The following is a 143,496-nucleotide window of genomic DNA, read 5'->3' on the forward strand; positions in this document are numbered from 1 at the left end:
TCCAAACATATCATAACTGTTAGCATTCACACAGAAAAACTAAGATTTACTGTTTCTAGACAGTCACTTAGATATTCAGTCAGTCATGTGCTTCTATGCCATAATAACTAAAGCTTTCATATATTTAATACAATGAGGAAGAAAAAAGGAGTTCAGTGGACCACTGATACACTGTTACAGTGACAGATTTGTGCCATGTAGGACAAAATGGTTGCAAGATGTTCCTCTGCTTCCCAAACTAGAAAAAAGCACTGCTGCTGGCCAGCTAATCCATCTAGCCCACAAGCCCAACCTAGCAGAGAATTTAAGCACATGAAGAATTTAGAGTTTATAACCAGTCCCCTTGATTTCAGTTGGGGTGCTCACGCTTGTACACTTTATAGACAGAGTTTGAGTGAGTAACATTTTCTTGTTACTCTAGATATTGGAGTTTTATGCTAAATAGAGCTGTCTATTTTTAAACTCATATAAAATTTTGCATTTGAAGAAATTATGCATTTATTTCAAAAATTAATGGAACTTGATCTTGTTACCAAATTAACTTACCAGATGTTCTTCAGGTGTTCTGGGGTGGACTTGGGAGAATCAAGCCTGAACTTCCCTCTTTAGCCAACGTGTGTCTCAGCAAGGCATTTTGTGTTCTCCTGCATCTCTAGCAGATGGTACAAACCACCTGTCTTTTGAAAGACAGCGTTAACCACACTCCTGAAAAGCCTTTGCATTGCTAGTAGTCCTCCATCTTCTCTGATGGTTCTGTCTGTTACCCACGTGTCAACAACAAAGGCCAGGCTACATTTACTGGTGCTCTGTGAGAAGGGTCTCCTGTGCCTCTTCACTTATTCTCAGTCAGTGTTTGAACCCTTGCATAGTTGCACACTTTGAAAACTCTCTGGGGACAGAGAATAAGATTCATGCAGAACAGACACAGCCATCCTTCATCAGGTTTTTATGTTAACACCATGAATACTTGTAAACAATAAATAAAACAGCAATGAAACCACTCCCAAGAGAAGTAAGCTTGATTTTACATGACAAAGGATTCTGTTTTCTTCACCAACCCATCTGCTTTCTTCAGAATTTACAGCACACATTAGAGTTTAAAGAAGCATCACCTGTGAGCATGTAAATAAAAGTAACATAACTTGGTGACATTTAATTGTGATGTGTTTGTTTTATTTCCACTATAATAAGTAAACAGTCCTTCAGCAATCACAGCATCATTAAAGCAAAAGTATCTGATTCAGAAAGTTTAAAATATTGCCCTGAAATAATGGCAGATAATACTGTGTTTATAAGATTTGTTTTTCTATCTGAATTTACTACATGGTATGTGATCTCCCTTTGGTACTACACTTCAGAATGGAAAAACCCCAACAGTTTAGGTTAGGCTTTCAGGAAGCATTAGCTAATTATAGCTTTTATAATCCTCTTCATTTAGAACTAGTCTCCTGTTTGTAATAGCTGAGATCATCCCCGGCTTGCAACATCCCTCACAGTTACTTACTGGATACTCTGTTTTTTCCTATAAATACACATATCTGAACTCTCAATTCTGTTAGTTTATTGGAACAAAGTGATAAATTCTGGACTGTTGCCTGTTTTACTTTATTCACATGATTGATTTCACCACAGATAAAAATTCAGAGAACAGCCATTATCTACGTATGGCTTAATTCAAATGTCATGAATTATAAAAATTATTGCACAACAATGTTCAAATTTCCCTAGGCAATGCCCACATCTCTGACTCATTCCCCCTGTCTTTAACTCTGTTTCATGATCTTCCCAGGTGGTGAGGCTGACAAGTTGGTGGTTGCCAGGGTCCTCCTTTATACCCTTTATAAAAATGGGTGCAATGTTTCCCTTTTTCCAGTCACCTGGGACTTCGCCTGACTGCCATTATTTTTCAAATACCATGGAGTGTGGCTTGGCAACTAAGTCAGCCAATTCCCCTGAGCCTTCGGGATGTATATCATAATCCAATTGACTTCAGGATGTATATCATCATCCAATTGGCTTGTATATGTTCAGGTTCCTCAAGTGGTCACAAACCTGATCTCTTACCATGGGAGGGATTTTGCTCCCCTACTTCTACACCTTGCACTATGTGTGTGGAATTTAATGTGGAACATAAAAGGAGAGAACACTGCTAGTGTAATAAAATCTTAAGAATGGAAATCAGTAAACTATAGTTATGGTGCATAAATATGCTTATTTCCATAGGTAGGTATCTGCATTTTACATTTGTAACAAAACTTTAATGTGTTACTTGTGTAGATGCATTTTCAGGACTTCAGTAGTTCAAAGAGAAAAATTGTTTAGAATAGCTGCAAAACAGCCAACACTGAAATCATGACTTTTTTTCCCCCCCGTCACTTTGTTATTAAGAACTCTTTTTGAGAAACTGTGAGAGAAGCACTCTATCCCTCACTGGCTCACGGGAATTATTCTCTGTGACTATCACCAATGTGGACAGTAAAATTAAAATGGAAAATTAGAGGCAGAATAACCATCCAGTAATATAGCCAAATAAGCTTTGAATCAAGTTGTATGCAGTATTTGATAAAAAAAGGTTCAATAATAAAAAAAAATAACCTTTTCAGTAACCATATACCATTTTGTTTTGTTCTGCTGTTTTGACAGAGAAGTTAGAACTTTTATACCAACTGTTTCAGAAGAAATAATGAATTTTAATGCTTCATGACTGAGAAAAGAAAAAAAAATCCTTCTCGAAAGTTCTGTTGCTCCTGTTTTTCACTGCTGAGTCTTTCAGGGGACTAGAAACAAAAAAATATTCTTAGCCACCCAATGCAACTTACAAACAAACACGAATTTTCTGTAGCATTTTGACTAAAATACTAATATCACAAATTGTTTTTGGATTACCTCACCCTATAAAAACAGTTATGTTAGCAGATGTCTTTGAACTGTCCCATTTTACCCATATTTCAGATCAAAAGTATTCAGGCTGTTTCTTACTGCTATTCCTTCACTACACTCAAGCCAGCAGCAGAGGGCACAACTCTCTGCTGAAAGACTCCGAGCAGGCTTGGAGTGTGACTGTGTGACTATGCCTCATTCTGAATAAAATGTTTTCTATCAGGAGCAATGTTGTGATTGTTTCAACAGTTTCAACAGTCAGTGACACCTCTGGAAGAAGGTATTTCTCTTGTCCTATTTATTTAACAGTCAGTTCTGTACAAAATCATGAGATTTAGTTATGCCTAATGCAACTTCAAGAATACAGGTGTTATCTCAGATCACTGAAGTGATCATAGAATCATAGAATCATGGAATCACAGAATACTCTGAGTTGGAAGGGATTGGAAGGGACCCACAATATCCTTGAGTCCAGATCTTAAGTGAATGGCCCAGATGGGGATTGAACCCACAAGCCTGGTGGTATTAGCACCATACTCTAACCAACTGAGCTAATTGTTGCAGGAATGATTTGGGTTGGAAAGGACTTTAAAGATCATGCAGTTCCAACCCCCCTGCCATGGGCATGAACATGAACATCTTTCACTAGACCAGGTTGTTCAGGGCCCCATCCAACCTGGCCTTGAGCACTTCCAGGATGTGGCATCCACAGCCTCTCTGGGCAACCTGTTCCAGTGCTTCACCACCAGCCTCTCATTAAAGAATTTCTTCCTAATATCTAATCTAAATCTACCCTTTTTTGGTTTAAAGCCATTCCCCCTCATACTATCACCCCACACCCTTGTAAAAAGAACTAAAATTTTTGGAAATCCAAAAATTGAATACATTTGGTTCCCTTGGACAAACATCTGCTCCATACATGCATACAGCTCCATACATACAGTTCAAATTGATTCTCAAGCAATAGCAGTGATATATAGATATATACTTGGCAAAGCTATATTCGAACTGATCAGCAGCTCCAACTGAAGGGTACAGATCCAGAAAATGTATCATGCAGGTAACAATTTTCAGCAGACTCATGACACACAAATGTGATTTTCAACTTCTGGTCCTAAACTCTGAAGTTTGTGGATTCTTTTAAACATGAAAGACAAGCAAGAAGAGCAAGCCTGTGTGCTGAAAATCCCTAATGTAGGGCAAGTAAAATGTATCAACAGAGCAGTCTGTCTTTCTCTTTCCTGTGTTATTTCTATACATCTATATGTCTATTGTCACTATATATGCTTTTTTCATATTAGGGTACAGAATTAAAAGGAAAAGGCAAACACAACTACTCCGTCATTTCTGATACAATTTGTTTAATGTTGTGTCAATATAACTGTACATAATAAAATTTGTATTTATTACTATGCCATGTCCACCTAAAAATCTCTTCTGGTATCTAAATGTATTAGTTGCAATTCAATATATTCCCTGAATATGAGATGCATAATGACAATTATAAAGTTCTCTTGGTATTTGGACTAGAAAATATGGATTACATATTCCTACTACCTGGTTACAAGAAAAGATTATGAATACTTCAATATTTGGACACAAGTTTTTTCTTTGCTTCAGACTTTGGCTGTTCTTGTCACTGGGACAGGGAGTTATAGGACAGATAGTTCTGTATTTTTTGATGTACGTTGATATACTATCATCACTTAAAATAAATGCTCAATTAGTAGTAAAAGCCCAAAACTGTAGCCCATAGCAGATAAAACTCCTCAGTTAAGATGACACTTTTTCCCTCTCAAAGAGTCTCCAGGTTTGATCCTGTCCACAATAACCAGCCACGCACAAACTGAGCTGTACCTCTGCCATTAGCAAAGCCCTTTGTAGTAAGAAGGTGTAAGTTAATATGAGATAGTAGCTCTTTCACAGCCACCGGGGTCCTATTATCTCATACCTTTATGCCATAGGCCAATATTTACTATGTCTTATTTTATTTTTTACATGATCTTTAGCTCTTGCACCCTGTGCAATATTTTGCACGAGGATGGTCAGAGCTTCCTCAGTTCAAACAATGCCTGATGGCTTGGAAGAGCCCTCCTAGGCCACTCCAGAACTTTCATAGCTTTGTAACTTTTCTCCTACTAGTTTACTTACAATAGCTATATAGAAAGATTATCTAATACAGCTTATTTAATTTTGACCAGAGCATTACAAATAGCAGTACCTTGGTTCTCTGTAAACATTAACTAAAAAGAATCACTATGAGAGCTAGTAAATATTTAGTAAAAATATTTGTAGCATTTTCTTTCCACAAATCAATTCACTATCCAGATTTGTAGATTTGGCATTTACAAAATGAAAAATTTCAGATGAATATTTTTGTAATCTTATATTTTTCAGAAGAGTTTTCTGGTTTTTTTTTCTGACTGGTGTCCTTAAGATTATTTTATATTCATTCCTGTACTATGTTTATTTTTAATTTCATACTCTCAAATAAGGTCAATGGGTATCCTGCTATGCATAAGATTAGACATATCTGTAATGTTTTGCAAGTTCAGAACTGTAGACATTAAAACTTAGTATACATTCATCTGGAAAGCCAGGGCTCCACTTCTATTTATACTGTAAAGGTTTTGCCAAGGATATCACATTTCGTTAATCCCATTTTCCTGGAAAGGTGCTAACAAATTTCCCTGCAGAGTGTGGATAGTCTAAAATGTGTAGACAATAATCAGTGGTTGATGGAATACAGGGTTGTGTTTTAAGAAATGTATTACCATCCACGATCCTCAGCCTTCCTATGCCCTGTGCTGCTTAGACATTTTTGTGGTTGCTGTCTCAGCAATTTAGTCCAATAATTCTAATGCATTGGGAAAACATGACAACAACTGGACCACAAGTCCAATGGAGGAATGTACTGGAGCCAAAAAATATTTATAAACTGCTTTAAATCATATTATTTTAACTTACTTTTATAAATAACTTACTTCAATCCCTATTGCAATTTGTGAAAAGCTTTTATTTTGGAAAAATATTTCAATGCTCTTTGAGCTCAGGTATTTTCTCCTATCATGAAGTTGTTATTAAAAAAAGCCTTGAAATGGGTTTTGTCAGCTAGGAAAAGGATCTGAAAGAAGTCGCCCAAATGGAAAGAACTCTGCAACGAGCAGTAACATATCAACCACCTTCCTAAGCTGACTTTGTTCAAAGTCAAACCTAATTTCTTAGTCATCTGGAGAAAGGCTGATGACTTATGATGTACAGGCACATCATAACTTCAAGAATTGAAAAAAGTGAGAAGTCTATTCAAAAAAAACACTGGATTCTTTTCCTTCAAATCCTGGTTCATGAACTCTTTATGAGCTCAAGAGCTCCTTCATAACTTTAACCTTATTCTTTGCACTCATGCAGAAGGAAAAAAAAAGGTTTTGACAGGTTTTTATTTAACGTTGTAAGAACTAGCAGCTTAGACTTTGATTAAGAAATACTAGTTATTAAATATTTTAACAACAGTGATAGGATCATAGTTAAAAGCTGAAGTGCACTTAGGGAGCTAGAAGTGGCAGTAATGGGAGGAATCATAAGTCAGTTGTGTTGGGTTTCAAGAAGCAAAGCAGTTGTTGTGTCAGTCACACACACTCTGATGCATTAAACCAAAGGTCTAGAATTACTTTATAGTCAGGTTGATAAACAGTAAAAAGGTCACAATTCCAAAATCTTGGCTCCTCTTCCAGGAGATCATTTTACCAAATCTCTGCCATGCTCACCTCGCACAGAAAGAATATTTTTCATAGTCATAAAATTGACATTGATTATCTGATTGAGCAAAAGACACTATGGGAATATTTCCCCATTGTATTCCCATTGCATCTGTATAACAAGGCAAGATTTATATTTCCTTTGGCTATTCTTCCTAAAACTTCATTCCTTTCCTAGAAAATTCAAAGTTACTCACTCTTCTGTATTCTTTGTCACTGAATTTCTTTGTATTATCCCCAGATCATGCTGTAATGCACCATCTGTTTCATGCAAACCATAAACACATTTTCAAATCTCTCTGGATTAGTCCTATCTAACTGGTCGCTTTCATTTTCAGTGGTTCAGCTGACAGTTCTTGACAACAGACAAAAAGTCTTTGATATTATCTATATAACTAACCCACAGTAACCAACACAGTCTACAGATAACTGATGGCAGGCAAGGAACTGAGGGGTCTCTTTCACCCTGCTGTGTGAACAACTGCAGTTGATTTGGTGCTCTGGCTCTCATAGGAGTGAAGGAACTTATCTCCTACATTGTTCCAAAGGAACGATGACAATTGATACCAGTTCTGGTTAAAAGTCAAGGTTTCTGTTCTGCAAGAAACACATACTGTTTCAAAACAGTTCTTTAGAGAATTTATAAATTTTACTGATGGCTGCTAAATCCCCCCACAAATAAATTCTAAAAGTTCTAATTCTCAAAGAAAAAAACTCCTGAGCCATGAACACTTTTGCCCCGAAGTACCAGACTTATACATCCCTCCAAGACTCCCAGCGGTCCTAGGGGACAGGCAGGAAGATGAGAGACTTAAATGTTACCAGTAACCTTGTAACTTGGAATCAAACTCCAAATCTTCTCCTGCAGCAGGAGAGAGGTTGCAAGTCCTGGGCCGACATGCCCAGGATTAAGATGGCTTTTTTGGGTGTCCTGAACTGCCTGCTGTATGGCTCAGTTCTCAGTCTGGTGCTAGGTTTTGTTTCCGAAGCCTGAAAACAGGCACTGACACCAACCTGAGTCTGTTCCAGTGTTAAACACGTCAGTGATCTGTCACAGCCATTCCAGACCATGGCAGCCCAGGCAGCAGCAGGCAGCCTGGTTTGCCTTGCCCCTTGCATTGGTGCAAGCCTCGTTACTGACTGGAGAACTGCAAGTTAATAACTGGCCAGGTCTGGCACACCTAAAATTTCCAGCTGATCTGTTTGTTTTGCTGTCTTTGTTTCTCACATAGCTTACATATCAAAGTTCCCTGAGGACCATAAATTGTGCACCCTTCACTTCAAGCAGAAATTTCATGACGTCATGAAAAGCTGATATCGTTTTAGTAGTCTGACTTGGATCAGTGACTGACCAGATGAAGTTGTCTTTCAGCAGAGGTTTGTGGTGATAATTTTTTCTTTGAATATTCTCTATTCTGATAAAACATAATTTCTGAACAACCAAAAAAATTAACAGAAAATTGCAATGCACCCATGACTGAGACATACTGGAAAACTGCCATATTTCTAGGCACCAATGTCAGGAGTTTTACAGATTCTAATACTACTTGCACAATGGTATCTGAAATTCCCGACGTCAGCTGCAGACATCTGCAAAGGCAGATATTGGTAATTTCCTATTACTGAGAATAGCCTGTAAGAAAAACAGCAAAATGTCAACAGGTTCCAGTTTTGCAACGCAGGATGACAAGGCAAGGCTTACATAATCTATGATAAACTGTATTTTTTATAGAAATAATTAATGCATATACTCAGTTCAAATGGTTAGAAATATAGATAATACCATAACTATTTAACTATGCTGCAGTACTGGTCAAGCATAAAGTCCTAAAAATGCAATCCTGCTTTTAACCGTATATGAGACAGAGTTTAAGCCAGGCAAAATCCTATATGTGTTAGCAGAACTTAGTTCGAAAACAGTCAGGTATGAGTCACCAAAACTGCCTTGAAGATTCCCAGCAGTACAAAAATGGCTTGAGGTCATTCCCAAAACATCTGACGCTGGTAGGACATAGTAGGTTTTGGACCTCTTTCCTTATTGAGAGCATTGCTAGTTGTATTAATGTAGTATTTAACAATAAGTATATTATTTTGTTGAACACTGACGTTGTTGTTTTCCACCGCTAAAAGCTACTGAGATTGACTACTTTTTAGTGATTGTCAAAATGAATGTTCTAAAATCCACATATAGGTTTCTTAAATCATTGATATGGATTTTCAAAGACACTGAGCATCCATTGCTTTCTGGATAGTCTTCATTTTTATACCACAGTTGTCCTTTGGAGTATTTAGTGTAAAGGTCTTTGGACCACATTTGAATAGTCATAATGATTTATATTTTAATTCGGTATCCAACTCATATCTGTCTTAATATGTACTGAATCAAAAAGTAAGCAGATTGCCAAACACAGTTTCCTTATTACAATCCTTTCCCTTGTCCCGGTTTCTCATGCCATTCTGAAATCATATGGAATTAACAAAGGTTGGTTAGAAAATGTTACTGTCTTTACTGTTTAGGCAGACATATAAAAACTCAGATGTAATTTACAAAATCAGAAGAACATCAGAGATCTTTTCTGAACAGGATTCATCTGCACCAGTAGGTTTTTTTGTAAAGAAGACAGCATCTCACAAGGAGAAAAAAAAGGCAAATTTGACCAGGAGTTGTCAAGGCAGCAATGGTAAAAGCAATCTTTAATAGAAAATCATATATATTTATAATATATTTATTTCTTTTAATTATAAAAATCATCATTTACTTGGATTGTTAACATATCAATTATCTGTACTATGTATACAATTGTTTCCAAGGGAAAGTGGCATCACTTCAGTACTGGTACAAAATTGGAAGTAGAAAACTTCAATTATTTATTTTGCCTAGGATCTGACCACTGGTACAAGTTGTACTCTGTTGCCAGTGGAGACCATCAGTCTCCTATAAATATTAAAAACAAGGAAATAAAAAAATATCCATTTCTGAGTCTTCTCTAGATCATTTGTAAACCTTCCACATGCCAAGAGATCATCAATGTTGGGCTTTCATTCCACATGAAGTTTGAGGATGAGGACAACCCATCAGGTTAGTAAAAAGGGGACCTGAAGAGGGGGATATGAGACTTTTTTTGTCATTCTCTTTTTCTTTAATTTATATAGAAAATTTATATATGCTTTTCAGGTGTAATTATATAGATTAGGATATGCTTGCTAATTTTGTTATACTAGTTGGCAACATCCTTTAGATGTCAGAGAAGATCCAAATTACAATCTTTAAAATTAAGACTTGTTAGCAAGTGTACTTATGTCAATAGTAAAAGGACTGGTAATTTCCCAGTAGGAAACCTCCAGAATAATCACTGATTTGGGGAGGGAAAGTCAGGAGGAGACTTTCTAAACACAGTTATTCAATTGTGCTTTCTTTTTTCATCTACAGCAGAGATTTATACCTATGTAACAATTACAGTATAACTCCATGTGGAATAACTCTGGACTAGGTTTTTTTTCCTCAGAGGGTCTTATTCCCTTGTTAGCAAAGGAGATTTCTTTCTGCTCATGTATAACCTTGCAAATGCTGTGAGAACTCCAGGTACATATTTCTAAGCATCATGAACAATTACAGGTGTCTATCCCTACAGTGGAAATCAGTACACATTTATGTGCTTGTAAGCAAAGAATTAATGGTAATAACCAACAGACAGTGTCAATAACATCCATGTACACCTGTGGCAGCTCATAATCTAAATTCAGAAAACATCAAGTACCTATAACTGTTAACTTCTGTGAAGAAAAAAACCTTTAAAATACTGTCATAAATAATACAGATTTTAGTGGAAGTGAATTCCATGAAGTAGGATTGTTTGTTCTGCAGTTCTTAAAATCCAATTACTGTTTCTGGCAAACTGCTGGTTTTCTGCATTATTTCTGCTGTTATTTTCTCTCTAGAGTAGAAAGTGTATTCCCATCTATTTCACCTGAATTTTGGAATTGTGTCAAGCAGAAGTGCAGATTTACTGTAACCAATTCACTCATATACATACCTAGAATTAAAACCTTCAATGACTTAAAACTGTATGAACTGTCAGGGTTTTTTTCTTCAGATGTTTAAAAATAATCTCATCTTGAAAGATGTTAACATGGAGAAAACTGTTTGCACATTATAAAAATCTTTGAAATTTATAACTTGCCTGTCAGGAAGACTTTATTGATTGATAAAGTTTTTACCATATTTCATGCATTTGCAGCGCTAATAGGAGGACCTCTCACTGGAACATATACTTTGCATCAGATTCATTTCCTTTGGAACCAAACCAGTGAGCTCAGAGCACACAGTGAATGGAAGGAAATATGCCTCAGAAGTAGTCAATGAAAGAAAAGTCAAACTCAAGTTTTCAAAGTCCAGTCACATATATCATCCCTAGGGGGTAAAAAAAAAAGGATATATAGATAGCTTTGATAGTTATTTTATTTTGCAAAAGCAATCTCAGCTCTGCATGTATAAAGTTGACTTTGCAAGAGCAAATTGGGTTATGTTGTTGTGTTTATTATGCTATATTTAGATAATCTAAATTCATATGTAAATAATGGGAGGGCTGTAAGGTACAGGTATAAAAGTAAGTAACATCTGCTAAATATTTAAAAGGTCAGCTGTACAAGTACAATCAGTTTAATACTACACTAGCTGCTTTTTAGAGAGTCTGATCACCTGATGATCCACTATAATTGTAGCTGGAGCTCCTCAAAGCTACAAGCATGCTGATCACTGTAATATGGTTGGGTTTGTTGGTTTTATCCCTGGCTTTTCAAGAACACCAAATAAGAAAGAAACCCAGAATAAATTAATGAAGGAAAGAGGAAAAAAGCTATCTAGTGAAGGCCCCAACAGCTGTCTAGTACATTAAATGTCTTCAGATAATGAAGCAAGATCTTATTTACAAAAGCTAAAACCCATCTCTAAAGTAACAGACTTTATTTCTTTTCCAGTGCTTTAGTGCCCTGCTAATAGTCATCAACATGCTACAAACTATTTGTGTTCAATCCATGTAATGTTATCTTTGGCAGCTTTTTAGATGTTATGAACATTACAACATGACAAGCTAAGGAGACGGATTACACATTTTTAATCTATGCATTAGGAATACACAGCCAGAAGTGTCTTCCTAATAGTAAATTTTCTGCTGTCAGAAGTTATCTCACTTGATACAGCCAAGATAAGAAAGGGGTGTTCCTTTAGAATTGCTTTCTGTTGTAAAGAGATAGTGCGCTTAAACTGTGTTTAAGCAGCACACGATTAAGTGTTTAAAAACTTGCTTTAAATCAATAGTTTAAAATGTGTTGAAACAGTAAAAGTGTTAAGTTGAAAAAATTCAGATTTAAAATTACAAGGGAGTAGGAAAAAAAGGGATTGAAATCAGAATTTTTAGATTATGTGCATTATGTGATAATTTCCACATTCTGTTTCTATATTTTAGAATCTCTTCCTTGTATGTTAATGTAATGAGTTCTAATATTTTCTCTTGTGATGTTGCTGAAACCTTATACAAGTAATCCGGGACTAGTCTATTGCCATAGAATTACGTAGTTCATACGGAATTGCTAAGCATATTCATAGGTAAGATGGCATTTAAAGAAATTCTTACAATTTCCAAGTTCTGTAAGTTTTGGAAATTTATATTTCAAAAAAATAAATAACTCAAGATACAATATGCAAAACACTAGGCTGAATGAAAGTTCCTTAAAACTCTATGAAAGCAAATGTGGTCAAATACTTGTTGAAAGACCTATATTAAATATAAGCCATTCACTGCCATGACATATATGGCCATAACATCAATCTTTTCAGTAAATAGGACTATTGTGAATAAATATTGCACCATGTGTAACAAAGTGGTTACACTCCTCAAAATGCTATTTAATTTACTACATTTTTAAAGACATGGAAATAAAGGCACGCACAGGAGACTGTCAGCAATAGAGTTAGAAAATTATATGTCCCTTGTACATTGTGATTTTCCACATCTTTGAGTACTTACCTCTAAATTACTTTCAGGAATATGTGCAGTTCTTCCTACCCCAGGGTAAAGCCCGTGTATGAGTCTGGACAATGCCAGGGCAATTCAGCTGACTACCATAAATCTGCAGGAGTTCACAAGCAGGTTCTCAGTTTCATGGTCAGACCCTAAGAGTGCAAACTGGCTTTCCTATTTCACACTAATTGTGGCATTTCTTCATAATAGAAGCAGCAAAATTAATCCTGACAGTTGCTTTTTAGCTTCATTTCATGCACTGGAATGCAGACGTATTTGAATGCAGCTGAGGCTTTCAACAAGCTGGATGGCTTGGCAATTGTCACTGTTTTCCTGGAGGTCAGTTACTGACATACTGAAAACACATATCTTTCTCTGCCCTTTCCTTATCAAAGCTGCAGTGATGAGGACTAGAAAAAATATGCCTTTATGTTAAATAGGTGGTGATGATTGTCTCTTATCCTGCTATAGCACATATTTCCAACTTGGCCCATGCTTCTAGATGGATGTTTTACCTAAATACCCATTTAATCCACAGACCCTCCAGAAAGAGCTGTACTTTAAAGCATGGGTGCTAGTGAACTTGTGTTTCATTCATCATCATAACAGGCAATGCTCACACCTTTTGTGGTTGCTTTCCACTTCATTTACAACAATGTGAACTTTCTCAGATAGACGGTTTGAGTCACATGTGGTATTTGTGTCTATCGGTCAGAAAATTCAGTTCTAAATCAGAACTCCAAGACATCTCGAATCCATGCACATGACATACTTAGCCTTTCAGAACCAACTGGGGCAGGAAAAATAATTCCTTGTTATTAAGGAATTTTTTATATTAAGGAAATATCATAACATAGTATTCTACATTACTGTATACTGCTAAAGTATAATTACTCATAGTTCATACTGAAAAAAGATACCAGCAAAATGTTTTCAAAGTGACTGTCAAGGATAAGCACATATGAACAACGTAAGCATATACTTCTGAACCACAGATTTTTGCATAACTGTTTGCATTACTCTGCAAAGCAGAAGGAAAACTTCCTGTTATTTTCTCAAGAGTCCTAATTTTGTCTTGTTTACAGTGGGTTTGCGAAGTGCAACTAATATACACTCATAAATTATATTCTTATTCTTGATTCTGTAAGAATAAAACTAATGTTACATATTTAGGATTTTAAAGTACTTTTTTATTTACAGCTTGGCTAACACAATGAAAACCTGAAGGGTAACTTGAAGACCTTGGGTTCAGTAAGGACTAAGGTAAACATAATCACAACCTGATCATGGTAATATAGATAGTAGTTAAATTAAAATCTACACTGTCTCTCATCTGTCTTTTTGAAGACTTCAAAGTAATGCAGGAGTTCATCTGAATGGGGCTGTTGAGATGTGAGAGCTGAAATTGTAATCCTGGGCATGAGTTTATGGGATCCAAAAAGAAATTTCTTATTGCTAGGGCTCCATACTGTAGATAGATATGGGCTTTTTGTGTAGAAGTAAGAGTTCACTGTTCATGGTTCCTACCTAATACTATGCTTCCATCCCTCTGTCTGTTTAAAATTACTCTAGGTAATTATCATCAACACAGCCTCACAATAACCAAACTGAAATGTCGCTCAGTTAAGGGAAGGAAAAACCAGGGAGAATACATAACACCAGAAATGCACTTTTCTTAAGTTGTCTTATAAAGCAGTGACTATTCCCACTAAGCCTCTCATAAAAGCACAAGATAAGCAGAGATAGAATCTGCAATGAAACAGTATTGTAACAGTGCTATGCTATCAGTGTTTTAAAGGAAATTGTGAGATAATTGCTGTTTTATTTTACCTGTAGATCTAATAAATAATTATTCCACATAGGTCCATGGAAAAATAAAGGTCCTTGGTCTGGCTGTACATTTAAGTCACACACATATAACACCAGGTTCACTATTTCTCAAGCACAGCAATACTCAGCTTTACAAATGGCTCCAGCCATGGCAACTGAATTACTTAGTGGCCAGCAGTGTCAAAGGTCTGAAGAGGATAAAGTCAGACTCTACAAGGAACAACGTAAATCATTAGAACAGAAATTAGGTTTCCAGTTGACCCCACTATGTAACTTAAATGTTTTTTTAACTGAAATGAAGTACCTTCCTTAAATTATGTAAGTCACCATTATCTGCTGGAGTTTTGCAGCACATGTTGCTACAGATAGAGTTTCTTCTTTTACATACGCCTGTGTAGCCTGTTAAGCATGATGACAGAAGTCAATACTCTAATTTAATTCAATGCAATGCACAATGAAATCATACCAAGATCTTTTTTTATTCCATTCCAAAACAGGCACTACATTTATGTCTAACTTTCCATATGAAACAGGCTTTGAGACGTCACAAACAATTTACACCTGGAAAAAAAAAAGAGGAGAGGTCATTTAGTCTTATTCTCCTACCTTGGAACTAAAGGAAAAAAATGTTAATTGAAAGTGCAGAAGAGTGAGCACAAACTGCAGATCAGCACACGGCAGCTATAATGCGATACTTCAACTTTGTCTTAGAATTCCACCTTGATGAGTGAAAATTTCCCTTTTGTCAGTAAAGCACATTTTCCTAATATTACCAATCTCTGATGCAGAATCATGAACAAAAGGGGAGCTCACTCATGAACTTGGGAATGAAGAACTCAGTGTTCTTCAGCACTCCCCACTTCTGTGCTAATTAAAAGGCAGACAAATCAACATTCAGTCATATACTCCTGCCATCCTCATCAGCAATACCTATTCCTATTACCTTAATAAGCAAAGCTAGTAAAATGCCTCTTTCTGTTTGTAAGATTACAAAAAAAGTTTTGAAGAGGCCAATAATTCTGTCAGGTAATTGATACATTCTTAATGAGTAATCCTCAAACCACACTGTTTTCTCTGCCTTAGTGCAACAACTGCATCATCCCTTTAACTGTTATGAACAGGAGAATAATCCTGGAGAATCACTTCTCTCAATTCTCCAGAAAAAAATAATCTAATGATGCTTGTGAAAAAAAGTGAAAACAGACACACAGCTGTATCAGTTTGACTGGTTTCAGAGGAATTGTCTTTGTTGTGATGGCAAAAAAAAAAATTATACTTCACAAAGAGATCACAAGGGGAACATCACTGATAAATGGAAACAAATCTCTTAGGCAGAACAATAGCTTTCTGTACAGAACTGTTTCATTCAGCATCTCTTTAAAAATCTCCCTAACTAGTGTCCTGAGCTATGTCCTATAATTTCTCAGATTTAAAGTGGGCCTGAGCTGCAGAGCTGTGGGTTCAATCAGTTGGAGAGTTTTGCATGCATGCAAAAAGGGTGTCAGGAATTGGGCAGCTGCATCTACTAGTTTGTTCATCTCCAACATAAATGACTTCTTGTTTCTTTTTGTGCAACTTCTTCAGAAATTTACTTTAATAAAATATAAGTGAAAACACTGAGTAGAAACAATTTTGAAAATAAAATAGACCTGATTATGACAACCAAGAAAATGAATAAGTGATTCATAGTCTAGGAAATAGTAAGGCAAAGGAAATGATCAAGGGAAGACCAGCTCATTTCACAGTACGTCTAGACTTTGACTACCAGTAAAGGAAAGTTCTCTTATCTTTATAGCAAAGAAAGAGAACAAAATACAAACAGGATTTTATTTTAGGACATAAAGCTATCACTATGTTGACATCTAATGGGACTTATTGACAATATAAAAGAGATAGAAAGGAAAATTACTCAGTGTAATAGTTTGAATGGGAGATTTCTCAACACCGAGATTTGAGGAAATTACACAGAAAATTATAAATATTTTAAGTCTTATTTTAAGAATACCATTTCCTCGTTTTGACATAATGAATTGTATCCCCATTTTCTGCTCAATATTTTGTCTGTACATAAAAACATTGGTATCTGTGTGTTGTGCATCTATAGCCGAACCCCATAGTAAATCACCTTTAGTCTCAAATGACAGAGAAACAGGCTAACACAGATGCAACTCATCCAGAGAACTTTTTCTAAACTTCTCATCTTGGAAAGACTTTCAAAATACAGTAACTTGGTTAAAATAAAGTTCCCTTGTGTAGCTCCACAGGTGTGAAAAAGTAGTTAACACTTAACATTTAGCACCCTATCAGAAAAATAGGCTTCAAGTCTGATTCCAGCAGATTCCCATTTTTATCTCTGCTGAGCCATTAACTAGGACTCCTTCATTGAGGTTAAAAGACAAGATGGGGATGGTTATTGTTCCACATTACTTTTTTTCTTTAGAAAATCCTTCCTACTTCAACTTTCCTTTCATGTTGAGGGAATAAGATGTAACCACAAAGATGCCAACTGGTAAGTGTACTTTGAGAATGCCCAGATAAAACCCTGTACATGAGATAGGCTGAGGAGAGCTAGCTAACAGCTCCTGGTATAGCTTAGGGATTTTGCTGTAGAGTCTGTGGATCTGTGAAAGGAAAAGCCTTGTACAAAAAGTCTCACTTCCTTCATAGGACTTTCTGGGAATCCTCTGCATTTTTAATCCCATCTATAAAAGGTGAAGCACTGAAGGGCTGCAGAGCTGCAGTGCTGGGCAAGACTGGCAGCACAGGATGGGTAATGTGGGGCTTGGAAGCAGCTAGTAACAATGCTGGGCAATGGAAGAAAACACTTAAAACTGAAATCAGTTGCTGTAGATCATATAGAAAATATCTACATGTAATACTACCTCTTGAAACTTCAAAAACTGCTTTTTAAGCAAGACTGCTTGGCAAAATAAACACAATTACTAGCTATTCTGAACTTCTTGATTTCATTTATTATCAAAGAAAAGAATTGCTGAAAAAAATACCACCAGGATTCCTGGTATACTGCTGCCTATGTTAGGGTATTGTGTCCTAGCTTCCTTGCAATGCCTTATTAACGTTTTTCTGCATTAGCACAGAGTTCAAATAAAATGCATTATTTTTTGACTGTTTAAGTCATTAAGTCTTTTGCAATGGTCTGAGGTAACCAAGAGATCACACTGTAAAAACTGCAGCCTGAAATGAACACTTCCCTTACCACCAATTTATTGCCACCTGATCATCCCCTTTCAGATATCCATTACCTTCACTTCCCATTTTATCTGTGGAGAGCTACAGCTCACATTTGGATAAATCTGTGAAATTGAGAGGCTGGAATATTTTAGAATCACAAAATCATAGAATGGCTTGGGTTGGAAGGGACCCTAAATTTCATCTAGTTTCTAATCCCCTGCCATGGAAGGAGACACCTTTCATTAGACCAGGTTGCTCAGAGCCCTATCCAACCTGGTCTTGAACATTTCCACAGATATCCATCTTGTCCCTGATATTCACTGTATTGGGGGATATGTAATTTCTGCTTAATTTCTCCTAAATACACACATGTACACACCAGAATGGAAATTTAAGAGCGAGCTAGGAAAAAGCCCCAAATTTCTCTCTCTCTTCACACCCCAAGGAGAATCAGGTTCATTCCTCATGTATCCTTGGAACACCATTTACTGCTTCTCATGTCACCAATGAGACTACATCCATCCTGCCCAAGTAAGAGAACCGAGACAACAGCAGAGGGGTGACCAAGTGTGACACCAAGGTGGCCCTTGGTGCATCTTCCTTGGCAGGAATATGGCTGCTGGAGTGATGCCTCAGTTACCAGATACACCAGGGCAGGGGAGCAGAGTGTGTCTGCCAAAATGCTGCAACACAGCATGGTGATCCATGCCAGGCCCACAGCACTGAATTCAGCCTGAGCTGAGCATGCTGGCTGCTGGACTCGCCCCCATGGGCACCAGTGCTGGCTTTGTCAGAGCCAGGTAAGACAGTTTCCTAAGCACCATTTTTGACCTTTTAGTCACAAAAGCATCAGATCTTCACAGGAAACCTGATGATACAAGGATGCGTGTTTCTGAGGCACCACACATATGAATTGTGGTGATGATTTGTCCTGTTCTTATTCTCACTGGAGTCCTTAGCAAACTGCCTGTTGACTGAAGTTGAATGGGATAAAGCAGTGAACGAGGCTGAAAGACTGGAAAAATCAGTGTCTGGCATGACTAAACCTAACACAATTAAATCTCATGTCTTTTTGGGACATTAGGTATCCAGAGCAATGTGAATTGCTAATGGTGGGACTTGATGGTTCTAGAGGACTTTTCCAACTGAAATGATTCTGTGATTTTGTGATTTAAACATAAAAGACCAAGTCACACTCTGCCAATACTTTTATAAATGATACCTCTGAGCATACCCTCTCCTACTCTGCTGTATGCTCAGTCTTTCAGCTGGAGGGTGTTAACCAGGGGAGACCTGAGGCCTGGGGCAATCTGGTCATCTGGGCTGCTCCTTGAAACCAAACTGCTTCCTCATGATAAGGAGACATTAGCCCTTGGTAAACCAACAATGTGACATCAGGAAGTGTTTAGATTTACCCTTGAAAAATGTGTTAGGACAGATTTGGGAGTAGTGGCGCAAAAAGCTATCAGCAACTTATGCAATAGAACCACTTCTGTCTTATCAGGAAGTTCTGCATGAGGAAGAGCAAGGAGGGGGACATCCACAACCCCTTCTGTGCAAGTGATTGAGCTTCCCTTGCAGTCCTCAGAGGGAGGCCAGGTCTGCACATCCCACTCTGTCCCTCATGGAATGGTGTTCTCTTTCCATTGATTTGCACCATTGTGAAGTGTGGTCTAATATTCTCTCAAAAAGCTTATTCTTAATTATCTTCATGGAATCATGCAGGTTGTTTCTGCAACATATTTTGGAGACATGGTCCCATGGATCCATTGTGTCTTGTGTCTGTGAAAATGCACATAATTAAGAGGAATGCCTGAAACGCTGAAACAGCCACAGTCCAGCTATTCAGAGTGCTTTTAGCTCTTGAACAAGACCTGCAGGATTAATGTTAAGGTAGGATTTTACAAAGCTAACAGTGTTGTATTTTGCATTTCTTTTATATATCCCACAGCAAAGTCTGTAACATGGATTCTTTTGTTATTGGGTCAGGGGAAAGAAAGGCTCCAGGAAAAGCCTCCAGACAGCTTTAGATAATTATTGCAAAAGAAAGCTTTACCAAGACCTACAGAATAGTTTCCTATTTCACTCATTGTACCCTGCTTCTGGCCTACTAGGTTCCCCTGGCATGAACATTGCTGTTCTATCCTGTGATTCCTTATCCCTCCTTCCAAGTATTTGTTGTATGCATATTTCTTTCCTCAAGCGACATTTTAACTCATTTGATAATATCTGATTGATGAGAGGGACGTGGAGAACAGATATTTGGCTCAAGCAGCTGCAAGACCAGGCACTTACATATGGGACATCAAGTATAGATCTACTTTTGAAATCTCATTTCTGTGATACTACAGCAAGTTGTGTCAGTTGTGAAAGAAGCATAGACTGAATTCAAATAAATTATTTAATAGAACAACACTGTAAGTATAAAGGACAATATATTAAAACCTAATTGTGTTCAAGGCTGTGACATACACAGTGCTCATACTCGTTCTTCTGTATATCTGCAAGCATACAGGGCTATAGTTATTCCAATGAGATGGTTAGACTAATAATAAGTCTCAGCAGCTATTCCCGAGCCCTTTTTCCTAAAGGTTACGCTTTAAAATCTCTAAACATCGCAACAGAAGTGACTCACTTGCCACAGGGCTGCAGCTTCCAGTAACTAGGTGATCTTTCAGGTAGTCAGTACTTCAAGGAAATTAAAAGTGTATTTTTAATGGTTTACAAGGTATCAGTTTGAAAATGGTTAACAAGTATCAGTTTGAAAATATTGATGCAATGTGACTATTGCAAAGCCACAAAGAAAAGTGGTGCAAAGTAAAGAACAGAACAGAATTCCTGCACAGGGCTTCCATGCTTGACTCAGTCTCCTAGAACAGACCTACTATTAAAACACCGCTTTCCAAAAACACCTTCCACTGCTCTCCCTGAGACACTTTGTGCCAAGGACTTGCCTTGGTATAAAGTCAACTCCTTCTACACATCCAGTTTTTCAGGCTGCAAAACAGAAGGCTCCTCTTTCCTCATAGAGAAAGAAGAGGGGACTCAATTTCTAAGAGCTCCTATCCTCCTTAATCTCACCCGCATACTCCTGACTCTGACCACAGGTTCAGTTAGTTCTAATTTGACTACATACCTAACAAAGACACAGGTGGCTGTTTCCATGATTAAACAGCATTCACCTAAATGCTGGCTTCTGTGACACGAAAGTCACAAAACCCTTGAATTTTTGCTGGAAGACAACATGAATGACAACATGAAAGACAACAATGAACAGAACAAGCATTAATGAACCATTTTGCAAATAAGGAAAGGCACAAGAAAACTTAAAATAGGATTCAGAAGATGCATTTTGGCATCTATAATGAAACTTAGGATGAATACCAGTGGCTAAATTCAGTAGAGAACTCGAGAAAGTAAACACCCAGCTGCCTCTCTCATTTATGAGACATCTAAATACCACTGTTGTGCAGGAATGCCATGTGCAGTGGTGCCCACACAGCAGCCAGCTTATAGAGACTTAAGTGTCCAGACAGAGTGGGGACAAATTGTCACACACCTGCTCCAGTGAAATTTAGAAAAGGAGAGAGATGCTGGTGAAGCCCTGGGTCACACTGCTGTACATGGCACTCCAAGCATGCACCAGGAGTGTTAGCCGTGCCCATATTAGCAACTGGAGAGGGACAGGTAGTGGCCATGGCCAAGTGGAAGCTCCCCAGTGTGGTTTTGGCAAATGTCAGTTAGAGGGCCTAGATCAAGTGATCTAGGTTTCCAATAGACCATAGGGAATAAACTATGCAAGAAAGTTCAGCTGTACAGACTCAGGACATGTTTAGGCCCTTATTCCAGGACCAGAAAGTGAGTTCTGGCTTGTTTTTTTTACCATGAGAGACACAGATAATAAGTTCACTGCAAAGCAGAGCAGATATGCTTGACTCCCCTCCCGAAAAGCAGGGTGTGTTGGTAGCTAACACATTCATTCAAGAAGTAGGGAGCTTTTCACTACCCAGCCTGTGGGATCCCTGTTGCCTCTGCAAGTGCCTTTATGGGTAGACTTTGAATCAGCTACACCGTTTTTTAAGAGGAACTCTTCACTCATGTAACTTGGGAGTTCTTACATTGTGAGTGTGATATCATGCCTCTCTGTAAACTCAGAAAATAAAGTGGCAGCAAACAAGAATATGCAACTAAATTAGTTCTTTTTAACCATCTAGCCATTCTTTTGGTTAGGGCTTTTATACCCTGCCTGGGTAGCTTTTTCACTGCCAAATGTGAAAGGTAACTCTTAGTGCTAGTAAGAAGCATAAGCTCGTGTTTGTTCAGTGCCTACTACTGCGAGAGTGCTAAGTACTAGAAGTGAAGCAGATCTTAGCACTCAAATATGTGCAGGCTGAATAGTTGACTCAGTGCCCAGCCTGGGATGATTACTGATTCTGAAGAAATTGAATATAGCCTTAAGCCATAATAGAAAACAACTCCGCTATACACATCTAAACAACAGCACGCAAAGTGCAAATGAACAGCACTACGCACTTTTCAGAAAATTAAATGGAGCTTTCTCTATTTCAATACAAGGCAGTTCAGTCAGTCATGTTTTCCTCTTGCATGAATTACTGGATGCAAGATGCAAGAGAAAATTCCTTAGTTTAATCTTTTTTTTTTAATCTAAACACATTTTTGTAGGAACTTATTGTGAATGCCTCTACAAACACCTGTGAACACATTGACGTGATGCAATACACCAGTCCCTAGGGAAATGCACCATCCTGAGGCTTCTCTATTATTTAAGCAATATCACACCTAAGCAGTGTGTTTAGTCGAGTGCTGTTCAGCTCTGATATCCTGGGTGTTCCCACTTCACCATTAAATGGCCACGTTGCAGGGACAGATTACTATATTACATCCCGATTGCCATAAGCCAGAGGTGGGGGCCATGTGGGCTGTATATATCCTCTGTACAATGACACAGGGCAAAATCCAGATCAGTAAAAATGACAGCTATGCAATAAATTTTAAAAAAATAAAAATATGCAGCCTAGTATACAATTGGCTTTCTGGGCTGCAAGTGCACATTGCCGACTCATGCCCAGCCTTTCATTCACCAGCACCCGTAAGTCCTTCTCGGCAGAGTTGCTCTCAATCCTTTCATCCCCCAGCCTGTATTGGTACCGAGGGTTGCCCCGACCAGGTGCAGCACCTTGCACTTGGTCTTATTAAACTTCATGAGATTCTCATGGACCCACTTCTGGAGGTTGTCCAGGCCCCTCTATATCACATCCTGTCCTTCAGGTGTGTTAACAGCACCACTCAGCTTTCTGTCATCTGCAAACTTGCTGAAGGTGCACTCGATTCCACTGTCTGTGTCATTGATGAAGACACTAAACAGTACTGGTCCCAGTACTGACACCTGAGGGACAGCACTTGTCACTGATGTCCATCAGGACACTGAACCATTGACCACTACCCTCTGGATGATACTGTGGTCTGTTCCTCATCCGCTGAACAGTTCACCCATCAAATCCTCTCCAATTTAGAGAGACGGATGTTGTGGAGGGACTGTGTCAAAGGCCTTACAGAAGTGCAGATAGATGACATAGGTAGCCCTTCCCTTGTCCACTTCATCCTAGAAGGCCACTAGTTTAGTCAGTCAGGACTTACCCTCAGTGAAGCCATGCTGGCTGTCTCAAATCGCCTCCCTGTCCTCCACGTGCCTTAAGAATAGCTCCTAGGAGGATCTGTTGCATGATTTTCTCAGGCACACAGAGTTGAGGCTGACAGATGAGTGGTTCCTAAAGTCCTTCTTTCTGCCCTTTGTAAAAATGGGTGCAATGTTGCCTTTTTTTCCAAACACCGGGGACTTCACCTGACTGACACGGCTTTTGAAATACCACAAAGATCTTTTACCAATTAACACACATTTACATTTACAGTGTGCTTGTGTGAACCAGAAGCCTGCCCTGAGTCCCAGCAGTGATATTTAGATATCTCATAACTGAGAGAGACAGGTAGACAAACACTTTCTGGAACCTCACAGAGAGAGTGAGGTAAGAGTTGTGCCATGGTTGAAATGAACCACCATTCATCTGAATCAACCTGGAAACTAAAGCAGAAACTGGTTTAAATAACTGTTCAGATTTTCCATGTGAATCTTCACTGTTCCCTTTAAAAAAAACCAAACCCAACTGGTTAATGATGATTACCTACACTCATTTGTAATTACAGTATGTGTGAATTTGCCCTTGCACTGAGCTTGCTGCCAAAACTTCAGGCATCAGCATAGTCTGACCTTGCTGCCCATGCTCTGCCCAGTGGCTTTCTGTATGCTCAGGGAAGTTCAGCTAAGTCAGAATGTGGCTTAGCAGACCTACAGAACCTGCTTGTTAGTGCTGACACCTGGATGGCCATACACCATCCAGGCTCCCTGTACACAAATAATTTAGATATTCTTTTTTAATGCCTGGGAAAACTTCCAGCTGTAAGAAAACACAGAAAAACTTACCTTGCTCCTATAATGGTTGTTTATGGCATGTGGCTTTTAGGCATGTGTCAAACTATATGAGGGGCAATTGCTTATGGAAAGCAGGGGAGCATTTAAATGCACAGTGATCTAAATATGATCTTTTAAATCTGGATGTCTTTTGCTATGCATCAGAAAGTTGGTTTTTTTTTCACAATCCTTGTATCACTTTTAGGAAAGGGAGTAAATCACAATCAACAACACATCCTTCATACGTGAGTTATATTGTGTACTCTTCTTTCACAGGCTGAGCCTTCAGGACATGTGGGTCTTATTCAGACTGCTATGTCAGTGTGAAGGTGACCATTGCCTTATTTACAGTGACATCTATTGGCAAAAGCAATCTGCAAAGGGCCTCTTTTTTCTATTGGAAGGTTTTTCAGTGTTTGTTCTCCTATCTTTGGCATTTTTCTCAATCTTCTTCACATCACGCCACTTAGTTGTTCACAGCCAGTTCAACATTTTAGATTACTTAATATAGCTTAGTTGGTTATAATATTTTCAAACCCAATATCCCTGTTCTCAATCAATCATCTATTTCCAGAGTATATGTCAAAACGGGGAAAGATTTTATATCATCAGCACAATTTGCCAGTGCATGTAAGAGTTCTGGTCATCTCCAACACCCAGGAGACACAGCTTCTGCTGAGGTAGCATCATCTCAACATCACGTAGTTAGCATTCCCACATACTTACTTACTCAATGGAGCTATCACTGACACCTTCCACACACCAAAACAAAAGCCTCTCTGGGCACAGGACTTTGTCTGCAGACTCCAGAAGGCTGGTGTACTCCAGTGTCAGTTCAGTTCCATTGAACTCAACAGAATCTGCTGTGCTCTGGTCATCCTCCAGCCCTTCCTGTATATTCTACAGTGTATGTGTGTGTATATACACATACATAACATAGTATATCATGTATCTACTGATAAGCATATCTACAGAGAGACTATTATATATACAGTTTAGTTGCTAAAAATTTTAAGAACAATATGTAGGAACATTAGTTACATTAACACCATGAGACTGTCAGTACAGAATAGAATCATGGCTAGGCTTCGCGAACGAGGGATAGGCTCTGCCTCCACATTTTACATGGTGAACACGCATGATGCATATAAGAGAGTCGGACACACTATGGCTCTGTAAACACTGATCTTGGTGCTTTTCTTCACGTGTTTATTACGCCATACTCTTTTATGGAGTTTTCCAAAAGCACTATATGCCTTTGCTAATCTGTTGTCTATCTCTCCGTCAATCTTACCAACAGAATAGAATATTTCAGGGATTTTCTCAGGATTCCTGCTGAAAATACTACACACCATGTTACAACTACTCAAATAATGTTCATTAATAAATAATATTTTGCTTTTATTTTGCCATATATAGTTATTTATCTGCCAATTCAAAACTAATTCAGTCAAACAGGTTCGCTGCAGCAGACATTGGTGAAGTGCTTTGCTCTGAGCTTGGCTGCTAGTTTTGTTCTTCCCGTGAAGGTCCCCTGAACCAGTCATGAAGATAAGCTAAACTATTTTGAGAGATTCAAGGTTTCTTTTGGGCATTAGGCCAACAGACTGAAAGTTCTTTGGGTAGTCTCTGCAGACAATTTTAATAGACTTCAAAATTAATACTTTGTTGAATAGCATGGTACCATGACTTTTATATTATTTAGTTTATTATGACAATAAGATATTGCTCTTATTTGTAACTGTATTTGCAATGAAATAGGTAACAGACACTATTTAAATCTTTCATTTTTGAATCACTTCTGCCATCTTCAGATCTGGGGACACAGCATTCTTTCATTCATGCATAGGTACTAATGCTTTCTATGTAACCATGAGAATTTTAAAACAATTTTGGAATATACGTTTGGATGCTGAGGTTTTTAGTGACTTCAGGTAAATGGTTTATTCATGAAGTCATAAACTACAAAAGAAAATGAAGTTTAAACAGAACAAAAGGAAAACAGAAATCAAGAACAAACTCTCTGAAAAACACTGAGAATGACTGGGTTCATTTTTTTTCTCAAAATCACCATAGTGTTGCTTAAAAAGAAAAAAACCAAACATTATCAAGACAACATTTCTGTCCAGTGTTCATACAGCAGTAGAAAAGAACTGGAAGCAAAATGTTGACATTTAAACACCTGATACTTTATTCAAAATACCTTCAAATCAGAGACAGAAAAAAAAATTAAATCAGATCTTCATAAAAATATATATTTCATCTACCTGTTTCATGTATCCTGTATGATTTACATCTGAAAAATGAAACTGTCAGGAGTACCTAAAAATTATTCAAACTTATCTACCCAAGTATGTGGGTGAAATTTGATAAAATAGAAACAGACACAGGAATTGACTGTGCAGCACATCAGTTCTGTTAAGCAGAGGCAGAGAATCTTTTTTTTCACATGACAATCCAGTACTCTCCTGTGAGAGACATTTCCCTGTCCTCAAATTCTCTTCCAGAGAAGAGACAGATCACACATGCAAGTGAAAACTTGCACTTGGGAAGAATGATGAAGTTGACAGAAACAGAAAACAAAACATGACTCTAGAAACATTTTCTTTAAATGTTTCATCATTATCTCCAGCCTCACAAAGACAGCAGACACACAGAAAAGGCCATCTGTCCACAGAGCCAAACACTGCACAAATAAAAGGTATAGAAATAACAGTATCTAAGAGCTTAAATCACAAAACAAATCTCTATTAGTTTAAATCTGTACAAGGACATAATAGCAAGACTTGACATGAAAACCAAGCAGGCTATCTATATGTGCAGAACATTGGTGGAAGTACAACACTACAGTATTTTTGTAGGATGTCTTGTAAGTTAAGGTTTTTATCCTAAGTCCTAAGGAGATGCCAGGGAAGAAGACTCAAAGAAAAATGAGCAAACGTAAGCAATTGTAATTAAACCCAAAAATGAAACAAACATATATAACTTCACATATATAACTAGAAAGAAAGATCAGAGTGGGGGAAGGGGACAACAAAATGCAACAGAAGGTAGAGGTAGTCTATCAAGCAGCAGAGTGATAAGGAGACTGTCACCACGTTTTTTTTAGCCTAGTTAATAGATAATAAAAGACCACTCTAGAATCTCTAGAGCAAGATTCCTCTAGCATTCATACCTTCATGTTGAGGCTACAACCCTAAGGTACTCCAAATCTCTCAATTATTTGCAGCTTTTAACAAGTGAAGGCTAGGCAATTTAGCAATCTAGTCCTTGTCTATGCAAAGCTACAAGAATCTAAATCCAAAATATCCTTTCCATTAAGTTTATAAAAACTGTATAACATACTCCACTTTTTTTTGGTGAAGTTATTTTGAAATTGATTAATTGACTTGGGTTTTTTTTCCTCAGCTGATTCCTTGAATTCTTTAGGTCCTGCTTCACGTCTGTAAGGCCATCAAAGTCCTTTTTGCGGAAGCAACAGAGACAAATTCCTAAAGCAGCAGAGAAAGCACAGGTATAGAGCAAGTGGGTTTATGGCAGCAAACAGGTGTCTGCTGCATATTCACCCCATTGTAGTCCAGAAGCAAAGACAGCTACTTACCAGGTTTTTTCTTTGACATAAAGAATATTCCCAGCTGATGTTAAACACATGCAATATTAAAAACATCCTGAGCATGACTGTTAAAGGTTATGAGCACAGCAGAACACACTATTTCCCTCCTGTGCCAAAAACAGCAGAGCTGACCCCAGGGCTCCTCTGTGGTTTTTTAATTCTGAGAGTAAGTTTATGAGTGATCAACTCTCCAACAGTACACAATTCTTGACAGCTACTATTTTCAGCAAATACGCTTTATGTTTTTTGGTCACTGAGCATTTCATTCTTCTCAGTATAAAGGTTCCAAGTGTGTCAGAGGTTTAAGAGTTGATCAAAGAGACTGCAGCTGTGGGGGGTGGTGATGACATATTTTAACCCTGTTTGCTGTAGAGTCATCTTAGTACAACATAGAGTTCACACTTGAGATTTAACTCTCTGGGAGCACACTGAGTAGTCTGCTTGAGATTCAGTGTAGCTTGACTATACAAGAAATTAGTGATTGAGGACACAACCAAGTGCTCAGAGCCAAGACTGGGTCCACATTCTCACTTCAGAGTTGCAGCAGATGGATGACCTGAGAAGCTGTTCCCAAAGAATTTCAGGCAACTGAGTGTTTCTAGTCTTTTTCAGATGCCACCACTAACTTCCATCTAGGTCAATTTAACATGAATACGGCATCTCTGCATTAGGGGAATTACTGTGAATGATGACTTCTAAAACTTATTAGCGTAACTATAAAAATAGTCAATAGTTCAAAAGTGCACTATCAGAAACTTGTACAATTGATTGCATGTCTTACCACTGCCCAAGACTACATAAAGAATGTAAAGACATATCTAATAGTACACTGCCCAAAGGCGGTCTTCAAATGATGGGTGACAGTTTTTTCTAAAATTAGAGCTGCAGGAGCTAGATACAAAAGTGAAGTCCTCTCTGTAAAAGTTCAAGCTCTTCAATAGAAAATACAAGACACATTCATAAAATCAATTTTTTATTTTTATAAAATCCTTATAAATATCAAAGCAATGGATCAACTCCATTGTTTTCAATATGCAAGAAACATATAAAACTTTCGTTTATGATATGAAGCAGTAGCCTTATTGCTTTTTCTTCTGAGACTACTCACTTGATAGGGAAACATATCAAAACCAACACTAAGTCTAAAAAGGGGTGTGAAAACATACAACACACTCTCTTTCTCCATGCACACTTTCCTGATGTGCCCTTTAAGAATGAACTATCCTGAGGTCTTTTTAGCTGCATTCTTCTCCATATGCCAGAAAACAAAAAACAAAGGGTTTTTCCCTTTGTTTAATACTTGTACCTGCTGCTGCTGCTAAATGCCTTTCATTTCTCTAATGGTCTAATTGTGCTCTCCTTCAGAAAACATTCGAAAGGTGACGGCAGGCCTTGCAGCATATAATAGCTATATTCTGGGGAGGAGAAAACAAAAAAGTCCACCTGTCTTAAACTAAGTGAAAATATCTATATCTCTATGTCTAATTTATTAAAATAGCATATAAATTCAATCCTGATTGTGATTTCCCTCATGTTTGTCCATCTAAGATCAAAAGACCCACTGAGGTAAAAGGCAGAGCCTATAAAAAATTAATTCATAGAATATGAGTTGGTCAGAAGTACTACAGAGATTGATGGTAGTTGCTACCCATGAAACCTCTAGCTGCCTCTTCCAGGTATCACTGGTAACTATGTAGTTCTCACAGTTTGAGAGTAAATCTAATTCTATCCTAAGCTACATCCTATGGCAAGTTCATTAAAAAGAATAAAAATAAATTTGGCATAAAACAAACAATTATATTCAGCTAACAAAAGCTCCTGAGAGAAACTCAGGCTCAAGTCAATTCATAAAGACGGACATTTCAACATATTGCTATTGAGGGCTGAGCTTTTTATTAGATATTGACTTGATTCCAATTTCTTTGGCTTTCTCTGAATGTTCTCTTTGGTCTTCTCTTTAGCATATAAGTGCAACCACCAAAGTTCAACTATGACAGCCAGTACCTTGAGACATTACAGACCTGAGCAGTTCTGTGCTCCACTGCATAGTGTGAGGTATGCACCATGTGGATCACACTGCAGCATCTAGCATGAAAGAGTCTGGAGCAACAGCCACCCCTGCCTTCTGATTTTAAGTGGTAAAAGTCTGATGCTACATGGATATAGTGTTATAGTTAGTCCCTTATTGTTCACCAAATGCAACAGACTACATTTAGACCCAAACAATTCCCTCTATGCCTTTCTACCTTGCAGTTTTCAGGTTTCAGGACAATTTCATCACTACACAACATTATGAAATTCAGGAATACCTAATCCACCTGACATGATCAGGTAATACACAAAATCCTTACTATTTGCTTTTTAAAAAACCATCAATCAGTACATGATTCCTGCTAGGAAGCAGCCAGAATAACAGGATCATATAAACATCTGTTTTACTTAAATGCTGTTAGTCATTACTGCTCTTTGTCGAAAAGTGAAATGATAATATCATTGAAATAGTTTTTCCTTGAGAATTACATTGTGAAGTCCTATATAGAAGCTAAATGTTATGTTAGAGACCAGAAGAATAAACCCAGGACATCCTATACTGCCAATAATACCAGGCATCCTGTTCAATAATTTGGTGGGAAATTCTGGGCAACTCCTTTACTACATCTGACCCTTATGATTAGCAGTGACCTCTGTGCTCCCAAACCAATGCACTCAAACAGTCAGACCTCTTAATGTCAATGAACCTGCAACAGCTCAGGCAGGACATACTTGTCTGTGTGAAATGACTGCATGATAACCAGTAATAAAACAACACCTATTTGTTACAACAACTCAAGAAAAAAAATTAAAAATCACAAAGTATATTAACTATTAAAATTAATTCAGCCTTTGGTTTCAGAGGGAGACTACTCTGGCTTTACTCCTTTAATTCCTTCTGACTTCTCGTCCTCTTAGAGGCTGGGGAGGCCGGTAGTTTCTCAGCAAGCAGCAGGCGACCTCGTCCTCAGCAGTGCTCAGGAGGCTGCGGAATTTAGCCAGCTGTGATCAAAAGACACATAAAGGTCAGCAGAAAACCCTCATATAGATACCAGTGAAGATGCATGTAGTAAATATTAAACATACTTGTCACCTTTTTTCCACCTGGGAGAACAGAACTGTATTTTACTAAGGCATGTGGGGAATGGCAATTTCACCATTTCTGTCCTTGTAAATGAGAAAGGATGACTACTGAGAAAATCTCCCAAAATACATGTCAGCATGAAATTGTGCATAAGGATTACATGTTTCCTATATTCACACTTTTCTTCCATAACCTGATCTAAATCAGGAGGGTTTATATTTTTTAGTTGGATTTCATAGCTTGGAGATTCTGGAATGTTTTTTGCCAAAAATTACATTACATTTCTTACAGTAAACACATTCTGTGTATGTTTTCTTGCTCCAAGAGTATATTCACAATTAACCTGGAATTGCAGGTGTGGTGATATAGAAAGCTGCTGTAATTGGCACTTATTCAAATCAGGAGAGACTCAAAATTCTTTCCTTGTGAAGACACAGAACAAGCAGTTATTCATATCTCAGCATATGCTGATCCCAGCAGAAACCCCTAGCAAAACTCCATGTCTCAACCTCAGGAAATCTGAACCTGATTTAGTTTAGCATTTTGTTTTATTTCTAGTATTTCCAATATTCACTATTTCTATATATCACCTTACTTCCCTTCTAGGTTGCCAAAGGTAGGACATTATAATAGAGCATTTAGTTGTATGGCACATTGCATCTGATTTGCATTAAGAGCAAAAAGTCAGTGCTATCTTGCTTCACCCCATTCTAAAGCTAACATTTGGAATTCATGCTCCCTGTAAATTTATAAAAACTCAAAAGCTATTTTTAATTTCTTTCAACCTGAAAAATTTAACAAAAAGTCAGTAGCAAACTCTAAAGCCCCAAAGAAATACAAACTTGACTAATAAAATTAAATGGTAGAACAGTATCAGTCATAGTGCTGACTGATCAATCACAGCGGTGGACATTACTGGAAATACACACTTTTAGCTACATGCAACTTTATATTTATAAGAATATAGCATAATTCTACTTTATTACATAAGATATACCTAAAATCTATGAAAAATGACTAGTAAAGAATCACTGTAATTGACAGTTTCCCACACCATGTCCTCTGAACCTGTTACACATGGCTGTATACAGCATTTCACATTTTAGAATGTATTAATTATATATTTGCCCAAACAAGAAACTTTTAACATGAACAATGGCTTCTCTTTAGAAAGTTGATACTTTAATGCAAATTTTCAATCCTAGATCCTTACACATTGCTGTGAGTCTTACAAAGCCAGATTGACTGGAGTGGGGAAGAGATAACAGATGAGAAAAATGCACACACTGAGCAAATAAATTACTTCAAATCACTTGCAAACAGAATCTGAGGTCTCCTGACTAACAAGCATCCCACTCAGGAAGCTGTCTTAACATTTAGTAGAAAGACTGAAGTCACCATTTCTGCTGAGTATGTGGTCTCTGGTCAGAAAAACTCTTTACACTCAAGAGCATCAGCCCGCTGGGTGTCACTGTTGCAACGTTAAGATACATCATGAAGCTCAATTTAACAAGACATGTAAATAGACTCTTATGAAGTATCACAGTTTTCCTAAGACAGCCTAACATAACACCCCAATTTATTACGATTGTATTTGATTTTCACAATTCTAGTAAATTCATCAAGTTTTACATATCTGGAATGCAAGAATAAATTTACTATTCATAAAAATGCCAGAGAAGAGGCTTGAGCAGGATATGCAAGTAATCAAATCAAATGGAATTCCAGAATTCCTAAGTGTCATCAGAACTCTTTTTCTGATGTAAGTTCCTTATGGGTTATTTTTGATTATTAATTTTTAGAGTATGCAGATTCTTTTTAAAATTGAATAATAAATAGCTGTTACAGCAAGAAAAGCAACAGGAAGTCAGGATAAATTTTACATACAAATTTTGCCTTTTGAAAATCCAATAAGTTCTGCAATGACATATTTGTGGATGTTATTTACAATTTCAAGTCTTACAAAAGCAACATTCTGATAGTGGTGACAAATCAAACAGTACCTGTTCAGAACAAACACTTATGGGTTCTCTCAGAACAATCCAGATGACACTCTCAAGAAGAGGTGGAACGGTAAGAGAGCCAAAGTAAGTCCAGTAGTCCAGAGACTTGGGAAGCAGACAGCTAGGATCAAAGTTTGTGAATAGTGCTTTTTTACCCTGGAAATTAAAAAAAAAAAGGTCATTTGTATTCAAGTTTATTTATATTTAGAATTTTATTTCAAAGAAAAAAAAAGAAAAAGAAAAAAACAGGGAAATGTTATTTAATATTATTTATAAGCAAAAGGCCAAGATAAATCATGTCAAAGGAGGTAGAGCTTGTTCCGCTATCAGGTGGGCTGGCAGCATCCTGGATGATGGAGGTCCTCATCAGTCAGACCTTCTGACGAGGTCTTACCTCTGTGACAGCTTTGCTGCTGCTGTCCCTGCTGCCGGCAGGACACCATCAAAGAGGTCATTTTAGCATAGGCTCCCCTGAGTTACAAGTGACCATGAGATGGAAGTTGAATGGAGAGGACAGAAGATGTTAGACTTTCAGTGTGGTCTCTGTGGGGCTGGCAGAGTAACCCCACAGGTTGCTGCCACTGGCTCCTTTCACCATTTGCTCCTCCCAAGTCCACGTGTTACTACTGTTTCTCTGTGTTCCGGCTACCAGGCCAGAGAGGACTGTACAAAACATCATGCTGAGAATCAGGCTGATTTATCTCACACAAACAATAGAATTATTTCTCTGTACCTCCGTTATTTCTCCCCCTGTACCTCAGCAAAACAGGGGAAATACTTCCCTCATCTTTTTCACAGCTTTCCATAAAGTATGTTCTTCCCCTGCTACTATTCTCATAGCAACACATTCATCAGAGACTGGGTTCTGTGAGGAATTAGTCTTTTCCTCTGATCTTTTACTGCATAAAAACTGTCTGCTTAGTTTTCAGCCTAAGAAAAATGCTCCTAAACTGTCTCAAACCAGATGTGGATAGCCATGATACCAGTAATCAGGGAACATGAAAGTGAAGGGAGTAGCAGCCAGGTTTCAAAAAATAAAAAAACCAAAACACCAAAACAACAAAAGCAACTACCAATACTAGTATTTGTTTAGAAAAACTCATTTACCTTGATTCTGATGGTGTCCAAGCGGTCAGTAATCTTCTTCAGTTGAGGGTTGCATTCACCAATCTATTAAAACCAGAGCAAAGAGAAACACTGGAGCTCCAGGGAAAATAACAAAAATAAATAATCAAAAAGCAAATGCATAATGAAACTGTTTTATATAACTCTCCTTAAGTGACTGTGAGAGCCGATGGATTTTGTGAAGAAGCTTGTAACTAGCTGGTCCTTGGAAATAGTACTGGTCATAAAGAAGATCCACTCCCTCGCTGATAATAATTATTCTGGCTACCCATAGTAATTATTTCAGCTACAAATGAATCACAAACTTTTCACGATAGGAGAACAGAAACCATTATTGTTCATGTTTTAATATGCAATATATTAAAAGTGGCAAGCTTACATCTGTAATTTAAATTACTTAAAACATTGAAAACACTGTTCTTATGTATCCCAAGCAGAATTTGTCTGCTCAGAAGTTCAGTAACACTTTCCCTTGAACCATTGTAATGCAAACTTGAAAGAATGAATTACTGAAGCAGTTCTTTGCAACTGCTGCATGGAATGGCTTCCTGACTGTGCCAGCACCAGCACTAGCTGTGCTCAGGAAGCTCTGGCATCCACCAGAAACCACAGATTTGACCAAAGCCCTATCTTTTGCCATGGATTGTGTGAATTCTCCATCTGTTTCTTCATGCAGAAGTCAATGAAGCTGTTGCACAAGTTTAATTCATCTTAGAACAGGTACAAATGGCAAAAAGGTATATAAGAATTATAAGGAAATTCTCCAGTTTCTGGTTTTGGTTTTTTTATTATTATTATTTTCTAGAAGAAACTACCAGCTCAGAAACAAACTGTTAAAGAAACATTTGAATCAAATCAGATTGTCCCCATAAAGAAACCTATTAGTCAAGTACAGGTTATTTGGATCCATACAGGGACAGATGAATTAAGTTTCACATCTTATGTTGTACTGGAGTGCAAACTAGGCAAACAGACTCTCACTGTCTCAAAAAATCTCTTAATCTGATATTTTTATTCTTCAAGGAAGCATAGCTTTCCATATTGGCAGCTAAACACTATGAAGGAAACAAGTATAAAACAAGTATCTTTTTAGCAATAATTACACCAACCATCACGATTATCTCTTTGGGCTTATAATGCAGATTTATTAGGAGGGCTGGAGCATTCTTTTCTTACCTTCAGAAATACAGCCATGACTGCTAATCCATCTGACTGACGAGCTGCCTCAACAAAGCTGGAATACTTCTCTGCATTCCAATGGACCACATGAAGCTGAAAAGCAAGAGACACAGACAGCATCAACTCTCGCTGAACTGAAGAAGTGGCAAATGAATACTACAACTTTCTGGGTTAGATATTCTACTTCACTCTTTTGTATGCAGAGCCATTCAGTGCAGATATTTCATGAAATCAGTAAACATATAGTTCACACAAATGGCAAAAGTATTTTCGGGGGCTGGGATTATTTAAAGTTTAGCAGGAATCAGCACACCACAGTGCCTGGCAAACTGCTGTTGGGCCCTCAGATTTTGAATTGGGAAGTTAAGACAAGAAAGCCAAAGGTTATATAACTAAAGGTTTTAAATCCATATTTAGTACAGCTGATTTTAAAAAGTGATTGAAATTCATTAAGATGTCCTTAGTATTTTACTCATCTTTTTCTTTAATCAAGCTTTCAGCAACATTAATCGGCCACATAAATAGCTAGAAAACAGGCAGAGGAACACACATTAAACTTGCACTGACCCCTTGTCCCTTGTTTAGTTCAAGCTAAAAAGCAACATTTCATTTTTGATACTTTCCAAATGTTATTTTCTATGACCACCAGTAGTTAGGCCCTTACAAGCAGCTTGATTATCTCAGGTTTGAGCATTTTGCATTTCCAACATGTATTATTCTGGAACTGACCTCTTGTACTTGCTTAAGCAGCTTAAAGACACCACCTAGCCAGGTGGAAAAAGGAAAAGCCCGTGATCTCTGCTCCCATGTCACCTAAGGCCCTCCTGCTATACCAGGTTTCCTAATTCCTGACCACAATTCATGGTGGAAGCTCCTGGTTCTCATGAAGTTCCAGAATGTCCCAGCCTCTGGAGAGAGCATAAACACTCACACAGCACTTACATGTAAGTACTTCACAAACATTAATTACTTTCACAAATCCCCAATGGATTAGTAAATCTTATTACCCACAGTTTTTAGACAGAGATGCTCAGAAGCAGGGCATGAGACTGGCTTTTCTAAAATTGGTGGCCATCTTTTCAGACCTTGAACTTTAGGAGTGCTGAAAAGCAGCTTCATCGAATGACTTAAACTGGGATGTATCTCTGAAAAAAAATGCTTCCTTTTGGAATACAGCACTTACAAGACATCTAAAGTAAAAGCAATTTAGGAAAGCTGGAACTTGCTTTAAAGGTTTCCTATGGGAAATAACATAGCTGCATGGCTGAAATAGGGATCTAGGAGAATGAAGATTTTTACCCTAAATCTCAATCCTTGCCTAACCTCTCTGAGTTTCAATTTTTCATATCTCTTACTTGGTCTTACTTTATGTTAATGTTTGTTAAGCACTTGGGCTCTAAAGTGCTGAAACATTACTTCCAGCAAGGAATACCACTGTAGTCAACAATAATACATGTATGGCCACGATGACACGCATGCTGGCTCACGGCTTCAGAAATCCTTGAAGGAAAGTTGCTAAAAATATTATAAATTAAACCAGGAAGAGAACATAGTCCACTAAACTTTTCACAAGTGCACTAGTGTCCTGGAGCTCATAGTGTCTGCATCACTCACTATTATAAGTTCACAGAAGCTACATTGAACAACTTTTAAACAATTACCTTTTAACATACACAAAAAGGAAACAGATACTCTCAGTCAGAAATGACTTTTATTGTGGATTTGAAAAAAAAAAAGGAAAAAATGCTAACAAAGAACAAAAAGGAAAATTCCCACAACTACTAACAGCCCACTCCACTCCCTCATAGCTTTGCCCCAAAAAAACCCAAGCCCACCATCCCAAAAAAACAAAATCCCCAAAGAAATAGAGCTGTGAAACACTTTTGGGTACAGACCCCTTCTCAATGGCTTGTGACTTCTCTGTAAGGAATATATCCCATCTTACCACCGCTCTGTCACTGCAGCTTGTGAAGAGATCTTGATCAGACCATATGTTGTCACAAAGAATGGAGCCATGGATCGCTTCTGCTTCCCGGTGGGATTAGAGGCCAAACCTTGAAGCCTTCTTTACCTGTACACTAGTTCTTTCTTCAACTCAGTTGATGCTTTTTCTTGAAATCTTGCACATCTTCCTTACAAAGGTGAGCACTGAAACCATTTTCACATCTCCTTCTGAGGTATTTTCTTTTGTATGAACAATGCTCAGAAGCCTTGATTTTAATTCTGCGTTTCTTATCCCAAAGCCAAAGTGACATCTGGAGAGCTTCTTGTGGAGGGTTACCCAACCAACAGGTAACAGAAAGGTTTTTAGACTGGCTAGAGATTCAGAGATATTTTCTCCTTCTGTTTGGTTTCTTAGATGGGAAACATATAATTTTCTCAGCTAGAAATTTGGGGTTGGCACTTAATGGTTTTAAAGCACCTCTATTAATTCTTTATATTCCATCTCACCTGGTTCCTGTGGAAAACATAAGCCTTTAAACACTGCAAATATCACTTTTCCCCATTAGTGTTAGAAAACTGATCTTTTTTCTTGACTGCTCTCTTACATCACTTCCAGCAAAATCTGATCACACTACTGTGCATACATTGCATTTTTTTTCTTCTGTAGTATTATGCCTTTTATTTGTCCATTACCATTTATTTTTACATTTTTTACTTCTTTTTAACCCCAGAAAACTCTTCCACTCTCTGAATTACCTGCTGTTAAAGACCTCAGTCTCATCAAAATACTCCATGTTACTTCCATTTGCAAAGAGGAATCTCATACTGAATACTTTTTCTTGCAGATTACTCAAATGCACCAGAGCAGATGGTGCATGTCTCCCTGTGGCACCTCCACTGAAACACATTACCCCACAGATAGCAGGCATCCCACAGATACTCAAGTGCAGTTCTTAAAGTCATAACCACCACATTGCTAAGTGCACCACAAAATGCAACACTCTAAGTCTTGTATAAACTTTACACTGCACAGGCCCCAAATCAAATAATTCTGTTGTTTGTCATTGAAGTAGACTTTGAAAATGTTCTCCAAGGAAGAGACAGTGAAAGACAAAGTTTAAAATAGCTCTTGAACATTAAATCTTGCTCTTATCAAGCTCTTGTCTTCTGTATTCCTTTTTTAATCCTCTCCAAAGCTCTCAAATAGGTTCTCCTTTGAGAAAGGACCAAACATGCAACACTTCAGGAAGACTGCTTGTCTTTTGATAAAATGCAGGGAAGATGAAAAGCGGGAAGAGGAGGGGCAACATTATTCTTACAATGGAAAACTAGTCACAAGCTTAGAGGTGCAGATGAGTCCATGCAAAGCCTTACCTCTGCTGCATACTTCATCCCATCCACCGCGTGCTCAGAGCCGGCTTCATCATTGGACCCCCAATGGAAGTGAATCTGGCGCAGCCTGTAGGTCCCGCTGAGTGGCCCCCCAGTCAGCACTGGAAACCCAAGCAGAGGAAAAGGCTTCACTGCAGGAACAGGAGCCTCTACCCACATCCTCTAACCTCACACCAAACTTCAGTCTTTGGACAGTCCTTTGCTCCTTCTAAAAAGCTCTCTCAGATGGCTTCCCACTTCTTGGAAGTACTAGAGAAACACTTGCTTGTCTAGGATATGACTATCAAAATTGCATTTATGTGTAGATTAGTGGGTTATGGGCAACTAAAGGGTATGTTGTTGTCTCCAGGTTTGTCTTGCTATGGGTTGAATATTTCTCAGAAAATGGGAAAATACTTCTATTTTGCAACATTCAAGAGAGTTTCCTCTCTTGAATAAATTTGAAAGAATCACTAAGAAATAAGGCTTAAAATATAGATTTTACGAATAAAAGGGGTGATCATAAAAATGTAATGTCAGTACAATTTCTTCTCTTTGAAATGCGGAGGAAAATAGGTGGAGCTTAAAAAAATTTCAAGGCTCTTTCCTTCATTTGCAGTTAGATCTAGTTACATCAGATTGGAGTCGGAGAAAAAGGAGCTTATATTAACATAAATAAAAATAAACCAACGCTGCATATGCACTGTACAACGGCAATATTACTGACAATTAGCCAGGGCTGGAAGGTATGTACTATGAGGAGTGGCAAAGTACTTTGAGCTTGTCTAGTTAGGAGAAAAGAAGGCTGGGAAGAGTCCTCACTGCTCTCTACAGCTTCCTGAGGGGGGGAAGCAGAGAGGAAGCTGTTGGTCTCTTCTCTCAGGTATCCAGTGACAGGACTCATGGGAAAGGCTCAAAGCTGTGCCAGGGCAGGTTTAAGCTGGACACTGGGAAGCATTTCTTTACTGAGGGTGGTCAAACACTGGAACAGGTTTCCTAGAGAGGTGGTCGATGCCCCAAGCCTGTCAGTGTTTAAGAGGTGTTTGGACAATGCCCTTAACAACATGCTTCAACTTCTGGTCAGCCCTGAATTGCTCAGGCAGCTGGATCATTGTAGGTCCCTTCCAACTGAAAGAATCTGCTCTATTTTATTCTATTCTAATGCTATTCTGCTCTAATTCTATTCTGTTCTGATCTAATTCTATTCAACCTAACATGCATACGGATAGGTTTTTCCTTGTTTTGCTTTTGCAAGTGCTCATCATTTGCACATCAGAATTAGAACCAAACCAGCTCTGCACAGAGACTCGAATGCGAATCATATTCAGAAAGATTCCTTATTCCCTGTAAAACAAATCATTCCATTCTCTGGGCTCCATATATCCTCTGGCTCATTATAGAAATTTTAAGGGGAAATGAGGGGAGCTTTATCCAGATGGTTTTTAAATTAAGAGCAGTAGGGAGGACAATGGCAATTTTTTCTCTCTTCTAGGTTTAGTCCCAAACCTAAACTTTCTTAGGAACAAAATACACCAAATAAAGATGAAAGAATTTTAAGTTGCCTATTTGCTAACACAAGTAGCCTGGCTAATGAAAAGGAACTGGACTGTTTATATGGGGGAAAAAAATATTTGAGTTCCTTAAAGCTTCAACTCAAACCCATGCTTTTACACAGCCTACAGACAGAGGGGATGGAGAAATGGCACTCCTAAAACAAATTCCTTCTTTCAAGGAATGAAAACTTGGAGGCAAATGATCATAGAAATGTGTAAAGATTGGTGTTGTAACTGGCTGAGGGAAAACTATTACGTAGAAATGCATTGGCGTGAAATACTTCTGCTGAAAAATGTGAAAAACGGCCTGATGATGTATTTGTGCCACGTCATCCAGTGATGGTAAATCCCTTTCATTCCAATCGTAATTAAGGAGGATGTTGGTCACAAGCTTTTTGGGCAAATATCAGTATCTCAAATTTTGAAAAATGTCAGAAGAAGATCAGTACACTAATTTCAAAGAATGGAGCTAATGTGGTACCAAAGAGCATAAACAGACTTAAACAAACAGTTACAGACCTGACAGCCCAGTTTCAATGCTGACCAAAGTGAAGAAATAGTTCATATGGAAGTCAGTTAATAATGCATTAAAAGATGCTAATGTATTTAGTACCAATTAATTTGATTTTTTTGTAATGAAACCAACACATAGCAGAAGTCCTTACTTCACAGGGGAGCCCCAGAAGCCAAATTTGGGCCCTAGAAAATTCAGTATTTTTTGAGCAATGACCTGAAAGAAAACAAAAACATTACTGATAAAGTTTGTCAGTGACAAATATTAGGGAAAATATTGAATTACTCAGTTTATGGATGTGGATTGAAGAATCTAGTCCATACACAGAAGATATGGACTATGCTGAAGGAGACTGGGGATTACATCTGTTAATTATCTGATCTACATCTGCCAGTGCTTTGCCATGACATGAACTATATTCTTGGAGATACGGCCTGAATAAAGGAGGATCACATTACCATTGCTTTGGTACCATGGTAAGCCTACAGAAATGCTATGTTCAGGCTCTGTCACTTCATGGATGGAATTAAGAGAGTGGAAGAGGTTCTTGGTGTAATACACATTCATTGCCTTTTTTTTCAAAAAAAAAGAGTTTAAGGCTAAGTTGATACAACTCACATCAGCTGATGTGCTGTGAGGGTAATTAACAATTAGAACAACTTACCAAAGGCTGTGGTAGGTTCATCATCGCTGGAAAATTTGAAATCAAGATTGTGTGTTTTTCTAAGAGATGTGCTTTACTTCACCAGTGCCTATTAGGCTTGAAGCAGAGATTAATTCTGGGAAGTTCCGTGGCATCTGACACACACGAGGTCAGACCGATCACTGATGATCAGCTGGTGGCCCTCAGGCAACATCCAGTGTTGCTTGTATTGACAGAAAATTTAAAACTAAGACTGTCCAGGAAACCAAAGCACGATGGTGTCTCCATCTATTTCTCTCCCTGTTGACACTATAAGCTAACAAGTCCTCAGGACTAATGGACAGGGTGAGCAAAAATTAGTTTCCCTCTGGCTTTGACCCTTGGGAAAGCATTATATGGGTTTGGATCCTCAGCTAAGCCTCAGGCATCCACAAGATGATATTACCACTTGAAGATTCTGTGCTCCTACAGTTTCAAGGGGGGTTGTGCTGGCTTGTCTAACATCTAAGACAAGGTTTTAAAGATGAAGGCACTAACATTACAAAGACTATGCTAAAGCAGAGAACTATTGCTTGTAAAAAGGGAAGCTACATACTCCTGGAAAAGACTGGGACAATAACACTTTTCAGAGAAGAAAAGGGATCACTTGGGATATATTTCACTTGTTCTGTATTGGCTCTTTCCTGACACGAGAAGTCCAAGTATGGGTTGTAAAAAGGGGAAAAACATATAACCAAACCTGCAGCTAAATTCAGATAAGAGATTTGAGCGATTCAGTTGGAATGAACCTGTAATGAGACACAAAGGATTCATCTGCAGTGAGAGAGAGAGCAGCATTTGAAAAATTGTACACAACACTGTTCAGACATGATGGCTGGCACTACCCAGATGGTTGGGGTGGATCAAACCACCGCTGCGAATAGGGAATCCCAGCACTTCCTGAGAAACACAATCTCGAACTCATGCACAAATACATTCCCACATTGTATCATGCTGAAAGACAGGGAAAAAAGGAATCTCTCATCGGGAGAAGCAAAGCCTTATCGTTCATGAGGAATTCATACCAATAGTGAGATGTGCCCAGGCTCTATACACTCTATATAGAAGACACAGTACAATAGGAAAGGAACAAACCTGATCTGTTGATGGTGTCATCGAACTCCACACTGGTGGAGTGCCCGTTGTTAAGGATGATTTTAGCAGAAGCTGGATCGTAATTGGGATTTAGAGGACGGAGGGAGGGATCATACTTGGTTTCCTCAGTTTTGATGTCGATGGGTGACTGACGGTCTCCATTAGCGACAGGAAAAACCTCCTTCCAGTGGGCAGGCCCTGCAACACATTGGAGGAGAAGTCTAAATTGATGACAGGACCCTCATTCTTATGAAAGAAAACTTGCTTGAATTGTTCTCATTTGTATCTTTTAAATTCAAAAAGGATGAATCAGGAAAACACAGATCAAAATACTCAGCTACTTTTGCTGCATCACATCGCAAAAGCAGCTCTCAGGATCCCTTCATGGACCTTGCATGTACCCTTGAACAAGGCCACATGCAGTATATAGATAATTATTCACAGTTAAGACTCAACTATGCACAAGAAACATACAACAAATGCTCATTCAAATCAAGCATCATGTATCCAAGAGGCACTGTGCCCCAATACATTTCTGACATGCCATTTTTGCCTATTATCGTGTCTTATTATGTCTTTAAGGATTACCTCTTTTCTATCCAAATCCTCATATTAAGGATTTTTTTTATACCTTAGTAATTTGCTGCAAAAGACTTGAGAACACATCTTCTACTGACTATGCTGAATGAGATGGGGAGATGTCAAAAAAGGTAAAAAAAGCTGAGTGGTTCACAGGCTCTTCTGGAGCCTGTTGGCACTGCCTGTAACCTAAGCACTGCTGCACCACTGGTCACCTCCAACTCTGCACACCAGCTGTCACAACAAAAGAGAGACTGTTACCCTCTAATCACAAAGTCTATATGCACACATGCACACACACACACTAGTGTAGCACTAACAAAATCCAAGAACAGGAACACTGAGGACAGTGGTGCCTGCACGAGGTTTGGATTTCTACTACCTCCTGCTGATAAATGAAAGTAGATCTTCCAGACACAGACTTGCAGCACCATTATCAGTGTCAGGTAGAAATTAAAGGACTAAAGAAGTTGTTAACCAATACCAGTGATCTCAAGTTAGCCTTCCTCCCTCCATGCAAGCTAAGCCAAATGTAAGCTGAAAAGCTAATAAATCAATAATATGGATATGAGAAAATGGCAAATGCCATTCTAAAATGGTAAGAAAAGCTTCACTGATGAGATGTGTGAGTTATCTGTTATCTACTAAACACCAGAGTTCTCAATAAGAATATATATTCCATTTTCTAACCATAAATAGATAAAGAAGCCAAAGAAGAAACTATGAACAATAAGTTGTTTGGGGAATATTTTCAGTAAGTAAAGATAGAAAACAAGGTTTAGAATGGAAAAGAGGATAAAGTAAGGAGAAAGAGGAAAGGGAAAAAGAGAAAAGTGAAAGGGGAAAATCTGCAGGACAAAGGATCTTTCAGTATCAATAAATGTATAGTAGTCCAGGTTTATAATGGATATGAAGCATAATAAATCAACTAAGAGAGACTAGATACAAGAAAACCTTAATATAAGCATGAGAACCTAATCTTACAAAATCTGCATCACTGGAAATCTTTGTAAGTCTCTATATGGAAAATAACTGATTTCAGTGTAAAAATTAGCCTGTTGGTTTGGGTCTTTTCTGACAGCTTAGCGCTTAAATAAACATATTGACAAAAAAGGATTAAAATGTATGACACCACGATTAACAGCCTAACATCAAAACTTGTTAGACATTTTTCTTTCCTCGACTTCAACAGAAGTAAACACAGCTGAGAAACTCACAGGTGCTAAAGGCGCCCCAACAGTAAATCAGGGAGGGAAGCGCCTGCAGCGCCGTGGGGCAGCAGCTTGCACAGCCATCTGGGCAGAGGCTGATTCTCCTCTGAGCAGCACCGAAAAATGGGAGAGAAGGAGAACTTGAAAGAACAGCCTAAGACTTAAGCCTCAGGCAGAAGAAAGGCAACGGCCTTTCGTCTTGAATTTGTTAAAAAGTCCTTTTGTTAATGACTGCATTAAATAAATGCATTAAGGAAATCGCTTCTGAGGCAGAAGATGAAAATCCTACTGGTTTGAAATATAAAACTGTTTCAACTTAATTTTTTCTCACTTCACAAATGGTCATCAAAGCTATCCAATATTTTAATTACATACAGTTCAGCATATATTTAATTGTATTTAGATCCTAGTACCCTGTAGTTAGAGATGCAATGCGAAGTTTTATTCATAAGAACCATCATTCCATCATTTATACCTAACTACTGTGTTTTGGGATGCTTAAAAAAAGCTTATTGCTACTTAATTTTAATGTTTCCAATATTCCTTAACTGAGAAAAGGCAAAATACATTTATATGCTGAACTACTTGGTCCATTTGCTCTAATTCCAAAATAACTACAGTTATTGTGCATTACATAATATGAAAGATTTGCATTCAGAAATAATACAAAGGTGCCTAAAAGAGGACCCAAGGCTGTGTTTCTATCATTAGCTAATTATTTTACAGTAAACTTCAGTTCTAAAAAGGCATGGTAGTTGTTTTTGTACTTGTTCTTGGCTCAGATGACCAAAATACTGTTTTGCTATGCTGATTAAACGTCTATCAGTAAACAAGACTACCAGAAATATGATCTTTTAAAATATACAGAAAAATATCAGGAAACTTCAGCTCATTTTGTACCACCAGGTCATATCAAGCAGTATTTCTTACTAGATAATCTATCAGCAATCTAATACAATTATTATACTCTTGCCACTCTAGGAAAACTGTGACTCAGTTCATTACTACAGACCCTACCCCACCACAACCTCTGGATATGACTGTTGAAAAAAGTCATCACAATTGGAAGAAATGCTCAAATGCATGTCATACAATTGGATTTAAGCAACGGGGTCTCCAGGGTGAAAATTTCTTCTGAATTTGGACCTGAACTAGGTGCCTTCATATTTACATAATGTACACTTTAGTTTTATAAATATGTACTTTAAGACATATCCAGGACAGTAAACTCACTACTCACCTCCCTTGATTTTTTCATTTACTGAAGGAAAATGATTAATATACCAATTTTTGAACTTATTATATGCTCTCTTTTTGTTGGGAAAGTGTTCTGTTGCTAGAGGCGATTACATAGTAGCTCTTAACAATCAAAGCCATTGTGACCAAGATTTATGACAAAACCCCAAACCATTCGCTCTGAAGATTCCATGCCTTTATTTTGGACACAGCATTACCAAATGCAATGCACACCTCTGACACTTTTAGGTCAGACTATTACTGCATATACCACTCACCAGCACTGCACAAATTCAGTTCATGACACAGATCTCATAATGAAGGTAGTTAGGAATTTGCCAGGAAATTGTGGCACCTGACAATGTTGTGTTTTTCTCCAACTGCAGTTAAAGATAATGAATTTTATCAAAAGGATAGACTAACTTGAGACGAGCCCAGTGAAGACACTGCAGGACACAGCTCAGTTCCAGGGAGCCTCTATATGTGCATAAATAGAGCACGTACAGGTGAAAAAGTGCATTTTTTTTTTAAGAGTTTGCTATTACATATAGAAAGTGTATTATTTTACTATGGTCTGACCTTGACAGGATCACATCCTTATTTATTCCTAAAGAGAATCCATTGCCCAGTTTATCATCATACACAAAGTGCTTAAATTTATAAAGTTAGGTTTGCAAGTAATTTAGTTGCATATTAGGTTACAATAAGATTAGCTCAAATAAAAATCATTAAAAATAGTAATGGGTAAAATAAGTGCATTTTTTAAAGTAGTTATCAAAATGATGTAATGATTCTCAGAGAAAAGAAATCTATAAGGATTTATAGTTGGACTCAAGTATCTTAAAGGTCTTTTCCAGCCTAAATGATTCTCTGTGGCTCTATGAATCATATCCCTTTTATTTATAAAATGTGTCACTGTTACAGTAGTAACTAGATCAAGAGAAATTTTTTGCAGTAAAAGACAATACATGTAAGTATTTTCCATATATTTCATTAAACAAATAGTAAACAGAAGGCAATTGACTTCCCACTGTGGTTCCTTCCAACCTTACTCATTCTGTGATTCTGTGATTTGCCTTTTAACTAAGGGAATTCCCCAGTAAACAAAAAGGACTGTTCCTGTGAAGGGTGAGAACATTCCCCTCTTGACAGGAACCTTGAGCAGCAGTGAAAACCATTAATGATGCCACAATGGAGCCAGTTTTCAAGATTTCAATATTGTGCCTCTATAGATAAGCACAATAAGGTATGAGGGAAGAAAAGTGGCAAGAAAACAAAGGTCAAGGTTTTCATAGAAATAAAATGATGTCTTGTTGCATTTCAGAAATACATGCATCAAAGCAACCAAGAACTTCTATATGGCAAACGGGGAGGCTACAAGGGTGGCTTCTGTGAGCAGCCGTAGAAGCTTTCCCACGGGGTAGTCATGCTGGAGCAGTTTGTGAAGAACTGCAGCCTGTGGGAAGAATTCACATTGGAGAAGTCCGTAGTGGGCTTCTCTCCATGGGACCCCACGCTGCAGCAGGGGCAGAGTGTGAGGAGTCCTCCCGCTGAGGAGGAAGGAGAGGCAGAGACATGTGATGAACTGACTGCAGCCCCCACTCCCTGTCTCCTGCACTGCTGGGGGGGAGGATGTAGAGAAAATCAAGAGTGAAGCTGAGCCTGGAATAAAGGGAGGGGTGGAGGGAAGTTGTTTTAAAGATTTAGTTTTATTTTCTCATTACCCTACTCTGATTTGATAGGCAACAAATAAAACTAATTGCCCCCAGCTGAGTCTGTTCTGCCCATGATGGTAAGTGGTGAGTGATCTCTCCCTGTCCTTATCTCGACCCACAAGCCTTTCAGTCTATTTTCGCTCCCCTGTCCAGCTGAGGACAAGAGTGATAGAGTTGCTTTGGTGAACACCTGGCATCTTGCCAGGGTCAATCACCAAAACTTTTAATTCTGTCTGTAACAGTGGGCCCATGCCCTATATATAGATATACCATATAGGCAGACATGTATATGTAATATCTGACAGTTTACTTTATACATGTAATGATTTATGTTGCGACTGTTGCAAGTAACAAATGCAGAACTCAGAGGGAACACAGATGTCTTTTCAACTCTGCAGGCAGTCAACTATAGATATAAGTGCACCAGATTTAACCAATTTCACTTTTTTCTGCCTCATGAGTTGCAAAAGTTGATCCGAGTTTCAGGGAACTTATTTTATGCCTCTCTCCTTTAGTTCCCTGTGAGAGGCAGGGGAAAGGGGGTGGACTGATGAGGAACTACCCACCTCACAGCTGCTGGGGGCTCCAAAAGAGGAGAGAGTGAAAGGCAAACTCCATCTTGAATACGTTATCAGCCAGTAAACAGTGTTATAGGAGAAACTGGGCCCCAAGCAAGGTCCAGGGCCACCCCTATAGAAGCTCTGGTGGCCTCCCCTCTCTAGAAGTTGAGAATAGCAAACAAGGAGAGATAGGATAAGGCAGGGAGAGTGGGCTTCTTATCTGGACTGTGCAGGTGAAGCTCACAGCATGGAAACATATGGAGAAACAAATTTGAAAAACAAGACCCATTTACGTCTTCAGGGGAGGGGTAGAGCAGACTGCATAACAGCAGATAACACACCTAATCATTGCAACATCACTGTGATCCACCACCACCCAGTTTTTCAGGAAAAGTACATCCATCCAGAAAAGATGGAACAAGAGGGCCAGAAAGGAAAGGTAGTACTTGCACAAACAGTATTCTGAAATCTATATATTCTTACAGGCATTAGTATATGCAAATATATAGCTGTCTCCTTTTACTGTCATGGTGTCTTATTTCACTGTGTACAGACAATACAAGTTATTCCATGTATTTTGTCAGAGCCGAGCCTCCAATTTTCAAAATCACCTCCACTTCTACTTGCATGACTTGTGAGACCGTCTGCACACAGGAGCAGCGTTTGCATGACTTAAAATGCAAACCAGAACAAAGTCTTTAAGCCAGCTGATGAGCACATCTTGGGACTTCAAAGACCGGCAAGATTAAGGAAATCATGGAACAACTAAAATCCAAAAGCATCTCCTCTTAGGTGCATAGTTATACATTTAAATGACCAATTCTAGTAATCAAGATTTCCCACCGTGTAACAGAAGCAGAAAACAGCTGGAATCAGAAAGGCACTGCCGATACAGCAGCTCCGATCAGTGTGACTGTTCAACAAGTACTCGATGTGCACACGCAACTGTTCATGTACACGAGCAAACGAAATCGCGACCGGGAACGCGACAGACCCGACTCGAGCCAAGCCCCGGCCCGACTCTGCAGGCGATGCCTCACGCACGGACACCTCTCTCAGCCGCCTGCCTTGCAGAATGCCGAGACAAAAATCTGCTCGTTCTCAAGCTGCAAAGCCTCGACTGCATCTCAGCTCATCCAGCTTTCCCGCGGGCGCGGGAGCTGCCGAGCCCGGCGGCGGGAGGTGCCCTCGGGGGGACCCCGCCGGCCGCCCCGACGACCCCCCGCCTGCCGCTCCCCTACCGTTGTGCTCGTCGTATCCCCAGTGCAGCATGGCTCTGCTCTCCTGCCGGCACAGGACGGACGGGACGGGATGGGACAGGACGGGATGGGACGGGCTGGGACGGGAGAGGCGGCTGCGCCCGATTTGAAGGCGACGGGCGGCGACGCCCCGATCCTCGGGCGCTGATAAGGAGCCTGCGGCGCTTCGGCTCCCGGCCCGTCCGTGCCTGCTTTCGGTCCAAGCCCTCCACCGCCCAGCGTGCGCCCAGCACCGTCGGGGCCGCCCGGGACTGCAGTGCCATCTCTCCAGGGCCCGCTCTAACAGAGGGAAGGTGCTTTCCCTCCGCCAGTCCCCGTCCCACTACAGCACGAGTTGTGCGAAGAGAAAAGATGGGAAAGTTGTTTCCACTCCTGGGGTCACCCCCGCTCCTCCCGAAAGTAAAGCGAAGTGCGCACTGCTGCATCCTCTCCCGCCTTACTCCCAGGGGAGCGAACCCAATTCCCTTTGGAACCGGCCGTAGAAAGATTCCACGTTTTCCCAAGCGGGGCCCGTGGAGGCAGGAAGGTGTCCCCACAACCCACTGGGCATTTATTCTTATATACCATCGCCCCGGGTGCTGCCCACGGGCACGTGCTTTGGGCAACGCGGTGCTCGGGACTCGGCGCTCAGCCGGCGGCGGGCGCGCCGCACGGAGCTCTCAGCCTTTCCGTGCTGAGAAACATGGCTGGGAAAGCGCGGGAGCGGCAGGCGGGGCCGGGACCAGGGCCGAGGACGGGGCCGTGCTGGGCCGGGAAAGGGCAGGGGAAGGGGCAGGTAAGGGACAGAGAAGGGGAAGGAATGGAACAGGGAAGTGGAAGGGACAGGGAAAAGGCACCGCCGCTCCCGCGGTGCCCGCCCGAGGCGGCGCTCGCCCCCTGGCGGCCGCGCACGGCGCTGCGCCCCCCGCTGGCAGCGCTGGGGGGATTGGCGGCTTTCCGACGTCACGCCCCGGGTGTGACGTCACCGCCCGCCCACCGGAGCCGCCGCCATGGCGAAGAGTCGCGGCGGGGCCGCCAAGGCCGGCAGCGTCTTCCGCATCGCCCGCAGTGGAGCCCTCAGGGCCAAGGCCAAGGGCAAGGCGAGGCCCGTCACCTCCGCGCTGAAGCAGGTGAGTGGCGCGGAGGTGCCGTCCCACCGCGGGGGGAGGGCCCGGTCCCGCTGCCTGAGGCCTCGGCCCCGCGGGATTTGCTCCTCTTAGGCCTCGCTGCGGGGCGGGGAAAGTTCTCGGGACTGATTAAATCGGGACTGATTAAATCGAGCTGTTTTAGGGACAGCGTGCGTCCGGGCAGAGTGGCAAAGCGCACGGTTTTCACCCTAAATCAGGTTTATATGTGGATGTCATAATCTGCAAAAAGAGAAGAGCAGGGAGTTTATCTGACTGATCTGCAGCATCTGCCAGAGAAGATTTCAAGTGGTTCTTCCTGACAGGTGTTATTTGGGAAATGTCTGATGGCATCTCGGCGTGTCCTAGAGAATGCGATGCTAAAGGGAGCATCAGCAGTTCAGTGAGTTCACGTTCACTGGGCCGTATTAGCAGCACGTCCTGCTCCTTTCCATCATGTTCCCAAGCCCAGCCCCAGGCTCTGGGCTCTGTTTCCACAGCTCTCCTTGATGCTAGCTCGGAAACTCATCACCTGCTAGGTGATTAAACTTGCTAAATCAGCAGCAAAAGCAATTAAAAATGCGGTTTGGATTTTTATGGGCTGGGTTGGTGAGTTGAACAAGCTTATTTATGAATGAGTGCAAAGAGAAACATTTTGGTGTGGGAGAACTAGAAAGGATGGAGCTTCTTCTGATCCAGTAGCTGTTTATTTGCCTCAACTGTCAAGTAAAACCGTGTCAGTGAGATGCAGTGAACAGATCTAGGAACACACACTGTTGTATGTTTTGCTCTTAATTCCTCTTTGACTTCTTCTTGCAGCTTAGATGGGCTGCAGATGCTCTGCAGATGCTTCTGTGAGTTAACACACTAAAGCAATGAAAAAGTAAAGAAGCAAAAATATTATTCTGTCATTTTCATGTCTGGAGAGGAGCACAGCCCAGAGGAGGGAGAGAGTGGGTCGCAGAGCTGGGAGCGATGCAGGGGAAGAGGGAATGGGGGGGTGTCTAAGAAAGAGTTTTCCTATTGGTAGCAGTGAGTCATTATATGGTATCTTCTCCTCAAACCCTGCCTCCAGCCTGAGATGCGTGTTCTGAGAGTTCAGCTGTCCCTCTAGGAAGGCGTCAGATAATAAAAGTAATAAAAGCAGAACGTTTAGTGGCCTAATGTTCCTGTTCGATGCAGTTTCAGTCTGCTGGACAAACAGAGCTAAACAGCTCTTAAGAAAGGCTGTTTCTGATTTCCTCCTGCGAACCAAAGCCACTTGACAAATTAATCTGGTGAACAGACAGGAATTTAACAAACTTTGGAAATAACAATTTCATGTTGTTGGCGTCGCATCTCCTCTTAGTCTAGAGTGTTCTGTATAACAAAGGGAGAAACAGGTTTAAAACCATATTCATGAAAAGTCAGGAGCTTATTAGGAGTAAAATTTTATTCTCTGTGTTTGAAGCTGTATTCTTTAATGCATGAAGCCTTTGGGCTTAATAGGATTTACTTATTATTAAGCAGTATAGGAAGACGCTCAGAAAAAAAATTGTTAAAATACATTTATTCTTTAATAGCTAAAATCCCATTATAACTATTCAGACAACTTTTGATGTAGATACCTATGCCAGCTATAGAGCCTCTTTCTATGGAGGAGTCCTGCCTGAGCAGCTGAGAAATTAGGTATTGAAACTGACTGGATCCTTTTAACACCCCTGTGAAGCTGGAAGATGGTGACAAGCCTTGATGGGAAGCCCAAGATCTTTGTCGATTGTGTTACCCACAGTCCCTCCTCCGATTGGATCTGGGTCCGTATTTCTACAGCCACTGTCCCAAGTTATTATGGATTAAAGTGCCAATCTGAGTAGGCCTGTTTTATCAGCCTCTTGCCACTGCTTTCTTAATACTGGTTCTCTTGGTCACTCAGAATAAATGGAATTATTGTTAATGTAAGCATGCTCTGAAGTTATGGAGGCTTTGAAAGCAAAATAAGTATGCATGGTTTGCTTCTGCCTGTGTAAAATGCTGAGAGGTGAATTACAGGGTTAGCCTTTAGCAACAGTAGGTATCCTGAAATTTGGGGTTGCCTGAAAACTTATGAGTGTGCTTCTGGAACATTTGCAATGTAAAAGGCCATTATCTTAGCTATGATCCGATTCCAGACATTGAAAGAAACAGGTGCTAGGGGTGAGACCAGCTGCTGTGGTGAAAGAGTTTATGCCCCCTTGCATCCACCTTGCTCCTCTACCATGGATAATTGCCTCCAAAGCATAGCACATGTCCATATTTTAGCTCTTCCCCTTTAAAAGCAAGCATCTTTGATTAAATAACTTATAAGGTAGACTTAGGCTAAAAGTGAGGCTGAGATGCCCAGAGATACACATCCTGGTCTGCTACAGCCATAGAGTTTCTTTAAAAAAATGTGGCAAAATCTGGTAGGAGTTGGCCAGACCAACAAGTAGGATGCAAGGTGTGATGTTGAAAGGCAAACTACTGGAAGAAATTCAAAATGGTAAAATCATTTGCAAATTGTATTGGGTTTGAGGGGCTACAGGGGTGATTTCTGTGAGGAGCTGCCAGAACCTTCCCTTGTGTCTGACAGAGCCAATGCCAGTCGGCTCCAGGACGGACCCACCGCTGGCCAAGGCCGAGCCCAGTAGGGACTGGCAGTGCCTGTGGGATAATGTAGTTAAGAAATGGGGGGGACACCTGCGCAACACCAGCAGCAGTCAGAACAGGGGAGTGGGAATTTGTAAGAGAAACAGCTCTGCAGACATCAAGGTCAGTGAAGAAGGGGTGGGAGGAGGTGCTTTAGATGTCAGAGCAGAGACTCCCTTGCAGCCTGTGGGGAAGACCATGGTGTGCCCCTGCAGCCCGTGGAGGTCCATGGTGGAGCAGAGATCCATTTGCAGCCCCCATGCTGGAGCAGGTGGGTGCCTGAAGAAGGCTGTGACCCTGTGGGAAGTCGCAGGCTCCTAGCAGGACCTGTGGGCCCATGGAGAGAGGAGCCCATGCTGGAGCAGGCTCCTGGCAGGACTTGGGACTCCACAGGGGACCTATGGTGGAGCAGTTTGTGAAGAACTGGAGCTTGTGGGAAGGACTCACACTGGACAAGGGCATGAAGGAGTGTCTCCCATAGGAGGGACCTCACGTTGGACCAAGGGCAGAGTGTGAGGAGTCCTCCCACTGAGGAGGAAAGAGCAGCAGAGACAATTTATATATAATATAGCAGGGCCTGTCTACAGCCTGGCTTTTGTTTTCTCTGTGTTCCGTTTCTGGATCATTGTGGGCTCCCATTCCAATAGAATAAGTTTAAGTACTTTCTCCCTTTTAAATTTATTAGTGCAGGACTAGGTGGCCTAATTAAGTAACAGATACACATACTGAAGAGCAATACTGGAAGACAGAAATATAATACTGTCTGCATAATACTTGAAGAAAAATGGTGCAATTTCACATGTCGGTGGAATTTTTGTTAAAAATACCAATATGTGTATTTTTTTCCCTCCCAGATAAACATTAAAAATGCTGAAAAAGTTAGTGCAATAAATAAAGCATTTGCTGAAGTTCAGAAAGAAGTGCAGCAGCTATCGAAAGGCACCTCAGCAGAACCTCAGAAGACTCAACAGGTAATTTCCCTTTGTAAAAATCTGAGGAGACTGAAAGGAATATGTGTGTTTTTAAAGCATTATATTCTGGCTTTAAGACTGGAGGCAATTTGTGCAGTTGCTTTAAAGCTATAAACCCAGTTTTATTAATTTCATTTGTGTGGTAATGCTGAAACCTGGTTAGCATGTTCAAATGCTATGTAACTACTAGAGAGAGAAGAGGGTGGGCAGCCAAGCTGAAGCACGCTTCCAAAACATAGTTTTAAATTATTCCAGCTGGTTTTAAATTATTTTTTTAAAGTTAGTCCCAGCTCTTTGATTTGAGACTTATGTCTCCCCATGAATAGACACTGAGAGGACGAACCTGGATGTTCCCAACCTGAAGCACCAGACAGGGCTTTGGAACAGACAGCTGTCTCTCTCTGTTCCTGATGCCTAGGCCTTCATGTTCCCTCATCAGAAGTACCAACACCTAAACCAGCAATTTCTGTACTAGAGGTTTTGCCTGCAGTGCTTAGGGTTCAAGACAGTGTTTCACTTGCCTTCCTTTGTTTAGTTTTTTATACAGGGCTACATGCAATCTTACACAAGAATTAATTTACAGAGTTTAATTCCTGACAAGTTCCTCCATATAAACTCTTTATGCTGACTCCTTCTGATGCTCTGGGCAGTTTTGGGGAGAGAGAAAGCAGAAGGCCAGAATGAGGTACAGATGAATCCATGCTGGCTGTCAGAAGGAGGAGCTGTTTGGAGATGTGGACATGAGTTCACTATTACTTCCTGTGCCTGATTTCTGTACTTCCTGATCAGATTTCTGTATGGCTGTGAGTGACGAAACAAGTGTCAAATACGTTAAGAAGAGGCTGAGGGAAAAATGAAACATAAGTGACAGTGCTGTCAGTACAGGATGAGGCTGAGCAAGGATTTCAAGGCAGTTGGTGCCAGTGGCCCTGTCCCTGCTGGCTTGTTATTTATTCCTCCAAGAATTCAGACTGTACTGCTGCTCCTGTGCTAGTAGGGCTGTACATGACAATGCCTAGTTTGATGACCCAGGCTGTAACAGTATTTTCTCCAAAGTTGTAAAAATGTCAAGAGCAGTTCTGAACTAAAAGGTGAGCTTGTCTCTGTGCCATGTATGTTGTTACTGGCATGACACTTTGTATTTCTCCTGCATAAAGCATTGTCAGCTTATCTGTTAAGTTTAGTGAATCCTGTAATCCCCCCAAATTATTGAAGTATGACTGCAAAATTAGCCTAAATTAAATATATAAAAGACAAACTAATCTTCTAGACAATGGGTATTTATTAGTTTGGGGTTTTTTCAAGCAGAGTAAAAACAAATTGCTTTCTACTTTAAACTGAAACTTTTTTTTTCAGGTTTCCACAAATCTGGAAGAGGAACCAGCAAATGTGGATGCTGCTACAAACCTATTATCTCAGTTGTAATGTAAAATGGACAATGAAGGGATTGCAAGAAATGAAAGATCACAAACACTGATGGGTTTGTTTGAAGAATTTTATTAAAAAAAATCTTGTTAATATACAAGTATTGGCACACTTTAATACAAACTACAAACAGACCTTTCCTGTCATCTAGGAAAGTGGAATGTCAGAAGTCAGTGTGAGAAACTTAAAGTGCTAAAACAGAAGGCACTTCACAAAATTGGTTCACTGAAACAATTTAGCATAACTCAAGGTGATACCCTTCACTTTTCAACTTGGCAGTGAAAGCTTCAAAACTGTTTGAAAGGTTAAAAAAGAATATACAAAGCTTCTTGGCAGTAAAGCTTCAAAGAAAACGCTGTTAACTGTGAGCAAGAAGCCTAATCATTTTTTAGAAAATGATCAAAGGCTAAAAAGTATTTTTGCTTTTCTTACTAAAGAAAACTTCAAATAATTGGATTACACAGAGAACACTTGGGTGAAAAAGTGCCAGAATTTTTGATAAGAGCCCTTTTTTCTTGTTCTCAAATTTGTTTTGTGAAGTAGTTAAAGGAAGCAAAAGGAAATATACTCCCAGAGTCAGTGAACTAAGAAGTTATACATTCATTATTCAAATACTTAGGTTATGAAGAAGTCTAGAATGTTATAGTTAGAGGTAGATAAGTAGTCTGGTTGACACAATATCTAATAATTTAGTATCTGCACATCAAAGAGATCACAGACTCCTTCATTATCATCCAGGTTAAAGTTGTAGTCATCTCCGGGAGTAGGAGAGAGTCGTAAGAGAGGAAAAACTGTAAAGCAGGAATAGTTTAGTTTAAATTAAAACACTTTTGGAATATCAGCCCTATCTCATCATTCAGTATGTTTGTCATCACCAGTACAAAGGTTAGTCTTCATAATTAAAATAGTCTTGATAATCTGAAAAGCACGCTAGGATGCATATTGTGAATATCTGTACTGCATTCAAACTAAGGCAGTAAGTGACCTATCTACCATTTTTTGCTTGGTGTTTTAACTGAGTTTGCTGAAATAGAGCGACAACTGTGGAATATGGGTTTAATTTCTCCTGCAGCCAAAGAGCTCCTGAGCAGCTTTTGAAAACTTTCATGAGAAAGCCATAATTTATATTCCTTTTTCTTGTTACAATATTGCATATATCTGCCTTCAAATAAGTCAGGAAGTTACTATTATCCCTATTTTACAGAGGGGAAATGAAGGCTAGCAGTTTTTCTGTGCACTGCATTTCAAGCATGGACTTGAAGCTGTCTTTGTGGCGGGAATGCAAGAAGAGAAGCCTCAGCTCTCATGCGGCACCGCAGGAACTCTAACATAGTGTAGATGAGCTGGGCATGCTGTACCTGCCCTAGAAGCGGAGGCTGTTTGCATTTTGACCATATATTGGCACATTCACAGAATCCCATCTTGTACCTCATATCTTACAATTACACATCTCTTTCTGCAGGAGCTGAGGCTGTCTGCTTGGAGGGCAGATATTAGCACAGGCTGCTTACAGAGCACAGGGCAAAAGGAACAACACCAGCTGAGCTCACCTCTTTGCCTGGCACCTCAGAGAGACTGAGCAGAGAGGCAGGAGCACATGAACTTAGCAGCTGTGGTTCAGTGCTGCACTCTTATGGCCACTGAGGTGCAACAGCAGAAATGGGTAACGTTTGTTCTATTAGTGTACCCGCAGCAAGCCACGTATCACTCTGCACACAGGCATGTAACTATGTTCTGAAATATTTATTTAAAGCACCTGCAGGAAGCCTGAGGCAGAAAAGAATTAAAACAGATTTTTTTTAAGTTTTTTTTTTTTTAAGGCAGCACACTAGTCATCAGCCTGTTCTTTATTTGTCCCTGAATTAAGGACTGGTGGGTTATTCATGCATGTAAGTGCTTGTTGGATTAAGGTTTTCATATTTTGACGGTTAAACTGTTGCAAGGAATAGAAAGGGGAGCAAAGACAAGAATGACAGAGGAGGCAATACAGGGAAAAGAAGTAGTTTCATACTGAGTCTTGTCATCAGATTTAACATATGCCTCCTAAGTGCTGTTCACACAAAACCCATGCTACACTTGTGATTATTAGAAAAGATGCTAAATACTTACCGTCAGAAGACATGAGTTCATCAATAATATCCCCACTGATATTTCCTGTGAAAGACAGGAGCACATGCTTTATATATGTGGGGGTTTTTTAATACGTGTTTATAGAAGTCAACACATATTATCTGCAGTAAAATACTGAACTGCAAAGAACAGTGTGGCTCATGCACTGTAGGAGCTGCAGACATAGCATGCCATGTACATGTAAAATATATTTATCTTTGTATCCCTCAGTTCCCCCCCCACACACTAGACTTCTTCCACTGATCTCTTATAACCCTAGAGCCATATACAACATGATGCTTACTTGGTGGCAGAGAAACTCATTTGCTCAAAATGAGTTTGCTACTGAGAGCTGGCTCAGTGGCTTCACCAGGAGATAAACAGAGGCCTGTCATTTTGCCTGTAACTCATTGGTAACTTGGTCACAAAGAAGGGCTCAGGAAACCAGTATAAACATTCAAACAGGAACTACTGCTCCCTACCTGTGGGCTCTTCCATCTTTGCAATGTCAAATGAGTTTGGCTTGAGAATACAGTTGACATCCAGAGGCAGCAAGCCCTGGTAGTCACTGGAGATGGCTGAGGCTTGGGCACCGTCTCCTGAAAGGCTGGGGTACAGCGCCAGCTCCGGAAGGTTGGAGTAGGGGGCTGCAGGGGCCGCGCTGTCCCGCTGCACGCTGCCATCTGCGGACAGAAAGGCATGTTATGGAGACATGGAACACAAAGCATCTGCACCCAGTTTTGTCTTTGGGAACATGGCCAGTGTCCGGGATCAGGTGCGAGGAGTCTCCCCCTTCCACAGGCACAAGTTAATTAGTTAATTAATTAAAAGATAATAAAGGTTAATCAGGACCCTCAGAAATGCAATTGTACCACTCACAGCATTTTCTCACATCTTTTCCTATTACCCTACCATTACTATGAAAAAAATACCTGATATTCAGGCAGTCTCTCACTCTGTGTGGAAGAAGGTAAATGACATTGTGGCACAAAAGCTGGAACTGATGCCTGTATTATCAGTCTCATTAAAAGGTACATGTTTCAAATAATATCCTCCATCAGAGGCTTGCAATTTTGCTCCATACTGCATTCTGGAGAAGCACCTCAGAATAAGCAACAGGATTACATCCCAAACCTGTTCAGTATAAGATGATAAGCTATGAGGGAAGAATGTGTTTCACCGGACAGAAGAGGAAGAGGGGTCTCTGTAACCTCCTGAGGGCTGTTAGTAAGCCCTTGGAGAAGTTTGTCAACAGACAGCTGCTATGCTGTGCAAATTCTTGAACTTTCCTTTGTCTATCACCTTTCCTAACAGTTTCTTCTTTCCCTCTAGCTGCCTTCCTCCCCACCCCGTTGGAGGTAGGAAAACCCCTGGATCCACCTGATCGTGTGTCCGCAGCTGGTGTTTGTGGTAACTCTCGTCCTTGGTTCAGGTCATGTTCTGGTGGATTTGGGGGAGCTGTAGTGGGTTTAAGTGGAGTCGCTGGAGCTGCAGGTTGAGATGAGGGCTGTGCAAGGTCATCGGGCGGAGGAACCGGAAACACCGTGGGCTTGGAGGAGCTTGATTCTTTATTTATAAGCAGCACATGGATAGGTCCTGAACTACTTTTAAGATTGATCTGGTATTTCTTCTGTCCATTCTGTCCCTGTAAAGGTGGTGTATTATGAAAGTTACTGTTCCTTGAGAACTCAACACTGTACAAGGTGATGAAGACTAAGTTCAGCTGTTTTGGTCCTTGACAAAAAAAAAAAAAAAAAAAAGCCCAACATCACAGCTGCTAACTTGGGTCCTGCAGAGAACCTTACCATTGCCTGAACTGATTTCGGCAGAGACGGACAAAGATAGTACCACTGATCAGCTTCATGGCTCTAGCTTGGCATGCTTTTACGATATTAGACTGTGCTTAGCCTCACTAAAAATAGCTTGTGAAACTTCTCAGGTGAATTTCAGCCTTCTACAAGCACAGTGGCTATCGTGCTTCATACAATGATCTCTCCCAACTATGTAAACGCTATTTAAAACTGAGCACTGCAACAACAAAAAAAAATAAAGATGGACAGAGGTAAATAATTTGGCCTCCTACTTTAATCTTACCCATTTAAGTCTTTTGGCTAAAGCGAGACTGCAGTCTGTTTCTCTATCTAGTCTACTACCATGAGACTAAATCTAAACTAAACCTACCACTGAATCTAAAAGGCTTTTTTGTAAAAGATCCGTTTTAACAATGTAAAGGAGAAACTTGACAGATAAAAGCCTCTATCCATGAATTCTCAAGGGAATTCATGACAATTATGCACAATTTGGAAAGTTGCAACATTTAAAAAAAAAAAGAAGAAGAAATGGTAAGAAAACCCCACTAATGTATCTTGGTTTTAATAGAAGACAGTTACCATAGGGGTGTACAAACCCCACTTTTTCCCATCTGGCCTCTCCCTTCTCAACCGAAACAATCCTAATCATTTCCCCCCTCCTCTTGCACATGGACAGAGATAAATCCTCCACTCTAAGATAGCTCTTTTCCACTGTTCCTCTAGAACACTTAGGTAAACAAGAAACCAGTACATACCATTTCAGGTGTAGGTACTTCTAACTGTGTACCACAAGGTGCTTGAATTGCTAGGAGCGTATCTCCTGGTTAAAAAGCAATTTTTAAATAAGTGTAAAGTGTGCATAGTTTTCCTAAGTCTTGCATGGTACCCCCTCAAATGAGAGATGGTAATATTCTAAGACAAAATACATAATTCAGCATATATGAACTTGTGCTAAGACTTGCATAGTACCTGTAAGATCCAAGTATATTGCATGATATAAATCACAGAATTCCAATACTTAGGTCATAGTTGCAAGAACCTGTTTATCTTTTAGTTTTATATGTAACATAAGGTGAAAATATTTAATTAATTTTTTCACAGAATCAAAGAATCATTTAGGTTGGAAAAGACCTCCAAGATCGAGTCCAACCTGTGACTGATCACCCTCTTGTCAACTAGACAAAGTGCCACGTCCAGTCATTTTTTGAACACTTCTAGGGATGGTGACTCTACCATCCCTGGGCAGTCTATTCCAATGCTTAACAACCCTACTATGAAGACATTCTGCCCGATGTCGAACCTGAACCCCCCCCTAATACAGCTTGAGGCTACGTCCTCTCATCCTATCACTTGTTGCCTGGGAGAAAAGGCCGACCCCCACCTTTCAGGTAGTTGTATGGAGTGATAAGGTCTCCCCCGAGCCTCGTTTTCTCCAGGCTAAAGCCCAGCTCCCTCAGCTGCTCCTCATATGACTTACTTCAGCTAAATCAGTTCTCTGGTCTAGCTCACTTTATGACTTTGACAAATGGTGCTACTACAAAGATTTAATAGAAGGAAGAAAAGGTATTATTGATCATCTTCAAAGCCAGCACTTCCAAGTATCTAAGCTCACGGCTTCCAAAGCACAACTGCGATATTAAGAGCTGGCTATCAAACTCACCTGTGGCTTACTATGCACATTAAAATGTGTTGGTTGAAGTCAGGGGATCACAATTACTTCCACAGAACTGGCACAACACTGCAGGTCACTTGCCTTTCCCCTTTGTCCATAACTGATTCGGAATAACACTTTTCTTTCTCTGCCTCCTAAAAGACACTTAGGTGAAGTACTATCTGAGTGCCATGCCAAGTGCCTCCATGTTTTGTAATGGCTAATTCTTTTTAGTTACAGCTCCTTTTTGTTAAACACTGCAGTAGTTTTCTAATCTTGCATTTTTATTAAAAAACAGCCTTCCTTGAGATGGTTCTAAGCCTAGCTGGAGGCTGAACAACAATCTTCCCTTGGGTGCCCTGGGATCGGGAAAGAATGTCAAGGGTAGTAACCTCTGCCAGCAATTCTTGGCAGTTTCTTCAAACCTGTACAGGAATCCTTTTGATTTAGCAGCTCCATCATTGAACTTTGTCTGCCTCCATTTATACAGCATCATCAGGAACTCTGACCACAACTGCCACCAGAGAAACTGTATGAAATTTGGATCTGTCTGGTTCATTTGGTGGGTTGGACCCACATGTCCTATCTCTGGTTCCATTAATGGCCTGAGGCAAGCTGCTGCAAAGTATGAATACCAAAAAAGGCATCCGAAACCAGGACTCCAGCTGAGCTTCTATTCAGTACAATCTGTAACTACAACTAGAAAATGCCGGAACTTGGTAGTCATGAACATTATGAGACATCAGTATTGAGTACTTCTAAATTCAAAATACTTGCAAGGAAAAAGCAAGTCATTTTTCAAGAGGAAGACCAGGAAATCCTTTGCTTTAGAAATACAGCCTAGCAGCAGCAACTTACCATTGAAGCAGTTGCAGATATCTTCATGGGTGACATATGAAAATGTAATGTATGTCAAGGAACATTTTTCTTGAAGCAACGTAGAACTGGTACGTGTTGCCCTTTAAAAGCAGTTTGTCCAAACTGAGTCTAAACTATAAAGTTACTATTGTTACTCAGAGGTGTAATCAAAGCATAATTTTTGTCTTTCAGAATGAATAGTTAAAAATAGAAGAGTTCTGTCTTTTAAAGAGAAAAACCTGTAGTCGCAAAGAAAATACAAAAAGAAAAAAAGTTGTGTAGCTTGCTTGAGAAGAGATCCTAACAGGGAGAACATGTAAAATCTTGTTCTGAAGAACACCACTTATCTCACTGACACTACAGAATTCAAGTATGTATCAGGACTTCCCGTAATCACATAAAACGACTGCTAGAGGGAACTTCAGAGTTCATCTCCCATCCCATTCCTCTGCCTCAAGGTAGGATCCACTGTTCAGACATTCCAGACAGATGTCTGCCTCCCCTCTTCTGGAAAACCTCCAGTGATGGGTAATTCACTACCTCCCTGGGAGGTCAATTCCAGTGCTAGCTCTCCCAAAGCAAAGTTTCTCCTAACATCTAACCTCAATCTCCTTTACTACAAAATCCATTTCACACAACCAGTTTCTGTATAGCAAGTCCCGTAATATTTAAATACTTATCACTGGTGCTACAGTGTCTATAAGAAGGGCACTTTCCTGCTCCCAGTCTCAGGTGTCTGTTTTGCCCAGTATCTTGCAAGATAGCTAAGCACATGCTTATGCAGCTAGAAATCTCTGTTCATGGGTTATCTAAACACAGGATTTTTTTTTCCCAGTTTCAAGCCCAACAAGTTTCAGGACACTGTCAACTCAATTTATCTTTGGGTGATAGCCTAATCTTTGCAGGAGAACGAAGCAACACAAAACAGATTCATGTAAAGCAGTGGTAACAAGGTATAAATTCAAGTGCTGGAAAACAGTATAGACTACCACAGAATACTCTGAGTTGGAAGGGACCTTCAAGGATCATTGAGTCCAATTCTTAAGTGAATGGGGGACATATAATTGAAGAAAGACACCAGGATTATACTACAGACTTAAAAATACATATATATGTGCTAAATTATTTTCATGTTACCAATCACAGTCACAGAATTTAAAAAGCCATGTAAATAAAATTTGTATCTTCTTTCTTTGAGAAAAACTTGAAAAAATATTTGCCTTACCTTTCTTCTGGATAAAAGAGACTACATTATGCTTTATCAATTACCTACACCTTAGCCGTTGCTTTAATTCTAGTTCCAAGAGGCACACAATTACTTTAAAAGGATATTGGTGGTTTGTAGAATCATCCATGACATTCTTGATACTTTGCTGAAGCCACAGTTTCTGCTGATCCAATTCTTTCTCTTTTATCTCTAGATCTTCAATTTCAGCTTCCAAATACCTCAGCCTGTCTATGACTTCTTTTGTATTGCAGCCAGCACCTACTCCTCTTAAAAAGGTAAAAGGGTTCATGAAACCACAAGTAAAAATCTAAAGCAAACAGGCAATGATAATTTCTTAAGTCTATTTTCAACATTTTTAAAATCTACTAACATTCAATATGAAGGAAATGAGCATTTGTGGTGTCATATCTAGTCAGAAGTGGCAAGAGGCAATTTTTGTTGCTCTTGAGCATATGAAAATTTTGCAGAATTGACATGGCTTACTTCCATTGAATGCTGTTTTTTGACTTCTTCTCAATGAGATCAATCCCCTCCAAAACATTGGTGATATCATAGATCCTTCTCTTCTGCCTCACAGCAAGCGTATCAGCAGCCTGTCAAGAGAACAAGTATCAGCAACTTGCATGCTGCAGGAAAAGACAGTTAAGCCACTCCCTTGGAAAAATGCCATGTAATGTCATTCTGAAGGGAGAAGATTCCACTCTTCAAGAGCCAGATATTCCACCACTAATTCTAAAGTTCAGCACCTGCAGGTAGTGCTGCAAACCACATGGAGTCGTCACTTTGCTGAAGGTCAGCAGGTCATCCCTGGACAGGAGGGTATATTCACATGGGTTGCCAAGACCATGTTTGGTATCTGGAGCATGTGCTGTTGAACTGCATGAAGGAGCTTGCAGTGCTCTTTCGGGAAGGTAGGAAAAAGTAGGGAAGGCAGACAGCAACACCCTGCAGTGGGCAAGCCTCTCGAGCCAAGGACATGCTAAGTTTACCATCCCTTTTGCTGACACAAAGTACTGAAGCTTTTGTTTGGCTTCAGCAGTACTGGGATACAAATCAACAGGGTTGTAATTTCACAAAGTGGCCGAAGGAGAGCTGCAGTACTTCAGGCCATCATTGTCCTCACACGAATCCACCTCACAGTGTACAAGGGCTCACTCAGTGTCACCCTGAGCACCACAAACAGCTCCACAGGCACCAGGACACTAGCACAGCTCACAGGGATGTCCCACTGACGCTCAGCTATCTGTACAGTGCGTCTGAGGGCTGTCACAGCTCACCTCTCAGAGCAAAGCAGAGCACCAGGAAGAGGAAACTCTGCTTCATGTCTTATCTCTCTCCATGGTGACTTTTATGCACCTGATGCAAAGAGTTAAGATAAAATAAGCAAACTTGAGCTACTCCTGCCTTCCACACCCTCAGCTCTTTGATGCTGAAAGGCAGGTCAAGTTCAAAGAACATTAGCTAAAAGGAGAGAAAGCAAAGAGGAGTCCGACTTTGTAGCTACTCAGGACACTTAGATACAACGATTACAAGGGATTATATGTATTAAAAAAATTAGAAGAATAATAAAGAGAAGGATAGGTGGCAAAGACTTCTGCATCCCAAATTAGAACTAATGGATAAGGTAAACTAATTTCCACTATAGGAAGATAATGATTTATTTCAGTTTTTCCAACAATCTATTAAATTAATGGTTTTTGTAAGCATGTATGTTTGAGAGACCACCACAAATCCATTTGCTTAGTAGTACGGTTTTTTTTCATTTTTCTACTTAAGTAAAATTGAAAGGACAAAATGAAAAAATGGAGATTATTTAAAAAAATACTCTTATAGCTATGAGATATAAACACTACTCCTTCTCCTTGACAGTGATGTACCCCACTAAACAGTGTTTCTACTGATACCCTTAGCAACATTTATCTTTCATATGGTCTTCTGCAACAGTCTGTTAAAATCTTTTCTTATCAAACAGAATACATGCAAATACATAAAAAGCGCACAGTTCAGTTCTCTCCAAAGAAACGGGCTCTTCAATCACTTGTATCAGCAGGTATGCACATGCTATCTTAACCTGCTATTTTTGCTGCATACATACACACTGCTTCCAAGGACTGCAAGAGAACCTTAAGAATCTAGACAGTGACAAAACTTATGCCATCTGTACAGTGTTTAATCAGCACCCCATGTATCTCACAGTCTTCAGAGGCACAATTTTTATAAGCTGTTTACATTATTCAGTGCAACGAATGAACAACATACACTTAAACAGCTGCTATTCAACTTTCTGCTCTCTTCCCATTGCTCTACATATTGACCGAGAACTTAGTCTACCGCTCCTAGTCTGAACAATGAAAAAACTGCTCTGCAGACAAATTTAATTGCCTCTTGAAATTTTCTCAAAGGCCTGTCTACAAAATGTAAATGCTTTATTAATCTTAATGTATTTTCAAGATGTGCTGGTAGTAAAAAATACCAATGTACATAAATTTGTAGCTATGATACCAAAGCTTAAGACTTTAAATAAAAGTCACTAATTTTGAGTACCCAATTCCAGATGTTTAAAAGCTGGAGTAACTGTTCTACTCTAAATGTTATTGCATTTTGTATGCCCAAAGCACAGCTTCATTAACACCAGAAGCAGAAATTTACCACTGCTGCAAACCAAGCTCCGGAACCCCAGGACAGGGGTTTATTTCATAGGAAAATGAAGGACACAGTTACATATGTATTTGGTGTGACTAGCCCTGTATATAATTCAATCACTGCTACAAAGTTCAACTACTTAAAACAAGAATTCCAACAAAGAAGCTAGGGCCAGTTCCCAAACTGGGAGGTTTAATCCAGCCATTCACTACCTTTCTGGTGCTCGTCTTGTAATCTAATGATCTTCTAAAAATTCAACGGGCTGTTTCAGAGATATTCTAAAAAGAATTGAAAAGTTCCTCTTTGACATTCTAGCAGTTATCAGTGCGACACCTTCTGGTAGGTACATGGGTCAGTCTTCCACACAAACCACCCACTAGTGACTTCAAAAATTAAGAGACAAATCTCCTGTTGTCAAAAATACTGTTAAAACACATCATTTCTCACCCTATGTAAAGAAAGAGACATCTACAACAGCCCTGCTAACATGGCTGGATGTAGCTTCCACATTCCTTCCTCTGAATCATTTGTATTTGGAGTTCCTTCATAAAATCTTTCTAATGTAAAACTGCTGAACTCTCGTAATTTCTCCTAGTATCTCCTCATACTTTGACTATGTATGTATTCAAGACAAACACTATATGAGTGTCTCACAGAGCTAGAAGAAAAACGTATAAGCACTGGGCTTCAGTGCTGTGTGCATTCAGCTTGTGCAACTCCTGGAATACAGAAAACACACTGCTCAGCACAGTTTCAGCTGCAGGCATGCACAGAGACACACAAAACCGTGCCCAGAAATAAAACCACCAGCCAGAAAAAAGGCAACTGAGAGTCTGTGCCCTCACACAGCTTTGCTCCCTGAGAACTGACAAAAGGCACCATGAATCATCAGCTGCAAATTTGCTGTGTTAACATCCGAAGAGCAGAAGAATTCGATAGAACACCGTAGCAGAGTGATTATTAAGGAGCTTAACAAAGTACTAGGCAGCAATGACTGCTTGCTCGCCAAGTGTCAAAGGAAAGAGGTCCTGCATCTACTGCACTGTGCCACTAGCAGATGACATTTTCTCCCCGAGAAGGCTAACAACAGTTTGGAGGGAGTTTTAAATTGGATGGTGTTCTTGTCAACCTGTAAGTATAAGTACTGAATATCATCGCATTCATAAAGGCTAAGGGAATGTAAAATCTAATGGACGGGCTATTTTTCTTCTGTGGAGTAGGGCAAGTGTAAGGAAGTTGTTATTTGCACCTGATCAATACACTTCTAAAAAGAAGTTCATCTTAGAATACCTGATGTTTTTGCACTGATGATCAGGAACACTACTTAACCATCATTATAGTAGGGATGGCATTCTGCCAGAAACAAAGCCCATTTAAGAAATCAAGGCAGAAGCAACTGTATGCTATGAACTGAAAGAATACATGATTTTTTGGGCTTCATTTCAGGTGGTTTATCCCTTATTCACTCATCTTGCTCTTTTTCTCTCTTCCCTGCAATTCATGGGTTGTTGCAGATAGGAACTTTGTTTTCTTTCTTTTCTGTCTCATCCCTTAATGTTTTAAGTTTAATCCCATAACTAGATTTTTTATACAGGGTTATTCAGTGACAGTTACATCATTATTCTAGAATAGCTGTTCGATTTTAAAGTAAACACTGTAAAATTCAAACTTCAAGTAAATTCTCACTTTCACTCCCACAATTTGTCAGATGTTACCAGAGAAGTGTCCAGCACTAAAACATTTCCAAAGTGTCCTCTTCCAGACCAGTAAGCTATATTTATAGATGTATTCAAAGATCACCAGAAAATGTCCCAGAAACAGATTTTCCTTCTCAATTGCTAAATCACAAAGCTGGAAACACATTTGTTTCCAAACTACATTTTCTTCCTAGTGCTGGTTTTGCTACAGAAAATACTAACCTGCAGCACATCAGATGGTCAGTACCCATCAGCAGGGAGACACCTGAGGGTGTTCACTGCACAAATCGTTTCTTGGAACACTCTGTTCCATTTCAAGACTGGCCTGTTGTTCTTCAGTTCCCTGAGCACACTGACATAACACACACATGCCTCCTGCTTTTCATTTTTCCTTAGATATGCAACTTATTTATGAGAAAACCACTTACAGAAATGTATGTTCTGACTCACTGTTTATGGAAGTACCAACAGTTTATGCACTGTAGTTCGTATTTACTTCCAACAAAGCAAATTCAGAAACCAGTCTCCAGTGGGCCTTGAGCAGAAATGTCTGTAACTGGTTGCAGCGCCACCAACCCATTCCCTCTGAGTAGGTACCTTTCTCACTAGAGAGAACCAGAAACACTATTCCATCCCGCTTCAGCCCAACTTCATCGTTCAAATCAATCCTCTTTTGCACTTTAAGGCCAAGCTTTTTGGCCCAATGTCTTACAAACTGAGTATGTTTTGTTTCTCAGACTGACCTGGAACATCTCTCAGCACATGACAGACAATAAAGTAAGCTGCACAACAATCCCTCCTGCAACAGAACGACCTCCTAGCACAAGCACCTGGCCAAGGCAGGCTGGTCCCCTGGCATCACTGGGAAGATGTTCCAGCTGCCGCGGCCCAAATGCTCTCATGCCTCAGAGGTGGCAGGCTGGCTGCAGAGGGGCATGATGATGATGATTTGCCACCTACCCTGCCAATTCAGCATCTTTCATACACATATAATAAAAAATACCACGGAGATGGTCTGATTTTCAACATGGTTTTCTCTTGCTAAGAGAACATCAAGGGGGTGGGTGAGAAACAGGTTTAAACAGCAATCCATACAGAGTCAGTGCAGAGAGCAATGTAGTGCAGTAAAAAAAAAAACACCACAGAATCATTAGGGTTGGAAGGGACTTCTGGAGATCATCTAGTCCAACCCCCAACAAGGGCCTAGAGCAGGTTACACAGGAATCCAGGCGGGTTTGGAATGTCTCCAGAGAGGGACACTCCACGACCTCCCTGGGCAGCCTGTTCCAGTGCTCTGCCACCTTCAGTGTGAACTTCTTTCTCACGTTGAGGTGAAGCTTCTTGTGTTTTAGTTCATGATCACTGCTCCTCATCCTGTCTGTGGGCACCACCGAAAAGAGTCTCACACCATCCTCTTGGTACCCTGCCTTTAAAATATTTCTATGCATTAATGAATTTGCTCTCAAGTCTTCTCCAGACTAAAAAGGCCCAGCTGCCGCAGTCTCTCCTGATAAGAGAGATGCTCCAGACCCTCAGCATCTTTGCGGCCCTCTGCTGGACCCTCTCCAGTAGCTCCTTCTCTTTCTTGAACTGAGGAGCCGAAAACTGGACACAGTGAATAAAAACACCCTCAATAAGTTATATTTAATGCACGGTACCCATTATACCCTACTGACAAAGAGCCGGGACGCGTATTTTAGCCGATCGCGGCGGCTGTCAGCCACCTCCGGGATCCCTCAGCCCGTCACTGGCCGGTGGAGGTCCCGGTGTGGAGGTCGCGGGCGGCCCGGCCCGGCCCCCGCGCTGCGCCGCCTGCCCCGCAGCACGGCGGGGCCGCGGCGCCGGCCGGACCCGGCGATGCCGCGGGCGCTTCCCCCCCGCCCTCGCACCGCTTTGAGGTCCAGCACGCCGTCCTTGGCCTCCTGCAGCAGCGACACGAACTTGGTGGTCAGCAGCCCCAGGCTCTTCTCATGGCGGCTGCTGCCGCCGCCCGCCGCCTCGGCCGCCGCGGCCATGCCGCCCGCGGGGCCACGTGTCGCCTCCGCCGCAACGGCCCGAGCGAGGAGCGCGGCCCCGGCCCAGCGCGGCGGCGGAGGGAGGGGCGGAACCGCAGGAAGTGACGCCGCCGCCGTTGCCGGGACAGCGGCGTGTTTGGGCCGCGGGGGGCGAGGGACGGGCCCGCTGCGGCCGGGGAACAGCGGCCGGGCCGGGCCGGGCCCCGCAGACAGAGAGCACACTGGGCTGGCACGGCCCGGGCCGGGTTTCGCTCAGGCTCCCCCAGGACGGGTGGCGCAGGCCCGGAGTCCGCCTCAGGACGGGACGGGGAGTCGGCGACCGGCCCGAGTGCCAGATGTGCCTGCCTGTCCCCGGCACGACAGCTCCGTGTCACTCATCTCACCGCTTGCATTGGATATAGCAGCGCTTAGGTTAATTGTAAACTGTGTTCTCACATCTCCCGAGGTCAAGGCACAGGACGCGCTGATGGTCTGGCGAGAGGCACAGGGAATTTCGGATGCTTAGTCAGTCCCTTGCACTCGTGTCTAAATACACTCGGCCTTAACCTTCCTGCAGGTACACCTCTTTCCCTCAGTAAAAAAAGTAGATAAAACTAGAGAAGCTGTGAAAGTCCACACTGCATAAGAATTCAAGGGATGCACTTGAAGGAAGAAATGCTGCCGGGAGAAGACCCTTAGGTACCATCACAGGAGGCAGTGGAGCACATCACACCGGGGGTGCTGTGTCACACAGGGCCTGTACCTGCACAGGTAACAGCATGTCCAGGGCGGTATAGGTATGTATAGGAGCACGCAGTTACACACGCTCTCTGGACCTGGAATCACAGTCCCCCTGGTACCAAGTAACAGGAATTTCCTAACAGATTACATACTCAATATTGATTAAAACAGATCCATTACCTTGTCAGGAAATGAAAACAAAATCTAATGATGGAGTCATAAAATCATAGAATCAACCGAGTTGGAAAAGACCTCCGAGATCATCAAGTCCAACCTTTGATCCAACACCACCGTGGTTACTAGACCATGGCACTAAGTGCCACATCCAGTCTCATCTTAAAAACCTCCAGGGACCACCACCTCCCTGGGCAGCCCAGTCCAATGTCTGATTGCTCTGTAAAAATTTTTTTCCTAATATTCGACCTAAGCCTCTTCTGGCACAGCTTAAGACCATGCTCTCTTGTCCTACTGCTGGTTGCCTGAGAGAAGAGACCTATGCCCACCTGGCTACAACCTCCTTTTGGGTAGTTGGCGAGAGTGATGAGGTCTCCCCTGAGCCTCCTCTTCTCCAGGCTAAACAACCCCAGCTCCCTCAGCCTCTCCTCATAGGACTTGTGCTCCAGTCCTTTCACCAGCCTTGTTGCTCTTCTCTGGACTTTCTCCAGCACCTCAATATCCTTCCTCAACTGAGGGGTCCAGAACTGGACACAGTACTTCAGGTGTGGCCTCACCAGTGCTGAGTACAGGGGAAGAATCACTTCCCTGAACCTGCTGGCCACACTGTTCCTGACACGGGCCAGGATACCATTGGCCTTCTTGGCCACCTGGGCACACTGCTGGCTCACATTCAGCTTCCTGTCAATCCAAACTCCCAGGTCCCTTTCTGCCTGGCTGCTCTCCAGCTACTCTGTCCCCAGCCTGTAGCGCTGCAGGGGGTTGTTGTGGCCAAAGTGCAGGACCCAGCACTTGGTCTGATTCCAACGGGATGATGTTCAACAAGGCCATCTCTCCAGCTTGTCCAGGTCCCTCTGAAGAGCCCTCCTGCCTTCCAGCTGATCTACACTCCCCCCAACTTGGTGTCATCTGCAAATTTTTTAATGGTACACTTGATCCTCTCATCCAGATCATCAATAAAGATATTAAATAGAACTGGGCCCAACACTGATCCCTGGGGGACACCACTAGTGACTGGCTGCCAACTGGGTGCAGCACCATTCACCACCACTCTCTGGGCCTGGCCCTCCAGCCAGTTCTTAACAGAGCAGAACTGATTTTAAGTTGTCACGATTAATGCACGAGAGCATGCCTTGCATCTGATGAGGTCAGAGTTTCCAATTTGTTTATACTTTTATCTATTTATTAATTTATACCTTACAGTAATGTCAGATTAAAATTCATCCTCACGAATTGGTAAATTTGGCACAGCTTTCACCTGCACCACATTTTTATTGTTTTAACCTTTCAAAGCTAGAAATCTTTTAAATGCTTATTAAAAAAGCTCTAAGGGAGCCATGTAAGCATAAAGAGGGAAATGATGCCAGTTAGCCACAAGAAAAACAAACATTCCAAGCAGTACTAACACGTGCATGTACTCAAGTACTGCAGTATGAGATTTCTGAGCCAAGAGCAAGGAATAGAAAGAATTTATACTAAAAATTGTAACAACTCCCTCTGATGAAATCAGAAAAGTTTCAGAACAAAAATTTTGGAGTAAAAACTCAGAGGAGATACTAGTACACTGAATTAGGGTAAGAGTAAGTTCTTTCAACTTCATGGTGCATTCCAGTTACTCAATTACTTCACCCAAAGTGTAGCTTGGTCAAATAATAAGCAAAGAAAAAAGAAATGCTCAAGGAAATACTAGATAAACATGACAGAATGCACTCTCAAGTGGTGCAACTTTTCTGCACCAGTGATACCCATGAAAATACTATAGGCCAGTTTTCCAAGTGAGTATTTCCTCACATACTGCAGTTTCTGAAGGAGTGTGTAGAGCACAAGAATAAGAAATAATTTTCTTCTGCCTTTAGAGAACTGATATATTGGTATCAGGGAATCAAGAGATCACCTAGCAGATAAAGGATTCTGCTAGAAGAATAAATTAGGCTAATTTTAAAGTTCACAGCAATATTTACTGGACTAACATTCATTAACACAATTGGTTAATTAGAGTTGGTTCCTACACCTTGCTAACCATTGCCACTATGTATTAATTTTTACGTATCATCAACCAATAGCACAGATTCCAAGTGAACAATCCTTAACAGCTCTATTCTACCTGAGCTGGGAGTACCACAGTGCAGACACCTCCCCTTCAGTGCTGATGGCTTGTTCATGGTGTTCTCATGGGTCAGGTGTGAGAACTCCGGATGCAAGGAGCCAGAGCTGAAGCAGGTGCCTCTTTTCTCTGTGTGTTATGTCCTGTCCCCCCCCCCCCCCCCGTTTGGAATTTTACCCTTTTATAATCTCTGTACAATTTCCAGCCCTCCACCCTGTGGAGTGGGGGTTGTTTTCCCAGGCTGTTGCAGGCACCTCATTCAGGTGTTGGGCTGCCTTTTATTTTGCTTTGCTGCTGCTTCCATTCTAAAAACAAAAGCAGTCTGTTCCCAGCTCTCAAGGTTGTGCTTTGTGAAAGACTAGTCACTTACCATCAGAAAGTTGTTTTTGCTGCCATGGCCTCTACTTTCAACTTGTGCCTGTGTTTTCAAGGCCTTTGTTACATCCCACACTTAAGCTGGACCTCATAACAAGAGGCAGCTGGTATCAAGCTCCAGTTCACACAACAAGCTTTCATTAACACGTTGATAACAAGTCCAGTGGGCCTCATAGCTAAAGGCCAGGGCCTTTTATTAGCACTAAGTACTTTTACAGGACTGCTGGGCACAAAAAGGCACATACAGATGCAGTGTCACTGCTTGAATGCCCGGGTTCTGAACGAGCTGATTAAATCGGCTTAGTAGCTTCTATCGTTGGAGCAACAGCACTTCACTTCAACTACTGTGAGGTGCAAGGTGGGAATAGCTCCGCCTGGTGTGCCAAAAAGTACCCGATTTTACTACTCACTGTTTTATTTACTAGTGCATCATGAAACGCTTCTGAGTACAGTGTAGTTCAGTAACAGTTTAGGATCTTCTGAGAACAGACAAATGAAGTAAATGCCTAAGTACAGTGGTGATGGTGAAGCCTCCATCATGAAAGAAGTATAACAATATATTAACATAGGGCTTATGATTTGCTTCCATAAGAAGCTGTTAGGTCATTATCTCCTATTTTTCAAAAGCATGGTGGGAAGCCTACTGCTGTAGAGAAAACCAAACTACGCTGCCAAAAGAGCCACTCTAAGTTGCAGTAGTCATGCTTTCTTCAACAGTGGCAGATTAAACTTCACAGATACAAGAAAGATGGAGAGAGTCTATTTCTCATGTAGTGACAGGAGAAGGGGGAATGGTTTTAAACTGAGAGTAGTTTTAGATTAGGTGTTAGAAAAAAATTCCTTCCTGTGAGGGTGGTGAGGCACTGGAACAGGTTGCCCAGAGAAACTGTGGATGCCCCATCCCTGGAAGTGTTCCAGGCCAGGCTGGATGAAGCTCTAAGCAACGTGATCTAGCAGAAGGTTCCCTGTTCATGGCAGGGGGGTTGGAACTAGATGATCTTGAAGGTCCTTTCCAACCCAAGCCATTCTATGATTCAACATTCTTGGATCTCTCATTACAAGATTCTTTACCCCAGTGAAGCAAAGCTTCAAGCTCTTGGCTTAGAACTTTCCAACTTTCTTTTCTCTTATTAAACGTGCAAATTCCTAATTTCAGATGATGCTTTTCACCTATACCTGTTTTGATCCATTTTGTAATCAATTAAAGATAACCATAGGTTAGAAATAACTATTTATTATGAATAGAACATAAAAACATTTATGTCTGATCAAAGATAATTCTCTAGAAAACAAGGAAAAGTGCATTGTAGTGTATGACATTGCTTAAGCTTGTGTAATACATGTTTTTAGAGTAAATATTAATAATCTTCAAAGATCTTGTTGAATATCATTCAGTGCACGCGCAAGTAGTTGTATTTTATTTTCCATGGCTTTTTTATTGTTTGCCATTTCCTGCAGAAGCTCCCGCATTTCTTCTTCAACAGAGTAAACCTGAAAGAGCACACAGAGATCAAATAAATTTTTTGCTTTTCTTAATACACCTAAACTCATAAAATCTTGGCAATTTTTAACACTTACAAGCAATGCAAGAGTTATGTGCTTATGTTTAAATATGCAGTGCACTACTCTTGACGTTGGATGCAGTAGCAGAATTTTGCTTTAAAAAAAATATTAACCTGCTAGGAGATAGCAAGAATGCATGAAAACCATAAAACTTATTATGGAGAAAAAGCACCAGTTGTCATGCCAAGGAAGAATGCAGTATACGACAGGAACAGTAACTGTTAACATAGGCACAGGTGAGTTAAAAGGATTACCTGGCTTAATCATCATTACTCTTGCTTGTATAGATAAGGAAGTGTTATATTCGTAACAGCTACAAAGCATGGAGCTTTACTTTGCTGGAATACTAGTTCTAGAGATTTTCTTGCTGTGCAAAGATTGAGTACCAAGCCAGGGCTGTTTCCATTCAGAGATCAGACTGATAGATACAAACAGACTTCCAACCACCACTGTTGTAGTGGCTGTAGAATAAAAACGCAAATACAATAAACATATGCATTTAGTATTAAAATTACCTTTTCATTTGCTGCTTCAATTTGTTTTTCCTTTTCATTTGCCAGCTGCAGTAGTTCTTCCTGATGTGCTGCCAACATTGACTCAAGTTTTTTTCTAAAAGCATTATCCATTTCATGAAGCTTTTCCACAGCAATCCTAAAAATGATTAAAAAAAGAGATCATGCTCCTGCAAACAACTGAAGTATTTTGTTTTGTCCAGTTCTGCCTTTGATAAGGTTTTAATAACATAGGCACAAAGACACTTCTATCAATATCAGCATTAGAAGATGTCCTGTTTTCTCAAGTACGTGTTCTGGTTTTATGCACTGTGTTCAGGGCTTCTGGCATTCCTCTTAGCAGAAGCATTTAATCACTAGCAAGGACTATGAAGATTCGGGCTTGCTACTGTCAATATAGATAAGAACTTCACATGTTTTCAAATATCTACTTTTATGCTTTTGCTTCCCAAGAAGTGAATGACTGAACTGTGTGATCCTGTAAATGGCGTTTGACCCTGTCTGACAGCAACAGAAAAGTGTCTGCTTCACAGTAGTGAAGCATTTTCTTGACTCAAGCAAATTTTAGGGGATAACTCTAAAATATGTAGGAACAAAAAGCAAGGCAAATTTTTCTACTATACAATTAATTTACAATAAACATTTGAAACAATCCAAAATTATTTGGGAAAAAAGCTCAGTTCCACTATTGATTGTCTAACAATTCCAAAACCATTATTCCAAAACAATTATTGATTATTTGAGGAGGTTGGTTTTGGTTGGGTTTTTTTTGTTTATTTGTTTGTTGTTTGTTTTGGTTGGGTTTTTTTTTGTTTATTTGTTTGTTGTTTGTTTTTGTTTGTTTTTTAATCAAACTTGACCATCAAGCTATTTCCTTTCATTTATTAATCAGATAACCTTCCTTAAAATAGCAACTAATGTATAATGAGTCAGTGTTTAACTTAAAATGTAAAGCAAAAAACCTTAGTCATAGCTATTCCTTTGGTAACATGGTTATTGCTGCTAGATAAATATAATAAATATGTAGTCTTATTAACTAGCTGGTATTTTCTCAAGAATAGTTGGGAGGAAGGAAGAAAAACATGAGAAGGAAGCCAAAGAATAAAGAAAAAAATCATACTGAGAATCTAAGCTTATCACAGGCAGCAGTCTAGCACACTTCTCCATAATACCAGAAACATATGAAATAATTTTTTGGGTTATGAGTACTTGTTTCTGCATCATCTCATATTTAACTATTGATCAAAAAAAATTGACCATACATGAGGAACAAGAAAATAAATTAAAAATCTGTTGCTACTTGTACGCAAAGAGAATGACAGGTAACTTAGAAACAGTCCATTTGACATGGACTGGAATACTAATTAACAGCCAGCAAGTTAGGCAGGAATGTTGATCTGATGGAGGGCAGAAAGGCTCTTCAGAGGGATCGGTACAGGTTGGACTGAGGGCCAAGGCAAACGGTATGAGGTTAAACAATGCCAAGTGCCAGATCCTGCACTTGGGACACAACAACCCCAGGCAGCACTACAGGACTGGGGCAGAGTGGCTGGAAAGCTGCCCATCAGAAAAGGACCTGGGAGTGCTGGTCAACAGTGGCTGAACACAAGCCAGGAGGGTGCCCAGGTGGCCAAGAAGGCCAACGGCATCCTGGCCTGTATCAAAAATAGTGTGGCCAGCAGGACTGGGACAGTGATTGTGCCGCTGTACTCAGCACTGGTGAGGTCACTTCAAGAAAGACATTGAGGTGCTGGAGCATGTCCAGAGAAGGGCAACAGAGTGGGTGAAGGGTATGGAGCAGAAGTTTCATGAGAAGCAGCTGAGCTGGGGTTGTTTAGCCTAGAGAAGGGGAGGCCTGGGGGGGACCTCAATGTTCTCTACAACTACCTAAGGGAGGGTAACAAGTGACAGGATGAGAGAAAATGGCCTCATGTTGTGCCAGGGGAGGTTTAGATTAGAATTGGGAAAAATTTGTTTACTGAAAAGGTTGTCAAGCATTGGAACAGACTGTCCAGGGAAGTAGCTGATTTCACCATCCCTGGAGGAATTTGAAAGAGTTGTAAATGTGGCAATTAGGGAGATGGTTCAGTGGTGGACTTGACAGTGCTGGGTTAATGATTGGATTTGATGGATCTTAAACATCTTTTCCATCCTAAATAATTCTATGATTTATTAATATTGTTGTGGTAAGTATTGAGGATCTGTCCTCCATTTCGTACACAGTGAATGATGTATTTTTACTTTATCCTGCACAGAAATTAGTGAAAGCACTGTGGCCTCCCTTGTACACCAGCCACCATTGCTTGGCTCGATCTCTGATTTGCAATCAATTTGTTCCATGCATCCTGGTCATGAGCTAGAGGGTTGGCAGGCTCATGCTCAAAGAAACTCTGATACAGACTGTGCCTCACACGCACAAACATCTTCACTGTACAACTCCAGCCAGCACTTGTGATCGCTGTAGAAGAGTCTCTGTTATGTAAGTGACATGGAGTTTACTCACAAGGTAAATCAAAAGCATTGGGATGGAATGGGTATAGTAGGGAGGAACGAGTGTAGGCTCCAGTCATTATCAAAGAAAATGGAAACAGAACTAATAAGTTTAAATGACGAATGCTGTAAGTGAATGCCAGCTCCACAAAGTACATCATCTGTATAGTGAGAATTCCTTCTAGGCACACAGAGTTTGTAACTGGGCTCACAAATACTTAGAAAGGTATTATGCATTCTTCTGCCATATAATCAAACCTTTTTGTATACGTATTAACAGTGAAACTCTACAGTAACTGAGTAGTCACAAGATAAACTATTAAGGTATTCACCTTTGAGTTTGAAGACTTTTATTTCTCTCTTCAATCAGCTTCTTCTCTTTGATATCAAAGTTTTCCTTCATTTGTTTAACCTGCACCTCCAGCTGGCTTAAGAGCTCTCCTTTACCTTGCCACCTCTTTTTCAATGCGCTGAAAATAAAATGCACGTATTTACAATGACTATAAATACCACTTCTTAGGAGGGCAGAAAAAACTTCCATTTTTCCTCATTTCTGTGGGTTTTAATAGCAAGCAAATACTCTCTGAACATAGAATAACTTCAGAGCAGTGTTGCATACAATGATCCCAAAGAATTATTGTGACTTGTCTGTATCACCTGTGTGCATGCCTAATGTCATCAAGTTCTACTTCTTTTTCTTCTAGCAGTTGCTTTAATTCCTCTTTTCTTTCATTCTGCCTTTCTAATTTTTGCATTAGCTTTTCACATTCAGCAGCTTTTTCATCCAACTCTACTTCAAACAATTTCTGAGCTTCACGATTTTCTTCATGCTGTTTTCTGATTTGTTTATCTTTTTCTTTTAAGCCCTTTAGAAGATAAATATTTTAGTACACATAAACACTCAACTTTATTGTTACAATTTAAGAGTATTTGTTTAGTCTATGGTGGAATAAAGCAGAGAAGGACATGTGAAAGTTTACTCTTCTGAATGTATGAAAAACACTTAGTAAGGTGATAGCCAGCTGATCAATCTTCATCTGAAAAAAGTCAGAGTAAAAAAAAAAACCCACCAAAACAAATCTGAAGTTGAAAGCAAGTTAAGAAAAAAGCTATTTTGAACTCTTATTCTACAGTTGAATAAACAACTTATTCTTTTGAACAACCTATTCTACACAGTCCCTGAGTTCACAATCTGTAACGAGTAATGCATCTAACTTTGACTGACATAACATGCTATAAATTTTGATTAATAAGCTAAAGTTTTAAGTCTCTTAATGAATGAATGGAATTAATAGAACAAAACATAGTACCTCTGCTGCCAAAATATTGATTTAAAAGAACAGAATAAAGAAAAAACATTTACCTGTTGTAAAATAAACATGAAGCAAACATTTAAAATTGTTTTTCCTTTTTCAGGAAGAATTATACTATCTGGGTTTCACCTCTCTCAAAATCATTTTCAAGAATAATTTGAAGCAAGGCAAAGAGAATAAAGTCTGTACATAAATATGGTTCAATGAGAGATTCAAAGTACCACTTCTGTACATGAACATGAATTTAAAAAAAAACTCTCTTCTGCTCTCAGTGAAATGAATTGCCACTGACAGCCTGATTGTGATTTGTGAGTTGGTAAACAAGAACTGCAGGACCAGCTTTCATTACAGCCTTTACAATTGCTAAAATTAAGACTTGCAGTGAAAGTTAAGTACAAAAATTGTCAGATATGGCACTTACTTCTTTCAATCTCCTAATTGTTTCTGTCTGATCATCCAGTATTTTGTTTTTAATTCTTATGGTATCACTGTCCTGTTCCTTTTGCTTTTTTAACATCTCAATCTCATTTGTCAGAACTTCAATTTTAGCTTCCAGTTTTCCCCGATCTTGAGCAAGATGAGCTCCTAGACGAAACAGGATATTCATACTACAGTGCTCGTTTTACAGATGACTTCAAGATGTAGAATGTTGGGAAACGGGGTGGAGGTGAAGGTAAGAACCACCTTACAAACCAAACCATTGACTATTTTGTCCATTGGAAACACTGTAGGGATTTAATCTGTAGGTAGGTAACACTTAGGTAGCAAGTGTAGAACTGAAGGTCTCTGTTTTATCCTTTGAAAACTTCTCTGAAAAAAGTCAGCAGTAGTTCTTACAGATCTAGCCAATCTCAAGAGCCCACAAGGTGGTGCTGAGTCACATGAATAGAGAAAAATGAAAAATGCCCAAGTTTTTCTTCCCCCCTTCAGTATTTTATAATTTTTTAAGATACATACTGAAATTTTCACATTAGACTTATCTGATAGAAAAGTAGCATTATATAACTCTATTTACAAATCTTTGTTTTCCTAGTTTCATATTTAAAAGCTCTTTGTATAACACTGTGGTATTTTGATATTTTCAGGAAATAGATAAGCTGTATTCGCAACCAACTCCCACAACTGCTGTTACAGATCCCACATGCCACAGAACATCTGTTTTTGCACACCAACTCTACAACTAGATAAGAGCCAGAAACCTTGTCATGATTACAACTCTACTGGAGTGTTTATTTGAGAGGTAAGACACTGAGCACCACCATTTTTTCTGCAAAAGAAAAAATCCCTCCAAAACTATTTTACCCTGTTGTGCCAGCTCCTGTCCCCATATTTTTCTTTCCATTTTTAACCCATCAATCACAGATTCCTGGGCTGTCAGCTGAGAAGTAAGTTTTCCATTTTCCTTTTTTAGAAGTTCAACTTGAATGGCCTTCTGTTTGTCCTCCTCAGTCACAGTTTCAAGTTCTCGAGTTCGACACTGTATGAATGAACATTGGAAAAAGACAATAAGATCCTTTAAAACAAGTATTCAAAATTTCAAATCAATACTAATTGATTTCCTGGTTAGGAAAGTAATACTTATATACAGCAAATTAACTGAGAAATATTCTGCTTGCATTCAGGGTTCTATATGCTTTTCTTTCCAGTTATGAAACTCAAATTTGCTTCAAGTAGACATACTTCAATCCCAGAAAACTGTAAAGCTGATTTCTAGATAACTACCCTAAATTATCAATGCCATTATAAAAACCTATTTAGAATCACAAATTCACAGGTAAAAAAACCAAAGAGAAAGTAAAGATATTAAAAACCAAATCATAAGGAAACAGACAGAACTGGGATGAATTTTCACTTCCAATGATACTTATCTTCAATTATGCAGTCTACATTTTGTTTTACAGATTACAGCTATTTAATATAGGTATTTTTCAATCTTGTTCTTAGCAGCATCACTGACTGGCAGAATCCTATTCTGTATACCAACACAATGTTTGGACACCCCAACAGCAACATGGAGGGAGGAGACTAGAAACAACTGTGCAGCAGTTGTACTGCACCCAAGAGGGACTGGATACGTACATGGACTGAATCATACATCCATTTAAAAGTCATGTTCCTGAGATTTTTAAAAATTATTTATGGCTAGTTGAATAGTACTAGAATACGTTACCACAATGCAACTGTGCCCACAGTATTTAACATTAAAATCTGACAATTAGTAGATAATGAATAATACTGCTAATGTTATGCAACTAGGAGATATTAAGCTGCTAATAACTACACTGGATTATCTGTTCAATTTAATTTTTACTTCATGTACAGTGACCAATGCAGAAGCATATTCCATTCCTTTGAATTTACAAGGGGTCAGGGTTACTAATGTAGGTTTTGTAGTTTTTACTGACCATCTGATTATATACAAACTGCCAGTGCTCCCAAGGCAAGGAGTGCACGTTTGAAAACACGACTAGTCCTCTTCCATATGGGGAGCAAGCAGCATTTGTTGAGAAATAGAAGTGCAAGATGCAAGAATAATGGCTGATGTGGAGTACTAGGTTTTAAAGCGACAGGAAATGTGTCTTTCAGTCAGTCAACCTTTTATGGAATCATTAACTTTTATGGATGAAATATTAAAAAAAATATATATGTAGTTGAAGTGTTTTGAAACAAGTACCTTTAGGTTTGCTGTAGCTTCTTCATTTGATTTTTTTAATTCTGCAATCTTTGCTTTCTGTTCTTCTACCATACTTGTCAGGTCTTGGATCAGACTTGCCATATCTTTTTCCCTTTGTTCAGACTCAAAGAGGACTCGCTTATGTTTAACTAGATCAGCAGAAACATTTTCAAAACCCTCTTTTACCTAAAGTTTTGTAAGACAAGACTTGAAAAATGCTAACATTTGGAAAAAGTGTGTATACATAAACACAAGTGACATTTAAGTTCCAAGTGAAAAAAATAGAAATTTATCAACTGTATATCAAATTAGTGAATATTTGAAACTGGTTTTTTATTGGTTTTGTTGGTAATACTTCAACTTGAAACTGGTTCTGCCCAGCTCCATATTTGTAAAAAACCCAACAAAACAAAGCAAACACAAACAAAAAACCCAAGCCAAACCAACCAACCAATCAACCCCCCCCCAAAAAAAAACAATACAAAAAACACGAGTGGATGGGAAGCAGAGCTTGGGAACTGAAAACATTGCCTTGATTTAATTTCACTGTTAAGATTGACATTAAAATCTTGAAAGAAGGAGTTAAAGTAAATTCAATCTTTTTTTTTCCCCAGCAGAAAGATTTGAAGGGTAAAATATAAAATAACCTAAATACTAGCCAAAGAAATAAGTTCTCCAAGGAGTTTAGTAAACAAGTTTTGAATTCTGAGTTTCAAAATGCATACCAAAATTCAATTTTGAAAAGTTAAACAATAAAGTACTTCATTATTAAATACACTAGTATATATGTAACTATAACCTTATCAAAACACATGCATTTTTACTATAATTGAATATATTCTAATAGAATGTTGACATACTTTAAAAGAAATTAATAACACCAGACAGAAGTGTTTTATTCTCCTTTCTTTTGATTAACTTCTACGTATGAACAAAAATGCTACGTTTTTTGAGTGCTGACTTGGCATTCGCTGTTGATGCTCTAATCATTGATATTTCAAAGCCTACTATCAGTATTTTTGCATGAATGCTTGACCATAAGGATCAAAAAAAAACCCCAACCCAACAAAACACCAATAACCGAAACACCCCCAAAATATGTGCCAAAACCCAACACACTTAAGAGAACTACAACCCCACCTAATGTGAGATTAAATGTTCTCTCAGTCTTACCTCTTTAAACCTTTTTGCTTCAACAGTTAGAGCTAAACGAAATTCATCTTCTAACTCTCTGTACTTCTGGTAGGACATGTTAATTTTCTCCTGAAATTCTTTAACACACTGTTCATGCCTCTGCTCCTCTTTAGCCACTTCTTTTGACAAAGCATCTTGAAATTCAGGTCCATTTAAAGCAACTCGGGTTTCAAGTTCTTTCCTGAAGTTACCAAACATACACTTGAGACATAAACTGCAGTATCTTGCAATGCCGTTTCAATTCACTTCCTTGGTATTACTGAACAAGAATAATGAATTTCATAATAAATGGGATAAATTCCTTAGTCTCAGACAGATTTCAGTCTTCTGTGACAATGACACTGCCATGAGGAAAATTCTGTTGACTAGTGTTAAAACACCCAAAGAAATATCCTTATTCTTTAATTCAAACTTTTGTAGAAATTACTAAATTGCCCTTTTGCTTTTAGTTAGCATTTATTAGCTTTGCTGTCAACAAACATCTGGAAGTGACACTGGAATCAGAGAAAAGCCCTGTACAGCCAGACACCCTCTTTTGCAGTCATTCTCTTCACCCTCACCCAACCAACAACTGTTGCTTCTCACTCAAGACTCAGAACCCAAAAAGCAGCAGCAATGGGGACCTAAAAGGAGAATAGCAAGAGTACCCTGTACTTTCAGGCTCTTCTGTTCATCTGCTTTAAAGCAAAAAAACTGTCCTTCACATTACATCTTTTGGAGATTTATAATTATTGGAAGTTCTCAAAACACAGCTATCAGATTCTTCCATCTAAACTTGCAGCTATCTTGGTATCTGAATACATTTGCCCATGTAAAATTTAGCAAATTTAACCAGCTTATTTTATTAGTAACCTTTCTCACATATTACTGTACCACAGGGTACTTAAGTGCTTTAGTTTGTACACATATTTGATTGTATTAGATGACAGTAAAGAACGTACACTCAAGTATTCTCCAAAAAAAGGGAAATCTTGGAAGAAGAAATCAGCCAGGAAGTAACTCACCCCCACACCCACAAGCAGGATACTGCAGAAGCTGACTTATTTTTTTGAATACTTTGTGTTATTGTAGTATATATAACTCCTCAGACAGTAATTCAGATACAATTTTATTTTTATCTGATCTTTCCTGGATTACAGATCAAGTATTTCAAATAAAGAGTTCAGCCATATAATAAGACAAGAACCTATCAAATGGAAGTTGCTTACATGAACTTATGAGTCAGGAATCTATGAGATATGAAGGTATTCTTAAACAAGCAAGAAAATGTGAGGGAAGACATTTACATTTTTACGAAGACCAGCTCTCACATTACTTAAAAAACAAACAAACAAACAAACCACAAAATAAATCCAAACTAAAACACATCCATACTTTAGAACACATTTAAACACAGTATATTTACAACACTAGCATCTCTATTAACTTTTGAAAAGAAAATAGATGACCCAATACCTTCGCTCTTGCTCTCTTAATATGAGAAGTTCATGTAGTTGTTTTACCTTCTCCTTCTGCTGTCGGAAGGATATTCGAAGTAACTGTACTTCTCTTTCATTTGCTGATGCTTTAAGCTCTGCCTCTTGTACTTGTTTCATCTGTGTGGAATTCATAAAGACAAGAACAAGATTTTTTTAAAACTGTAATCTAGTCTTCATGTCTTATCCTGGAATACAAAGGAACAGGTGCTTTATAAGTTTTGTTGTTTGTTTCTTATTGGTTGTGTTTCTATTTTGTTTTTTTCTTAATACATTTTGTTTCACTTGACGAAATTTAAGACAAATGTTTAAGTCTTAGCTTAACTTACTACAACACAAAAAAAGCAATTTTCATGAAGAAACAAAGGCATTTACCTAACTTATAAAGAACTTGAAAGTGTCCTGCAGAAGTGGAAGAAATGCATTGGCAGAATGATTTTCTCAATTATAAACTCTCATATTGTAATACTTGTATTAGTTTAAAAAAAAACATTTTTAGATGTATTCAACATAACCTTTTTTTTTAGCACTCCACTTATATAAACCGCTTTTTGATTTGTACAGTTTAGAGTTGCTGAACAGAGCTGCTTCCTAATGATTTTACAAAAAATGAAGAATCTGTAAACTTCAGATGGCATACTCCACTTTTTCCATTTGATCCAAGCTTTTCTGAGTAATTACATTTCATAAGCTTAAGCCTTTTATATACAAAGCTCTCTTTCCCTGATTCAATAAGGAGGGAAAAAAAGAATATGAAAAAGAAAAGTTACAAAAAAGGTCTTGAATTACTCATGAAGTGGTAATTCAAAATCAGGACACTTCAGAAGGCTAAGTTCTCATGTTCTACATGTCAAGCCTTTTCCTGAGTAATATTTAGACACACCCCACTGTATTCTTGTTTTGTGGATGCAGAGAAGCAATTCTCACCTAAATTGAATCACTTTAAAACTGTCAAGCAAGAGCAGATGCAAATTTAAAGACTGCCAGAAAATAGGCAGAAAATAGGCATTTAGATGCATAGTAGACTTATCTTGAATCCCTTCAAGAAGTCATCTAGTAATGCTGACTGAAGGCCTTAAATAGTGACTGCCTGGAGCAAGTGTAATTTACCACTGAAGCTAACTGCCAATGTGTACTATGAGAAAGCTCTATTAAATATTATAGAATTTGTTATTCTTGGAGTCGATAAAATAGGCCAAAGGCATATTAAATCTGAACATTAAAAAAGCAAATTTAGTTTCTAAAGCATCATGATTATTCTTTGAAACCTAATTATTAAAGAGTATTTTCTCCAGGATATTAAAGACAGGAACAAAGACTTCCCCCTAAGAAAGTTTTGTAATTAAAAACAATGCTATTACTATCCAAGGAGATGACATATTTCTACAAACTCATTAAAGGAATAAACCCCTCATATATCAATAAGGTATTTCCATTCTTATAGGATAGAAAAAAACTCCCCACCCCCCAAACCCCTCTTTCTTGTTCTCTAAATCACTAAATTTAGTACCTTTCAAGGTGACAGGCAGATACCTGATCTAAACTGAAGGTCACTTCTAGATCTGTAATAGCTCCAGGGTACCGACAGGTAAGGAAGAAAATGGAAGAGCCATTCAGATGCCCAAACAGCAGCCTAAATTAGAGGGTGACTTGAATGGTACTTGTAGGAGTGCCCTGAGTCTCATTCCTTTCAGGGTATCTGACCAACACCACCTCCTACAGCACTGCACTGTAAGTTGAGAGACCTTTCAGGATGCATATATGTTAGGATTCAGTTTCTGTAAGTTCAGTGACACGGGAACAGGCTAATATAGGAATATAAACAAACAAAAGGTGTAGATATTGGAGGACACTGAAAATTCAGCCATTGACTTTTTAGACAGAAATAGTGGCAGTATCTGATCCAGCAACTTGATCTTATGCATTTGTATACTGAAAAAAGTGCCTCCAACAACAAAAGCATCATTATCTTCTCCAGCTGTAAAAATATTCACCAAAAATCCCGAACAACAAAACAAAAAAAACCCCACTCAAAACAACCAGAATGTTTAAAGTAAGTTCTCAGCAATTACTGTTTTGTTCTGGTTGCAATTAAAAGCATCTAATTCTTTAGATCAGCAAAACAAACAGAATCACCAAGTTTCCATCGGACTAGTAAGATCTTTACTGATTTTTTAAAAAACTTGGTTTTGTTACTGTATATTATCAGAAAATATCAACTCTTTAAGTACAGAGGACTTGTTCTTCTTTATCTTAAGACCACATCACATGACATACTTCCATTTATAAAATACATTAATTGACAATTAAAATTGATACCTGTTATTAACTACTATTATTGTGGAAAACTCAGACTTAAAGCTTGTAAAATCTAGTGTTTCTTTGTATCCAGGACTATAGCAGCCACCCCATTGCCATTGTATTATTTACTCATGAAAAATATTTACCTCTATTGCTCGTTGCTGCAATCTCTGTGTCTCCAGCTTGGATAGTGTTTCTTCTAAAGCTTGCATGGCCTTCTGATGTTCTGCTTCTTTATTTCTTGCCTGATTTAACTCATTAGTAAGTCTTTCAGTTTCACCTTTCAGCTGTTGGACATCTGCTTGCAGTCTTGCTTTCTCATCTCTCTCTTTCAATATCAATTCCTTTAGCCTGAAAATAAATGCCATAAAGTTGTATTACAAACATTTTAGTCTTTAGCTTGATGCCAAGTATGTTGAGAAAAAAACATTAGTAACTGTTGTAACACCGTATCTTGTTCTTTACTGAGTTTTACTACTTACAGCACTGTCATGTAAAACTTTAAAAAGATGTAAACTATTACTGAAGTCATGTGTAGCATTACTATGTAGAGCTTCATTTTAAAAAGCCTGAGCTGGAGAGAACCTCACAGATAGATTCTTAGGAAATGATATTCCAGTATCATTTTGCTTACACACACGTTGAACATATAGCATCAATTTGTAATTTAATAATTATCTTCACTAAGTGCTGAAAGATCTTTAAATATTTTAACAATTTTTATATAAGATCCATCTCAACAGAAAAGGAACATAAGCTTCTAATACAAGTAAAGGTGGGAAGTGAACTTAAAACAAAAAGGAAAAAAGGGAAATAATCACAGTCAGTCATGGAAGCACCTGACTTGTTTCTTCCTTACAAAAAAGAAAATGAGTCTTTGACAACTCCAAAAATATCTGATGACAAACAATGCTTTGTTAGAAGAGAGATCTTTTGAAAAAAAGCTGCTGCTCAGAACTTATACAAGAATGATGACAACCAATGATGACAACTATCCAAAGATGTGCTAGGCCTGCCCTGCACAACATATTGCCTACAGGCCAACTCTGGCCGGCCAGAAACACCTTTGTTCCAGTGCACTGAGCAGGAAAAACACAAGGAATGCTGTAGGTATAGGTGGAAAGAGAGACTGGGAAACAGAAGGTGAAAGCATGATATGAGGCAGCTACTAGAGCTTGAACTGAAAGTACCGTTATGATACAGTTGGAAAGTAATGGCTGGAAATGGAGGTAAGCAACACACTGATATTGTTCTAAGATTAGAACAGGAAGAAAGCTGCAGAAAGGACTTTCATTAGGTAATACTGAGAGAAATTCTAGCACTACTTCTTGATGTGTTATTTTCCAAGTATATTGTTTAAAGCTGTTCTCATTTCTTAAGGCTACAAATTGAATTTTCATTAATTACAAAACCCAAAACAAAACTCTTATATTACAGCACTGTTTCCCTACCTGTCTGTAGTGTATACAGCCATACTCTGAATATTCTTTTCTTCTTTTGAATGCTTCTGTAGCTCTCTGACATGCTCTAATAATTTCTTCTCTGCTTGCTCTGCTTTCCACCTCCTTTCTTTCTCCTGATCCAGTTCTTGAATCAGCACCTTAGCAAGAATGTGGTAAGCATCAAATTACTAGTAGACGTTCAAGCATAGCCAAAAATGACAAATAATATTTATAAGTGTAGAATAAGATTTTTTGTCTTTCTGGAATTCATGGGTGACAGAGCAAAGGGCAAGCGACCAGGCCAAAAACTCCCATAAAAGTGAAACAAAATAAATCCTGTCCCAGTTGACACTACAAGAACAACACTACTTTTGATACTATCTACATGCAATTTTTTTTGTCACCTCCACTTTTAGTTTGACCAGGAGACATGCTTGGATTCAGGTGAAGACATACTCATACTTAATTTGAAATGATGCAAAACCTACTTGGTATGTTGATTCCTCTGTGGGATTTGAATGACTTTCTTCTAGTTTTTCTATATTGCTCTGTCTACCAGTCAGTATTTCAGCTTTTCTTCCCACTACTTTCAAGTCTTGATTATCTGATGATGAATTAAGATGAGAGTCTCTCTGACTGGAGTATGAACACTTTGAGGAACTCTTCTTCTCTTCCCTATATTTGCAGGACATCAAGGTATATTTAAGAGTTTAAACAGTAACAAGGGATTCAGACACTTTTACAGGATGAAATTTTACAGTTCTCTGCAACATTTGAATAATACAGTTCAAAACCACACAGAAAATAATTTGCAAGGAGACCATAGCAGAAACAGCTAAATTCAAATAGTCAGCTGCAAAAAGATAGCATGAACTAGTTATATGGATCTGAAAGACATCTTATGATCACACAGATATCAAACAATTCTGGAGAAGCACAGTAGCTGTAGAGCTGCAGTGGCTAACTACGCTAAAATATTCCAATTTGTATCATCTTCTACTCATCACTCCTGATAAATCAAACAAATCACTATGGCATCCTCAGCTTCGTCACAAAATATGGACAGTTAAATTCTTGATCATTGTTCAGACAGCATGAATCTTTTATTTTTATTTTTTAATGACTCAGTTCTGTCTGTGGAGAATTTTTCTGTCACCACAATTTAAAACAAAGATGGAAGTATAAGCTGTCAGAACTCTGAAAGTGTTTGTTTTGGAATCTTCAGTTCAATTTTGTTCTCACTTAAAGGCAGAAACTGCTCATATAGAGAAGTGGCAGAAAGAAGCCTCAGAAGCTACTCATTTTCAAGGTATCATTAACAGAGCTAATTGACTCAACCTACCACTTTCAGAAAAATGTTTCAAGTACTATGTTCATTGTGACAATATTCAGCTTAATTCATTTTGGTTTTATATGGCAAACATCAGGATACCTGTTGGTTACTTTGTTCTTAAGATGACTCGCATGACACTTAGGAGATAAGGAAGTTCTCCTGTGAGAAGGGATCTTGCTTCTTTTCATGACCTTTCTATTGTTCTCTTTCCCACTCTCATTTTCACTCTCAGAAGTTGGATCTGTGTCTCTCTTAGCTTTGAGACAACTTGGAGGAGCTTCCTGTCTTGAGCTATCAGATACCTAGGAAGAGATCAAAATTTTATCTATAAATTTTACCATTTCTAATTGGCTAATTTCTAAGATTTATTCAGGTGCTATTCTTAAAAAACTTCACACAAAATAATGTTGATAGGAAAGTAAATAATTGCTTCCAATTTTTTACTTTTACAATCCCTTCCCTCCTTCCTAAAATATTTCATTGTTTTAAAGATAAAATAAACCCAACATGCTTGAGAATATATAGGTGTATCTTTTTGAAATTCCTGAAGTTTGGTAAAATCCTTAGGCCTAAGAGGTTGGTGCAAAATGTAAAACAAATACAGCACTTAAAACCAAAAAAGCCTTGCAAACACCACCAACTGTTAAACCTCACAAACTTGTATGTTACATATGCTAACAAAACATATTAACAAAACAAACTATGTTACCTGACAAACATATCAGATCAAGTTGACTTATTGGTAAAATTAATTTTCACCAACTGTATAATCCAGGTATTTTGGTGCATTTCATGTTTTACTTTGGTTCAGTTACTGTATTGATGGCTTCAGGGTAAAAAAACCAGACAAGAATTTTCTAACATAACATGATCACATAGCTCTGCTAGTCCCATGCACTATGGTTTTTATTCAGTATGAAAGCTGTCAGGATTCGAAGTGCAATCTTCAGTTTTAAAGATTTGTTTTTATTTCATTCCCAGCTTCTCAAAATGATTAAGAACACATTAGCATCGTAAGCTCATAAACACCAGTAGAAATGCTCCAGTCTGTTCCAGGAAACTTTTGCATTATCAGAAATGTACACCTGATTTTACAAACAAAACTTCCTGTGTGATCACAGAAAAAAAAAATCACCTTTTGCAGTATCTGTGAAATCAGATCTTCTATTCTTTTAATCCTCATCTCACTGTGTATTTTATCAAGTTCAGTCTTCTCTGGTTCTGAAGATGAGATAAGCTCTGTGGAGGAGCTGGTGGCACCTTGTACTGGTATTCTTGTACGCTGACGAAAATGAGCCAATGCCTGGTCGATATGAGGTGTCGCCAGCGGTAAGGCAACACTGTTCTATCAGAAGGAAAGACAACCCTTGCAGCATTAATGAGCGGCATGCAATATAAAAATAAAGCATATCATTATTAAAATCAGTACACACAAACTATGGCACCTGATCTCTGGGTGAGGGGCACCCAGATGAAACCAAAGAGCCCAAAACGTCTTCTAAGAACTGCAAATCTGAACAGTTTTTTTCTTCCAGGTCCACTGGTTCACCAGAAATACCTCTTCCATCTAGAGCTGTTAGCTGGGGCAACGACTGAAGAACAGTTTCTCTATAACCTTGAGGAAAAGACCACATGTAAATTGAAATCAATCTCCCAAGATGTCTAGTGTATTTCAGCTACCCTGTCATCTTAAATGATTCACTGCATTTTTAATACAAGAAAAAAAGTAGCGAGTTATCTACAGTTGTCTCATCTTTCCCCATCCATGGCATTCAACAGATAACATTACAAAACTAAATGAACTTGGAAGCTGTCTGCCTGGTCCTGGCCTACACTGGGATTTCCCAACCATCATCAGCACACTGCAGTTGCACAGACAACCTTTTAGTATCAGACTACTGCACAAAAACAGTTGTATCAAATGGAAGGATAGACAAATGTAATGGAAAGGCCAGTTCTGAAACAGCTTAGATAACTTCTTTGTCAGTGAATGAAATAAGGCATTATGAAACTGTAAAGCATTGAAGTTAACTTTCTTTAAATTAATGGAATTTGGGCTTCTGAACAGTGCAGTTTTTAAAGTTAGTGTCACATAAATACTTGCTGAAGAAAACTACTGGAATTTTCTGAGTTATCCAGATAACTGTTACTGTTTCCGTAGTGCCTGAATGCATTTGTAAAACATTTGCTTTTGAAAATATTACTTAAAACCTAATTTGGCTTTCCTCAATTACCTTTGAGGTTTCTTTCTAACTGTACATATATTACACCTGTATCAGTTATATGCTCATTATATAGCTAATATTTTGTATTATTGCATTATTCATACTGTTCTACTCTTTGTAATGAAATTATATTTGAGCTCTCCCAGAAGTATCCATCCTCTGCTTCTACATATTTTCCCTTCTATAGATTTTCCCCTCTAATATACACAAAGAAAGAAAACAAAAAACCCCCGACACCAAAACAGGATGCTACAATTTAACTTGTTTGAAAACAGAGTGTAACATTTAAATGGCAGGAAAAACCTACCCCCAAAGCAGAAGCTCTAAGCAACCCAACTGAAAGCGATATATCCACATGCAATCTCCAACTTGTCTCCATGCTGCCTACTATGTGAAACCCCTGCCTACTATTTTGATACAAATGCTAATTACTGCAGAGTATTCTAGAGTCTGCCACTACTAACCTTAACCTCAAATAATATCACAGAATCATAGAATGGTTTGGGTTGGAAGGGACTTAAAGATCACCTAGTTATCCAACCCCCTGCCATCGGCAGGGACACCTTCTACTAAACCAGGTTGCTCCAAGCCCATCCAACCTGGCCTTGAACACTTCCAGGGATGAGGCATCCACAACTTCTCTGAGCAACGTGTTCCAATGTCTCATCACTTTCACAGTAAATAATTTCTTCTTAATATCTAATCTAAACCTACTCTCTTTCACTTTGAAGCCATTCCCCCTTGTCCTGTCAGTACATGGAAAAGAGTCTCTCTCCATCTTTCTTCTTGTCTCCCTTCAGGTACTTGAAGGCCACAATTAGGTCACCTCAAATCCTTCTCTTTTTCAGGTTGAACAATCCCAATTCTCTCAGCCTTTCCTCACAGGAGAGGTGCTCCATCCCTCTAATCTTTGGGGCACTCCTCTGGATTCACAAGTGAAAATGCTGAGCCTCATGTAACCATACAACATATTACAATGGTAAGAATACGGTGGGGGGGGGGAGATTTTTTTTTCATGGAAAATGAATTACTTTTGACAGAATTTAGATTTCGCAGGCTGGCCAGCTTATGAATGAATTTGCAAGCTTCAGAACATGGCTCACAGCTTAAAGGACATGACTGGCCTAATGAGCACAGAGTATCCACCTAACATGAGATCCATACCTGCTTTGTGACAAACTGGATTGGTTTTTCCGTTTTTTTCCAGTGTGAGGTTCGTCAAACAGTGCAGCCCCTTTGTGCACTGAAGTAAGTGAATAATGTTGCTTACACAGTTGCTGTGAAGCTCAATGTGGCTAATCTTATATCTGGTTCCATGAAGGGATCGAAATCCTGGAAATTTGAGAAAAAACAAACAAACAAAAAAAATGTTTTGTGCTGCAGTCCTAGACTACAGGGTTTAGAACAAATGGCAGCTTGTTGAAAAATATTCAGTAAATAATATAACTGGAAATGAGAGAAGAACACTTTTTCCATATCCTTGCCTATACATGTTAATTAGCTGTGGTACTCTACCACACAGTACAACACTTAAGCTAGTTATGAGAGCTAACTGTAAAGAAACACATTAGTTTCTGGCTGTTAAAAAGTGTGTAAAAATAAACATTTTCCTTGAAGTTTCATTTTATAACTCAGTTCATTAAGAAAATTGTTACCAATGTTCTTTTTAATTTTATATTACAAATTCTCTTGATTCTGTAGCATAAAATCTCACAAGCAACAACTGACCATTTTAACAAACAGACACAGATGAGAACTTCCATAAGTTGCATTTTTGGAAATAAGTCTGAAATGTTTACTGTGCTACTTTCTGAACAAGCTTGGCCTTGCCCAACACAGGAGAATAAATTCCAGTTTAGAACAATCTGTGGTGTTAGAAACTTGAAAGCTGAGAGGAGCAGCAACTGCCACTCTTAATATAATTATTCGGTGAATTAGCACTTTAAGTACTAGAAACTTCTCAAAATACGCTTGGTCAAGTTTTTCAAAATTAAAGTGAGATAAATGGTTTGTACTGCACTGCACTTGGCAAAGGCACTTACCAGAGAGATCATGTATGCGATTATATGACAAGTTCAGCACAGTTAAATTAAAGAGTTTTTCCAGTCCTAAGCAAAATGAGAAAAACAGAGAAACCATAAGATGTGCAGAAGAATGCTCTGTTTTCAAACGCCAAGCTTGCAAAGTGAGCCTTAAAAGATCATAACTACGAATTATGACATCACATAATTATTATTACTATGATTATATTACGACTATATTAAACTATAATAATAAAAATCAGGTTTTCCTTCTAATTAGGGCATTTTGTTATGATACAGCTTACCACATTTTATATAGACATTTTAAAATTCACATTATAATATCGTTAGTAGCCCATGCTAACTTTGCATAACCTTCATTACATGCAAACATTCCAGAAGCAACCTTCAAGACAAATCTTAGAAAACTTTCGTGAGTTTCTAAATGGACAGAAGTAAACATTGCCGACCCTCCACTTTGGTTATCAGGTTACAGGATAAGCTCAGGGTGCGCAGGTTCGCCAGGGAGCTGAGCCCCTCGATCCGGCGGATCTGGTTCGAGGACAGATCCAAATGCTGCAGGTTCCAGAGGTGGCCGAGCCCTTCGATCCTGGCGATGCGGTTGCAGTGGGCGTTGAGCGTGTGCAGGTCCGAGCTCAGAGACACATCCAGCAGGCTGCGGAGGAGAGGGGCCTCAGTCAGCCGGGCAGCTCCGCTCCCGGGCCGCCCCTCACCCTCCGGCCCGTTCCTCACTCACCTCTTAAGGCCCCTATCCATGAGGCTGAGCTCGCCGGGAACTCCTGCCATCCCGCCGGGCTCCCCTGCCATCCCGCCGGGCTCCCCTGCCATCCCGCCGGGCTCCCCTGCCATCCCGCCGGGCTCCCCTGCCATCCCGCCGGGCCCCGCGCAGACCGCTCCTCGCTTCAGACCTCCCTCGCCTCCCACGGCGACGCTCCCGCCTTACGGCCGGGACACGAGCGCGTCAGGGCACCGCCGCTCTCCCACTCCCGCCGCGGGCAGGCGCGGCCGCGGCCGCAGCGGGAGGCGGCGCCCCCGGACCCCGCGCAGCGCGGCAGCCGAGCCCGCGGCCCGCCCGGCGCGGGGCAGCGTGGGCATGGACCGCCGCCGCTTCCTGCCGCCGCTTCCTGCCGCCGCTTCCTGCCGCCGCTTCCTGCCGCCGCTTCCTGCCGCCGCTTCCTGCCGCCGCTTCCTGCCGCCGCTTCCTGCCGCCGCTTCCTGCCGCCTGGGATCGCCCCGCGACGGGGCAGGGTTTATAGACCGGACTGCTTTGAATTCTTCTTGGGGGATGTTTGGGAGCTTTGGAGTTTTTTAGAGCTCACAAAGTATTAAGAGTTCAACAGAATCACAGAAGCACAAAATATCTTGATTTGGAAGGGACCCACAAGGATCATCAGTCTATGCACATGCCTGTTTTAGCTAAAGGTCTTTTACATGATGGCATATTATATAAACCTAACTTTTCAGATTAATTTATTTTGTACTTGAGTGAAAATCCTATGTTTCAGTACTGATCTGAACCACTGTGTCTTTCACAGTTGGGCTCTGTGAAAGCATGAGTTCAGTTCATTGCATTACTGAGCTTTGACCTCTGGGACAAAACCGGTTCCGCAAGTTGAGTGACAAAAAGTAAGAACTTTTCTGCTACTAGTTTAGGAACTTAGAAAACCCTTAAGGTCCATGCTGAACTTCTTTTAGTTAGTCTCCCTTTCTGCCTATTTTACTCTACATATTTTAAAAAGAATAAATACATTTTCCCTTGTACAAAAGTCATGGTTTTATGGCATATCCACATCTGATTAAAGAGAAGCTCCTTTTCTGTATTTTGAACACAAAATACACCACAGATTGTTAAATATGTAAAAAAAAAAAAAATCAGTGGCTGCACCTTAAAAGTCACAGGCCAAACTGGTGGGAATGATGACTCCTTCATCTTTCTGTTCAATAGCCCTATGCAGACAGTGAAAATGATAACACTGACTCTTCCCCTCACAGTAGTGTCCGAAGATTAATATCTTCTTAGGACATGTTTGGGTGCTATATTAATGGTGAGCACTCAAGAAAAAGCTAGGAATAAACTGGTAATTTTCTTTCTAGTGCACTGTTTAATGAGTGAAGTATAAACAAGCTCCTGTATATTCAGTGACTGATGAAGTTTTGGCAAAACATACTGGTGATCACTGGTTATCACTGTCAATTTTATGTATGGACAGTGGAAAAATAGTGCCAGGCTGTTCAACTAATGTCCATGTCATTGTCAATGACATAAGGAGGGATGACTTATTTCTTCATGCTGTCATATCCTATCTCTTTCCCTAGGTCTGATGTAGAAGTCACATTTACCCACGTCTCGCTGTTGTCTCTGAAGACATACAAAAAAGAAATGGAAATCTGTTGATGAAAATCAGCTAAGAAATGAGCATTTGCTGTGCATTATTTGTTATGCTGTGTTCTTTAAAAATACTTGCAGACCTCAATAATTTCTGAAGTACATATTAAACCAACATGTACATGATTTGCCAGTGATTCTTGAAGTATTTGGTTAATCATCTTCACACAGAAGACATCAAAACGCAAAGTATGCTCTCTTTTCTGAATGATTAAGCCAAGCTTCTCATAACATTTCACTAGCAGGTAGGGCCATGACAGACTGCTAACAACAAAGTGAATTCTGCTGTGAAAAAACAGAAAAAAAATGGGAAAAGGAGAAAGCGATGATTCTGAAGATATGCAAAGAAAAGAAAAAGCGAAGATTCAACTCAAAAGAAATATAGGTTATTTTGATGGGGTAAGTTTTATTATAGGAACAATTGTCGGGGCAGGTATCTTTGTGTCTCCCACAGGGGTGTTAAAGCATTCCTTACTCAATGTTGGCATCGCACTAATAATCTGGACTGCATCTGGGCTGGTTTCTCTGATGGGTTCCCTCTGCTATGCAGAACTTGGAACCTCTCTGCCCTTCTCTGGAGGAGAATATAGCCATATTAAAAGAGGCCTTGGATCCCTCCCCGCCTTTGTGTTTATCTGGACGTCAACATTTACGAAACCAGCATCAAATGCTGCTCGAGCCTTGCTGTTTGCTGAATACGCCACCCAGCCCTTCTATGGCATTTGCCCTCCACCAGAAGTGCTGAAAAAATGCTTGGCCTTGGCCGTTCTCTGGTCCCTGGGGATTTTGAATGGCTGCAGCGTCAAAATGGCTGCGTGGGTGCAGACAGTTTTCACTCTGCTGAAGATGATGGCCTTGTCTGTAATTGCTGTCGGCGGCATTGTTCTCCTCATTGCAAGGCAAAAGGAGAGTCTGGCCAGATTTGAGGACTTGTTCAGCTCAGAGATCCCCAACGCTGCGCAGGTTGCTGAAGCTTTCTTCCAAGGACTGTACGCATATGGAGGCTGGTGGTCCGTCAATTATATGGCAGGTATCTCACTCCTCTTCTTTAGATTTTGTTCTGCAGTTGTCATTCTTGTGTTCCTCAACTTGTGTTGGTAGAACTTGTCTCTCCTTCAAGACCATAGGGTCTCTCATGTTATATGCGAGTCCTGTGTTTGTTGGGGCTGGTAGAAGAGGCAGTGTTCCTCTCCAGGGAAGTTTCCTGCTTTTTGTCCAGTCTCGAAAATCAAACTGACATTTCCAATGGGGTACAAGAGAAATCAAAATAGTTAATTTAAAATCTTATGCATAAACAGAATTTTTCACACCTAAAAAATTTGCATTTTGTCTTTCTCCATGTCCGTGCCAGTGGAAAGGATTAGGTTATCCATGCCAAACTATGTGCACATAGATAATTTCTATTTAAATATCTGTACCTTCTCTGAGGTTATGCAGTTGTTTTGTACATCGACAAATTAATTTTGAATTTTGTTAAAATTTAGCAATTTTATGGGATATATTTTCTTGGGAAAATAGAGTTTTGCACAGAAGGTGAAGAGAGATCTAAGGAAAGTGATATAAATACTTTCGTAGAACTTGTACTCAATTTCAAACACTTAAAACATTTTTGAATATCTATTTAATCACCCTATTCTATATCTGATGATGTGGCAATAAGAAATAGAGCAGTTTTTCATGAAACGTACAGAGATGATGTTCCTAATGTTAGTTATTCATGTCACAAATTAAATTAATAGAGTTTTATGATATGATCAGATTTATGGAATTATGTGGGAAGCAGGTTGATATTGCTCTTATATCTTTAACCGTATGTATCCATTAACCTCTATCATGTAAAATATTAATTAAACTGCATGTGTTAAATGCATAACTCAAAGTTCAATGGTGAGAACAATGTGAAATTTGGTTAATGTTTAAAAAACTGACTGTTATCATTACAATCCGGTTATTCCAGCATTAAAAATGTGTTTCAATTAAAAAAAAAGGTGACATAAATCAGGAAAGTATAGTTTTGAAATCTTAAGGATTCCTTAAAGACAAGCACTTGGCTTTGTGACCCTCAGAAAATACAAGACTATTGGTAAAATATTAATTTATATTTTGGTCAGTTAGCAGTACTAATAAATACCATACACTGGGCAGCACAGCTGTTTAGACAGATGCAACCTATGCAATAGTTCTGAATTGAACTGAGTTTCCTATTCTTCAATAATAACTTCATTTCTGTGAGCTTCAGCTAGAGCATCAGGTGCCAGCTGGATGGCAGGACTGCAATGACCAAAGAAACAAATGAAAAGATAAATTTAAATTGGTAATTTTGGTGATTGTCCATTTCTGGGCTCAAAATTACCAAGTGTATTTCTTACATCTGAAATAAATCCAAAATTCTCTGATAGTCAGTATTTGAATTCTGCTGTTGTGCTCCTTCGATCCTGGCTCTGTGCGCTACAGACAGCACTGGGACAGGCTCAAGGCTGATGTTCTGGGCACAAGATAGGAATCATATATGAAAGAGGAAAGAGATTTGTTTGGCTTTTCACTTCTTCCTTCTTGTGAGTTATTGGCTGGTAATACTCAGGAGATCTTCTGTAAGTGCTGAGGGAAGTGAGGAGAGGGAGTGAGGGGAGGAGTGAAAGAGGTGAAAAAGACCCTTTTTGATTGAGATGAGGATGAATTATTAGGCTTCTGGAAACCAGCTCCATCTTTTGTTGGGAATATCATGTGCTCAGGAATGTGTGCCAATGCCTGAATTATTCCCTGGCAAAATCTGGAATTTTTTTCTTATTTGATAAATATAGTTCTAAGCTATCAGGTTTAGCACTAAACAGTTTTCCTCCAGCAACTTTGCCCTGGAAAAGGTAATAATCATCGGTATCCAGCTGGGAATGGCCCCCTTTTAAAGCCACTGCATTATTGCTCTTCTGTCTATACCATCTAGTCTTTTTTTCTACTTTTTCTGTATTTCCTGATATAAGGGCAAAGAAAAAGGTTTTGAGTAGGAATAGGCAATAACAAAGTTTAAGATCAGGACTCATGAGGTGATGTCAGAATAAATAATCTGGCTTTAGAGTCTCATGTTTAAGGTAGTGATTTACAAGTAAAGCTACTTGAAAATTTCTTACCAAATCAATTTTCTAATGTAAGTGAAATATGTGATTAATTAAATCAAAGAGAAATTATCAATCCTTCTGTAATCTTTTTTATCATCTGTTCATCCAGCACTCCTTCCAAAATAGTTAATAAATAGCTAAATAAAAATAAATTGTTTAAGAATCTTTGATAGTAGCCTATTTGAGAACAACCATAGGACTTCACAAGCAGCGTAATTTAGCAGCCATGATCAGGGATTGGGGTAGGACCTTGGTGTCCGTCTTGTCAAGCTCTGCACAGATTCACCACTGAAATACACTTGCTGAAGCTACACTGCTTGCTTTATTTGTCTTTTTAAACTGTATTTTTCAGAAGAGATGAAAAACCCCAGCAGAAATATCCCATTAACTGTGATGACTGCGGTTCCTGCAGTAATTGTTTTTTATTTACTGGTGAACATCTCATATCTGACTGTCCTCACACCTAAGGAAATTGTCTCCTCAGGTATGGATTTAATATTTTTTTAATTAAAAAGACGTGGTTCATTAGCATACCCATCTGATGTCAATGTACTGGGTTACTTCTTCTCACCTAACTTCACAGTCCAGAAGTTTGGGTTCATTCTCTTTAACAGAGAATTCTTTAATTTTACTGTATGACACAAGTTCGACTGAATGCAGACAGATGTTATTAAATGTTGAAAATCTTGGTTTATATCTGCACTGGCCAAAAATTAAATCAGAAGTGTATTAAAACCTGAAAAATCAGCTGAAAGTTAGGTCCTGAGTATAGCAACAACCTTAGTTTTTCCTGTAGTTTTAATCCTCTCTCCTCCTTTTTTCCCTATCTCATAGTGTCTCAGGTTAGAGCCATTACTGTTTAGGAGGTGGACAAGTCTAACATGTTCAGTAATATGGAAAAGACTGTGGACACAAAAATGTAGCCATTTTGGGTGTGTGTTTGTGGGTTAGTCATGATAAATATTGTGATTCCTCAGAAGAGCCTATACAAAAGTCTAGTGTATGTAAAGCATTTCTCAGATCCTGTACCAATAAGCCTTCTGTGAAAAGGTCCAAGGGGAGCTGTATTTCATCTTGATTGTCCAAACAGCACCTTTTAAATCCCTCTGTAATGAGATTAAGCTGTCAGACCTTGCCTACAGGCGTGACAAAAACCATACCTCATTTGGGTGGATCAATTATTTTTTTTCTTGCGAAAACAGCTCAGTAACATAAATGGAAGCAGTGTAGCTGTCATTCAGCAACCTTGTATTATCACCATTGTCAGGTTATCTGCTGGGAAAGATGGACACGTTTGCAGATCCATCCTACAATGAAAGAAGCAGCAAATATCAAACCATCCGTGAATAGCAGCTGCCCAGCTGGCATAACCAGCTCCATACATACCAGGAAGTTGTGTTTATCTATCCCAGTTCAGGAGATAGCCTTCAAACGATAGCTCTTTTTCAAACATTGCTATGTGTTGCTGTGGCTTTTGTTCTTTCATTACATTTTTTTGGGGGAGGCAGGGTGTGGTGGGGGTTTTCCCCATCTCTAATAATTTCCTATGCTGCGCAGGTCACTGCAAGATCTGTGTTCCTCATGGCATTTGGTTGTAGACACACTACATATTAGTCCTCGCTACAATATGGGCTGCAGTAAATTTCCAAGCAGTATTCAATATCTCTTGTTCAGAAATAATCTTTCACATTTCTCAGTTCTGCCCAAAGCAAAATCTCATTAACAGCACATTCGCCGACCCATCTCTGAATGTACCTGTGCTCCTGTTGGTAGTTTTGCTGTAACAGCAGACTGTGTCACCACCATGGGCATGCTGGGGCCTAAGGTGTTCATTTACTTTCCTTGACCATGTGTGTGTGTTTGTGATGCACAGCTATGAAAGGCAGCTCTCTCCTGCTGGGCAGTCCATTACTGTGGTATTTGCCCCAGCAGGTTTACCTGGCTTGCTCTGGCAGGTAGCACTCCTAGCTGTCATTCTCCCAGGAAATCTTTAGCTCATGAATGAAATACCCTTAGGATTAGATTACTGTTTGACTACTGTAATAAAAAAATACAGGCATTGCTGGTAAATACAGGTGTTTCTTGCATTTTAAATTTTGTTTCTGTTGAGTCTGTCAGCGATTCAGAACATGGTACCTGTACTACACTAATGCTTTACTTTCTTGCAGTTGCTGTGGCAGTCACTTGGGCTGATCGAGTTATCCCCTCTGTTGCCTGGATCATTCCTCTCTGTGTTGCTGTCTCAATATTTGGTGCCCTCAACAGCAGCATGTTCACACTAGGTCGATTAAGCTATGCTGGAAGTCAGTCAGGACATTTACCTGTTTTAATATCCATGCTTAATGTCCACTCCTGTACTCCAGCACCAGCCATGATTTTTTCAACCACCATTGCATCCATTTTTATCATCCCCTCTGACCTTATTATGTTAACAAATTACTTTGGATTTTCTGCCTGGCTTATGATTGGACTGACTTGTGCAAGCCTGATTGTACTTCGATACCGGGAACCTCATCTACATCGACCATACAAAGTAAATGGACCTAAATTGCAAAATATTTTTTACAGATTTGTTTTGAGTAGTGTGTAAAAGTTTCAGAACAAGTGCAAGTCAAAAGTGGATAGTTACGAAAATACAAATAATAATCTCGGTGCTTAGAGCCTTATTCAAAAACCTTGCTTCAGGGTAGAAGGAAGTGAAACAGATGGTCTGTGCCCTGGAGAACTTGCACTTGAAAACAGGAGATGGTTATATGCAGAATGGGGGAGATGTGCACCAGATATGTACCAATGTGGAGCAGTACCACGAACAGTGTAGGACCCTGGCTGACCGTTCACAGTTAATTAAACCTTGATCTACTCTCATCTTTCCTGACACAACCATAGACATTATGGATAGGTTGAATTTCCTCTTAATCTAGTAGTTGGAAAGGTGGGTTAGAAGTGTATACTCATTGTGAAGGCTTCTTCTAGGCACCAGAATTAACCTTGAGTGTCTTTTAGGAACCTGTAATATCATATGTCAATAAATGCATTTCAGGTACTGCCTATCGCTACCCCTTGTGATAGAAGGAGCTTTAACAAATTTTTTAGAAAGATACCTATCTTGTAGGCAATTTGAGGTCAGATGATTCTTGTCCTGAGTGAGTTTATAGCAGTGTGAGAAATGGTACTCTACTGTGGCAAAGAATGAGTTGTTACTCTTATGAATGAGGTGTAAAATCACAGTTGGTCTGTTTATTTCCTAAACCATTTTTTTCCTTTTCTTGCAGGTGTTTCTGCCAGTTCCATTTGTGATGGTGGCAGTGTCTTTCTTCCTAGTTTCAGCTCCCATAGTCTGGTCTCCCAGTCTGCAATATATTTACGCTTTCTTGTTTATGCTGGGAAGTCTTATTGTTTATCTGCCTTTTATACATTTTAAATTGCATTTTGCATTTCTTGATAAAATTACCTGTCACTTACAGCTGCTGTTAGAAGTCTCTCCTGCTGATAGATCTGCTGAGGGCAAATGTGAATAATGGCAGATGTTGAATCCTGGCACAACTAAGAGCCAACACAGGATTTTGTTTAACTGAGAGTGTAAACAGTACAAGTTAGATGTTAGGTGTGAAAAACAGGTGTTCATGCATGTATAGATATATACATACATAGATGAATATACATACGTCGCATTCCTATATGCATACATGCATTTATATATATACATGCACACATATATATATACATGCACATATATATATGTATGGGCATTAGCATAGTAAGTTAATACGTAGATATTCGTGTGTGTCTGTGTATATACATAATAGGTGCAAAGGATCTCTCTTAAACTTGTAAAATCTGTAAAATGCTCTCTCTTGCTCCTGAAAACACACTTAAAAGTTGCACATAGTCTTGCAATAATAAAAATGACTCAATTACAGCATACATAATTATCAATATTATAATACAATAAATGAGTAAATACGTACTTAACAGCATCATATAAATATACTTTTAGAATCTGAACTAAATTGTCTGGATTATTCTTAGTTTGAAGTAGCTCATTTGTTAGAACTCCTGGTTTTAAAGCCTTTACACTTCTGTTCATCTGCTTTTTTTCCCTGAATTTATTTTCAATAAAAACCTTTGAAGAACATCATAAAATTGACTGAGACCTTTTTTATCCCAAGAAAACAGCACATGGTGCATCTTAGCTCTTTTAGACCAGAACATAAAAATTCAAGGTGAAATCTTACAAAGCATCAAGTAAGGCAGTAAGAATTATTTATATTCTTTATCACAGCAATAAAACTAAAGATATGTGGATTACTTTACTAAATTGTTTACATACTAGCATTAACATTACTTTATTCCTTGCTTTCTTTTTGGTGTTATTGTGAAGTAAGAGCTTTTTTAGGCCTCCCTGCCTCCATTTTTATTATGTTTATGAAAGCAAGACAAATTAATTATTTTTTCTTTTGATAATTGGTCCATATTAAGTTCACTGAATATTTACAATTAAAAACAAATAACAAGTACACAGGAAACATCACGTACTTAAGTGATTAATTTATTAATATATGTTGGTCTTTTATAATTACGAAAGAATTACATATGTAAAGTGTTTTTTCAAATCTGTCGATGAAAGCTCTGCGACACAACCAGCAGATGGCCCCAGACTGACATCTCTCTAACACCATGATACTCTGGTCTGCTGGATGTTGTATTGGTGAAACAGTTTTATAACACAGTAGAATGAAAAAATTCATACTAGAATATTCGATTCACTGATATATCAAAATTTTAGAGGTCAGAATGATCGATAAAATCTTTATTTGTAGCTACCCTAAGTACAGGGCACCCATCAATAAAGCTAGGAACCAACTGAAGGTTTAAGAGGATTTGACTTTGCATTGGAACGAGTCCTCAGATGCAAACAAGTACATGAAAAAGTGGCTTTTCTTATGGGTGATGGTGTACACAGAATGAAATTTATACCTTTTAAAATGCTGTAGGAAGAAAAGTCCTTACAAGTGAGAGAGCAGTGAATACAGCTGAGCTGGAGACTGGATCCTGCTGCTGAAAGCAAGGCAGGAATCAATGTTTAATTTCACTCAATAGTGCTATTGGAAAAACATTTCTCTTGCTATTTAAATTTTAAAAATAATGAGATTCACTGACATTTTATAGGAGCAATATTTTAAGAACTGAACTGTAAAAGGAAGGAAGGATTTTACTGTGACCAAAGCACCCATCAGTGATTTGTAAATGCAGGCGTGGCAGTGCCACAGATTTTCAACTGAGCTTGATCAAGTAATTTATTTAAACCCATATTTTAATATGCAAATAAAACCTGGAAGTCATAAGGGAAAAAAGTATATGTGATAATACTATTGTGTTGTAGACTAGATGGTTAGGAAAAGCAACCATAAGGAGGAAGTTGCTCAATTGGATGTGTTATTTCTATGTAATTCTTGTCAGTGTATCTACACTTTAATTCCATAATGAGTTGGGTACCTAGTGATCATATATATCAGGATATGTTTGGGTAATTGGAGCACGTATCTGTTAATGATACAAACTTTGAATGTAGACCTTTAGCAGTTTCAAGAAATTAGGGAACTCAAAAGTCCCATTGAAATGTAATATGAAATAAATTGCATCTATCTGTAATGTGAAGTAGATAGTTTTTCTTTTAACAAAAATCTAGGAGATGGCACATAAACAGGCACATACATGGTTCTTGCCAAAGGATCAGCGAAAATGAGAATGTTTAGAACAGGTCAGAATTAAAAATGTCCATGCAAGCTTAAGCCCCTCTGTGAAGGCACCTTTTGATGGCCCTGCATTATCAGATCATAAACTATTCTTTTATATACCCTTACCTCACTTATTGGATAGAATGGATTGGTGCCCAGGTAATTCACTATTAATTTCCTCCCATTTAAATATGTGACCTTGCACCTTGTTTATCGCTATCTGCTCAGATGCTGCTCTTGACAAACATTGTTAACTTCTTACAGACTTTTTTATGGTGTTACTCATGGCAGCACCTGATCACCTCACAAACAACTACTAATTTGTCTTTTCCCTCATGAGCTGAGACAGTAGTATCATCTTTGCTTGCAGAAAGTGAGTTAAGCTGATGTGTAGGTTGCACAACAAGTGCATTTTGTGTTGTTCCCCGAAATCCTTCAATTCATGTCAAACACCTGAATAGAGAACCATTGATGGAGATCCAGGTTCAACTATGGATGTTTCTTTATCTTAGGAAGCAGGGCAAAGAGCCAGGGAATCAGTGAACATACATCTTATATGGCTGTTCACACACCATATACAGATTTCAGTTTCCATTCTTTCCATCTTTTGGATGGAATAAAGGAAGTATGGCCAGAATTGCTCACTAACTTTGGTTGCCTAAGATGGGGTACCTTAGACCTGATTTTTCACAGTAATTATTAAGTTCAGATTTCCTATAGTCCCCTGGAATTAAGTTCCAAGGATAATAAAAAAGGAAAGAAGGACAAATTATCACAGTCACTTTGGTTTAGTGGAACAGCAGGTATCCTATAGCTCAACTTCTGACTAGCTGGGTGGCAGCTGCAATTCCTTTAAGACCTACAGTCTACTAAATGTTAAATTAAAGCTATGAGATTTTAAAATTCCACAAATCAAGCTGGGAGGATTTAAAATTTGATGTAGAAAATAAGGAAAACAGAATTAATGACAATTTTTAAAAATTATGGTTTAAATTATTCCAGTATGGCCCTGGAATTTATAGAGAAAAAGTTTTAATTCTTCCAGGCAGTACTCAAATTCCTAAATCCAGCAACCATTCTGCAAATGCTACCTCATTCACTAAATCAAATTCCTCTTCTACAGTGAATGAGGGATTGGCTAGCTCACATTTAGCATCTTCTTCAACACAAATTGTTGACTTATTCCCAGATCTGAGTGCTCTTACTAAATGACCCACTGTTTGGAAAGGGACTTACACAGCTGGGCTGAATTAGCATTATAAAAACAATCATAGATATGGTATTGCTGATCTCCTCAATATGAGTCACTGATGTTCTCTTAATGCAGCCTTTCTCTTGCCTGAGTGTTTTAGAATGCTAAATCACAAAGAAGCAAATACACTATTAAATATATAAAGATTTCTTATTGTTGCTGGATCATTCTATATTTCCGAGCTGTAAGCATAAAGGAACAAAATTCAAATTTATAACTTGTATTAGCTACTCTGGCCAAGAGCAATTCAATATTTTAATATTATGGCTTCTTTCAGTGAAACTAGTTGATCTCCCTTGCTTTCCTACTTGAATATGTCTAAGAAAATGCTACATGGAAGTGTGACTGTTTTAGTGTTAGACTATTGCATGCTTCAGAAGTTCAACCTTAAAACAAATAAAGATAGAATATGTATATATTTGCTAAATAGAGATAGAATGTGGATAATTTTTTTCAATACTATACCGGCCCGTTTCGACATGTAACCTCCCTAGCTGTTTTTATAGGTTTCTAACACAATATTTGTTATTATGTCTGCATCACGTGGGGTTTTTTTGTTATCTCCTTAAAAAGACAACGTAAATATCAAATGATAATCAGTCTTATTTTGAAAATTACGTGTAGTTATACATCATGCTAAGTCCATATGTGCTGAACTGCTTTACCAAAATAAAAAAAATTCACTCTGAGGCAAAACCGAGCAATTGTACAGAAGAAACAAAAAAACCCCAGCAATGTGGTTCTCCACATCTTAGTTTCCACATCTGCTAAAATGGAAAGAATTGTGTTTTAACAACTTACAGGTCAAAGAGTAGTTGCTTGTGACCTCTTCTGAATCACAGTTAGAAATTAATCTTGTCATTGCCCTCTGTGTCTTATTCCAAGTGCTGGGGGATCTTGGGCATCCCCAGTTCTTGCTGGCTTGATTTGGAGGAGTAAGAGCTGTATATGTGCTTCAGGAACTTTGAAGCTGTTTTTATTCTGCTTTGGAACAGGATATGAAACATTTTTAAATTAGGAAGTTGGATAACCTGTATCCTACAGGTTTAAAGGCACTGTTGAAGAGTTTGACTGTTAATGTTGATTTTCAGTAGCTCTTGCTACATGAGGGAAATTTCAGGAGTGCAAAAGAAAGGTAACATGCCAATATTTAAATAGAATAAAAGAAATGACCCAAGAAATTATAGACCTGTCAGTGTCACATAAATCCTTGGAAAAATAATGGAATAGATAATACGAAACTGAATTAAAAAAGAATTAAAAGCGAGTGGCAGAATTAATGCCAGTTCATTTGTGTTTTGGAAAATAATCCTATCAGGCCAGCTTCACATTATAGTTTCTGTAATATAGGTTGATTAAAGGATGAAGAAAATAGGATTTGGAGGTCCACCAAAGTTGCAGACTTAGACAAAGTAGTTACACCACTACAAATCAATCCGTTTTATTAGGCAAACTTTTAAGAAAGTAGGATTTTTCATCATCTTGCAAAGCTACTAAAATGAACCTTATTAGCAAGCTTATGTACGTAATATTGGCTAGGGACTTTCTACTTCTTTTGACAACAGAAAAAGGTATTGTTGTTTCTGGCAGCAAGACCTAAGTGTATTCACAGTGGTTAGGCTGAGACTTCCCCATGTGCTGCCACGTATACAACAGGTCTTTATTGTAAGGGTGGTGAGGCACTGGAACAGGTTGCCTGGAGAAGTTGTGGATACCCCTCCACTACAAGGGTTTAAGGCCAGGTTGAATAGGCGTTTGAGCAACCTGGGCTAGTAAAAGGTGTCCCTGCCCATGGCAGGGGGGTTGGAATCAGATGATGTTTAAAGGTCTGTTCCAACCCAAATCATTCCATGATTCTGTGATTATGAAGTGCTGGGCTGCAGGTGCCCTCCACAGTAGAGTCCCACGAGGATTGGATGTGATTGAGCCTGGAACTTTGGTGAGGGGGTGTTGCCAAGCAACCTCGTGGAATCTCTGTAAACACTCCATTGCAGCTGGTAACACAGTATCCCTTCCTGTCATTCTGCCTGCATGGGTATGTCCTGTAATCATTATTAATGTATTGATTTATGTAAGGTGAGAGCCTTTGCACTTCACAGCCAAGCTCTTGAACATGAGGATTTTTTTTTGAAACAAGTGCTTGTGGCTGTTTAAGACTTCCATGTCAGAGTGTGTGCCAAAAGGTGGATTTGGCAGGTGCTTCACCTGTAAAGAATTTGGGTACAGCCAAAGCTTTAGTTGGCCACTAGTATCTTCATTTTGGGGTTGCCAGTTGCAGAGAGATCTTCATGTAGGAGCATCTTTTGTGTGTGGGCTGCTTCTTGTGAACAAAACCAATCTTTATGTTGTGACTTTCAGTAGATTTAACTTGTCCTCGAAGTGCCTTCATGTTTAATTAACTTTTCTCTCATGCTTACAAATAATTTTCTAATGCCTAGTCAAGTTAAGATACAGGGGAAAGTTGGATACAGTCAAAGTGAAGCAGCCCTAGTGTTTTTGTCTTTGTCTCCATTATTTAATTCTCTTTATGAAGCCCAAATTAACATTGTTTTCTGAAATGTTTGCAAAGTGTAACAGCAGTGAGATGCTTTTTCTAGCATATATAGTCATAGAAAATCAGCATGAGACCTTATTTCCAGTTAAGAGAAGAATAAGCAACCTGTTGTCTAAAGAAGCCTGTGAACTAAAAATGACTTAATGCAATCATGCAGACAAGTGCTATGAAAAACTTCCATAATTTCTTTCTGGTTTCTTCCTATGATCTTCAGAACTCATTTTTTTCCTGCTACATGAGATTTTTTTTTATTGTGTTTAGCAAGAGGGAAAAATAAACCTGAAAAAAGTGCGTGTTTTTAAATGCTCAAACACTTGTTCTTAAATCTCGCTATAAAAAAGGCAACATTTGACCTAATTTTTAAGTAAGGTTGAAAAACATGGCTAAGAGTCGGTGACTCTTATTTTGTGCACACTATATTGAAATGTTGCACTGATTATGTTTGTTAGATTCAATGAGATTTTTTTGTACTTGCCTGTTGTTGCTCTTACCTGTCCACTTTGTATCTTAGTACTGCAGAAGCAGCATCACCAAAAATGGATGACAGAGAGAAGATGAGCAGGGTATTTCACACAGAGAAATTATTTAGTTGTAATTTTAATTTAGCTGAACAAACTTCTTCCAAAGCATGGAAAGCTATTTTTGCTCTCCAATTATAATTTAACTTCTTACAGTCATGCCACAGCTACACTCTAAAGGTGGGAGAAATATCTTCTTCAGAAGATATTTACTGATATGCTGCAATACGTCTTCAACTATGCTTTCTGAATTGCCTTATGACTTTTGAATGGACTCTGCTTACAAACAACAGTTTCAGGGCCTGGGTTTTCACCTCAAATCTTACTAAAAACTTAATTCACTGATACCTGATTTATCTGTGTTTTGTCTTGTGCCAGTCTTGCCTGTGAGCCCAAGTGGTCCTTTGTCCCAAGTGGAACTCATGTTAAAAGGATAGACAGCAACCATATTCCCTCTATCTTAGTTTTGCTCTATTACATTTAGTCCACTGCCCTTTTGAATCACAGGTGCTTTAGTTTTTAAACATCTTCATAACCTTCTTTGATAGGGTTTTTTGGTTGTTTGTTTTTTGGTTTTTTTGTGGGTTTGTTTGTTTGCTTGTTTGTGTTTTTTTAGATCTGAATTATTTCATGGTTTAGTTTTTGTTTTGGGTGGGTTTTGGTTTTGATTTTTCTTATGAAACCAGAATTGTCCATAGTACTTTGTATATCCTCTCCCAAATCCCAGGATGATTTTCTTTTGTCTGCTAGGAATTGCTTTGTCCCAGGTTCTACTAAACTCTTGGATTATTTACCCGGTATTAATTGATACACTCTATTTTGTATCTGGCTAGATGTAACTATCACATTTACTAAACCCTATTTTAGAGCAGTAATACTTGTTATTAATCTTGGTGCCAGAATGATGTTCCTATTTTCTCCTCCCATGCCTTTATTTCATCTTTTGTCTATATAGAGTGCCTTGGTAATATTACTGTAAAAGCACCAAATACGCCCACGGGTTTTTTGCATATTTGTGACTGATCTTTCTTGTTTCCTTTAATTAGGAAAGCCTCAATATGGGAAGAACTAACACAGAAAAAGCTGACAATCCAGGTATCATTGTAGGCTAGTTCTATTTTAAATTTTCTTGACTATATTCTAGCCAAAAGCCTTGTCTTAAACAATTGAGATGGGCTGAACTACTGGTTGTTTTTCATCTATTAGAAAAATCTATGTTGCTATTGACATTATAAGCCATGGGCTCTAGGGCTGTACTGTAGAAAACTCAGAACAGGTATTCCGAGAAAAAAAAATCCAGGTTTTTCCAAAACACTTACAAGGTAAAAGGTTGTGGACAGGTGGAAATGCATTTCGTGTAGTGTGTTTTGAATATATTATCATTTGCAGCAGTACTTACACAGTTTAACATTATGTTGATGTGCAGTGGTTTCATCAGGACATGAAGCAGAAGGTGTTGGTCAACGACGCTCCATTCGGCAGAGGAAAGCTGTTGAGCGCTATCAAGCTCCATTGGAAAGTAGGTGTGGGTGTGCTGGATTGTCATTAAGGTGGATGCCACTTCTCAGCTGGAAAGGGGAGAGAAAATAAGATGGAAGAGAACTTGTAGGTTGAGATAAGGCAGTTTACTAAAGCAAATGTGCACAAGCAAAGAGGAAAAAAAGATTTTATTTCCTACATCCCATCAGCAGGCAATGTCTGGCCATTTCCCGGGAGGCAGGGCTTCAGCATGCGTAGCAGTTGCTCTGCAAGACAAACATTGTACATAAGGAATGCCCCACCTTCCTCTTCCTTTTCTTAGGTTTTATATCTGAGCTGATGCCATATGGTATGGAATACCCCTTTGGCTAATTTGGGTCAGCTGACCTAGCTGTGTCCCCTCCCAAGATCTTGCCCACCCCCAGCCTATTGATGAAGGGCCAAAATGTTGGACGCTGTGGGAGGACTGCTCAGCAGCAGCCAAAACACTGGTGTGTTCTCAACACCTTTCCAGCTACCAATAAAAACCACAGCACTGTGAGGGCTGCTATGGGGAAAATTAACCTCACCCAGCTAGACCCAATGCAGTATGTTACAGGCAGAGTTTCTCGTGGGACCTAATTTCTTGCATGGAAGTGAGATTTTTTTTTTCAGTGAAAATACATGCACACAACTTTTCTTTACATTTCTTACATTCATTCTGCCAGTAAATTTTATTAAATGTATGCATCCTGTGCACATTCAATTTTTTTTTGCATCCTTTTGGCATCCTTATTGTTGTTTTTCAGTTAAAAAAATTACCTATGTATCCTTTATGGAATAGTAATTAAAGAAACTTGATAATCTTACTCTTGTGTTTTTCAGTTCTCCTTAAAAATCAGGTGTGCCTTTTTTCACTTTGATCAAACCACCCAATCTTCCCCTCCTTGAAACTTCCCCTGAGATGGGTGATACACATCCCGTTTTTTGCCTCTTTGACTATCCTGCTTCCTCTCAAACTTGTTTGTAACACTATTCTAAACTCTTTGCTTTCAACAGATCTAGGAAAACATAAGATAATTTTTTCCAACCTTACTTCACCTGTCAGACAGAGAGATTCATGTAAAAGAACTAAAAGGTTGGTGGTGTATGGTTAGTTCTTTCTCAAGTGCTGTCAGTCACATGACTGAACAATGCTTTCAAGGGTTTTCGGACTGTGATAATTAGAGATTAATATAATTACAGATTATTGCCTTGATAGTCTGAAATTATAAAGAAAACAAACACTGAGGGGGAGGCCATCCTTTTTACTAGCCATCAGATTTTATTTGAAAATGCAGCATTTCTGGTCACTGATAAGGTGTTGATGAGAGTTGTGGCTGAGACTGAGTAACCGAAATTAATTTGTTCTGGAATGGAAGCCCTAATGTCCCTCTGAAAATCTTAGACTACTTAATCTTTAGGCATGCAAATTATTTTCTTAAAACTGAAGATAATTTAATTAGAGGGAGAGCCTGTATGGAAGTTTCAATGATTTTTTTTTTTTTTAATCAAATAAAGATTCTGGTTTCTCTTTGGAATCAATTCATGTTTCTGTATGAAACTATCCTTAAACAAGAAAAATGCTAAATGAAATTCAAGATTATAAATTGCAATAGTAATATTAGTAAGTACTAAGAGTTGTTAAAAATAATTCACTTAGTTTAATGTCTGGAGTGACCATTTTCCTTTTTTTATTCATGGCTATTAACTGCAAAACAGTTGGAATGACAGATAGTTTAGATAGTTTATGCTCATTTATAAGGTCTTTTGCATTCACTTGCTATGATTAGAAAATAAAAAATCTTCTAAAAAATCTTCTATCTAAAAAATCTTCTATCTAAAAGCACCTTTTTCTTACTTCTTAATTCAAATTAGATCTCTTTCGGTCAACTCTCGGAAAGACAACTTAAATGAAGTTCACAGAACTTCACATGAAAATCAAATTGGAACAAGTCTGGCTGGTGTTGAAAGAATGCAAATAGATAGTTCGGTAAGTATTTTTACTTCACTGTGTCGGTGAGACCTTTGCAGTATTTATGAAAGTTTCCAGTAACGGGCCATCTACAACTTCCTTGGTTTACAGTTTTCTCTCAAGTGATTCAAAAATTGCAATGAATGTTTCCTTGGTGCTGACATCTAATTTCTGATAGGAAAGATTGCAGCTGTCTTTGACATATAAAATGTGTTCTGTTGGCTTCATCTTTAGGTACAATTTGATGGCGTGGGCGGTCATTCTGAACACATTTCATCTTTAAAAGAGATGATCATTTTGCCGTTGCTTTATGCTGATGCCTTTGAGAAAATGAAACTTAACCCTCCCAGGTAATAGGCACCATTTAAAATTGTAAGTTAGAATTGATCTATTTTCAGGAGAATCAACATTTCCATGCCTCAAAATTTTCAGCAGTGCTGATGGGAATTTTTAGCACTAGTAAAAAGTAATTTTTTAAAAAACTGATAGAATACAGCATATATCTAGGTTCAGAGATTTACTATGTGACGAGACTATTCTTTAAAAGTGTCTTGCCTTTGAAAGGTGGGGTTGGAGGTTTTTTCTTTAGAGTCCTATGCACAAGTGGACTTGATTAGTTTGTAAGTAGAATAGAATTATCTACTGGTAGTCAACTGTAGTTTGTTTTTTGGAAGTCCCGTTCTCTCTCCCACCAACTCTTTTTTTTTTAAGTGCTCAAGTATCAGTTTTACAATTGATAGGACTTGCAACTAGGACCTTGCAGTGTTTGTTGTGCTTGGGCTAAAATAAGAATATGTCCACTTCTTACACAGCTAAGTGAGTTCTGTGTTACAAAATGAAGTTATTAGAGACTTGTTACCTTCATATATTCTTGGTCAGCAGAATTCAGTCATGGTATACTGAAATAGGACTTTGAATTCTTTGCTTTCAGCAACTTTAAAAGTATTAAAAACATTGAAAAGAAAATCTGTGTTTTGCTTCTTTATTTGTTGAAATTCTTTTTGAATCAGCAGTGCACTGGCTTTTCTAGTTGATGGGAATGCAGAAATACGGAATACCTTCTCCTCTTCCTGTATCACCAGCAAAGGGAGACCAAATCCAGTAACCTAATGCTTTTTAAGACAGAAGTAAACGCTTTACTCTCAAATCTTGCCTTTTGTGAAAACAAGAATGAATATGCAGTGTATCACAGAAAAATGAACTGGTGATTCCTAAGTTAGCCCAGTCTCAGATTTTGTGTTGGAAGTTTGTTCTTGTTTGGCTGCACTGTGCTGTAACCACCTCTGCTGGTTTGTCAGAAATTTTGGAAGCGTCCTTCTGGAATGCTACTTACTGTCTTTTCTCAAGGTTTTGTATGTCTGCATTATCCTCTTATTAATTTTGTTTGCTGCCTTGCAGAATTTGGTAGGAATTGACTTCTGACTTTTTTCATACACTTCAACTGTTACTGCTCTCTTATCCATCAAGTGTTTAGTTTAGGAGAGCAGTGTGTTTTAGGAATGGTGGTTGTAATAGGTACTTTTCCATGATGGTTTTTTCTTATGTGATTTTTTTTTTTTTTTTTTTTAAAAAAATGCAGAGGCTGTCTGTTCTATGGTCCACCAGGGACTGGAAAGACACTGCTTGCTCGTGCACTTGCTAATGAATGTAGCAGAAGTGACAGGAAAGTAACCTTTTTTATGAGAAATGCTGCCGACTGCATGAGTAAATGGATAGGAGAATCTGAACAACAGCTTCGTTTAGTATTTGAGCAGGTAAGGTTGAAACGTGCCATATATTCCTTTCGAGTTGTAATTAATTTTCTGTGGTTGAGTAGAACTCATTCTTTTTCATGTTTTTCTCAGCTCCTTCCACTGAAGGTCCACTGGGATTGTCAGTGTTTACTTTTTCAGTGGGGTTTTTAGGGGCTTGAAATCTTGAGATATATTGGGAAAGATTAGTAAAGCAAGTAAGAAAATCACTACCATCACCACCCTCAAAAAAACCCCCACCATAATTCACAACCCAAACAGTCACAGAAAAGATTTCAACAAGCAAGAGATGGTTGCTTTAGATCAGAGGGAAAAAGATGCAGGCTGAAAGCATGTTCATTTAAATTGGTAATGGAAGGTTGCTTCCAGAACCTGTAACTGAATTAAGTCCTGTATCTGTTCTTGGTGGTTGCCAAATAGCTGTAAAAACTACTGGTATGATTCATTTCCTGGGTTGACATAGGGTGCTGTCTTCTGTTACTCATGCCACTTTACTCAGTTAGCTCAATTAGTAGGGATCCCTGATGCTAGTCTGAAAAATCTAGTTCCAGTGCCTTTCCAATCACAATTTTTTTCATGCATTTTCTCTTTCAAATAGTGTTGTTTTCCTGAGGTCAATATTCTTGCGTTTTCACTGCAGGCCTACCAGATGCGACCTTCAATTATTTTCTTTGATGAGATCGATGCTCTTGCTCCCACACGGTCCAGTAAACAAGACCAAGTTCATAGGTAGGACATGTTTTGTGTCTGCATAAAAACTGCTTGATCTTTGTGAAAGGAAGACCGCAACCGATTTAACTTGATGTGACACATTCATTTATCCTGAAAACTAGTGCTACTGAATTTCAGATGATTTTTAAACAACAACAAGCAAAAACAATTTGCTAAGATTTATATCAACACAAGTTCTGTGTTATGTCTTGAAACAAGTATTTTCCTGATCAGCATCTCATCAATAATGGGTTGTCCGTTTGGAGGGATCAATTAAGAAAGTTATGTGGAACTGAAGAAAATTTACTAAACTGGTGAATAAAAATTATGTATTTCTGTTAGCTCTGTTGTGGGGACACTTCTGACACTTATGGATGGCTTAGCCAGCAGAGGAGAGGTTGTGGTTATTGGAGCCACCAACAGACTGGATTCTATAGATCCTGCTTTGCGAAGACCCGGACGCTTTGAACGAGAATTCCGTTTCAGCTTACCAAACGAAGAGGTCAGGACTTTGACTCAATGCTAATGCTTAGGTGTCAAACTCCACACCCCTGTAACAAGGCAACATCGTGGAGCAGTGCAAGTCTCCATCAGTAGAGTACAGCCTGGACAAGAGAAGGCTGTCTGGAGAGATTGCATTGCATCGTGGAGGGCACACTTGGTACTGAATACATAGGAATAACGTGATTTCAACAAGTAGTTTTGGTTTCACTGTGACCAGCAAAGAAAACGGCATGCTGCTAAGTCATCAAAATGTTTAAGAAAGAATGAATGTATGAATTAGTTTTAAAGTGCTGCTGTAGCATCTTGAAGGTGAAAGAAATGGTGTGCACACAAGAATTCCTTTTTGGTAGCAAAAACTTTGATCAAGGCTGATGCTGGAGCGAATTAAGTATGTTGGATCCGACGTTCTTACTGGTACTTATTAACAGGGACTTGGACTAAGATGTGAAGCACGTTGCAGAGGTGCAGGGCTTGGGGAGCTTCTAGTTCAGTGGCAATAGCTAAACAATGAAGATTTTCGTTTTATAGCAACCAAAAAATATCGTGGTGGGGATGGGGTGGGAGGGAAACCCTGGTTTTGTAGTTTTTCTCTGGCTATCACTGATATTAGCACTTTTTGGAAAAAGGATAAAAGGCATATTGGACTGAGAGCTAGTAGAAGTGCACTAAGCAGTGCATTAGCACAAACATTTGTATCCAGTTTTTATCTGCCCTCAGGAACAGAAGACGAGGTGCCATGAAACAGATCTTATACACAATTGTCTACTGTGGAAGAATATTAGAAATCTGCCATAATTAATCGGTGTATCAGGAAATACTTCAATGAAAGTCTTGCTAAAATGAGAGATGAGGATAGGTGATGCTTGACATTTTCTGGATGAGTGACAGCGGTTTCAGTCATACTTTTTGTTCTTGGTAGTAACTAGCAATTTGAAATGGAGTACTAGGATTGTTTTCCTTGAATGAAGTAGCAGAAAAGCAAATTTAGTGAACTAATGAAATCATCACCATGAAATTTTGCTAAATTTGAGAGAATTTTCTTTGATGCAAAATATCCATTTGCAGATAGAGCTTTTAGTATATATTTTTCTTTATTAGGTCTCACGCTTGTGAAAACTGACTTTTTATGGAAGATGTACATGCCTTTTAACTCACTGCATCCCCCAGCAAGAGTTTAATATAACAGTTTGAGAATTATTAAATTTCCTGCTTGAAGAAGCAATGAGAGCATTAATAACTGACCTTTAAAATAGGTGGAGAAGCAGATAAGAAAAGTTTTTGTATTAGTCTGAGGGTTTGGGGGTTCTGTGTTGTGGTTGTTTTTTCAAGAGAAAACTTAGGGCAAACTAAACTGCAACCATTTTATTAGCAGGAGAGACAAGAGATTTTCAAAATTCACACACGAGGCTGGAAGAAGCCATCAGACAACTTACTTGAAGAGCTGGCTGAGAAATGTGTTGGTGAGTTTGAAAACAGTGCTGGTCCTTTTCCCCTGGGCAGCTTTTCAGCCTATCTTCTCCCAGCCTGTAGGGCTGCATGGGGTTGTTGTGACTGAAGTACAGGACCCAGCACTTTGCCTTATTGAACCTCATACAATTGGCCTCAGCCCATTGACGCAGTCTGTTCAAATCTGTCTGCAGAGCCTTTCTGCCCTCCAGCAGATCAACACTCCCACCCAATGTAGTGTTGTCCATGTTCTTACTGAGTGTGCATTCAATCCTCTCATCCAGATCATCAGTAAAGATATTAAAAAGTACTGGCCTCAATACTGAGCATTGGGGAACACCACTAGTGACTGTCTGGCAACTGGATGTAGCATCATTCACCAACACACTTGGCCTAGCCACACAGACAGTTTTTAACCTATATATATATATATAGACATAATATTTGATTCTTGTTTTGTTTACTAGGATATTGTGGTGCTGATATTAAGGCCTTATGTGCTGAAGCTGGCCTCTGTGCTTTGCGCCGCTGTTATCCTCAGATACATGAAAGTGACAAGAGACTGAAGATAGATGCCACTTCGATTGAAGTAACAGCAAAGGATTTTGCCATGGCCATGCAGAAGATTGTTCCAACTTCACAGAGAGCTGGAGCTTCACCTGTACGAGCACTACCACCTATTTCAAAGCCACTGTTAGAAAACACTCTGGAAAGAACTTTACAAGCCTTGCAGAGAGCATTTCCCCATGCAGAACTTGCACTGAAGAAGGACCAAGGTATAACAATAACATCTACTTGTTTAAAATTCTGCCAAGGCACATACACAAACCTCTCAGCCATAATGACAGTACAATTTTATACTTTGCGTGTGCACAGTGCAGGAAGGGAGCTGTGAGTGACTGGAAATATGCTGTAGACAACTATGCATTCTCCACTGGAGCCCCCCATTTCTGACAATAACTAACATCACATTTACCATTTCAGAGATGGATCTAAGGTTTCATGTATGAGGCACCTCTTTCCAAATCATAGAATCATAGAATCATAGAATCATAGAATCATAGAATCATAGAATGGTCTGTGTTGGAAGGGACCTTAAATATTATCTAGTTCCAACCCCTCTGCCATGGGCAGGGATACCTTTTATACCAGGTTACTTGGAGCTTCATTCAGCCTGGCCTTGAACACTTAGAGATGAGATCCATTTTGGGCAACCTGTTCCAGTGCCTCTCCACCCTTACAGTGAAGAATTTTTCCTAATATCTAATCTAAATCTACTTCCTTTCAGTTTGAAGCCATTCCCCTTGTCCTGCCATTACACGCTCTTGAGAGAAGTCTCTCTCCATCTTTCTTGTAGGCTCTCTTCAGGTACTGAAAAGCCAAAATTAGATCACCCTTAAGCCTTTTCCATGCTTAACAAACCCAATTCTCCTAGCCTTTCCTCCCAGGAGAGGTACTTCATCCCTCTAATCATCTTGGTGGCCCTCCTCTGGATTTGCTTCAACAGGTCAATGTCCTTCCTGTGCTGGGAGCCAAGAGCTTGATGCAGTACTCCAGGTGGGGTCTCACCTGAGAAAAGTAGAGGGGCAGAATCACCTTGCTTGACCTGCTGGCTGCACTGCTTTTGATGCAACCCAGAACACATTTGACTTTCTGGGCTGCAAACACAGATTGCTGGCTGACGTCCAGCCTCTCATCCACCAGCACCCCCAAGTTCTTGGCAGGGCTGCTCATGATCAGTTCATCCCCCCAGCCTGTATCAACATCTGAGATCCCCTCAACCCAGGTGCAGCACCTTGCACTTGGTCTTATTAAACCTCATGAAGTTCTCATGGGCTCACTTCTAAATCTTACCCAGGTCCATCTGGATGGCATCCCATCCTTCAGATGTGTCAACAGTACCACTCAGCTTGGTGTCATCTGCAAATTTACTGAGGCTGCACTTGATCCCTTCATCTATGTTAATTATGAAGATACTAAAAAGCACTAGTCCCAGTACAGACCCCTGAGGGACACCACTTGTCACTGATGTCCATCGAGACTCTGAGCCATTGACCACTACCTTCTGGATGGGAACATCCAACCACTTTTTTATCCATCTAACAGTCCACTCATTAAATCCATCTGTCTCCAATATAGAGAGAAGAAGGTTGTGTGGAATTATGTCAAAAGCTTTACAGAAATCCAGATAAATGACATCTGATGTCATTGACCTCATTTACTGATGTAATAACTAATGTAGTAAATAAATGCTTAAGTGAAGGGAGAAGAGTTTTTCTGGTGTCTAAGAACTACAGAAGTTGTTCCTGATTATCTTTATTCTAAGGAAAAAAATCTCCCAAGTTTTTATCAACAGAGGGATAATACCTGATGCAAATCATGGAACATAGGACAGTTTTGTATAGACTTATGCAATCTCCTTTGATCTGTGGTAGCATGAAATCTTCAGAAAATGGCATCCAAATGACAAAATACAAGAGAAGTGGTTTCCAGCACTGATTTCAAAGGTGTATTAATGCAAGAGTGAGATATGAACTATTCAGGAAAGTTAATAAACTTCTCCTGTCTTTAAATGCTATTTTAGGAAATAATGTGATTGACAATGAAGAATCACCATCAGTTTCTGGAAAGATGCCAACTCATAAAATTTCTGGTAGAAAAAAGGCAGAATTCCACACTTTTAGCAGGTACATGTCCCCTTTAGCATGCACAAATGTCCCCTTTATGGTTACATTTTTGAGATGGCTGGATCTGTAAACTGTTCTGGTGTGAGGGATGCTAGATGGAGTTAAGGATGTGTGTGTGGTTAATCTATTTGCAAGAAGTAAGAGTGAAGATCCGAGTGGGTACTAAGGTTCTGAGTACAGTGCCCTAACCCATCAAACTGAATGGCCCAAACCTCTTTCCCTAAGTTGAAGTGGTCCACAGATTATAAGAACATGTTGATTTAATGCATAGTATTCCTTGAAAGACTCTAGACCCCCAAAATGTGCAGTCTGTCCTTTTAGCTTAAAAAACCCCTATGGACTTGTGTAGCCATCTTTTGCCCTTCTACCTTCCAAGATTGTTGAACCAGTAGCAAATTATGTATCAGAAACAAAATTGAGAAATGGTTTGTTAAAACACTCTGAGAAAAATTTAAATGACATCTGCATTTTGTGCCTTTACCCTACTGAGTTTTTATTATTCTTTTGATGTTTTAATTCTGAAAGTCACATAAGCTAACAGGTGAAAAAATAGATTATTGTCAGTTATTTTTCTCCCTTTCTATTGCTGTGCTATCCAGAAAATGTGACCTGTTGAATCTGGTTAGGTCTCTAGGATCCTTGACTTCCACAAGTAAAGGTATAATAGTATCGTGGTGGAAAAACACAAAAACCTCTTCACAAGTGTGTTTCTTGCTCACAAGGTTAGATTACTAGGAAATTAATACACAAGTCAATGATGAATGAATAAAATGAACATAAATTTTATATGTAGTGTAGTGCTGTAATTTAACCAATCCAAACATGTACTTCTTCAGCTACAGCTAGCCTGTTTCAGTGCCAACATCAATTTTTTTTCTTAGAAATGTTGTTTTGCTCCTTCCAACCACCTCCAGAATCTATGGCAAAATTTAGCTAAACTTGACAGCTGTAGAGATCTCACAGTTAGTTACTATCAAAACATGCTGAAAATGATTGTGCATGGGCAGTGAAGAGGCCCAGACTGGTTTGTGCTCAGAGAGTTCTTATTCTGTCCTGTATCAGGTTACTGACCAGTTGTTGTGTTTGTATTTGGTTGGATCGTCCCCCTGTGGGATTTATGAGCTGTTACTTAACCCAACCAAAGGAATAGCAGACATGCTAGGGACTGGCAGGTCTTCTTACCTGAGGAATGGTACCAGTTACTGAGAAAATAGGCTTTGATAGGCTTCCTGATCACAGACCAGCATATGGTGGAACATGGAGAGTATTTACAAAAAAAAAGTGTATGGGAAAAAACTTGTGCCTCACCATCACTCATTTTTAAACTTGTTTTTTTCTTATTGTTGTAGCAATCCTCCTTACCAGCCAACATCTTTCAGGCCACGGTTCTTAATAGTTGAAGAGCCAGGATCTGGGCAAGCTTTTGATTTGGCATCTGCAGTAATACATGCCCTGGAAAAGTTTCCAGCTTATACACTAGACCTAATGACTTTGTTTGTTAGCAGCACATCACAGGAAGAAACATGTTCACAGGTATCTTTTTATTCATTAATCTCATAGGATTTGTGAACTGTATATATATAGTGAAGTGAGAAAAATTCACTGTTAATGGAAATGGCTTGATTTGAATGTGCTGTTATGTTTACCTCTGTCTGAAAATCCACTTTTCTTGTAGATTGAATGATACTGAATAAGGATGTTTATACATAGCCATGTTTTCCATTTGAAATGAAACGGGGAGGATATTGTGAGCAGCTTGGGAAGATGGGAGATACTGCTAATAAACCCCTCTTTGCGGCAAGAAATCCTGCTGGTCTTGGTGGGATCCAGAAAGTTGTTTTTGTTGTTTCTTAAGTCTCTGTGCTCCCTGTAGATAGTTCTGCATCAGCCTGATGGTGTGTCAGGCACTTTTTGTAGCCTTCTTTTTTATTATATTTGTAGACAGCTCAGGTTTTGGGGAAAAGAAGGGTTTGGTTTTTTACATATACAGCTTGTACTGCTGTGGTACATGCAATAAAAGTGTTAAAATTCATGGAACACTTAAATTTGTTAACTGGTGTGTTTTCCTTAACTAAAAAAAAATTAAATATAAGCTTATTAGTGCTGTTTTAATTTTCTATCTTTAGGCAGGAAATTGATTTCATTGTTTGGCATCACTGTATTCAAATATTTTAACCTTTAGTAGTAGCATTTGAGTTCTGTACAAGTCAGGAAGAACACATTATATGACGTGATTCTCATTTGTCACATAGGAGGAACAATTCCTTTTTTGTCATGGTTGCATCTGTGGTCATATTACTCCCCTGTGTAGTCACTGCCTGGATACACCAAGTGCACTTCCCATTTTTTGACAGGAACTCCCTAAATATTGCTAATCTGAAAGGGTGCCCAGAGAAATTTGCCATGTAAAAGGACTGTTGCCAGTTCCCTCATGCAGTACATTCAGGTCCTCTTCTGTGATTGAGGTGCCATGATCTTCCAAGGCACATCATCTGGTCTGTGATCTTCCAAGGCATGTCATCTGGTCTGGTGGATCCTTTGGTAATGAGAGGCTGTGAGTGATTCATCTCTTCAGGCAGACTAAGGACTGGTCAGTTCTTGTAAAATATGGTTGAAATTATGAATCGTAACCAGGCTTCTTTTATCTTCTCAGCCCTCATCTTTTCACATAGATATTTGTTTTTTCAGACTGTGCTCTGGTCTGACTTGAGTATGTGCCCACTCTGAATTGAAAATGGTGCAGTTACAGTTGTGTAGCAATTTATCCAGGCCATCTAGCTGAAGGGTTAGTCTTGTTTTTTCAGGCACACCATCACATCAGCTGAATTCTGAGACTCTTTAGGAACTCTTACACCTAAGAAATTTTGAAATCAGGCAGAGATTTAGGTCTGTTTCTGACTCTGTAGCAACGTCCATATTTTAGTCAAAGTGAAAATTTTACCTTATTGTTAAGGAGTTGTTCATTTATTGGTTTCTCTTGATGTCTTTGTTTATGCATTCTTATTTCATAGGATAGTTCAACTGATATGTAGTTATTTAGTTATCTGCTCTACATGATGTAGTTTTCTTATCCAAGCTTTCATTTTACCAGTTGATACGAGAAGCTCAAAGAACAGCACCAAGCATCATTTATATCCCAGAAATCCCTTGGTGGTGGGAGGCTGTTGGACCTACACTGCAAGCTGGTTTTACAGGACTACTGAATTACATTCCATGCTTTGCTCCAGTTTTGCTTCTTGCAACATCTGATGTGCAACATGAAGATCTCCCAGAAGAGGTATTTCTGTCGATACTTTTCTTCCTTTATTACTCAGTTTCTTGTTAATTTATAACTCTGTGAAAACCTTGGAGTACTGTGCTGCTTTTAAGCAAATTCATACTGTTATTACTGAGGCACCAGAACCCAGTCTCTTAAAATTGGCTTAGACAAAGAGATATGGAAAGCATTCGTCTAAAGTGTTTTCTGAGTAAAGAGATTGACTTTGACCCAACTTTTTCTTGCTTCTCACTCATGCTTATCTGACAGATGTATAGGCTTACTTCAGACAATCATTTCAGTGGCTTCAAGATGGTTAGGTGTGTCCTTAGTGTGCTTGAAAGGCAGCTAGGAAAAAGATTGGTTTTTTTGATAACATTTTTACCAAAAACATGAAAGGTACTTTTACGGAAAAAGGATGGTGATCACACTGTTACTGATAGAATGTAATTTCAAATATAAATTATTTAATGAAAAATTCAATTTCTTTCTTCATCTAGATGAAAACTTGACAAATTAAAAAGTTAGGGTCCAACTTCTGTTTAGGTAACTTGGAAATTAATTTTTAGTTGTATTCCTTAAAAAAATTCATTAAGAGGTACTGAGCTTTCTAGACGTCTGAGAGTGTGCATTAAAGGAAGGTGTTCAAAATGTGAATATACCGCTCTGATTATTTTGTCTCAGTAACGGAAGTTTTTACAATCTAAATTAAAAAAAAACAAACCTCCACCTTAACAAAAAGTTGGCACTTGTCTGCTGAGCCTTGACTCTGTAGCTGCCATAAGAATTCAAGTTAAAGGACAGCAAAGTAGGTAAATATAAAATAAGCAGCCTTAGGGGTGATGAATGTCGCCCCTTTCTCATTGGCTTATCATACATTTTTTTCATGAAACTTAAACTCTAGAGGGTTCCTTAGAGAAGGTATTTTAATTTGTGCTGCTATGAAAATCTAGGTTTTTAAGGCCAAAAAGTTAACATAGCTTGTCTTATCCAGATGAGTATTTAGCTTGATTTACAAAGGTACTCATCTTTTTGGAATAGAAAAAAAAATATTTGTGTGGCCTTACGTCTGAAATGTCTTTTCCTCTCATGCTCTAGATAAAAGCATTGTTTGATAATAATCGTGAAGAAGTTTTCAAAATCCCGCGGCCTACCTGTGCTGAAAGAAGAGGGTTTTTTGAGGATTTGATCATGAAGCAAGCTGCTGAACCTCCTGCATCAAAAACCAATGCAGGTGAGGATATTCTACACATAAAACTTTACTACTGTAAGTTAATAGCTACTACAGTATTTGCTTTGGTGGTAATTTTCTATCAATCATTTTTTGTGTTTTCTTTGTTATTACAGAGAGGTACTTTATATACAGTACTCTGTATATACAGTACCTTCACTGATACTGTATTCCAGATAAAGAGAAATCTTGACTTAAGAAATCTGTGTCATTCCAGATTCACGGGTACACCGTGTGACTCATGCGAGATGTTCTCAGGTGGATGAGCAACTGCGAGTATGTGACAGGAAAGCAATGAAAATTCAGGCACAGGGAGTGTTTGTGGATTACTCTGAGCTCAGAATAAGTCTAATTTCAATTTTGTTAATACTGACACAAGACAGTGTCAGTTTTCTTGTTACCTGTGTAGTTGTAAATTAAGTTGTTTGCTAAGCAATGCAATTTCAAGCAATTTATGGGAGGGATATACAGCTTGTGAAATAATTCAACATGCAATTGTTGTTTCCACAGCTGTTCTAGACTGCTGCTCTTGCTTTTGGTGAATTATATTTTAGGAGACAGGGTTCTCTTCCTAATTTTTAATGTAAAAGGGCGTGTTAAATTTTAAGATAGCCCACTGACAATCTCCTTGTGCTATTGGTTATTAATGTCTTAGCAGTTTTTACGATATATTAGGAGGATGTTGTTTTGTTTTGCTGTTTGCATGCTTTCACTTATTAGGAAATGGAAAAGGACCTTGATTTTTAGCAGTCATGGCTTTAAACCTGAAGATAGCAGGTTGACTTTAAGCTCATCCTGGTTAAAATATTAATACCTGCTTTTCCCAAATTCTTTCAAAATCCAGAGTTAGAATTTTGCATTCACACAGTTATAGTGTCATAAGTTATTCCAGTTCCCTATAGGAGAGAAGTTGTTATCCTAGATTAGAGTTGGGGAAAGGGTCAAAATTGGGCCTAGATGCAGGGGGTAAAAGAGATTTATTTGCATGAACTGGAGAGGGTAGAAGAAGAACCTGGTCTTCAGGGGATATTGTTGTGACAGAAATGTGGAAAATTGCTACATTGAAGTACTGGAGGTTGGTCAAAGCAGATGCTGCTGCTATTTACCTGCCTGAGAAAGGGAGTATTATTTGGATGTTTCTTCTGCATGAAGACAATGTGACCAGAGTGGAATCCCCTTTGCTGACGAGGCTTGTCCACATAATTTCTGTCACATTTTTAAGCTGTGACTTAATTTTTAGAGGTGGTGTCCTAAATAAGCAAATTTTTAAGGCTGGTGTCCTAAATAAGCAAATTTCAGGTGGTTTTCTTGTTCGTGTCTGCCTGTGTATGGAGAGAAGCCACATATGTTTTTCCAAACTCAGGCTGCTAACAGCATGTGCTCTGAAGTTATTACCCACTGGGGAAATCATGTGGTAGAGCCCTTACAGATGTTTCAGCTTATATGTATTTTTCAGCTGTGAGGAGAGAGCTACAATCATGAAACATTTCTTTTTAAAAAACTTGTTTAATTAACATGGGTGCCACTGGAACTTGCTGCTTGTACCAGAGAAGTTCTTTGGAACTCACCTGCAGTTAAGAAGCTGGATGAACCTCCAAAATATAGCTTCTTGGTTTTGTATGGGGTGGGGATTTTGATTATTTGTTCAGTTGGTTGCTTTGGTTGCTGGGGGTTTTTTTGTTTATTTGCTTGGTAATAGGTGTAGAACTTGATGAAATAGAGGAGCATACAGTTACCTATGTGGCAGCCATTAGAAATAGCATCACATGCGATGTTGGCCACACACCTCTGTCATGCCCTACCTTTTGTGTCTGCAGCAGCTGAAAGCATGCTGCGTGGTTTTTGTGTGTCTTATCTCACATCTGACATGAGAGGAATGCTCAGATCTTGTGCTAGCTGATCTGAGGGAGGCTGAGTTAGTGGTAAGTGGTTGTGAGGCAGTAATATTTTCATTTGTTGAGGTTGCTGTCTTAAGCTACATCTTCACAGCCTCACACAACACAGAGCTACTGTACAGCCCCAGCAGTGCTGCTGCTAGCATGTTAGTGTTGCTTTCTCAGAGACTATCACATTCACATCTTTGGTAACAGAAAGGACTGTGTGAGAGATTGGTAATTTGCTACAGGGAGTCTCTCTGCTAGTCTCTTGAGTTGAAAGGTAGGAGCTAACTGATGTTAGGCACAGTACACATTCAGCTAGTGGGTAAAGGTGGGCACCTAAGGATGCTTCCATTTCTGACTGACACAGCTGTATCTGGAAGATCTGTAGCCAGGCTTCCAAAGACACATTTTCCAGGGCCCTGTATGACATTCTAATGAAATGCAATTGTGGCTTTGCTGTGGCAGCTACTCTATGACAAACTGGACTGTGTTGTTCCCTGCTGTTCTGGAGGCAGTTAATTGTCAATTATGATTGTTGATATCATAGAATGATGAGTAAAAAAGTATTGTCTGAACTTTAAGCCTTCCTTTTCTCTGAAGTGTGAAAAATTAACCCATTTTCTCAAGTAAAATCTTGTCAGATATTTAATCAGTTCTCTGAAGTGCCACTTTTCTTTGACAATATAAGAAAGTAGGACATATTTTGTGCTATTCGAAACTGTAATTTCCACTTTTTTTTTCTTCAGCAAGTGTTGGATGCTATTGTTGAGGCAACTGAAAGCGTCAGTATATCGAGCATGGAAAAACTATATTCTATCCTTAGCCTGTGCATTTACCGACATCGAGATGATGCTGACAAAACTGAATTAGTGACGGTAGGTTTTTTTGTTATATAACACTTTCTGTCACACACTGTTATGTACGTGTGTCTATTATGCCTATGTATGTGTGCACTGTGAACATAGCACTTGTTTAGCATTACTCTTTACTGCTCAGTTGCCTGTGTTACAAGACTTTTTCATTTTAGTCTGGAAGACATTTATCTATATTGCAAAACCATAGTTTGTATTTGGCATAATTCACAGAATATGCTGAGTTGGAAGAGACTCACAGGGATCATCAAGTTCAACTCTTGGCCCTGCACAGGACCATCCCCAAGTCACATCATGTGCCTGATAGTGTTGTCCAAACACCTCTTGAACTCAGACAGGCTTGGTGCTGTGATCACTTTCTTTGGGGAGCCTGTTCCAGTGCCCCAATCACCCTCTGTATGAAGAACCTTATTCTAATATCCACCCTAACACAACTTCCCTGACACAACTTCAGGCCACTCCGTTGGGTTCTGTCACTGCTTACCACAGAGAAGAGAGCAGTGTCTACCCCTCCTCTCCCTCTCATGAGGAAGTTGTAGAGTGTGATGAGGTCTCCTCTAAGTCTCCTTTTCTCCAGACTAAACAGACCAAATGAGCTCAGCTGCTCCTCATAAGGCTTCTCCTCAAGGCCCTTCACCATCTTCGTTGCCTTCCTTTGGACACACTCTAATAGTTTAATATTGCTGGCAGTTCCAGCAGGAATAGGCTTGAAGACAATGGGGCCACCCCCACAGGCCTCTCAAAGCAGTCGACCCCACTATGCCTTCTCCAGAACCTTTTCAGGGATGGAAGGCTGAGAAAGGAGGGTTCTTTTCTCAGTCTGCCACTTCCTCTTTCTTCCCTTGTAGGCAGTCACACATGGTAACACTTGTGTAGTAGTCATTTCATTCTTGAAAACAAATTAAGTATGAAATATTACAAGAATTTGAGACTTTAGTCTCACTATACTTTCTCTTAACTCACACAGCTCAAGCATCTTTAATTTTACGTGTGGGGAGCTTTCTGCCTATGATGGTTTGATGCCACTGAGTCCAACTCTTTAATCTCTTCCTCTAAGAGAGGTTTTCTGAGTTGTCATAACTTGGCAGAAATCTTTCATGGGTACCCATGGCCCCAGTAAGGCATTCTCAGTACTGAGTTGATTTAGACAGGTTGGATAGTCTGTCTTCAGCTTCCTGGAATCCATTTGTCTTTCAGATGCTTGTGCCTGAGGATAGATAAAATTCTTTATGGCTCTCACTCTGCCTTGAAAAAAAGAGGCAACCTCTTCTTTTTTAGCCCTGATCATCTCGATCTCTTCTTCAATGTCTGATAAAGAGTTAGAATGGATGGTCTGTTCTGACTGTGAAGCACTGAGAATTATTTGGATTCAGGGAGGCCATTCCTGAAAAATGCACCCTTCTCTCATCTAGCATACTGATGTGTTTTGGAACAGGAAGGGATTTGTTTATGTTATATCAGGGCTTGTCAGCTTTTGTGACTGGACCTGATTTCTTTGTTTGATTTCTTTTACCTTAAGCTTAAATCAAAAAATATCTCCTATTCAGAGTGGCTGTGCAAGTCAGTCAGAAGCAATCTCTACTGTATGAAGAGAGAGACTTTAACAAGTACTCAAATACTGTTCAGAGTGCAGAACAGAACAGCTCCAGCTTTCAGTTGTGGCTCTTCAGGAACTATCTTCTTTCTCATTGTTCAAAGTACCGTTGATAGAGATCCATTTCCCTTGATACAGATCCCTGCAGTCTCTCTAGCCTACTCTCTATTTTGAGTGCCTAAGGATGAGTTTGAAGCTAATGGGTCTAGAAAGATGTTGGGATGGTGGTAGCACATTGGCTAAATATTACTAACAATTGTATGTATGTACAGATTCTTGATTCTTTGATGAAGAAGTAAACAGAGTTATCAAGCTTATATTCAAACTGAATATAATTTGTCTTTTTTTTATTAGGAAATGAAGAAAGAAATTGCAGCCCTCAGTTGGCTGTGATACTTCACTTCAGCATACTTGACATACCGTAATGTTCATATATGGCTCCCAAATAGATAAGTTGTGTTTATCATGTCTCAGTAATTGTAGCAGGTAGAGAAAAAAGAATAGAAGAAAGAAACTTTAAGCACGTAACTGAAACCAGACATAACAGAACCAGCGACACTTGGCAAAACAACTAAGGTAACACTAGATTATAAGGAACAAAACAAGACTATCTTGTGAAACTAAGTAAGGGTAATTCTGACAGTAGGAGACCATGCCCACTGGTTCAAGAAAGGAAGACACCATCTGAAGTAAGAAGGGCACTAGCTCAAAAGAAGATTGAGCATGTGGGCATGTGAAGTGACAGAATCATTTAACCAACAGAAGACTAATTAATAAGAGGACTATGGAATTTGGAGCCAATGAACATTAGTGTCTTTGCTAAGAATAGTGAAATGTTGCGATACTCAGTATGCTGGCTTTGTGGATTATTTCTGCAAATAAATACCTCGACTGTGTGTGGATCGGCTTCTTGCACACTGGATGAAAGAACTTGTTTCGTGACAACAATATTTTCTTTTCATGAAAGCAACATGAAATTCTTCTAAAGGTATTGATTCTGTAAGAATCTGTCACTGTAAGACACGAGAACTGCTTATTTTTTTCCTCCAACTTCATTTCTAATGAAGAGAATCGAGCAGAGAGGCCAGGAGTAAGACACAGCGCTTGTGACTCCGGCTGCCTGCTGTCTCCCGGGGGTGGGTGGGGGGTACTCGCCTGCCCCCTTCCCGTCGCCCGGCGGCCTTCCCAGCAGCAGCCGGTGCAGGCGCGGGCAGGGTGCGCGGCACCCCACCTCCAGGGCTCCAGCTCCGGGTTCGTGCCCCCCCCCCCGCTCAGTAGCCGCCGCATCTGGATGTGCTCCAGGTGCGTTCGGGCCGCCGCCAGAGCCGCGGGATCAGGGGTGTCTGGAGAGCTGACGGGGCCGTGAGTACCGGGGCGGGGGACGGGAGGCGGTGCATGTGAACCGGGAACGCAGAGGAGGAACCGTCGACATGGGCGTTCCGCTGGCGGCCGGGAGCCTTCGGAGCTGTTGGGATGAGCTGGGAAAGTTGAGTCCCCGCGCGAAAGCACCGGAGATCGGATCCCGTCGAGGGAGAAAAGGGGAGAAACGAGATTTCAGGTGAGCGCCCGCGGCTGCCGTCGGAGGCGTTGTCGCAGCCGGACGGGCCACCCCAGCGCCACCCCCGTTTCTGGCCGTCCCGCGGCTGAATGGGGCTCAGCACAAGCCCTGCTCCCGGGGGCTGTGCCAGCGTGCGAGAGCCAGTCCCTGGGGCACCTGGGAAATAGAAACTTTCTGCACCATCTTTTGATTTGCTGTATTTGTTTTTCCCTTCCCCGTTTATTTTGATTCAGTTTCTTATCTGAAAAGTTATCTTATGAAGATTAGCTTAGAGACTTCTTTGCTTTAGTTGTGATAATGGTCACAGAGAGAGCGCTCACCATTTTGATGACAAAAATTCATAAAAACCAGTGCTCGACACAAAATGTACGTGACCTCTGAGTGCATTCTAACTGGCCTGAAGTGCCTGTGAAATACTCCTTAGTCAAGTGTTTATAGTACTACTTTGAATGCTTTAAAACCAAAATTGTTTTGAAATCAGGACTCGTTTGTACTTAATTAAAGCGGATAACCTAACCTGGTGAAAATGTTACTTAAGCTTTTTATAATCTTGATCTACCCTAGTAAAAAAAGAGACAACTTACATGACTCTAAAGGATGTCAAGTAGCCTGTGCTTTCTGCATCTCAGTGTTGCTAATTGAATAACTGATTAATTTCTCTTTGAGGAGTTCTGTGTTTTTAACATAGCCTTCAAAAGCTAAAACTCTTCTCTGCTCTTTCCGAGTTAGGATCATCTCTTCAGGCTGTTCTGAATTTCCGTGGAAAATAAAGACAAACCAGATCCAACTCAGAAGTGGTCTGCTCTTCAGCAGAACCCTATCTTGGAGTGAGGCTTGTCATGACATCCTGTTCAGACTCTAGCTTTGACAAAAGCCTGGAAATATTAAGGGAAAATGTCAGTTGACAGTTTATGAGATATTGTATTTCTAGGTGTTCAATCCCTGTTAAATTTATACAATGAAAAGAGAAGCATGCACAGTGAGTCATGTCATGGTAAATCTACAACTAAAAGTCTGCAGGGGAATATGAGTATGTTAATGTCAGGGCCAGTGCCTTAGAACTAGGCTCACTCTTCTTTGTAAAAGTTTCTTGAATAACATCTGTTCTTCAAGAAATGTGTTCATATGGTCTGTAGCAGACTTGGGGTCTGAATCCTCTTTGGGGTCTGCGGGCTTTTCTTTGCATGATGTGGAGCACCAGATTACAAACCTGGTGAAGTTCCCTGAGGGAGTCTCCTCGAAGTCTCGAGGGGGAACTATACAATGCAATGCCATATAACATTTCTTTACAATATTTCTAATTCAACAATTTTTTTCTCCTTTCCTCTGTCTTCTTTCTTAATGTAGGCAGTTGGCAAAGCCAAAATCAAGTCCAAAAAAGGAAGACTCTAAAGAAGGTAAGTAGTAGTAATTCCTTAGGATTCCTTTTTAGCCTGGTTTCTTGAGGAGGATTGCATTTGGTCACTCTGTCTATTTAACTTGGCCCCAAAACCTTCTGAGTTCATCAGCCAAAGTTGGCTGAAGTTGTGAGAATAGATATCACTAAGATACTGAATTTCCTCTGAGTTTTACAAAAAAGAGGTAGATGCAATAGGAGGGAATGCTATTGATTCCTTTAAGGCTTGGAAAGAATGCAGTGTGAACTCCTGCCTGGTCTTAGGCACTGGAGTAGGAACTCTTTAGTTCCTTAGCTCAGGTTTCTTTGTGACATGGATTTTCTGGAGTATGCAGAGCACAGATTAATTGTAAATCATTCTTGAAGTAGGAGGGAATTTTGTAGTGTTGTAATGATGCCTCAGAATTTTTAGAATTTTTAGCTTTTCATAGATTTTAAAGTAGCTGTGTAGTAAATATAGATTTTTTAGTATAGCTGTACAGTCTGTCACTTTAGAATAGTAGTTATCACTTAACAAACCCTATTCCCCCATTTCATATTGAATTTTCTAAATTCTTTAGGCTTGTTTAGGCTCCTTTCAAGGCAGGACTATAGTAAACACATTCTGTTTAAGAACATACCCATCCCAGGGCTGAACAAGATACCTTCATAGTCAAAGCAACCTTCAAGCCTGGAACCTTGGAGAAACTCCAGAGACAGTACATGTTGTGAAGAAGAGGAAGATGGAAGAAAGGGATCTTGGGACCTACAACTCAGTTTTCAGAGAAGTGTGTCAGAGGGGCAGATTTGGGGAGGATCTGGGGGTGGATAGTTCTTGTATTAGACCATAAATTGTAGAACTCCTGGACACGTGCCTTTGTACTCCTTGCGCCAGAAGGCCTTCATTAAAGACCTGCTCTATATCTTGTCTATACTAATAATTGCCTGGTGAGTCTTTTTCTCCCGATTTTAGGGAACACTAACACACATGAACTAAAAAGTAATTTGACCACAAGACTCACAAACCTACTGACTTTGGGAGGTTGATCATATTACCTTGGAACTGGATTTCCATGCTCAGTACACAAGTGGGCTTGGTGCCCTGAGGCTGCTTGCTGGCAGCTGGAAAAATCCATTAGCTCCAGGCAGCATCCTGCCATCCATGGACTGAGCATAGAAAGGGGCCCAAAAGCCCTTGTTTGTAATAACTCAAGTTCTACTTGTTACTTACTGAGCTCAAACTTAGTTTCATACAGATCAAAGCCTATCTTTGTTTAAAGTAACATGGTGAAATATCTATTACTTTGTTGTTTCCACTTTTCCAGACAGAAGTAATTGGAATAAATTTGCTCCCTGCATGGAACAGAATTTGGGTTCTTGTTGTCATCAGATTGGCTTTCCAGTCTATTAAAAAGGTGCTGTACAAGTCAGGCTTTAAACAGGTAGTTTAAGGTTAAGTACTTTAATTTGAATGCTGTCAAAAGTCATCACAATGACTTTCAATTCAGTATTTAAAGAAGAAAATCCATCCACTGCAGATTTTTTTTTGTTTGTTTTATGAGAGCAAGTCAAATAAAGGGAATAACTTGCTTGCTTTCTCAAAGTGTCTTATATAGCATTGCATTTCAGTCAACAGAACACTGAAGACCAGAGCTAACACAAAAGCTACAGGAAAAAAATATTTTAGAAAACAGGAGAATAATGTATTTTTCCCATTTATCCTTAGTCCTTTTTTGAAACAACTAAGTTGCGGCCTTTGCATACTTTCAAGCAGAAATTTCTGTCAAAGCCATTCCTATTGATGTTTAGACCTTTCCCTTATGCAGCACACTTTGACAACTCTATTTTTTTTTCTCAGAATTGTCTAATCATTTCACTTTGTGGTCTTGAGCTCATTCTAAGTCAAAAATGTTATGGCATTGTTTTGAATTTACTTTCAAAAGCTGCTGATAATAAACACAACAGCTGCCAAAATGTGTCAGCTGAGTTTTGTCCTATTTATTTCAGTCTTTGTACAAGATGCCTTTCTCATTTGCAGTCTATCCTTGTTGCAGTCAGTGGTTGGACTAGTTCGGCAGGATTGCTGCAGCGAAATATCAAAAAGTCACCCAAATGTGAAAATATTCAGGACATTGAATTCTGGTCTTCAGCTTTGTCACCAGCATAAGAAATTTTCAAATTTGTTGTTGGAAATGGCATCTCCCTTGTGTATCCATTGCCATGTCTGCTGTCTTATTGTATTGTTTGATAAAGTTTGCTGTTCCACTTTGTCCAGCCTGGGTATGTGTTCTGATGTCTAAAAATGCATTGCTAAGAGTAGTTCTTTCTGAATTCGTCTCCCTTCACTTTCTGACTTGATTTTGGCTCTTTCTTTGTTTGCTGTTATTGAATTTCTGTTCAGCATATATATTTTATTAGACTGACCAAGACATTAAGAAACTTGCCTGAGTCACAAGGGGAAATCTTTGCTAAAATTAAGGGTTTTTTAAAATGTGTTTAATGAGAGTGATTATGGGATTCTTTCTTCATTTTCTCTTAAGTGAGCTTTGTCAGCATTCTCTGAGGACACTAAAACTGGGCTTGGTATCTGAGAAGCAGTCACCCAAATGATGTAGTGTAGAGTTCTTGTATGGTGAAACAGGGAATTTTTACTTTGACTGCATAAATTATGTTCCACATCTGGCCACAGTGTCACCCTAAGGAGTTATTCTTAGCTACTTAGTTGCCAACACTTCTAGCGTCTGTTTCAAGGCAGTAATCCCCAGGAGAGACTCCTATGTCCTCAAAACATGACTTGTATTTCTTGTTTTGGATGGGTGATACGGAAATTCATATTTAATTGTTTGAGTCCAGATTATTCAGTGTGCCTTTATTATTCAGCTGCTATCAGGTTCCTAACCTTAACTGGGACCTTGTTGAAGCACATGCAGTCCTTGATCATGTCACAGTATTTCTTCTGAAAATCTTGATCACATAATGCAGACATGGGAGTGAGTTTCTGGTAAGACATGCTGAGATCTCAGCATCATGTGGAGGTGTCTGGGAAAGTTTTAAATGACCTGGAACCATGATTTCTGCATGGTCAATAGTGTCATTTAGCCACCTCCAACTAAGAACTGCTCAAACCAGCACCTTCAGGTAGGGGGTGTCAGCCAGAACCCTCAAAGGCAAGGGTATGTCTCAGATCACAGTTCTTTTTATGTCTTGTCTAGTGGAAACATATCCCTTTACCCAGGCTTAACATAACAGTCTTCAACTAAATGCTGAAAGTCTCATCAAAGAAGTCCATCAACAGATAGGAGAGGGTAGAAAAGAAAGCCACTTCCTTTTAAGCAGTACTGGAGATAGAGAAGCCTCTATCCCTCTCTGATACCATACTTCACCAACTGGTGTGATGGTTTCAGTCTAGGCCTTCCTGGAAACCAGCTTGTAACCAGGAAGGAACTAGGAAGGTGACCAAGGAAGTATTCCATGCTATTCCTTTACGTAACCTAGGGTATAAATAAGGCATGGATAAGATAGTTCGCTCTCTTCCTTTCCGGCGAGGTTCGAGAACGGTGGGTCCCTGTTTCGGTCGGGCTTATCTGGAGCCGAGGCCTACAGTGACTGCTGTTATCTGCCACCCGTGAGGGGAGAGCCAAGGGCCGTGTCCAGCCATCCTGCCTGTTCGAAGGGAAGTGGTGAGATTTTTGCTAATTTGCCTTCGGCTGGTTGTTTGACTTGTGCGGTCCTTGCCCCTTTTTGTCCTTCTCCCTTCCCTTCCCCCCTTCCCCCCCCCCCCAGTGTGTGGTATTCTCCTTTTGTGTATCTGTCTCATATATAAAACATATATATATATATATATATATATACATATTTTTGCTATAGCTTTGGCTGCTTGTTTTTTTTTTCTCTTTTCCCTCTCTGGGAGGCGGGTCCTCGTTGTCGAGTTTCGGGGGACTTGGCGGGAAGCCAGCTCGAAACTTGCACAACTGGAAAGCTCATGGATTTATATATTAGTCTTGTAGCCTTTGGCTGTGCTTTCTAAGTGCTCCTAGCTGTCACCCAGAAAAACTTGTATATATCCTTAAAGCCTGTCATGGTTTGAGAGCTCAAAAAATCTAATTCCCTATCTTCAAACCCCCTCCCACATCTCAAATTAATGTGAGAAGGTTTTTTCCAGACAACCACACGAGACTTAAAATGGGGGAAAGGGAATATATTACAATGACTGTGCACATAAATATTACAATACATTACACACACGATCTCAACTATCTCTACTATGATAAATCAGTATTTACAATGGATCAGATCTCTTCTCCCCTCCAAATAAAAGTCCAGGAGGGAAGAAGGAAAGATCCTTTCCAGACTCAGAGCAGCAGTTTCTCTCTAGGGCAGCAATCTATCCTCTTCTCATGCAGCAGCTGATAGCTGGATCTCTGCCAGCACACACAAGGGGGGAATCCAAGCCCCCTCGGCCACTCGTCTTTCAAGCGAGGGTCTTCTTCCGTAGGCTGTGTTCACCAGGACAAGGGTCACTTCACTACGTCATATCACAAAGCTCAGGCGTCTCCGTGACGGTCCTTATCTTCAGGGGATCCAAACCCCTTTGCAGAGCTCCTGTGCTCTGCCTCAAGCAGCAGGGGGCCAAGGTCACCCCCCTCTGCATTCTTTCTCTGAGCTTTTAGCTCCTTTCTGCAGTGCTGTAGCACTCCAAGGTTCTTTCAAGTAAGAGTCCATCATCTTCCTCCTTTCTAGGAGGGGTCTCAAAGGAGTTCAAACCACTACAGGGTTTTTATTCAGTTCTTACCCCAACTTCCTCTCTCTCTCTCTCTCTCTCTCTCTCTCTCTCTCTCTCTCTCTCTCTCCTGCTGGCTCTCTATCTCGGCTCTGGCAACTCTGAGTCTTCCTTGGCTGCATGCTGTTTACTGTTCCTTCAGTTATCTCTTGGCTCTTAGCCACAATCTCTGGACACTGCTCATGGTGGAGAAAACTTCTTTATCTTTGAGCCACAGGTACTTAGCCCAGCATTACACTGTTCCAAGTCCCTGCAGCCCCCCACAGCCAGGGGCTGGGGGGCCCCAGAGGCCCCAAGGGGCTCCGAGCCCCTTTCCTCATGGCCTCAGAACATGGCTACCCCTTCTACCACCAAACTACAACAACCTTCTCTTCGTTTGCTTGTGGTATGTTTACATTTTGCAGAAGCGCTCACTGATAAAACTTCAAAACTTCCAGGGTCACCACCCCCTAGGGTTTACCATTTTATAACTGCAGGGGGAAAACTGTTTCCCCCCACCACAAAGCCAATAAATTTAATTAATACAGTTGTAAAAGACAGAGTTACTACTTCTACAACCTCCCCATACCTTTCCAACTGCTTCAGCTGAAGGCTGGGTTGGTACTGGTACTTGCATCCTCCTTTGTATGAGGGCCAGGCAGCCTTCATCTGTTCCAAGATGGTAATGGAGCCCTCTGAGAGGAGTTTTCCTGGGACCACTGGAGGGGTCAGGAACCAGCAGCCCTAGGTAAATCACCATAGCCTCAGTGACCAACCTCATGCCCTGTGCATTTACTATAAGAAATGTAATTTCCTTGTTTGTGCTGTAACACTAGCTGAGGTGGTCTAACAAACTGACAATTGAAAGGCTAATTTCCTTGGATCCAGAAGGCTTTTCTGCTCCAGACCCAAGCTGGAGTAAGGCGAATTTGCTGTAAGTTAGCAGTACAAAACAGAGATCAGTGATCTGTCAGAAGAACAGGCACAAGTAAATCTGCAGGTCTCCACAGTGTGCTGCTGATCAGTGAGCAGCTGGCTGGGAGCTGATCTGAAGCTTGTAAAAAGGAAGAAACTGGGAGACAGGCAGGAAAGCAGCATTCATCTTTGTCTGTTGAGTTTTAATACAGCTTAAGAAATCTTCCTCAACTTACTCAAAGTACTAATTAGAGTTTGCAAATCCAACTTTAAATTAAAGTAGTACTATATTGAGGCTTGTTGGAGTGAATCCCATTAAAACCAGTGGGTAAGCTCCCATTAACACAGCAGGAGTTTATTGGCTTGAATCATATATAAAAGATGGTAGGGTCTTGTTTGAACTTTCATTCCACATATATGTTAATGCATTTTAGAACACCCTGCCTACATTTTAACTCCTTGAAGATCCTTTGAGGGTGTTTTTCTTAAGTTTCTAAAACATTCTTATTAAATTTATAAAAATGCATCTCCTAGAATATTTTCATATATGAAAAAGAAACTTTTGTCCCTTTACACTGTAGTAAAACAAATGACTTTGTTTAAAATTAATCTATTGCATTACTCTCTTTTGACACCAGAATTTGTCTATTGAGAGTTTTCCTAAATGTATTTTTTGAGACTTTTCAGCTTTTTTCATCTTTCTGTACTTGCACATAACATCTCTTCTTTCCAATCTTTTTCTTTGTGCACTGAAGTCTCCCAGTAACCACTGCAGAATTTAGTACTCCTCTACTGTTCTTGCACATCCTTGTGCCATCAGTAGCTGCTGTAATCTGCTTTTCTGGATAAAAATAATGGGAGTTTTCAAGTATGTGTTCCCAAAGCAAGGGAACTGCATGACAGTGTAGGAGTCTCAGGACTAACTGAACACCTGTGGCACAAACACACAAAGCAATACAAGTAGGAAGCAACAATGAGCCCTCTTTTCTCTCTTGGCTTCTCTTACTGTTTCAGCAGCCTGAGGAGGAACAGGGCAGCAGCTTTGTCTGAGCTTTCCTTTCTCCTAGAATTTAGTGTCCCTTTAGTCCCTTCAGTGTCTGTTGCAAGTGCATCACACTGCCTCATTGCTCTAAAGCAGATGGAAATCTGCTGCTAAGGGAGCTGCAACTTCTACTGCCTCTGATGGAAAAGCTGACTCCACTAATTTTGCATCAACCAATCCCTGTCTCTGTGTACAGGGTATTTGGGAGAAGAGAACGGAACAGAAAGATTTGATGTGGCTCTGGTGGCCCTATACATGCTTGCAGGTCAGTCCTAAGGCTGCTGCCCTGAGAGTGCCTGACACTGGAGCTCTTTCTTTACAGTGCCTCAGCCTCCGGCCTGCACCTGTTTTTCTGTTCTGTGATTTGCAGAAACACTTGCCAAGATGGTTCCAAGCCTTGTCACCCTTGGAGATGTGATGCTGTCCTGTAAAAGGGGTAAAGCTTGGTTTTATGTTGCTGGCAACTGATGCCTCTTAAAAGAATGATTTTTTAAAGGGGTACAGGAACGGGAGAAAGGATCCCTCCAAAGACACTGGGAAAAATGGCTTGCCTGTTAAATCTCCACAGTTTTGGCTCTTCGACTTGATAAGAGACAAAGCAGGGAGTCACTCTTCTGTTTCAGTGTGTTTAGTGATAGAGAACTGTTTCCCCTTCCTTAATCAAATCATTGGCCACCAAGGTATGGCAGCATGGGTTTCAACATCATCTCACTGCTGCATGAGATAACACAGTTAGAGTAAAGCTTAAACTAGCGAAAATTGTGTTGAGGGCCTGTCACAACCCAAAAACAGGAGTGATGTTCATTATAAACTCTAGTTGACTGAACAAAGACACCAGTCCTGGGGCCCTCCAGGAAATTGTTTGGGGAGCATGTGCTGCACTCATTAAATATATCTTACAGACTTAAATGTAATTATCTCCAAACGTATACTTTGCACTGTTTTCTGTAAGATTCTGTAAAATTTTCTTTTTTTATACCAGTGTTTAGAGCAGTTGTTTTTCACTTATGTAAACCAGAACTAGGATTGCTTGCATTCACACTTGAATTTATGCTAGAAATGCTTTTCTAGTCACTTCTTCACTGCATTGGGATATTGAATTAAATTGGATTGTGATTCAATGTGCTAGTCACATTGGGATTAGAATCAAAGCTTAAGCAGAAGACAAAAAAATAAATTTTGTATTGTGAATAAGATAAAATAAACCCAATTGTGAAGTCTAATTACTGAAAATAAACCTGATATATTGCTATCTCATTTCTTTAGTACTGAGAGAAAACAGTTCTTTTTAAATCATGAGTCCATAGACCTTATTAAATGCAATATAAACTCTTGGGAAAGAGTTGATGGAAACATATTCTCATATTTAAAACATTTGAGACCTACTTACTCCTATTTCATCTCTCTCTGAAGGTTTTCAGCATTTCCTGTGCTCGTAGCACACTGAATCAGCCAATGAAGGGTATTGGGATCCCTTGATCTGCCTGGCTGGTTACCTGAATCACATTGTGTGAGTTACACTGATCAATCCCAGTGATTAAGTGCTAGAGACACACTTTCTTTTAAGACACTTTCTTCTTTTTGAAGATGCAAAGACACAAACGATCTCAGATGAATATTTTTAAAGGATGTAAAATCTTAGGGATGAATCATCATCAATTCAAACAAATTTGTACAGCAATTATGCGAGCTCTGTATCATAGATCAGGGATTTGTCTTTTTAAAGCCAGGATCATAACTACAGACATCTAATTAAGCTGTATACTCATTAAGGTAGTCAGGGAGCTTTTCTGCACCATTAACTCAAGAGACAGATCAGCAAGTATCATACCCAGTGTAAAAATGAAGTCAGTCATTCACAGACTCACAGCAATGTTCCTTGGAAGAGCCTCTGGCAGTAATCAAGTCCCATCTGCTGCTCAAAGTGGCACCATCACCAACACTAGACCAAGTCAGCTGTGTTAATGTCTAGGCATAAATCTTGGAAGCTTCCAAGGATGCAGATTTCACAGGTTTTCTGCGAAACTTGGGCTACATTTCCAGTGAAAATGTTTTTCCTAATGTGCAACCTCAGTCTCCCTTGCTGCAGGATGTGTCCCCTTTTGGTATCATTTGCCACTGCTGAGGGGCTGTTGGCTTTGTCACCTTTGCCACTACCCTTCAAGTAACTGCTGGTTACTCTTGCAATGTCTCTTCTTTGCCCAGCTCCTGCAGCCCCTTCTCATGGTGCTTTTGGTCCTTTGGCAACCCTCCTCTGCCTTGCCCCTTTCTTGGCACTCTTAAACTGGGGAGCCCCAAGCTAGACCCCATTTAGAGCATAGCAACTTTCCTTGATGTTCTGGCCACAGACTTCATAAAGGAGTCCAGTATGCAGTTTGCTTTATATACGGGAAGAATAGGAAAATGGAAAAAAATTATCCTTATTTAAAAATATTGGGAAAAATGGGGTAGGAGCAGGCTTCAGAAAGTGACCTCAGGGTTAAAGCAAGTCCTTTTGATGACAAGACCAGCTCTGAGACCAGTAGCAGTAATGTAATGAAGCAAATACCATACCAGGGGAATGATCAAAAAAGGAGCAGAGAACAACAGAGACCAGCACCCTGCCCTTTTGCAAGTTAAAATAAGTATGTGCTGTTTCAGTCCTGTTTCAGAAGAACTTGCTAAAGCAGAAAAGATAAGAGAGTTGCAAAGGCAAACAAAGACTGACTCATTACTGGTCATAGACACTAACTAGTTTAGAATTCATCAGCCTGGAAAAGTGACTACTGAGTAAAAAGGTAAAAAAATGTTTGTAAAATTGTGAATGGCATAGATGAAAGTGGACAGGGAAAATTTTTTCCTCTGTATTTCTCAAGACAGTAACTAGTAGATATCATATTTACAGTTAGCAGAAAAAGCAAAAATGAAGGTGTTTTTAACAAAATTAGTGGTTAATCCGGAATTTCTTTCTTACCACTGGATGTTGTGAATGCTGGAATTCTACCATGAATCAAACCCAAAACCTGGATACTAAACAAAAGCTGAATCAGTATCTAGAGAGCTGCACAGCTTTTTCCTCTCTGCATCCAGGATCAAAAGCCATTGACGTTCTTGAGGAACTTTCTATTTGACGTCAAAGGGCTTTGCATCCAAACTAATTGTAGGATGTGATAAATCCCTGTAGCAACTCTGATATGGACTTTTAGCCCATTTTGCAGCTTCAGTCATGTGTGTGAGTGTTCAGGGCTCTTGCACTTCAGTGGGCATACTTGTCTTGCATACGGTTTAACCTTTTGACAAATGTGAGTGAGCACCTTAATTTCATGTATTTGGCTTCCAAGGCAGCCTGTAAGACTCCAGCCCTGGGAGCCGCCAGCTCACAGATTCAGCTATGAGTTTTACTTTAAAATATAGATATAGGGTTCTTTAATACCTTGAGTTAATGTCAAGAGAATAAACCATGGGCTTGTTCCCAAAAGGTTTCTTTATTAATTTCGGAAAGAAAGTAAGGAAACTTGGCCAAGGTTCAAAAAGGGCACTAGACAAGCTAGACAAAATGTTCCACCACAGTACCGACTCAGCACATATACTATTAATCAACAACACTTAATTTAAGATCCAATCCCTCCAGCTCCAAACCACCCAAAACGTCAAGATAGGAGTAAAGAAAGAGAAGCAGAGGGAGCAAAAAGAGAGAAGGAGAAAGGGGGAGAGAGAGATTATATACCTACCACTGGAACCTTGTAGAAGACTAGCTCTCACACGTCCAAGTGGCAGGGCTGTGACACGAGGCGAACACATGCCTGTGGTTTTATCGGCTTTGGTTCCTATGGCCAACCCCTCCAGGTGGGGTCTCTGACCCAACAGCCACTCTAGAGGTTCCAGGCCAGGGTGAGGAGCAGTTTTCTCACTGTCCCTGCCAATCCGAGGCTGGCTTAGGGGCTACAGGAGGTGAGGTGCGTTGTAGTTTTCCCAGGCTGTTTGTGACTGACAGCTACTTCAGAGCTTCCCTATGTGGGTTCCTGGGACCTGCCATGAGGGATATCATGCCACCTCACCTCCTTGAGATTCGACTCATCCCTTCCCCCTCCACACAGACACAAACACACACACACTCCCCACAGGGTGGTTCTGACCCAATAATCACTCATCTGAGATCTAACACCATCTTTGCCTGGAACAACCTGAGCATCATGGTTAGGCCTTTCCAGCTCTTGGGCTGCTGGGTCATGGAGTGAAATCCAGCCTGCCACGACTGTGGTGCTGGCTGCTGGCAGGGAGTATCAAATCACAGCTGACAGTGCTACTGTGTGTGGGTGTCTGTCCAGAGAGAGTGGTGTGGCTCTGCTTTTGCTCCTGTCCTTCCTGTGACAGGCTGTAATTACAGCCATCATTTAGATCTTCAAGATTGTTGGTGTCAGTTATCCTTGTGCTGCTTTTACTCTCTCATCCTCAAGCAGTCCAGGTCATGCCCTCCCCACCAAAAGTGCCTGCACATGTGCCTGCTCAGTGCTGTTACTGTGCAACACAGGTTTTGTAGCAGTGATAGAATTTAAAGAAAATAATAGGTAGCAACCTATGCACAACTTCTTCAGGAATAGACCTGTTTTAAAAATGCAATCCTGGGCTCTTAAAGGCTATCATTTAAAAAATAAAAAAAAAAAAAAAGAAGGGCAAAGCCGAACCTGTCATATAGAAGGCCTGTAGTATAGTAATAGTATTATATATTATTAGTATTGTGTATATTGCTGTCAGTGCTTAAATTTTTTTTACATCCACACATTCAATATCACTTTTTAAAGCTTCCCTCTAGTACAGAAAGCAAATTAATTCCAACTTTTTACACCTCTCTGGCAAAGGCTATAAATCACTTTCTCTTTGGGGACAAATATGTAATCTCCTATATAATCTCTGACCTTAATAAGAAGACAAAATAATGAAAAGCAATTTCTCTTGTTATAAAGCTGTGCATACATAACCAGTTTTAGAGAACCTGGTGACTCTTGATAGGAGTATCTGAAGAAAAGCAGAATTCTCAGGGAGACAATGAATTTCTATTACTAGGCACAAGAGAGAACTGCTTTGAATGTTTTCAGAGATAAATTAGTAGGTTGTGGAATTAGTGTATTTGGAGTCCTGTGCATTTCTCTGCCAGTTACTGATTTCGTAAGAAGAAAAAGTGTTTCTGTACTATACTGATGGCTAAGTCATGGTAATCCATACTTTACTTCTGTCTAGGAAACCTCCCTCAAATAAGACATGGAAGAGGAGAAACCTGGTCATACATTAAAGGATCTGAGGAATGGTAGGTTCATACTCAGTACAGAGCCCTGTGTTCAAAGTACCCACAAAGACTCTCAGTATGTCATACCCACTGTGCTCCTCTGAAATGTGCATTAGTAAATTGTGTTGCACAACTGTGTTGCACTGTTTCCCAGTGATGACAAAGAAGGAAATAATTGTATTGTTGGTAATATCTTTTTTGTTTCATGCAAATGATAACTCTGAGCCTTGGTTTATTTTCTAGTCTAATTCCATTTTACTGTGGTCCATGTCCAAAATGCAGAGCTGCAATAATTCAAGGTAGATAATGTATATATGCCTTCATTTTTTATCCTTTTACTCTGAAAATTACTATTCCTCCTTTGCTTTCTCTATTGGTAATGAATTCCCAAGTCTGAGGCTTGCATAGGATACCATTTGGTATTCTTTACTTAACATAAAAACTCTCTGAATAAAACAGATTTGCCACATGATGATGCGTTGTGAAACCTTTTCAGAAACAACTTCAAATAAGGATTCATTAAGTTTGATTAATTATTCACTTGTGTCACTGCAATTTTAACAGGGTTTATTTAAATTTAAATTTAAGCAAGAGGAGAAGCTGGCCACTG

The 143,496-nt window shown here is 39.5% G+C and overlaps 6 protein-coding genes across 17 annotated transcripts; 3 read left to right on the forward strand and 3 right to left on the reverse strand.

Annotated features, from left to right (window-relative positions):
* Positions 1-28,839: 28,839 nt before the first annotated feature.
* Positions 28,840-48,971, reverse strand: LOC113995938 (carbonic anhydrase 13-like). 2 transcript variants are annotated; one of them, XM_039380989.1, is made up of 8 exons: positions 48,901-48,971; positions 42,359-42,556; positions 40,681-40,797; positions 38,518-38,636; positions 35,197-35,292; positions 34,003-34,065; positions 32,896-33,051; positions 28,840-30,810 (listed from the first exon to the last, which is right to left on the reverse strand). In XM_039380989.1, exons 1-8 carry the CDS (start codon positions 48,929-48,931, stop codon positions 30,697-30,699), a joined length of 894 nt encoding a protein of 297 aa, XP_039236923.1. In that variant the 5' UTR covers positions 48,932-48,971; the 3' UTR covers positions 28,840-30,696. The 2 variants fall into 2 exon arrangements, with proteins under 2 accessions (XP_039236923.1, XP_027592312.1); XM_027736511.2 differs by lacking the exon at positions 40,681-40,797.
* A 917-nt stretch (positions 48,972-49,888) lies between these two features.
* Positions 49,889-59,236, forward strand: RBIS (ribosomal biogenesis factor). Of its 2 annotated transcripts, XR_005563431.1 has the most exons (4): positions 49,889-50,027; positions 53,519-53,635; positions 54,992-55,115; positions 58,502-59,236. XR_005563431.1 is itself a non-coding variant. In XM_027736517.2 (3 exons), the coding sequence occupies exons 1-3, from the start codon at positions 49,908-49,910 to the stop codon at positions 55,058-55,060; spliced, it is 306 nt and encodes a 101-aa protein (XP_027592318.1). In that variant the 5' UTR covers positions 49,889-49,907; the 3' UTR covers positions 55,061-55,901. The 2 variants fall into 2 exon arrangements, 1 of the variants encoding a protein (XP_027592318.1); XM_027736517.2 differs by lacking the exon at positions 58,502-59,236 and having other exon boundaries at positions 54,992-55,901.
* Positions 55,117-69,250, reverse strand: E2F5 (E2F transcription factor 5). The gene is made up of 9 exons (XM_027736509.2): positions 68,947-69,250; positions 63,201-63,310; positions 62,822-62,983; positions 61,490-61,533; positions 59,736-59,800; positions 58,550-58,814; positions 57,652-57,852; positions 57,170-57,214; positions 55,117-55,851 (listed from the first exon to the last, which is right to left on the reverse strand). The coding sequence occupies exons 1-9, from the start codon at positions 69,070-69,072 to the stop codon at positions 55,742-55,744; spliced, it is 1,128 nt and encodes a 375-aa protein (XP_027592310.1). The 5' UTR covers positions 69,073-69,250; the 3' UTR covers positions 55,117-55,741.
* SLC7A13 (solute carrier family 7 member 13) lies at positions 69,221-102,518 on the forward strand. 6 transcript variants are annotated; one of them, XM_039380977.1, is made up of 8 exons: positions 69,221-69,628; positions 78,859-78,996; positions 79,409-79,563; positions 91,816-91,946; positions 95,326-96,425; positions 98,861-98,992; positions 100,677-101,041; positions 101,781-102,518. In XM_039380977.1, the coding sequence occupies exons 5-8, from the start codon at positions 95,702-95,704 to the stop codon at positions 102,024-102,026; spliced, it is 1,467 nt and encodes a 488-aa protein (XP_039236911.1). In that variant the 5' UTR covers positions 69,221-69,628; positions 78,859-78,996; positions 79,409-79,563; positions 91,816-91,946; positions 95,326-95,701; the 3' UTR covers positions 102,027-102,518. The 6 variants fall into 6 exon arrangements, with proteins under 6 accessions (XP_039236911.1, XP_039236910.1, XP_039236912.1 ...); XM_039380976.1 differs by lacking the exon at positions 69,221-69,628 and adding an exon at positions 69,639-69,822; XM_039380978.1 differs by lacking the exon at positions 69,221-69,628 and adding an exon at positions 70,996-71,113.
* Positions 73,664-94,109, reverse strand: LRRCC1 (leucine rich repeat and coiled-coil centrosomal protein 1). 4 transcript variants are annotated; one of them, XM_039380974.1, is made up of 20 exons: positions 93,873-94,106; positions 93,746-93,809; positions 93,459-93,664; positions 93,010-93,075; positions 92,132-92,299; positions 90,188-90,357; positions 89,878-90,087; positions 88,842-89,044; positions 87,898-88,084; positions 87,419-87,567; positions 86,114-86,318; positions 83,647-83,786; positions 82,171-82,372; positions 80,998-81,183; positions 79,626-79,800; positions 78,745-78,908; positions 77,668-77,876; positions 77,343-77,480; positions 74,524-74,659; positions 73,664-73,936 (listed from the first exon to the last, which is right to left on the reverse strand). In XM_039380974.1, exons 1-20 carry the CDS (start codon positions 93,877-93,879, stop codon positions 73,814-73,816), a joined length of 3,108 nt encoding a protein of 1,035 aa, XP_039236908.1. In that variant the 5' UTR covers positions 93,880-94,106; the 3' UTR covers positions 73,664-73,813. The 4 variants fall into 4 exon arrangements, with proteins under 4 accessions (XP_039236908.1, XP_039236907.1, XP_027592309.1 ...); XM_039380973.1 differs by having other exon boundaries at positions 93,746-93,830; XM_027736508.2 differs by having other exon boundaries at positions 93,746-94,109.
* A 4,793-nt stretch (positions 102,519-107,311) lies between the features above and the next one.
* On the forward strand, positions 107,312-128,874 carry LOC113995948 (ATPase family AAA domain-containing protein 2-like). 2 transcript variants are annotated; one of them, XM_027736524.2, is made up of 18 exons: positions 107,312-107,533; positions 109,617-109,665; positions 109,997-110,089; positions 111,088-111,166; positions 111,946-112,060; positions 112,277-112,392; positions 113,622-113,796; positions 114,434-114,522; positions 114,847-115,006; positions 116,378-116,468; positions 116,922-117,230; positions 119,039-119,141; positions 120,491-120,674; positions 122,233-122,418; positions 123,496-123,631; positions 123,846-123,904; positions 126,255-126,383; positions 128,329-128,874. In XM_027736524.2, exons 1-18 carry the CDS (start codon positions 107,312-107,314, stop codon positions 128,365-128,367), a joined length of 2,334 nt encoding a protein of 777 aa, XP_027592325.1. In that variant the 3' UTR covers positions 128,368-128,874. The 2 variants fall into 2 exon arrangements, with proteins under 2 accessions (XP_027592325.1, XP_039236926.1); XM_039380992.1 differs by lacking the exon at positions 107,312-107,533 and adding an exon at positions 108,574-108,615 and having other exon boundaries at positions 116,381-116,468.
* Positions 128,875-143,496: the final 14,622 nt, after the last annotated feature.

This window comes from Pipra filicauda, unplaced genomic scaffold (genome assembly GCF_003945595.2).
Source record: "Pipra filicauda isolate LSUMZ 115617 unplaced genomic scaffold, ASM394559v2 scaffold20_size4479445_pilon, whole genome shotgun sequence".
In the NCBI taxonomy this organism is placed as follows: Eukaryota; Metazoa; Chordata; class Aves; order Passeriformes; family Pipridae; genus Pipra; species Pipra filicauda.

Coding starts and splice junctions, on each gene's coding strand:
- LOC113995938 (XM_039380989.1), bottom strand. CDS start 48,931: ATGCTGCACTGGGGATACGACGAGCACAACG. Junction 33,052..34,002: donor TGGACACCATCAGAATCAAG/GTAAATGAGTTT, acceptor TTTAATTTCCAG/GGTAAAAAAGCACTATTCAC. Junction 30,811..32,895: donor TAAGTGTTTGTTCTGAACAG/GTACTGTTTGAT, acceptor TTTTGATCACAG/CTGGCTAAATTCCGCAGCCT.
- RBIS (XM_027736517.2), top strand. CDS start 49,908: ATGGCGAAGAGTCGCGGCGGGGCCGCCAAGGCCGGCAGCGTCTTCCGC. Junction 50,028..53,518: donor TCACCTCCGCGCTGAAGCAG/GTGAGTGGCGCG, acceptor TTTCCCTCCCAG/ATAAACATTAAAAATGCTGA. Junction 53,636..54,991: donor AACCTCAGAAGACTCAACAG/GTAATTTCCCTT, acceptor TTTTTTTTTCAG/GTTTCCACAAATCTGGAAGA.
- E2F5 (XM_027736509.2), bottom strand. CDS start 69,072: ATGGCCGCGGCGGCCGAGGCGGCGGGCGGCGGCAGCAGCCGCCATGAG. Junction 61,534..62,821: donor GATGATTCTACAAACCACCA/ATATCCTTTTAA, acceptor GACATACATTAC/ATTTTCATATGTCACCCATG. Junction 55,852..57,169: donor TGAACTCATGTCTTCTGACG/GTAAGTATTTAG, acceptor CCTGCTTTACAG/TTTTTCCTCTCTTACGACTC.
- LRRCC1 (XM_027736508.2), bottom strand. CDS start 93,879: ATGGCAGGGGAGCCCGGCGGGATGGCAGGGGAGCCCGGCGGGATGGCA. Junction 86,319..87,418: donor GCTGTATACACTACAGACAG/GTAGGGAAACAG, acceptor ATTTATTTTCAG/GCTAAAGGAATTGATATTGA. Junction 77,877..78,744: donor CAATTAGGAGATTGAAAGAA/GTAAGTGCCATA, acceptor TATCTTCTAAAG/GGCTTAAAAGAAAAAGATAA.
- SLC7A13 (XM_039380977.1), top strand. CDS start 95,702: ATGGGAAAAGGAGAAAGCGATGATTCTGAAGATATGCAAAGAAAAGAA. Junction 96,426..98,860: donor GTCCGTCAATTATATGGCAG/GTATCTCACTCC, acceptor TGTATTTTTCAG/AAGAGATGAAAAACCCCAGC. Junction 101,042..101,780: donor ATCTACATCGACCATACAAA/GTAAATGGACCT, acceptor CTTTTCTTGCAG/GTGTTTCTGCCAGTTCCATT.
- LOC113995948 (XM_027736524.2), top strand. CDS start 107,312: ATGATGTTTAAAGGTCTGTTCCAACCCAAATCATTCCATGATTCTGTG. Junction 112,061..112,276: donor GAATGCAAATAGATAGTTCG/GTAAGTATTTTT, acceptor CTTCATCTTTAG/GTACAATTTGATGGCGTGGG. Junction 126,384..128,328: donor ACAAAACTGAATTAGTGACG/GTAGGTTTTTTT, acceptor TTTTTTTATTAG/GAAATGAAGAAAGAAATTGC.